We start from the raw sequence: 124,706 nt of genomic DNA, 5'->3' as shown, positions 1-124,706 counted from the left end.
GATGTATTATGTTTTTATATATATTTCTGGATTTGATTTGTTTACATTTTGTTAAGTATTTTTGCATTCACGTTCATGAGGACATCAGCCTGAATTTTTTTTTTTCCTTCTATAATGTCTTTGGTTTTGGTATCAGGGAGTCCTTGTTTCATAAAATGATTGAGAGTGTTCCCTCTTCTATTTTCTGATTTTTTGTTGAACTCCAGGTGCTCTGCTTGCAAAAGCAGAAACATACTACAGTTGAATCATACTACAATCCACTTTCCTGTACCCTCCCAAAGTCCTGTTGATTCCACCCCTCGACCCCAGTATTTCCCAGCTCTCTCTCCACAACCCTCGTCTTGGTTCAAATCTTTATTAATCACTAGTTGGTGAGTTAAAGATTGGTCACTAGGCTGCTTTCAAACTTAATGGCTTTTAGGATCAAATCCCAACCTCTTGTGCCCCACCCTTCATCCAGACACGTAGAGGATCGCACTCTCCCTCCGGTCATGCTGTTTTTGCAGCTCCTAAAACGGTACAAGATGTTTCATGCCTCAGGGTTTTTGCGCTGCTTGAGTGTTCTTTCCTGTCTTCTTCCGATTAGCTCCTTCCTGCGTTAACGCTCCTCTTGGTGGCTCCTCAGTTATCCCAGAGCAAACAGAGCGCGCAATGATCAACCTTTTCAGCTTGTTTGCCCACTCCACTGAGTTCTTCCCATCCAGGGATCAAGTCCTTGAACAGAGCCTCTGTGACTATCACCGTGGATACCCCCACCGGGCACACGGCCCAACTCTGGCCTTGCCCAAGAACGCCCCGGCAACCACAGAGGACAACAGCCTTCCTTCCAGCTGCCGCCACGGCCGGCCGGCCGGCGCGGGAAGGAGTCATGACTGCGTCTGCGCACAGCGGCGGAAGTGGGGTGAGCGTCGACGCAGGAGAGGGCGCGCCTGGGAGAGGGCCTGTGTGCGCAGGCGCGGCGGGAACGGAAGGGACGCGGCGGGAACGGAAGGGACGCGGCGGGAACGGAAGGAACGCTCCGAAACACCTCCGGGGTGCGGAGGCTCGTCAGCAAGTTGTGCCGGGTTGAGGGTGAGTGCCTTCTCTTTCTTTCACAGGGCGTGCGGGTGGTGTCAGAGGCTTCTGCGCTTTTCCTTTTGGTAGAGGCCTGTGGTAACGATGTGAATTTAACCCACTCAACGCAGGCAGCCCGGGGCTCACTCTGCAGGGGCTTCACCCAAATGAAGGTGCGGTTACTCTCCAACTCCCACTTCCCATCTGCAGACTCTCCCACCCCCCAGATACACATCCTTTCATTCATTATGATCTTTTCCGTGTGGCCCCGGCTCCTAAGGAGCACGTTTTGGTTGCTGGGACGAGGAGGGAGTGGGGTTAGCAATAACTCAGATAAAGCCGTGAGACTTAGGGACTGTAGGGGGAGACTTCACAGAGGAAGTGGGACTCTACTTTGGGTTTGAAAAGGTGAGCAAAGGGCAAGAAAGTTTAGACCGAGAGGAGAGGGCCCTGCAGACGGGGTTAAAGGCACGAGGTAGGATGTGGAGGAAGAGTGGCAGCGGCCTAGTTGGGTGGAAGCGTTCTCCTGCACCCAACTCGGCTGGGAGTTTATGACTTGTTTGCTTTGTGACATGTCCCAGACTGCAAGGTATTAAAGGGTGGGGAACTGGTTTCCTGGTAAATAGAAATGATAATGGCCTGTTATATACTTAAACTGAAAAGTGGTTTCATTTCCACTAATTTTCCAGGTGAACTTAATTCAGCCTTGAGGAGGCTTTACTTTCACTGCAGTGTCATCAGTCTTTGGAGGTGTGGTGTGGGTTCTGACGTGGAAGGTACTGCTCTTCCCTTTGCCCACCCTTTCACTACTATCAGACGCTGAAGAGTGGCCCCTCCGAGCTTTACATAAGGCCAAATCCATTGTCCAGTTAATCAGTTTTTATCCTGGGTTTGGTTGTCCTCCAGACCTTGAATCCAGATGTGCATGGACTTGCTTAATTTGTTATCCAATAGCAGGGTTAGGAGATTCCGCACTTGTCACTCTTCATTCTTTTGTAACCCGATAATGGGATGGTTTGGGCCATACAGGCGATGCTGTTACACTTAACATTTATTATGAGTTGTCTGTCTTATGATTGTCAAGGAGAATTTAAAGTGTAACTGTGTACGGTGCTTGTATAAGTATTGTTCACTACACTGTTTTGGAATCAGTTCGTACTGTTGAGGGATCTTACACAGAACAGTGGCAATGAATTTGCCTTGCAAATGATGTTTTTTGCTTTTCTGTGTAGCTTCCTTTTCTGTTGCTGACCCTCAAAAAGATATCTGGCTTATAGTGGATGCTGATGAATGGACAGACAGCAGCAGTCAGGCAGCCCTGAGAACCATAAGGGTTTTCTGAGGAAGGGGGCATAATATTCCAAGCTTGATGTCATCCTCCATTCTGATCATTGGATGTCCCACTGTCTGGCAGCTGATTTGTTTAGTGACCCGTTGACCTGAAATACACAAAAGTGGCTGACCAGTGAATTCCAGGGTATCTAAGAAACCCAAAATAGATGTGATGGACCCAGGAGACACGCTACGGAGGCAAGAATCCTCTTAGACGTTATTTACCACCTAATTGGTTGTTGTATTAATTATGGCTGGTGAGTACATTTTTATCCTTTCAAATTTACTTTAAAAATATTTAAAGAACCAGGACTTTAAAATAGTTAGTCATTGACATTTTTCCAGGCCCTGTTAATCAGTTACGGCTTTTGCAGTTTCCCTGTAATTATCTCTGCTTTCCTTTTCTGCTTTGGCACTTGGGGAGCTTCACATGGCAACTTAACATTTGTAGATCTAGCTAAAAATCTTGGGTGGAGGGAGGGTTGGCTGGTGGTAGATAGGATATAGAGAGGTGTTTTGGCTCTCTAGTTAATTCATCTTACCCCATGACCATGGATATTTTGAAAAGTGGTCTGTTTTTCAACTTGGTTGAAACTTCATAAGGTATTAGAATATTTTTCCACTTGCGGGGAAGAAAACAAGTTCTGAAGAATAAGTTTGTGTTTGCAGAATACAAAACTACTATTTCTTAGTAGGCTGTCATTTGTCATTAGAAAAATGATACTTGGCTGAAAGTCCTTGCTTCTTAAAATCTAAAAATGTAAAATTTGATCCTTCATCCTTTGTTTGATTTATACTTTAGTGGGAATAAATAACCCTATTTGTTGGCAGAGCCAGCAAACCAATATGTACATACATACATAATACAGTTTAATAACCTGCAGTCAAGACTTTAGGTGTTTTGTCAATGTACACTTTGTGTCTGGAAACACTGTCAAAAGACACTTGACTTGATGCCCAGGATAGCCTAGAAAGTAATAAACTCATGCTTCAACTGAATAAAACCTCCACAAGATTTCTTGAGGAAACCAAGGTTTAAAGATAACTGGCTTTCACACTTACTAGGTTGAGTCATGTGAAATTGCTGGTAACTTATCAGAAAGAAAGGCTATTTTCTGGGTAACCTTCTTATAACTGTCAATTAAGAAAGGAGCAGCTTCACTGTTTCAAAAGTTTGATGTGGTTGGGGAAGATTTTACCTATGGCAGTTAGTCATGACTGGACTGTGCTTAGGGCTGCACTGAAGAGACACCATCTCTGGTGAGTTTCTTCTGAAATTGTTTTTGTGGAAGGAAAGAGGGGTATGGGGTTTTGCTGGTCAATCAGCAGCTCAGGATAGTTGAGGGAGAGGGTTTCTTCTTCAAGTACCCGTGAGAAAGTTATTTTTTTGTCTTATTTACTGCAGAGTTAGAATTCCAGGTCACTGGAACATGTGACTGGTGTGTTCTACATATTAATGCAGGCTGACCATTTTCTATTAGGTTTAGAGATAGACTTGGCTAAGATGAATCAATTCTATTTGCCTTCCAGCTATTAGAATACATTTTTTGGTGGGGGGGGCTGTGAAATAACTTTGGGCCAGAGACCGAAACAGCAGACAAAGGTAGCAGTATGTCTAGTGGACAAGAGTGGCTCTCTGGATAGAGTCTGTGATTATTGATTACAACTCTGCATTAAGGTACAGGTAGGTATCGCAGAACCTTAATACTTTTCAATGTTCCTGGCAACTAAATTCTTTAACACCTAGGTACTACATAGCATGGGGGATGAGAAACAGTCCCTGTTCATGGTAGTGTTCTTCATTTGACAGTTCTGGCTCATGAGGTCTGCCAAGTATTTTAGGGGATAACACTTATCCTTGAACTTGTCAGGGTCTAATGAGTGAAACCCAGCCCACATTAAGGAGCATAGGTCAGAACATTAACTAAACTGGGATTTCTGCAATTATCACTTCTTTCTTGGTTACCACCTAGAAGCTCGTAAAGTGGCTTCACTTTTATAACTGTGGACCCAGCGTATTTTTTATATACAGATATATATCAACTAAACGAATCCTATTTTTAAACGACATTGAGTCAGACTTAGTCCAATGAGAAGCTAATTTCACAAGGTTGAGGGGTGCCTGTCACCCACTGGCTTTTAGGAATGCATGTTTCAAACATCTTCATGAGTTCAGAGTGAGACATGTCCCTGCAGACACACTAGACTTGATTGCTGAAACCAGGTCAGTAGAAACCATTGAAGTTTATTGGCGGTCACAATGCTTACACTGTATGCAGCAAACACCCTTACAAGTCTATCCGCAACCTGATCACGCAAGAAAGGATTCACCACACAGTCGCCAGAGGAGAAGGAAAAAAAAAATTAACAGGCTTGTTTCTGGGGTAGAGGAGAGAAATAAAAAAAAACCTAATTGATGAGTGTCCCATGGGCAGGAGCTGAACTAGAGATGCGTACAACTAGCAGCAACAATTGTGGAAAAAGTACAAGGCAAATAGCTTTCTCCATTAATTTTCCTCCGTAGGTTAATTTTTTTAATATTCAAAACATTTATTATGGTTTTCTTTTTATAAAAATGTATATTTTTAAAGGGGTGGGAAAATGTTAAATACTTCATGCTAGGTAGACCTTGTTATTAAGAACCCCTCCGCTGTAGTAACTTCCTCCAGTTCATACATTCACGAGTGCAGGGTACATATATAAATATCCACACGCACACATCCACACACACTGCCTCGAGGGCTGGGGAAGACTAAAAGTTGTTGGCCACACACGACTGGGCCTCTGGTGGACTCATCCAAATTGCTCAACAGGAGAGCAACTGGCTCAATTCCTTCTCTCTGGTCTCCACTTCTGCAGAGACCAAGAACCCTAAATCATAGAGTTACATCTGGCTTTTAAAAGCAAGAGGCGTATGTCTGTCTGAGGATGGGGATAAGCAAAGTGGGAAAGAGGATGAAGCTAAGAACACCAAACACTTTTAGCTGGAGTTGTCTGTCGCCGCAAGAGGCCAAGGGACCTAGGGCAGCATCTAGGCTGAAGGGGGAGGGATGGTGCTCCGCATGGCTTCGAGTTCCTAATAACAAGGGTGATACAGTAACAGGAAGTGATAATTTGGGGGGCAAGGAAAGGGTAATAAGAAAAAATATACATTTGGAATTTTTACTTTTTTTTACTTTTTTTTTTTTTTTGCCTCTCTACACTGTGTCACTAAATATATCTCTGCACGTTCACACATCCTCGTCCAGTAAAGCTTCAGGCCACCAGAATACACATTTTTTCCTCACTCGCATACATAACCCCTCACATCAGCATTGGTGCACTAGACTCTGTAAAAATTTTTCAGTCACACTTTGTTTTTAAACTTGAGTCAATATAAACCTTGTTCAAAATGTTATGAAAAAATGTACATGTTTATACAAGGCAGGTTGTGACAGGACACTGGGGTTCTTTCCCCGTGGGCGGCCCCAGGAGGAGGGGACTGGAGTCTCACACATTTGTGTCTCTATCTCCTCCCACCACCCTTCCCACCCAATCCCCCAGGAACCAGCAGCGCCCTGCCCCCCTAGTGAGTGCACTCACACCCCTATTCCCTGGGGAAGAAGCTAGTTGACCTTTGCCATTTTCCCCACACCCCTGGAGGAGAGGGCCAGGATCAGCCAGGCCCTCTCCGTTGTAATTGTTCGCCCCTCTGGGCCAGACCAAAGGGACGCTGCTCTGTACAGGTAGAGTCCAAGAAGGTGTCAGCTCATCATATCATTGCTATTCACGCCGTAAGTGGAATTCTTCATTGAGTCGTTGACTTCTCGACGGAATGCTGACAGATTCTGGGTGAACCTACAGAGAGGATGCATGTAGGTTGGGGGAGCAGGGTGGAAGGGAAAGATCTTTGCCTAAAATGTTTCTAGCAGACAAGTGGCTACTGAGAGGCAGAACGTATGAATCGGTTCTGTTTCTAAGGTCAGTTAATCTCAGTCTTAAGACTTTAAGGGAAAGTTGGGCTAGTTTTGCACCCCTTTCTACCTGACAACTTCATGGCAGGCCTCGAGATCTGGTCAAATCTGGGGCTCTGAGGATCACCTTGGGTTCATGGCAGCACAAAAGGAATCTCACTGACAGAGACGGGAAGTAACCCTCACGAAGTGAGGGCTGGGAGAGGATGAAGCTGTCTCATTTCTTAATGCCAAGAGACCTGTGCTGTCCAGTATGGCAGCCATTAGCCACACGTGGCTGTAGACCACTTGAACTGTGCTCAGTGCACCTGAGGAACTGAATCCAATTAAAAGAAATGTAAAATTCAGTTCCCCAATCGCACCTTAATTAAATTGCCATATTTCAAATAAATTAAAATTAAAGAAAATTTAAATATCAATTTAGAAAAACCTGACGTTCAATTCAGTTATTGGACAACTTCTAAGTATGTTCGGAACAACTTGAGTATGGGAATCTAATTGCAACTGTAAGTTTTATGAAATCTAAATACAAATCAAGTATTTGCGATGAAAATGTAGCATATGAATTGAGATGCCCTGTTAAGTGTAAAATACACAGGATCTTGAAGACTTAGTACAATAAAAAGAATCTTAAAATTCTCAATTTAAAAATATTGATTACACATGGACATGATATTATTTTGGATACATGGGTTAAATAAAATATATTAAAACGAATGCTGTCTGTTTCTTTTTTACCCTTTTTAGTTGTGGCAACTAGAAAATTTAAAATTACTTTTCTGTTGGGCAGCACTGCTTTAGACGGGCTCTAAAAGACTTAAGGAGTCTCCCTCAGTTCAGTGACTTGAAAAGTAACACTTGCCTAGGGCTTCTTGCCAGAGCCTTCTACACTCACCTGTCTCTGTTTTTCGTTAGAAGATTTCGCTCAATGCCTTCCATCAGGTTTTCGAAACACAGATGCATAGCCTGCTGCTTCTCTGGTGGCTGGCTGTTCACGATACTGTTCCTTAGGTCAGAAAAATACTGTAGGGCAAAGTGGGGGGGGCAGTAAGGAGAGAAGATGGGGAAAGGCTGACTAGCCCTCCATCATCTGCAGAATGGAAGGAGTGTTCTCCTCCAAGAAATGGAATATCTATTAAAATTGGATACTTGTTTGTTTTTTTTTTAAAGTTCAAGCAAGCACCTGTAGGATAATAATCTTTATCTTACTTAAAAATCTAGAATTTTAAATTTGTAAATGCTATGAGGGTCATCTGATCCAGATTCTTCTTTTATAGGAATCTCTAGACTTATTTATGTCTGTTTATGGCAGAGCTGGAACTAGAACTTAGGCCTCAGGTGCTGTGACCTCTAGGTATCTTCTCTCCTGGTCACACCTCCTCATCCTTTCCCTTTTGTCTGAACTGCCACAGGTGCTGACTTCTAACCGTTAAGCGATTATACGCTGTTCAGAGCATGAATAGGCCATGCTCAGAAAATGGGCCCTTTCCCTCTTTCACCACCGTGGGGTGCCCTGGACACCAGGGAGCTGTTCTCTCACCTTTTCGTTAAGCAGTATCAAGCCAAGCAGGGGTCGGGACATAGACCACTGGTTCCTGCAGTCCTCGAAGATGATGATGTTCAGCACCGTGGACAGCATCTGGAAATGGAGAGTCGGAGGCGGTGAGCTAGTGTTTGGCTGCTCGAGGGGAATCACAGATTCCAGACAGAGGCGCTTATTAGCTTGAAGGCCTTTTCTGTCTAGAGTAAACCAGACGAATATTTCGTGAAGCTTCATTTAAATCTTCTATTACAAGGTAAGTTTTGTTTCTAAGATATTTCCTTTCTTGTTCTTTAAATTGGTTTGAAAATTCAATTAAAAATGGGCCTTTCCAGTTAACCCAGAGTTCTGTGGGTAATGGGATGGGTCAAGTAAATGATTAGAATAGGCAAAATCACCTTGCACTATAGCTCCTGGGATCTTTTCTCAGAAGAGAGAGCTTTACAGCATTTTGGGGATGTTCACTACTCCTTTAGAGAACAACGTAGACAAAGATGAGATTGGTTAAAATATTACTGCCTAAAAGTCTGCTTCCACTGATTCTTTTTCCTTATTTATTTATTTTTTTTTTGGTATGTGGGCCTCTCACTGATGTGGCCTCTCCCGCTGCGGAGCACAGGCTCTGGGCGCGCAGGCTCAGCAGCCATGGCTCACGGGACCAGCCGCTCCGCAGCATGTGGGATCTTCCTGGACCGGGGCACAAACCCGTGTCCCCTGCATCGGCAGGCAGACTCTCAACCACTGCGCCACCAGGGAAGCCCTCCTTATGTATTTTTGGCTGCGTTGGGTCTTCGTTGCTGTGTGCGGGCTTTCTCTAGTTGCAGTGAGCGGGGGCTACTCTTTGTTGCAGTGGCGGGCTTCTCATTGCAATGGCTTCTCTTGTTTCGGAGCACGGGCTGTAGGCGCACGGGCTTCAGTAGTTGTGGCTCATGGGCTTCAGTAGCTGTGGCTTGCGGGCTCTAGAGTGCAGGCTCAGTAGTTGTGGCGCACGGGCTTAGTTGCTCCGCAGCATGTGGGATCCTCCTGGACCAGGGCTCGAACCCGTGTCCCCTGCGTTGGCAGGCGGATTCTTAATCACTGCACCACCAGGGAAGCCCTCCTTATGTATTTTTATCTGGTATATTCCTGCAAATCTTATTTTTGAAAAGATGTTGTATACAAATAAAATAATGGTAAGCATATGGTTTGATCTCCATGTGGTCAGTTATCTCTTTTTGTCCTGCACTCTTTTTTTTTTCCCCCCGGTACGCGGGCCTCTCACTGCTGTGGCCTCACCCGTTGCGCAGCACAGGCTCCGGACGCGCAGGCTCAGCGGCCATGGCTCATGGGCCCAGCTGCTCCGCGGCACGTGGGATCCTCCCGGACCGGGGCACAAACCCATGTCCCCTGCATCGGCAGGCAGACTCTCAACCACTGTGCCACCAGGGAAGCCCCTCTTTTTTTTAAAATTGAAAGCAAAGGTGGTACAATCGCCACGAGGATTGCGGGGATCTTAGTTCCCCAACCAGGGAACGAGCCCACGCCCTTGGCAGTTAAAGCTTGGACTCCTAACCACTGGACCGCCAGGGAATTCCCTGTCCTGCACTCTTGTTTCTGTTTTGCAAGTGGCAGTACAAGTTTTACAGCTGGATACTGCTAACTCATGCTCCATTTACAGCAATGGATGAGCAAAGTCACTGTCACGGAAGGAGGACAGTGCTCATGGGATAGGCCCAAGGCATGGGGGTTAGTGTGACACTTGGAGAAGAATTCAGAATTTGATTTTTTCAGATTTTCTATATCCATATCCAATGATTACTCAGGTAACTGAAAATCCACTGCCATTTTAAGGTGTAAAATTCACCTTGGCAGCATGAACCAGGTGAGATGTTAGTCAGACTCTTCATCTTGCTTGGCCTCTCCTCTCTCACAGAGAGGTCCTCCCACCGTGGGACCCCCACACTGCCTCCTAGCCCTCATGCTCCTTACCTGCTGGATCATCTCTGGATGCTGCTGCATGATATGCAGAAAGCGGTCACTCTCCTGGTTCAGGGGCGTCGTCCTCTTCTTGGTGCTACGTGAAAGCTGCTTGAAGAGGTATGTCACAATGTGGTCCAGGCAGGAGCAGCAGCCTGTGCATACCATGGTGTCTGGAAGAAAGACGGGCAGGGGTGGAATAGAGCAGGGATACTGAGCTGCTTATGGTGACTTGGGTGAACATGAGTTGCCCTTAGCTGAGATCCCACAGAGGGCCCCAGTCAGAACTGTGGTCAGTGCAGCCAAGACCACGGCTTGGGATGCTGCCTATTAACCTCTCACCCTCATCATACAGCAAGGTCCAATTCTGAGTCTGAAAATAAGCCTGTCATAATAGATAATAATATAAACAATATTGAAATTATTGACCCCATATGATGTGGATTTATGTCTTCTGCTTCATAAAAAATATCAAATAGCTTACAATATAGCAAGTACTTTTATTGTGCCAGACATTGTGCTAAGGACTTCATAGGTTATCATCTCTATTTTATCCTCTTGAGAACTCCAGGAGGTAGGTGTTCCATTTTACCAATGAGTAAACTGAAGTTTGGAGAGGTTATGTGACTTGCCTCAAGGTCACACTGCTAGTCACTGGAAGAGCTGTGATTAGAATCCAAGTCTGAGGTGTGAGCCTATACTCTGAGTTACCTGGGTGATTGTCACTAAACCCAGCTTAATACAGCCTATCAACACCTACAGTTTGTTAGAGTGGGGCACTGTAATATTTGTTTATCTATAGCATCTCCGGGGGAGTGTGTGGTGGGAAGCTGCAGACTTGTCTATTCATTTTATTAAGGGGACACTGCAGCACAGCCTGCAGACAGAGCTGACTAGGTGAGGCACAGGCCACAGGACTAAAATAGTAAAGCATGCTGCTTCCGTTCATGCAGAGGTTCCTCTATTTTCAAGAAGCTAAAAAACAGCCTTCCAAAGCAGGGTCTGATACCCTGGCTGGACTGTTCTAGATACGGCTACGCCCCCTGCTGGAGGTAAGTGCGTATCAAAGAAGTGGCCCAGAGCAGAGGTGTGGCTAACTCACCACAGTAGACAATCCAAAGTCATTCTCTGTGCATTTGCAATATTTCATGATAATTTTGCAGTTGACTTAAGTGGCCCAGAGCAGAGGTGTGGCTAACTCACCACGATAGACAATCCAAAAGTCATTCTCTGTCATTTGCAATATGTCGTGATTATTTTGCAGTTGACTTCATCTTCCTATTTATGTTTTGCTCAGCCTAAGATAAAAAGGTACTGTATTCTCTGAACACATACACACTGACTAAGACTGCTGGAACGCAGCTTGGTAACAAAATGGTTGACAAGAACCAGGTAGAATCGGATGAAAAAACTTACGGAGCTAGCTGTGTAAAACCTTCCACTGCCCTAAGGATAGAACCCAAACGTACTGATATGGCTTAAGGGCAGCCTTTGTGATCTCCAGGTTTGCCCCTGCTTCTCTCCCTCCAGCTTCACTTCATTCCTCCTCTTCTCTTCACAAGTGTGCCAGCCATCTGGATTTCCTGGGGTTTTTTTTGCCAACAGGTGCTAGTGCTCGCTGTTCCTGCTGCTAGGAAGCTTCTTCCTCCACTAATCTGATAATGCCGGTTCGGCTGTTAGGTTTACGCTTTGAATGCCAGCTTTTTCAGCCAGCCTTGCAGGACCCTACCTCCTCAAAGCCGGGAGTTTAGGTATTCTTCCTGAGCCCTCCCACAGCACTCCGTACTTAGCCTACTGCTGTGTGTACGTAAGTGAAGGTGGTAAACAGGCAGTTGTCTGTTTCATCTACCAGATAAGAAGCTCCTAAAGGACAAGGACTGATGAGTGTACCCTTAGTGCCAACCATAGTGCCTGGTCCGTAGGAGGGCATCACTAAGTATTTGCTGCGTGAGAACGTACCCATGAATTTATACACTCTGTTGTTAGGGTGCGCTCCCCAAAGCAGTAATCCTTTTGGATGCTGGGGTAAGACTCTCCCTTCTGTTTAGTTAAGTGGTAAAAACCAACCAACCAACTCACCCGCCCGCCCACCCAGGTGCTTACCAAGTGCAGTAAGTCCTTCAGAAATGGAAGAGAGAATATACATGATGACATGAGGTTCCAGGCTTGCAATAAAGTTCATGTGGTCCTGGGTCAGGACTTCCAGTAGTGAATAGTAAGACTGGCTGAGCTTGGGGTAATCCTGTGGGAGAAGGAGGATGAAAATCAGCTTAGCTGCTGTGTACCTCAGCACGTGTGGAGCAAGATCTTCAATAAAATAGCTTAGCTCCCTTCAGACGGGAAGACAGAAGACCTAGGTGGAGCCAGCTTCAGAGAAACATTCAATCATGGTCACAGCAGGAAAAAAAAAAAAAAAGACTGACATGATGTAGGGCTCGGACCCTGTCAACGAAGCTTAGGGCTTACCAGGAGGTCGCTGTGGGGAATAGAGAGAAGCAGCTTGATGAAGGTCTGTAGAGCATTGTCCAAGGCATCATCCCCATAGAGACGGAAGACTCCAAAATTGACGTAACTCCCACTGAGAGCGGCCTTCAGCATGGAGAAGCAGATGGAGATGCCCTTGAGCTTCAGTGCGTAGACCTGATCCTTCGGGACCTCTCCTAGTGTCAGGATGCGATTGCCTGAGTAGACAAGATACATATTTACTCAATCATGTGCTAACTGACAGTTCACACACTGCCTCAATCCTCTTGGCACCAGCTGGCGCTGTGACACGAGCGTATGAGACCCATGCTGCAGAGTGTGGTGACTGAGCTGGAACTCACTTCCGGGGTTCTGCTCCTCGTAAGCACTTACCATACATTGTTATCATCTTGCTGGTTTCTCTGAAGAGTAAGATGCCGTTGGGGGAAGAGACATCAAACTGGAGTCGCTGGGATCTGAGCAGAGAACACAGAGGAGACAAAGTCGGAGGTATGTTGCTGGAAGACTAGGCTACTTCAGGCTCTCCCCTGAGTACGTTAGGTGATACTTTTTGCACGAAGACATGCAGATTACTTATCCTAATGTGAAATAACCAAGTTAACCCAAGATAACCAGTGACGTAGCTTGTATCTTGAAGACCAACATACTAGATTCAAGTTCTGCTGCTCAAACTGAAAACATTTAAAAGAAACAAAGAATATGAGGCAGTAGATAAAATTATTCTCTTAAAATTCTCAATTTGCTTAAAGTTTAGCTTTTATCGCAGTCACTTCTTGGTCGTACTAACTCACAGCCCTTCAGACTTTCATCTACATTCACCTTTACAGCTTCAGTAGCAACTGAAGGAGGGGTATGGGCATCGCGTCCACTTTAGAAGAGGAAAAGCTGTAAAGGGACTGAGAATGTTACAAGGGGAGTGAGGTCAGGAGGGCAAACAATGTCAACAACCTGAGTTTTGGGTTCCTGACTGTACCCTAGACCAGAGCTCCTCCTCCTTGGTGTGTTCTACTGCTTAATGAGCGTCACGGACCTCGTGGCTGGTAAGGTCTCAAACCCAGAAGTCCTCTTGATTCTTTCTTCCTCCCCTCCCTACACAGAATCCATCAAGAGCCAGCTCTGCAATATGCCCTGAACCCACCCGTCTCCTGTGTGGTCCTTCTGCTTCCACTCTTGCCCCTGTAGTCTCATTCTCCACGTGTAGCTAGAATGACACCTTTTAATAACGTCATGATATCATTTTAATTCCTGCTTAGTATACTCCAGTAGCTTCCCGTGTCATGAGAGTACACGCCATTCTTCACCACTGCTGTACTGAGTCCCCACACGATCTGCCCGACTCGTCACCTACCTTGGCCTCCCCTCCTCCACCAGGCTCCAGCCAGTGGCATTCTGCTGTCTCAAGTCCCAACAAGTTCATCGCATCTTGGGACCTCTGCAGTTGTTTTCTGTTTAGAATGCTTTTCCCCCTTATCCTTGCAGGATACCAGAATCTTTCTGCTCATTCATATTACCTTCTCTGAGAGGCCTTCTCTCCTTCCAATTCCCCTCTGTTTTATTACCTTATTTAACTTTTTTCATAGCACGTACCACTGTCTGAAATTATCTTCCACACTTTTTTTTTTACTGTCTGTCATCCCCCCAGAATGCAACATCTAAGTGGGCAGAGGTTTTGTCTGGCACAATCGATATGAAAGTGCCTAAGTGGCAAAGAGTAGATGTTCTTAAATGTCTATTTTATAAATGAATAAGTCTTAACTATAAGCCTCATGGGAGGCTATAGCTTCTATGAATATTACCCACTTCTTCACTAAGACAGTTTTAAAAATTATTAATTCTCAGGGTGCCTTAAGAGGCAGATACAGACCTGAAATTCTAGTGAAGTCAAGGTGCTAGAATTTTCTTTCCTTTCCATCCCTAAGTTGCTGGGCAAATCTAAAATGTGGTATTTTGGAAATCTTTCTCACTTTCAAGATAAATCTTTACCAGTCCAGCTGTAATCTGCCTAACAAATCCCTTTCTGCAGAAAGAGTTCTGACACGTCTGCCTCCCTCTCAGTAGTCTCTAGGAAATGTGAACTGTGGAATGTGATGGACGTGGCACCATCACTAAATGTTAACTTTTATACACGTGGGCAGGGAAATCAGAATTTTGGTTGCCAAATTCACTTCTCTTAAGAGTGGCTGTCTTGAGACTCTTTTTAAAGTGACTTATTTCCTGCATGCAGCTATGGCTTTGTGTGGTTGGGGACACCCTTCTTTCAAACAAATAAAAACATACACTGTAATCTTCTAGAGGTTTTCAAATTTTGATAGCAGTGAATCTTAATATCTTCCACAATCTGCTGTAAACACTAGATAAGGCAAATTATCTTAGGGATCTCTCAGATAAAAGGGCAGCTGTACCCTTTGAAAATCTCCCTGCTTACCTATTATGAACCAATTCAGCCATTAGCTTGAGCACAGGTGTGGTACAGGCTGGATCATGGTACCATAGCTCAATTGCCCGCTGGAGAATTGGCATGTAGGATGGGTAGCTGTAAACGAAAAGCTAAGGAAGAATTCTGAATCCAGAAAGGTACAGAATTTAAAATAATTTCTCAGCACCGGTCAAGCACAAACTGCCAAATTATAGTTCTCTAATTTCCTGTCTCTTGCTTGCTAATCTTAAGAGTGTTTCTAACCAGAAGATGCTAAAGTGATTGTGTGTCCTTTAACTTGTAATAGGCATCTAACGACACATTGTAATTTACATAATGCCTTTCTTCTGAGGAGCACAATATATTTCATATTCTTCTATCCTCTTACCACTTCTGTAATGTGACAGGGAAGCAGCTAGTTCCTTTACATAACTATCTGAGAAACAGAGGCACTTAGATTTGAAGTGATTTGTTCAAGGTTATGAAGTTAGTAAGGTCAGACTTTCTAATTCCTAGTACAGCTATCTTTTTTTAGTAGATTGAAATGTCTCTCTTTTCTAAGTGTAGCAAAATTCACATACAGCAATTCCACAGGCATTTATATAACTGGGACCCAAAAGAGAAACTGAGAAGCCACCTCACTCATTTCCCAATCTCAGTGACCAAAGCAGGCGGCATCATATTATTGGACCACTGTGGGATGACAGCTTACAAGACATATGGCAGGCCTTCTGGGTAACTCTTCACCTTCTTTTGCCTCACAACTCCTTCCCCCCACCTTCCCTGATGACTTCATCACCCATTCACACTCCAGTCAAGGCTTGCTGTGGTACGCTCCTAGTTTGAGTTAGGATACATCCATTCAAACAGCATCATGAAGCTGGTCTTGGCATTGAAGGCGAAAGCTATCCCTCTCAGGTCTCTTACTAGGCCAACTAGAGTTCGCTGTAGTAGAAGGCAAAAATATGTTAAGATACAAGAAAAACCAAACCTATAACCACCTGACGGGGATTTCACATATCTGTAATCAAATTCTTCCTCCCATCATTCAACAGATACTCCTTCCCAAATATTCTCAATCGATCTCTTCCATACTAGAATGGAATCTTTTCACTTGGAAAATTAGTTTTGGAAGCTTTTTATACCAAGAGAAAGGGATGGTTCCTGGCCCATCATGGCAAAAATAGAGGCTGATAAAATTTTAAGACATTAATGTGATAAATCATATGTAAAAAGTAGAAAAGCAAAAAAGCTTATTCAAGAAGAGGTAGGGGGAAAAAAGGCAAAAAAGTACATACAAGAAGAGGGAGAAGAAGCATATTCCTAAAGGTCTGGTCCACATCTAACTACAAAGGTGCCAGTGCCACAGGAATGCAAATGCAGACTCCGCCAGAAGCAAGACAAGAGTCTACAGGTATCTGCCCTTTGGTTGGGGGGTCTGGAAATTAGACTGATGTGCTGGACCTTGGACCTATAAAGTACTAATACTATACTTCTAGAGAAAAAGAGTGAGACCCAATGAGGTTAAATAATTTGCCCATAGTTGTGCTGGCAGGTAGCAAGAGGGCCAGGGTTAGGACTTACAACACCAAGACTCCAAATCCAGTGCTCTCTTTCTCAGTAGAACTTTTACTAGTGGGCTCTGAACAGCAATATAACCGCTTTCAAAAGCTAACAATCATCAGTAGGCACAGTTGGGTATCCTGACTCATTTATCAAAAATGTCTGTACTTCTGCTAACAGTCTGCTTTAAGCAAACAGTTCTATTCCTGAACAGATAACATAAGCTCAATTTTAAGTCTAAGACATGGGCAATCTAAAAGACTTGTTATATGAGGCATGACAAAGATATGGCGATGGTTGTAGTTCATGGCCAAGGTGGTTCTTTCATTAATTTTACTTGTTTTTTGATGGGGGAAAGGGCTGATGTTCACTGATATCCCTCACTTATCCTTGACAGTGGTTGATACTCTATCCTGTTATTGATCTGTTCCACATTAACCTTAGCTTGGAATGGTACCCATCTCAGACCCCAGAACGCTGGAGTAAAGAGGAGAGAGTTGGGCAAATGGTGTTGCTCTCTGACTTACCTGCTAATCTGGAGAGAGAAAACTAAGAGGCTTTCGAAAGATGAAAAGGAGAATTTTAGAGTGTCAGGTAAAGTCTGGCACTTTGGGGGGCAATACCCCTGGGCTATTTGGTGGGTCTAAAATTCAGTATCAGGGTCATTATGAACACTGCAAAAAAGTCCTACAAATATTAATAGTCTAGTGTTTTCTGGTTTGGGTACAGAGATCTATAGGTAAAGAGAGCAGGTGTGCATGAAGTAAAAAGATGAGGAAAGCAAAAAACCAAGAAATGACCATTCTGACAGCCAGAAATTAATAACTAAAGGTAACTTTAAAATTCCATTTGGATGGAAATTCACAAACCCTTCTAAATGACTCATGGGTCAAAGAAGACTTGTGGATTCTGGAGACCTGTTCCACAACAATATGAATATACTTAATGCTACTAAACCATTCACTTAAAAATGGCTAAGACAGTAAGTTTTATGTGTTTTTTATGCCAATTAAAAAAACCAAAACCAAAACACACTTGTGGAATAATATACCTAGAGGGATATTTATAGCTTTAAATGATTACATCAGGAAAGAAGGGCTGGAAAGTTAAGAAGTTACAACCACAGAATAACACCAAGGAAGAAGCATGAAGATAGAGATGAAGAGTAGAAATGAATGAAATACAAAACACAGATAAAACGGAGCGAAAACCAAGCAAAAAGTGACAAATCTCTGGCAAGACATCTAGAAAAAAGAGAGAAAGCACTAATAAGCAGTATTGAAAATGAAAAGGGGGCATAACTAAATATACAACAGAGATTAAAAAGGCAATGAGAAAACATATAAAATAACTTGATGCTAATACATTTAAAAACTTAGATAAAAAATCCTAAGGGCTGTTTAAGAACACACTTTAACATAAAAATAGAGTTTATAAACTTACACTGGTTCAATTTCAAAATCCTTGAAGTCCAAGAGATTGAGTAAAAAGCTAAATTAGTGGAAAGTTTACGGAGAAGCACTATTTTCTGCAGTGCCACCCAATCTGGTCTCTCTCAGGGACTGCCCTCAACCCGAAGCTGTTCAATCAGTGGGGGAAGGACTCACCTTTGCCTCTTGCTCGTTGAAACTATTAGTACTAAACATCTGGGCCACAGCCTCAAATGCTGCTGTGAGCGGCAGCATGAACTGCTCATACTGATCTTCATCTTCTCCTGCAAGGAAAACAACCCGGGGTGTGACCCCAGTACAAAAAAATGCAAGGCTGTGTATGCATGGAAAATAAGATGGTATGACAGATGCGCAGACCCAAGGATAATTCAGAGGGTGTCCCTTGATAATCCCGATAGGTACTAGTAGCAATTTCAGAATAAAATGTATGTATAGAAATAATTTTTAAACTAGAAAAATCGTCATGGCAGAAATCACCTAGTCCAGGGATGCCCCAATTTTTTCAACACTAAGATTCAATATCGGAGATTCTGATGTGTACAACGTACTGTGTTGCTTATGTTTCCTTAATTGAGAACTATAGTCAGTTGAGAAAGGACTGAGGCTGGGGTATGAGAACTAGACGAGATTTGAACTTGAATCAGGTGCTTGTGGAGGCCCTTCTTTTTATACCTTTCTTTTTGTTTTTTTAAGTAATCTTTCGTAAATATAGAAGGTTTTATAATGTAATTTTAGTAGGATTAAATTTAAATAGCTAAAAAATTATGATACTATTAAGCTTCAGTTTATAAGTTGAGCCCAAACTGCTAATATCACAACCAGAGCCAGAAAGGCGCTTAAGCCCTCCTGGTTCACATGTGCCAGTGAAGTGGGTACTGAGGAGTGCTGGCCGTCTCAGGTGGGTTGCACCTCAATGTGGGAGGAGGGGATTATCTGGCCAACAAGATGCATTTAGGAATTCTCAATTCTCAATTCCCTTATTTTATAGATGAGAATTCTGAATAGAATCTTAGAACCGCTGCACATCAAATGAAAACTTCAGACTTATACTGTTTTTCTCTTCCAGTTACAGGGACCATGATAGCATGATCTGTTCTTGGTGAAATCAGACTGTTATTTCAGATAGTTTTGTTACCGTTGAAACAACAAAAAAACCTCCCCCACATCTAGTTTTCTAGCCTCAAGTGAAAATTTAGAACCATGCCAGATTACTTCACGAGCCTCTAGGATTTATTGCAGTACCTAAATCCACCATGAGGAGACGCCCAAGTGCTGTGTAGAAGGTAGTTCGACACCGCATGTCTGTCAGGTTGGACTGATTGTTAATACCCAAAAATGAAAAGTGCTCGCTCTATTGAAAAAAAGAAAACAAGTTAAAAAGATAAAAACATGGGTCAGAGGTAGAATGCAAGCCAGTAATTTCGAATTACTGAGCCCTTTCAAGCTAATGGCTCTATTATCATTCCTTAAGGGTATAAGGGGTGTTAAAATTAAAAAAAAAAAAACAAAACTCCTGTTATTGTTACCCACAACTAACTTATCTCCGTATGAGTAACAGTCGGTGACTTCACCGTAACTCAGGTTATCTGGATCCCAAACAGCAGCTCTCACGACAGTAAGTGTAACCTGGCAGTGTGACAGGAGTCAGGGCACAGCCTTTGGCGGCAGCAGGGCCGAGGAGCTCAACGTAAACATCTCCCTTGTTTGCTGAGAGAGTGTGTGTGGCTGGAGAGCAGAACCAGGAAGAGGGGCTCAGCCACTCACCGTGTGATTGTTCAGCATGAACTGTACCGCACTCAGCTTCACTAGTTTCCTTACACTACTGTATGTAAAGACAAAGGAAGAGGGTCAAGGAAAGTGTGATGCAAACTAAGAATCTTTAATGTAGGATGAGCACTTTCTAGGTTAGAGTCCTATGAATTCCATACCCAGCTATCTTATTTTTCTTAACCATCTGAGTATGACACTGCCAAATGGGAAAAACAGGTGTTCTCTTCTAAGCAGCATTTAACTGATCAGTGAGAGAATACCCATACCAAAGTCCTATCTGTAAGAAAAGAGATAAAACCCAGCAGTTTCCCCCAAGAATCATGATATCCTAGAGTAGCTTCTCTCAGTGGGGCTTCTAAGAGAGAATTAAGCCCTAAAGCCCACGTCAGGCATCCACTGTGTGGTGAATTAACCTCTCTCCTATGCATTTAGAATGAGACGAGCTATGTACGATCTTTGGGAGAACTCAGAAAAAAGTCACTCAGATCATTTTTATAGGGTTTACTTCTCTTGCAGATCCCTGGTTGTGAAAGGCCGTCTTAGAGCAATTCAACCTTTACAGCAGACTGAGTCCAAGTCAAGAGGAAGTGTAGTGGCTACTTTGATTGCAAAGTTTATAATCAGGCAGCTTCTGCCTATAAGCTGATAGAAAAATTCAGATGGACTCTAATGCCACCTACGCTAAAACCTTGGCTACAAAGAGTGTGGACCTATCAGACAGACCTGTTGGGTGTTTCTGGATCTTAGAGATAGCCAGGAATAAATCTGTGGTAGACTATTAGCTTGTCAGTTGGCTTATTTTTTAGGGTCTGGAATTATTCCTGGATTCTGTTTGGGTATTGCCTTTGGTTCCTAGGAGAATGGAAGATTCTTAAGTACACATACGGCTAAATTAAAAGAGAAATGGAGGAGGCCGTGATTTCTAAGATTGTGGCTCTCCACAGTTCCTGTTTTGCCCAGAAGCCAGCTTAGAAAAGGATATCCAATGGAGAGGTCATTGAGAAGCTGTAGTGTCTTGGAGGTGATTGGTTCACAACGGCCCCAGTACTTCAGGTTGGTGATGCTGGAGGACAAAAAGAAAAAAAAAGCAGGAGATACTTTTGATACGTCTGGTATCTTTGAGAGTTGGGAGAAGAAGAAAATCATCCATCAAGAATCACCACACATCTGCATCACCAATTCACAGACATCACAACCACAAAAAATGGGTATAAAATCTCCGTACTTACATTTGGTTGACTAGAAAAATTATCCTTCAGATAATCTTCACTACTTGGTTCCAAAGCTACACTGGCCCATACCCAGGCCCTTGGAATTCTGGGGCACTCCAGGGCTGATTTCTGCAGCAAGGGTAAGAGATTTCTGCGGCAGTGATAACATGCAGACGTATGCAATTCTGCACCTGCACCATCCACTGTCAGCTGCAGAATTCTAGTAGCCCTTGCTTCTGGATTCTTGGCTGGCAGAGTCCTTTAGACCCCCTTTGCTTTTTTCATCTTAAATGATTAACCAGCTCATGGATACGAGTGTTTAGGATTGGGATGGTTGGAAGGAGGCAGAACGTCACATTGCACACAGCCCTGGGTAATATATTTATGTGGCTCCTAGTGTGTGCTTTGATAAATTGAGCTCCTAAAAAGGGGGAAATGTAAACAAAGGGGCATAACTTAAAAAACAAACAAACAAACAAAAAACCCCAAAAAAGGGCCAATCAGGAGCTCCAACTTTGATGACAATCCAAACAATAGCACTAGATGTTGGAGATTCAAGACTCTCAAAGGGTGTTACGCTTCTTGAGAGGAGTAAAGCCTGTTTTAGAGTGGCACTCTGCTCCTGGGGGCACACCTAGTGGAAGTCAGTGCCAGAAAGTGAAAGCCCGCTCTGGGCATCCTGGCAGCAGGGTGATCTGGTGAGGAGCTGAGCCCCAATCGCTGGGGAGGAAGGTCTGTTTTGCTAATGCCATGGCAGGGCTTCACCCGTGATTCCAGAAGCTGTAGATGAGATTCCGTGTGAACAAAATGAAATCCTTGCCTGTACAAGCCTGGAATGCTCTGGGGCCGGGCCATATCTCTAAGCACAGCTTGTCACACACTCAAATGCACAGTTTTCTGACGCAAACGATCAATGCTGGAATACCAAGGCACTGGCAGCACAATGCCAAGATCACATTTTACAGTTGCAACAGGATTGCAAGGGACTCTTGCTGATGGCAAGCCAAAACACTTACATTTTTCCTATGAAGACGCTTAGGACCATGGTCTCATCATTCAAGCCCAGAACTTCTGAGAGTCGGCGGTACAGCTGGTGGTGTGTTTAGGGAAGAGATAGTAACCAGAAAATACGGATTAGAAAAATCATATCCCAGTATTGTTTTCGTCCTCATTCAGGAGGCTAAGATATAAGAAGAAAACGGACAACAATGCTGGGGAAGTCTTTACTGAAGGAATGAGCTAGTTTCTAAGTATTACTAAATACTGGATAGATGCTGTGAGTTATCTTCAGCCCTGAAATTACAAAAAGACTGTCAAAACCTTTTGTTGCTCTGAACATCACCTCATGTACAGAGACTGAGAATTGCCAATTTGGGGGAGACCAACAGATGTTTTGACTGGTCATTTATTAAACACATCAAGTACTAGAAAAATGGACCCAATTCTTTGATGAGTCTCCCCAAATTCTACAGACCAAGAGGAACTATTTGGTTTATCCTGATACATAAAATCTGGAGATTGTATCTAAGCTGCTCTCTGTCATTTCTCTTAATCAGAAATGCCACAACCAGAAGTGAGAACTAAATGGAGCCAACTGAGAGTCTGTTACCTTAGAGGATTTCTGCACCTGGTCCCCAATGTAGATCTTACGAAACTGTTCAAAAAAGCTCAGCATGGCCAATTCTAGTTTCTCGTTACCCGCCTGAGCCAAGCGAGAGTCTGTTAGGTTCATCAGCTGGAGCACCCTAGAGGTGGAAGAGCAATGATTCTCTCAACAGCAGGATATCCTGGTCCCTGCAGAAAACCAACCTCCCCTGAAACAGGCACACGTCCCCTCTCCTCACCCATCCTATTGGAAAGGCATTCTCTGCAGGCTCTAAGCTCCACTGAGGGAACAAAATTCTCCATTTCTGCCCTGCAGGAACCTCAGCCGAGGAGTATGAATGACCAGTTACGTGTTTAAAACTTCCAGTCGCCTGAGAGGCAGAACTCATAATTGCTTAAAAATAGTGGGAAAAACACTAGTACCAGGGTAATGGTCATCCTTGAAACTTCTGTGAGACCTTGAGTAAAGCAATTTATTTTCTGAGCCCCACTTCCTCATTTATAAAATGAGGTCGATTGGACTAAATACCAGTGGCTCTCAATCTTTTTTCTCATGGAGCCATAAAAGGAAAGGATACACATGAAGGACGATGTTCACAGGCAGATAACCCTTCCAGGGACCAAGAACAGATATGCTACCTGTGACTTTATCCCTCTTCCCTGCACCCATCCCCTCAAAAGAAAGCATACTGGAATGCTGGGATGAATAAGAATGATGCGATTACAAGTGAGTCATTTGGCATTTTGATAGTGTGAAAATAGGTAAACTATTTGTGACATCATGAGTGAATTGGACTCATTGATCGTGTTGGAACACTCAAGTTGAGAACCAGTATATGAGACACTGTCTAAATTCAATCTATATTATGACACACAGTATCACAGCAGGCTACAGAATCAGAAAGGTATTGGATTTCATCTTTATTAAATCTTTGATCAACTCTTCAAAAAATGCCAGTGTGATATGCCGTGGAGACTTGAGTCAGGATTAAGGCCCCTAAGGGCAGATGGGCATCTGATAGATAAAGTGGGGGTGGAAAGAGACAAATGGGGATTTTCAGAATAAGAACAAAAATTATGCATTGAAATGTCTGGGGACCAATACATTCTAAGGCATCATGTTAAAATGTGTTTATCCCTAAGGAGAGCATCTGAAAGTTTAGAACCCTTCAGGGTAGCAGTTCTCTGCAAGGTAACAAAACCACTTTCATAAAAATACTAAAACATTATTTGCCCTTTCACTCGCATTCTCACATGAGGGTGCAGTGGGGTTTTCCAGAGGCTATAAGACGTGTGATACCACAACAGACTGAATGCAGAAGCAGAGAGGAGAATCCAGCTGACTTCTACTATGCCAGACATTAAAATAAAGCCAGTTTTCTCATTCACTTCTTCTGAAAAAAGTTATTAAAAACATGTTGACATGAAATGGGCTTGTTACTTTTAAACAAATTCATAAATATTTAAAAAACTTCTCAGTTTTACTTTCTAATACAGTAAGTATCGATAGATATAGCTTACATAAACAGAAGCTCTTTGAGGGCCTCCATACTTTTTAAGAAGGTAGAGTCCTGAAGAAAAGGTTTGAGAACCTCTGCAGGCTATTAAACAGTCCTGTCTTTTTATTTCTATGTTAAGTCAAGTTTCAGAAATCACTAGATGCTCATTTATAGGTTTTTAGTAAGATTAGAATCACAAACACGAAGTAACTTGAGATCCTGTACGAGGGAAAGTGTATGGTCAAGAGATTTGAAAGGCTGTAGAAATTCTGTAATTCCATCTTTGGGGATAGTTGAAGACCCACAGTTTCCTATTAGACTTACTCTGGTAAGGCAAAAGCAGTCCACATTTCATTAACTCTTGAGATACTGCACTTAAACAGAACTAAAAGCTACTCTCCACTCTGTATCCAATATGCTTAATTCTATATCCATCATTTCCTTTGCTGAATTACTGCAGATGGTTTTTTAGTAAGGACTGTAGGCATAGTTGTTGCTGTACTTAATAAAAGCTTTGAATTTGAACTTGTAACAGTTCTTCATGGGCAAGCAGCTTCATAAGATTATATTTATATTCTATAAATGGGGAGAAATGCACTAACAGAAGCATGTCAAGTTCCCTGGTCTCACGACCCAAAAGCGGGTGGGAGGGTCATAGCAGTGAAATAGGAAGCCTCCATGGGAGCACTTACCGACAGACAAGCTCACCGTCCATAGCATCTTGCTCATCAGTGCTGGCAAAAGAGACCCGGCCACCAATCACTGCGCCAATGATATAAACCAGCCACGTCAGCCTTCCTGCAACAGGAAGAAGACCCATTAGTGTCACCACCAGTGATCATTTCATGAGGAAATTCCACACTGTGAGGTTCATTTCTTACTATGAGCTTCCTTAATCTCAAGAAACTGAAAAAGTCATAAAGTTTAACTTTTCTTCCAGAGAATAGCTACTACTCTGCTCTGGTAAGGGTGATGCCAAGGGCGAAATTCATTAGATAACCAAGGCTCCCCTATCAGACAGGGTCGTTTACAGTGCAGTGCTTTCTTAAAGTTAAACATACCCACTGCAGGTATGATTTCAGGTGCTCCTCCCTAGTTCCCTGTGGCATTTATTATCAAATATTCTTTTGTGTATATGGAGCTAACTGATGATGGAAGAATTCTGGGGGGAAAGGTGAAAGAGAGGTAGCAACGAGCGAAAGCGTGCTGACAGCACCTTCTGCCAGGCCCAGTCCACTGTCCACTCACCCTCCTGCACTGCAATGTCCATGGGGCTGGCGCTGGCACTCTGGAGCAGCTCCTGATAGGACTGGGCAGACTGGTCAAACAACTGCACAAGGAGCGCACACGTCTTCTCGTATTCACAGCGCCCGATTGTAGACAGCTGGTCCAACTGCTGCTGGACCAGACCTGTATCCTCCAGGGGATCTTCCAGTCCATCTCTACTCCCAAGGGAAGAAGGAAGGCGCTCTCTTAAAATAGGCCTACTGATTTCTCCGTCGCAGCAGTTCTCCTCCATGTATCCACCCCGTGCAGTTGTAGAGGCCCACATCCCAACCCCACTTTTTACCAAGGAAGGAAGGTTAAGAACAGGTGGAAGGCAGGTGTCTCAACCTAGCTTCAGTCTCCCGTAGGTATGTTCTGCCCATTGGTGTCTAGTCTTCCAATTCCCAGTCGCTTAACATTTGTCTGCCACGATCCTCTCAGTCCTATGCTTCTCACCCCTAAAAAAGCTCTTGGTTCTCAGCCTCTTGTTTGTTCCTGACTATAGTAAACTTTGTGACTACAAGTAACCTGTCCCTTGTGTGAGGTCATTGTGACCAGATGTGTTTTGGAATTCAGAAATCTTCAGATTTTAGGGAGGCACTATGATGCTTCTACCATGTAATATGAACCCTCCCTGGGCTGTGGCATGTCAAATACAATATTCCTGTAGCAAAATGTGTAAGTATTATGAATAGTCACACGAAGTAGAATTTTTTTTTTTTTTTTTTTTTGCGGTACGCGGGCCTCTCACCGCTGTGGCCTCTCCCGTTGCGGAGCACAGGCTCAGGACGCGCAGGCTCAGCGGCCATGGCTCACGGGCCCAGCCGCTCCGCGGCATGTGGGATCCTCCCGGACCGGGGCACGAACCCGTGTCCCCTGCATCGGCAGGCGGACTCTCAACCACTGCGCCACCAGGGAAGCCCCGAAGTAGAATTTTAAAAAAATGACTATAAATGGTCTCATGTCAGCACATCTCAAGTTTTGCCACCAAATGAGTTTTGTGCCAAACTTAGGAGAAAAATTAATTTTCACATCTTAAATTTCAGAAATGCAGATGAGGCACTGTGGCTGTATACCAGGTCTTGCCTTATCCACTGGTTCCTAGACCTGAAGGTCTTACCGTAAGTTCGCCATGTACTGTTACATCATCATATGACAACCCAGCAGCAGCACCACCACAGCAGCAAGCAGTTCAGAGCTGTGCGTTTACCATGACCCACACATGAGGCCGGGACACAGTAATTTAATCCTCATTACAACTGTGCCCAAGAGTACACAGCTATTAACCGGCTACGTGGGCCCAGAGCCCATACATGTAACCCTCCCAAGCATGGCCTTGCTGAAACTAGCTGAGTCCTCAGGAATAGAAACTATGCAGCTAACAGAACAGTGCTTTCCAACGGGCGGCCTTCACAAATACTCAGATTTTGAAATGATTCAAGTCATAAACAGTTGAGACTATAATTCTTACGACAATTAAATGTACTTGATTCTGAGCAAATTAAGAATCTGAGTTAAAAAAAAAAAACAAAAACACCCCAAACCTTCAGAGTCCAAGTAAATTCCCCTGAGAAATACCCAATGAAAAAAGTATACAAGATAGGTCCCTACACAAAGAATAACCTCATTCTTTTTTTTTTTTTTTTTTGGCTACGCCATGCAGCAGGTGGGATCTCAGTTCCCCGACCAGGGATCGAACCCATGCCCCCTGCAGGAAACTTGGAGTCTTAAACCATTGGACCGCCAGGAAGTCCCTAGAATAACTCCATTTCATATAGGTCATTTCTAAAGGGTCTGACATTTCTTTACTATAGATTTCTGGTCCAGTTAGTAGTCAAGGAAGACAGAAACCATGTGTCAGTATAATGCAGTCAGTGATCGGCTGCCTGGAGTTCTTACATCTTCTAGTAAGCTCTGGATTGTGTAGCTTATTTATCTGCTTATTTCTTTAGAAGTTCACGTTAAGCACCTATATTTTACACATTATAATTGTTGTCATCTATAGCTTATCAATGCTTCTCTCATGTTTAAAGGAAATCAGTGGCAAGGACAAACATTATACTGATATACTCTGTACTCAAAGCTACTGCTATGGTTGACGAAGGGACACGAATAGGATATTAAAGAGAAGGACTCTTCTGGACTTCATGCTCTCCTCAGCTATTGTGCTAACGTGAAAAAAATGCCCATTATGGTGGTAGCTCCACTATGACTCATATCAAGTACGCTTTTGCCAACTGGGTGTCTGATCTTCTGGCAAGTCGGACGCCAGGCCACCTGTGGGGAAAGAGGGAGGCTGCCCCAGTGTCCTTACCTCAGTATGATGTGCACAGATTCCAAACGGGATGTGATGTAGGCTTTGGTGACCTCAGGAGTGTAAGTCTCCAGCATGTGGGGCTCTGTGGCTTTCACGTATGGCACGGAGGCTGCCAGCCGCTGCCACAGGCTCAGGAGATAGTGCACGCTATTTGGGGCAAATTCCCAGTGCTGAGGAAAACCAAGAGAGTAGGAGGCATAGTTCTCATTTTTGTACGTAATACATTAGTCCCATGCCATCTAACACAAAAGATAAAGACTTTTCTTAAAAAAAAAAAAAAAACGAGAGAGAGAGAATGAGGATAAACTTTGATGGGCTTTGCTCTGTGCACGGCAACTAGTCTCATGTGTTTAGTGGTATTTCAGAGATTAAACATCCAGTGAGAAGAGCTGTTCTGAGCTGGCTGAGTAACTGGCTCTCATCAGTAGCACGAGCATCTTGTGGAGAACTTGTTAGAAACAGAGACGCCAAGGCCCCAACCTGGACCTAGTGAACCAGAAATTATGGGGGTAGGACCCAAGCACCTGCATTTCTCATCAAGCTGCCCAGATGATTCTGATGCAAGCCATCGCCTGTGAGAACCACTGCCTACACATGACTAAGAAAGAGAGGGCGCCGAGTCTCTCTTCACTCTTCTGCCCAGCTCCCTGTTCCAGTCTTGCCTTTTCTGGGGGACTACAAGGGAAGTCTCCCAGTCTTGAATCTAAATATTATTCTTGCAGTTCCCTCATGCTCCTCTATCCACACTGCTTGCACTTTTGTAATGTGAACGAGTAGCTGCAATAGTAACCACTCTGTGCAGGGTTGCCCTATACTTACATTCGCTTCTGCCGAGGGAAAAAGAAATTCTTACAAGGTTAAATAAAACCAATGAGTAAGAGAAGAGGTTCCAACGTTTAGGAAGAAAGGGACAAGCAATCAAAGACAAACCTGTAGGCTGGTCACTGTGAAGTTAGCTATCAATCGGATGACCTCAGGGTAGTTTTCCACCTTTACTAGTTCTCCCAGTTGATAGTTACTCTTCAATCGGGCCAGTAGTCTGCAAAACTCATGGTAATTGTTTGGGTCTGATAAACTCTGGTGACAGCACAGGGAGGAAAATAAAATGTAAAATGTGATTCACTATACTTCTTCCCGAATGACATCTGGGATGATGGCATGAGGAGAGGGGGGAATCTGCTGCAGGTCATCATTCAGAATGACACATCTGTATAATGTTTAAAAGCAATTTTTTAAAAGTCACTTTTAAAAGGGATTATTACATCTATTATCTCATCTGTCCATAATAATCATCCTATGAGATGGGGTTATTAGCCTCAACTGGAAGAGTCCGAAACAGAAGCCCAGAAGGACAACACTACTTGCCCAGGGCTGTAAAGTTGATTAACGGCAGAAAACGCGCACGATCTAAGATGTGACTGGTCTGTTTGCTTCCCACCAATCAAATGAAAAGTAATGAGATTTTTATTTTCACATCTGTTAAATCTGTCATTAAGCACAACTAAACTACAGTGGCAAAGTTACACAAATATTTCATATATTATATCATCTTTGCTACAATAAACGTACTCCTATATTAGTATGTTTATGTATTTTATTATATACTTATATCAAACACTTTTCATCTGTTTGCATACTACACCAGCATACTTGTTTCCTTACATATGTCCTCCTCTATTAGAGGAGGGCAGGTTTTGTTTTGCTCACCACTGAATCCCTGGCACATGGTAGGTGGCTCCATACAATTTGTTGATAGAATAAATGAATTTTTAAAAAGAGGGAGACAACAGAGTATATTTAAAAGTGAACTGTTTTTATGATATTTTCTAGTGTGGAGAAGAAATACTTAAAAAAAAGAGGTGTTAGCTGAGTCTTTGGGACTGAAAAAGACAAAAGGGCAACTGAGTTATGGAATGAATATCTGAACGAGAAATAGCTCCCCTCCCACCTAAATGTAGCCCTATACACTTAGGTAAATAATGTACATTCAAAAAAATGGAAATGAAAACAAAAAACAAATTTTAGATTCTTAGTTTCTTTGGGAAAAATGACTAGCTCTATCCTTATTTTCCTTCAAAGTGATCCCTTCCCTAAAAGAATGCCATTTGCAGCAACATGGGTGGACCTAGAGATTGTCATACTGAGTGAAGTAAGTCAGACAAGGAAAGACAAATATCGTATGATATCGCTTACATGTGGAATCTAAAAAAAAGGGTACAAATGAACTTATTTACAAAACAGAAGTAAAGTCACGGATGTAGAAAACAAACTTATGGTTACCAAGGGATAAGAGGGGGAGGGATAAATTGGGAGACTGGGGTTGATATATACACACTACTGTATATAAAATAGGTAAGTAATAAGAACCTGCTGTATAGCACAGGGAACTCTACTCAATACCTTGTAATGGACTATGTGGGAAAAGAATCTAAAAAAAAAGAGTGGATATATGTATATGTATAACTGATTCACCTTGCTGTACACCTGAAACTAACACAACATTGTAAATCAACTATACTCCAATAAAAATGAACAACAACAAAAGGGGATCCCTTCCCACAATTCCTACGTTCCTTAAACTAGAGGATACAAGCTCCTCTTCTGGGTAAGTATTATTTAGATCTACAAATATACACTCACTTAAATCTTCTGAAGGATGACAGACTGAACTGTTTTCTCTGATTTCTGCTAAGTGTGACCTCTAGATTGATTTTTCTTTGGAGCCATAACAGATAGGCATATACTAATCATACACACATATACACACACAAGTAAAAATAATTTCTCAAAAACCTTACCTGTGGGTTTTCCAGTATTCGTTTAACACCATCAACAAGGTGAGAGAGAAACTTGGCCCTCTCTGCATTGTTAAACAGGGATCTTCTAACTGAGGCAATCTGTACTAAGCACGATAATACCTAAAGCAGGGCACAACCCAAACACAAATGATCAAAAAGACTGTATAGCTATTTTCATTACCCTTTCCCCTGCTGTAAATATTCTTTACATATAGCACTAATGCTGTTCTTTCAACCCCTGCTACCATTATAATGATATTAAAAAAAAGATCAACGGGGATGTAGCTTAGGATATCTGAAACAGCTTTATTAAAAGAAACATAAAAAGAGCATCAGATCCAGGTTGATTGTAACAACTAGTTAAATCCATAGTTTGGAAATTCATCTACATTTTATTCTTTGACCACCCTGATGGCTTCTTTGATTTGTGTTTAAGATATATATTGAAAGCTTGAAAATACCAAGCAATTCATAGTTTAAATAATGCTTTAGATTTAGTTTTTTTTTGGTTTTATTAAGGCCTTTTGGCTAATCAGCCTTTGCTATGTACTGCTATAATGAAATAACCAAGTCAGATCTGTGCCCTAAAGAAAACAGGTTTTAAAATGAAAGCATTTTCCCCTTTCCCCGCTGTGCTAGGTATTTACATTCTGTTTGCCCCTCCAGATCTATTTTCTGCCCTTCTCCTCCCTGTCTCTGCTCCCTGGGAGGCTGACCTCTGTTGACTAACAACAGCCAAGTTCCCTTGCCTTCTTGCTTCTCATTGGCTTCAACCATTGGAAAGTACCAGCAGGAGATCAAGGGCAGGAAGAAAGAGGAGCCCCCTCCCCACCCCCAGCTGGGCCATGGTTGGCAGAGTTTCTCTACCTCTGGTGAACAGCCCTCCCCTGAGTCACAGCTTCAGCTCTCTCCAGGGTTTCTTCCTCTTGCCCCTTGAGGCTGCCCACTATTGCTAGCCCCAGGGGGTGTACATCACCACCCCTTGTTGGATTCCCTTAATTTTGCCCACCCCTTTACGAACAGTCCTTTCATTCATTACCCTTCTTAAGTGTGTTACCTTTTCCTGAAGTAAACTTAACGATACAAAAAACACGAACTCATGTTTCTGCTAAAGTGAAGGTCCACATTAATTTGGAAAAGTGCTATTACCAGGAAAGTAGTCTACTGCAGAAAAACTACGCAAAACACCCACTTACTTTACTGTATTTTCTTTGCATGTTTTGTACAATGGTATTTTATACCAACAATCTGAAATATCAGACCAACGCCTTTTAGGACTTGAATGAATTTTGAGATTTGAGGAGGTTAATTATTGCTTTAAAGGAGAAATGCAGCATTCCCAAGAGGTTTCAAATGTTATTCAGGGTAAGTATGCAAATATGCCTTCCCAATACAGCTTCCATTTAGCACTTATGTAACATATGCTTGAGGGATTTTCAGAAATTTTCTTAGTCTTGACAATCTTCAAATAGGCAATATAAGGTGAATTCCCCACATTCTAGCCTGTGGCAATTTGAGGGATAGTAAAAAGCCAGATACAAAGGGGAGACCAAAAGAGCTTGACATCTGCAGCAATCTGTCATTAATGACAGGAACAACTATTTTTGGCCACACTGCGTGGCTTGCGGGATCTTAGTTCCCCAACCAGGGACTGAACCCGGGCCCCTGCAGTGAAAGCATGAATTCCTAACCACTGGACCGCCAAGGAATTCCCAGGAACAATTTAGAAGGAATTAAGACTTTACTGTGAGAACCTTTAGGTGACAAGCTTTATCTCAAAAGGCTAGACAACTAACCCTAGTATTTCTATGCTTTACTTCTATGATTTTGTACAACAGAATGAACATAAGGCTTATTCACCAATTGCTATGTACTAGAAATAGAAACTGTGGTCCTGACTCACCAGAGGTGAAAACGAAGGAGGGATGGAATGATACAGGTCAAAAAACAGTTGCAGAGTTGAAGAATCTAAGAACGCTGAAAGACAAAAGAGCACTTTACTGAGTACGTCTGCACAATGCAGCTGGCACACTCCGGTGCTATAGTCATCGGGGAGCATATCTTCCTGATTTCTTATCTTACAGAATGTTTATTTCAGTTGAAAGTGATAAGCTAATAGGGGCTTTTTGTTTTCCGTTCTTTTTTTTGTTTTGTTTTTTTTAAGCACTTTTTAGCTCCTCTAAGAAATGGATTCATTCTTCTGATCCTCAAACAACTTAAGACAATCAGAACTCTGTTCATAGCAAGAATTTTTATCCTTAGGAATACAATACCAAGCATAAGCACAAGTTCTTTTATTTGATTTTGTTTTTAAAGTTAGAAATTCCCTCAAATGAGTAAGATATCAGAAGTCTCTAGGTGATTAACGTAAGGTCAAACTCACATCCGCCAGGAACCCAGTAATTAAAGAGTTCTCCCTGGCTGGGGGATCCTCCAACAGCCTCTCTCTGACTTTAAAAAGACCCATACTGACATCCTAAGTTTTCTCTAAGAGCAAGCAGGGGATTTGCCAGGGGTTCCTGAGACCACCCTGCAGACTCCAGGTAGCGTGGAGAGGCAACCTGTTTCAGAGGGTGTGACTGTATTACCTGATCGCCAGCTGGTGGGAATCTGTACCGTGCACAGGTCATCTGAGGACTCATCAGTAGAAGTGCCGATGAAATCAAAGTTTAGGCAGTTATGAGTGAGTTTGAGCAGTTGCATCAGCAAGCCATGCTGACTTTCATCATTCAAGTTCAGATTCTTTCCAGAAGCCTGTAAAAATGACCACATATGAGCCCCAAACAATCACTCCTCTCTTCCACGCTTGCTACCAGACTTACGAGGAGGCCGCTAAGCCAGAAAAGGAGGGTGGTATTCCAACACAGTGAAGTGACGTTTCTCTCCCAAAAGATGCTGCACTTCCATCGCCTTCAAAGTCCTTCCATCACTATGAAACTCCTAGCTCCTTATTTACTATTAAAACATATTTACTATAAAAACATGAAGCTGGGGGCTTCCCTGGTGGCGCAGTGGTTGAGAGTCCGCCTGCCGATGCAGGGGACACGGGTTCGTGCCCTGGTCCAGGAAGATCCCACATGCCACGGAGCAGCTGGGCCCGTGAGCCATGGCCGCTAAGCCTGCGCGTCCGGAGCCTGTGCTCCTTAACGGGAGAGGCCACAGCAGTGAGAGGCCCGCGTACCGCAAAAAAAATAAATAAATAAAAATAAAATCACAAAAAACCATGAAGCTCGTATTTAAAGAAATTCCCCCTTTGACACTTACTCTTTATATGCTGTTGGCATCGTGGCCACAGTGAATTCTGAAGCAGTATGGGATGTTTGGTTACTTTATTTGAATTTTAGATCCTTATCATTTCTAGACAGGGCTGGACTAAACTCTGGAGGGAGTTCTAGTAAATTTTACACCCTGCCCTGTCTTCCTTCCTCTTTTTAACATTACCATCGCCAGCATCAAGAAAAATCTTTCAGACCACAATCAAAACAAAATCACCACTGAATTTTATTTATTCATCAGAGCAGTGTACTGGCCTATAGCTCAATAGTGGTCCAGAGCTACGGTGACTATGAGATTCAAATATCTACCAGCTGTGACCTCAGTGACTGGCTGGCTCATTGTTTTTGACAGAATCAGTATTAGAGGAGGTTTCAAGGCTCAGTTTTCTCAAAAGCTTTTTCCCTCTAGAAACAGCTTTTGCGAGGCAGCTTGTGAGCTACAACAGCTTTTGCGAGGCAGCTTGCCCAAACTGAGAATTTTTTGGGAATCCTGAAGTAAAACTAGGTAACTGAAGGAAAAGATGGACATCATTAACTGGGACAAAAGAAAAATCCAAACTTGCTTCTAATCGTACAATTGAGACATACTGGAAAATGAGAACAAGAACAAGAAAACAAACAAACAAAAAACCCCCAAACGAACAAAAAGCCAGAGGCTAATTCCATTTGGCTTTCTATAGCGACGAAGCATCCAAACATGGTTATACATGTGTAGAACTCACAAGTTAACATTTCTTCCTTAGTTCAAGTCTATCAATAAATGAAATACAACTTTCTATTTTAAAACTGGTGATTTCCTTCTGTGATACTGTCTACCCCTTCAGGTTATGAAATCTAAGTGGATGTTAAAAATTCAAAATCTGCTTTTCCTTACAGATGTTGCTTGTTTATTTGCTGCCTGTAACTCAGCAGGGGACAGGGAAGCCAGCCTAGTTTTAGTATGCTAACAATGTAGTCTGAGACGGCTTTCAAAGCACTGAGAATCCAAACACCATAAAGTGAAGATGCCTTTACTCCACATAGGAAGATCTTATGTGGATATAAAAAAAGCCAACAAGAAAAACCTCAAACTTTGTGGTAAACTAGTTCCTTTAAAATAGGAGCATGGGATAAGTGTTCACATACTGCTCTTTACCTAGGGGAACAGATGTGAAATAGGGAAATCACAATTCTTTCTTACAGTTTGGTAAGTTTCTTCCACAGCTCGGACATATGTATTACGTGAGACATGACGATGATTAAAGAGATGCATAAACTCTCGTGGGGTCATAACAAGTCCCCACTTATTCTCATCCTTTCAAAAGGACCTGTGAAGCAGGTCCCAACATACAATCTCACCTGTTTTAGCAGATTGCAGGAAAGAGTGAAGATATCAAATAACGATGAATCTCGGAAAGAAGAGGCTATTTTTCTGTGCTTGGTTAAAGGATGGGTGGTGTCTGCCTGTGCAGAAAAACAAACCAACGCAAGTTTTAGAATTAGTTGCAAAGAAAAAAATTTTCTTGTAGACTTCAAGTAAACTAGAAGGATTTTCAGTAAGACCAACATAAATAACAAAATACATTTTAAACATTTAAGTTACTGTTAGACCATATTTAGTGAGAGAATGCAGATGACAATAAGCTGCTAATAACAGCTAGCCAGGATATCATGTCTCTACTGCATACAGAGGGAAGACAGAAGGAGAGGTGAGTATCTCCACTGCAAAGTTTTAATTTCCTCTGCACTCAGGGAGGTAAAATTTAACAAACTGTTGGAAGACATTGCTAATAATTTCTATCATGTTGTATTGTGGCTTAGTCTCAAAACCAGACAGTAGCAAGGCTTGGGTTTTGGTAAACAATCCAGTCAGGGCTGAAGTTACTACAAAATTTCTAAAACAGTCATTGACTAACAGCCGTGAACTTAGGATAGACGATAGCCTGTAATACTCTCTTCCTTCTCTAACGTATTTCAACGTGCAGTCTATACCACAGAAGTGAGTACTTAAATTAAGTGGTTGTATTTGTCTCTCATTTACTCCTCTGTTCTTGTCTTTTCGTCATATTTTAAAGGTTTTTGTGGTCAAGGATTAAGTCTTTTACTTCTTTAGTAGGCCCTCTATTTCTGACACATAGTAGGTACTCAATGAGTGCAATAAAGGAATTTCAAGGTTGCCTAGAGTAATTTCAGTCCAACCATTTACTGTAAGCTTAAATCTCTTCTATATGCTGTTTAGTTCAACCAGGAGGGAGTTCATTTTGCTTTTGGCACATTAAAGAAAAAATGCAGCAAGATTTCTGATAGACAACCAAGTTATGGAATGCCCCCTTAATTTTATTTCTAAGTTCAAATAGGAATGGTAACAGAAATATGTTTTCTGATATAAATGACAACCAAAAAAAAAAAAAAGCCAATAGGAAACTAAGTTACATAGAGGTTCAAAGTGTTCCGATTTTTGCTTCCGTGTCACTGTGTTATCATAAATGTCGTGGATAAAAAGGTGATGCTAGATTATATACCAGATGCTATATATAATCTGTTATACTGATCATAATACAGAGAATAATTACATCTTAAGTATGTCACACACATTTCTATTATTTTCTTAAAAAAGACAAAATTTCGAAGATTTAAAAAATACCGACACTGATGGATTTTCTGGAACCAAGCTTCAAAGGGGAGAGCATTAACCCCACAATCTCTGTACTTAAGTTAACGCATGCTCTCTTACTACAAGGGTAATAGTGGGTAAATAATAAGTCAGTTGCTAAGAGCACAGGCTCTGTAATAAGCCTATATGGGGTTTGAATTCATATACTGTTGCCAGGTAACTGTGACACTGTAGGCAAATTATTCAACCTTTGTGAGCCTCAGTTTCCTTATCTAGGAAATGGGATAACCAGAGTCCCTATCTCACAGGACTATTGTGAGAATAAAATTAGTATAAGTAAAGTGCTTAGAACAGTGCCTGTCACATAGAAATCACTCAAAAGTGTGAGCTATTATTTCGATAATTACCAACCGCAATGGGGATTGCATGTGACAGAGAACACAAGATGGACTCCAGATTTTAACGGACTATAAGCTAGTGCATTTAAAATAGTACCAACTCACAGTTAAAATTTCTCAGGGTTAATAGAAATGTCTGCATAAATACAAGCAGTAGCAACGATGCCAATGTAATTAATAGCTGACAACTGAAGGGTGAGATGTTACAATTAATATTAATTCTGGCCTGTTCAATAATTATAACATTTTAGCTGGATACAAAAGTAAATGACTAAAAAATAATAGCCAGAGCAAAAGAAAGCCACTGGTGTTTCCTCTGTAGTAATCTGTGACATCAATGACTATTTAAAAAAATTACCTGGTATTTAGCAGAACGTGTCGTGCATTCTGAAAAGACTATCAGCAAAATCTTTAATAACAGCACATGAGAACTGATTTTTGAATCTTTACCAACACATTAATTTATACAGCAGAAGGGGCACCACCAATGATGCTGGTTTCCTAAGTTCTGACTTAGGACCGTTGCTCTCATCTCTAACAATGAACATTAATACCACTGAGGAAAGCTGAGATGAGAGGAAAAAATATTCCAGAGACAGAAGGGGATCTGGATATTAAGAGTGAGGCAGACTGCACTTACAGAGGGAAACCCAATGGAACTAGTTTGCTTCAAAAGGGCATTAATCACTTACCGCAAAAGCACACAACTGCCAAAAAAGATCATCCCACACACAGCAGAAAACACCAATACTAAGAAAAAATATGGCACTTACTTCAATGAGGAAGGCTGTAGCACTTACTTGATTAATTTCATTGGTTAGCTGAGATAAAATTGTGACACCAATGATGCAGTATTCAACACTATCCTGGTTTAAAAAAAAAAAAGGCAGAAAGAGTTGGCCTGTGCAGCTTGATTTCAGCATTTGGAATGCAGTCATACTCTTGAAATAACAGAGTCCTGTGCTGCTATTAAAACTGCCTAGACGATGTAGCAAGAAACTGTAGTTTAAAACTTCTGCTTTGCAGGACATAAAATCTAACCTGCCATAAAAGAAGACTGCTAAATCTGACTTCAACAAAATTGAAACCCTTTGTATTTTAAAAATACCCTTAAGTACCATACATACCACAGAAAGAGAAACTAGCAAATCACATTTAAGATAAATGATGAACGTGTAAGATAATTTACAAAGAGACTGTATACAAAAAAGGGCAAAGAACCCGATAAAAAAATGTACGTAAGATATAAACAGGAAGTTCACAGAAAAACAAAAATAAGCAGTAAATCAGCATATGAAAATTTGTTCTGTCTCATCTGTAACTCAGATGCTGAGCTACCAATTCTTTCTACCTACCAAACTGGAAAAATAAAGCTGAGGTCACAGGGTGGAGGTACAGGGAAATAGGCATTCTTTTAATTGTTGCAGGGAACAACTTTTTTTTGAGGGTAATTTGGAAATATCCTTGCAAACCCAAAATACACACATCCCTCTGATTGAATAATTCAAAGGCTGGGAAGTCACACTATAAACACACTTAACTCAAAGTATAAAAAGATATATATATATATACACACATGCACACTAGGATATTCACTGAAGTATTTATTTAAGTCAAGATATAGATACTAACTAAATGCCCACCTATAAAAGTTAAATGAATTATGGTATTTTAAACTGGAATGGTGTGTAAGCATTAGAAAGAATGAAGCAGGTTTTGTGCTGACATCTAAACATGTAAAGCCGAGACACATGAAGAGTTAAAAAGACACAGAAGAATATATACCAAGTAATTCCACTTATAGATCAATATGTAAGTAAGCATATATTGCTTCACCCATTTTTATTCCATCAAACACATAAATCATACCTGTAAAAACCTTGTGACATCTGTGATTGCATTTCTGAAGACATAGTCATCCTTCTGACAGTCAAACCAGCCCAGTTTTGTGATTCTGGCATATAACTGAATAAGTGCTTGTGTCACGAAAGTAGCCAACTTTGGCCGAGTGGCAAGGTAGTTGAGCACATAGTTCCCTATAAAACAAAAGTAATCTGTGTTGTAGAAGGCTCTGCCAGGGAAGGGTGTACATCTTTAAATGTCTAAGAAGTGGTAAATTTAAACTATTTACCCTAAACTTCCCTAATTATTCACACTATTGAGAAATGGGACTTGGAATTTAAGATTCATAGGCTTTCCAACTCAGAATATACAACGTGTCCCAATGAAGAATCTGAGGTAAGGCAGCCTTGAATCTATCCCTCGATGGTTAAATAGCATGGTCTGCACAGAATTCAAAATCCTTAACAATGTTTTTCTTAGTTATTAGTGACAGTAAAGACTGAATGAAAGAAACCTTCTGAAAACCGAAGGGATAATGCAGGCTTTATCTAGAAACAATTATATCGGGTCCTCTTCACTTTTAAGCCCAAATTCTGGAAAGAAACTGGATTCTAGATATTCTGTATGCTTAGCAATTTCAGAACATTATCAGACAAGCAACATAAATGTAACTATTACTAGAACATCACTCAACTAATTTCTTTAAGAGAAAAAAGATAACTCTCTACTTACGAATATCTATTCGTTGTTCCAATGGTAGAGGGTTATTTGTGCGCGATACAAGCTTTGTAAGGCATGTAGCTGCCAGTAACTGGGAGTAAGATGACTGTGAAAAGAGGGGGGAAAGGACTTAGAATTCAATTTTATTGAGTTAGTCAGTCATAAAGTTTTTAACTTGGAGATCTGTTCTCAAATTCAAGAAAATTAATCGGCTTTGCTATACTTAATCCTCAGGATTTTAAAGGGTCACATACTAAGGAAAAATGAGCCCCACAAAGCATAAGTGCTCATTAAGCCGATTTCAGTCATGAGCAAAGGGCAGGATAAAGTGAATGGCTGATCAAACTGAACCTAATACAGGTATCTGTATCACTTTGAGAGGGCAGAAGTTAGAGGGGCTCTTCTCAGAAAAGAAGCTAAATCTCTTCTTTCATTTAAGTCAAGAAATCTTCTCCCTCCAACAGCCTTGTTATAATGATGTTTCAAAAAGTTTCACCTCATAATACTCCTATAGTATGGCATTAGAAAGAGGGGAAAAAAGAAAAAGAAGACAAGAAGAAGTAGTTTTAGAAGGAACCACCACATTATGCTGGGTAGTTAATCCCCCCATTGTATCTTCCCATCAGCACAACTATCAATCAGCTACAGCTTTGGGGAATGTATATGCTAGTTTTAGTAGTAAATTCCTAACAATTATTTATGAGAAAGAAAAATTATGCCCTAGGCAGTGGAATAGCATTATCATTCTCAAGTGTGGATTTTAATGAATTTTAACCTTATGGAGAATCAGAGTACTCTATCTGATCATAATGTATAAGGAGGAGCCGTGTGCAAATTCAGATTCCCCCATGTGGCTATATTATATAATGTCACATAACAGGGACAGACTCAGAATCATCAAAACAATTTAATCAAGGGTTAAACATAATTTCCCATGAAACTATAAGTCCTTAAGACAGTAGGCTATCCATAGGCATTACATCATCCCATCAGTTATAAAAATAACTTAAGTTTATGGAAAAAATCTATAAAAGTGACTTTGACATCTGATTTTTTTTTTACATCTTTTTTGGAGTATAATTGCTTTGCAATGGTGTGTTAGTTTCTGCTTTATAACAAAGTGAATCAGTTATACATATACATATGTGCCCATATCTCTTCCCTCTTGCGTCTCCCTCCCCCCCACCCTCCCTATCCCACTCCCCCAGGCGGTCACAAAGCACCGAGCTGATCTCCCCGTGCTATGCAGCTGCTTCCCACTAGCTATCTACCTTACGTTTGGTAGTGTATATATGTCCATGCCTCTCTCTCGCTTTGTCACATCTTACCCTTCCTGCTCCCCATATCCTCAAGTCCATTCTCTGGTAGGTCTGTGTCTTTATTCCTGTATTATCCCTAGGTTCTTCATGATATTTTTTTTCTTAAATTCCATATATATGTGTTAGCATACAATATTTGTCTTTCTCTTTCTGACTTACTTCACTCTGTATGACAGACTCTAGGTCTATCCACCTCATTACAAATAGCTCAATTTCGTTTCTTTTTATGGCCGAGTAATATTCCATTGTATATATGTGCCACATCTTCTTTATCCATTCATCCGATGATGGACACTTAGGTTGTTTCCCTCTCCGGGCTATTGTAAATAGAGCTGCAATGAACATTTTGGTACATGACTCTTTTTGAATTATGGTTTTCTCAGGGTATATGCCCAGTAGTGGGATTGCTGGGTCATATGGTAGTTCTATTTGTAGTTTTTTAAGGCACCTCCATACTGTTCTCCATAGTGGCTGTACCAATTCACATTCCCACCAACAGTGCAAGAGGGTTCCCTTTTCTCCACACCCTCTCCAGCATTTATTGTTTGTAGATTTTTTGACGATGGCCATTCTGACTGGTGTGAGATGATATCCCATTGTAGTTTTGATTTGCATTTCTCTAATGATTAATGATGTTGAGCATTCTTTCATGTGTTTGTTGGCAATCTGTATATCTTCTTTGGAGAAATGTCTATTTAGGTCTTCTGCCCATTTTTGGATTGGGTTGTTTGTTTTTTTGTTATTGAGCTGCATGAGCTGCTTATAAATTTTGGAGATTAATCCTTTGTCGGTTGCTTCATTTGCAAATATTTTCTCCCATTCTGAGGGCTGTCTTTTGGTCTTGTTTATGGTTTCCTTTGCTGTGCAAAAGCTTTGAAGTTTCATTAGGTCCCATTTGTTTATCTTTGTTTTTATTTCCATTTCTCTAGGAGGTGGGTCCAAAAGGATCTTGCTGTGATTTATGTCATAGAGTGTTCTGCCTATGTCTTCCTCTAAGAGTTTGATAGTGTCTGGCCTTACATTTAGGTCTTTAATCCATTTTGAGCTTATTTTTGTGTATGGTGTTAGAGAGTGATCTAATCTCATACTTTTACATGTAGCTGTCCAGTTTTCCCAGCACCACTTATTGAAGAGGCTGTCCTTTCTCCACTGTACATTTCTGCCTCCTTTATCAAAGATAAGGTGACCATATGTGTGTGGGTTTATCTCTGGGCTTTCTATCCTGTTCCATTGATCTATATTTCTGTTTTTGTGCCAGTACCATACTGTCTTGATTACTGTAGCTTTGTAGTATAGTCTGAAGTCAGGGAGCCTGATTCCTCCAGCTGCGTTTTGCATTCTCAAGATTGCTTTGGCTATTCGGGGTCTTTTGTGTTTCCATAGAAATTGTGAAATTTTTTGTTCTAGTTCTGTGAAAAATGCCAGTGGTAGTTTGATAGGGACTGCATTGAATCTATAGATTGTTTTGGGTAGTAGAGTCATTTTCACAATGTTGATTCTTCCAATCCAAGAACATGGTATATCTCTCCATCTATTTGTATCATCTTTAATTTCTTTCATCAGTGTCTTATAATTTTCTGCATACAGGTCTTTTGTGTCCTTAGGTAGGTTTATTCCTAGATATTTTATTCTTTTTGTTGCAATGGTAAATGGGAGTGTTTTCTTGATTTCTCTTTCAGATTTTTCATCATTAGTGTATAGGAATGCCAGAGATTTCTGTGCATTAATTTTGTATCCTGCTACTTTACCAAATTCATTGATTAGCTCTAGTAGTTTTCTGGTAGCATCTTTAGGATTCTCTATGTATAGTATCATGTCATCTGCAATCAGTGACAGTTTTACTTCTTCTTTTCCAATTTGGATTCCTTTTATTTCCTTTTCTTCTGATTGCTGTGGCTAAAACTTCCAAAACTATGTTGAATAAGAGTGGTGAGAGTGGGCAACCTTGTCTTGTTCCTGATCTTAGTGGAAATGGTTTCAGTTTTTCACCATTGAGGACGATGTTGGCTGTGGGTTTGTCATATATGGCCTTTATTATGTTGAGGAAAGCTCCCTCTATGCCTACTTTCTGCAGGGTTTTTATCATAAATGGGTGTTGAATTTTGTTGAAAGCTTTCTCTGCATCTATTGAGATGATCATATGGTTTTTCTCCTTCAGTTTGTTAATATGGTGTATCACGTTGATTGATTTGCATATATTGAAGAATCCTTGCATTCCTGGAATAAACCCCACTTGATCATGGTGTATGACATGTGATTTTTATTCAACACCCTTGAACATGGTTTAAACTGACTAAAGCAGGTGTGTCAAATCACTAATAATGCAAGAGAGGCTACTATAACTATAGAACATAGTGTATATCTATACACTATATAACATGTAAATGGTTTCTGCATATAATTCCAATAAATCTGCTAAGTCACTAAGAAGTCAATAGAGATTAAAAAGGAAGAACCCACTATAATTAAGTGTTTTCAGTATTGCACCAACCCTGTTTTATTCCAGCCTGTTGACTGACAACATGAGGAACTGGAGTTAACAGTGTCACAAATGACACTGTGGGGCTCCAGTGGGAGTCAAATGAGAGCTAGCTGTGCATCTCCCACAATACAAATCCAAGTGGATCAATCCTAGAACCAAGGGATTGAAAAGAAATACAAAAAAATCTGAAAATAGAACAGAGCCCTACACAGTCTCTGACCATGACTGTAATCTTGTAAGCTTGGGAAAAGAGTTAGCTCCCTCAGCTACTAAAGGATATTATTTAGCCAACTATAATTTGTTCAGTTTACTGCATAAATTCTGTAACACTACTAATGCAAATTCAAAAATGAAGTCATCTAGAATTCTATACTCTCAACAAATTAACTGCTTTCCTCCTTTTCACATTTCCTTTTAGTCTTCAGCAGAGTGCTGGCTCCTGGTCTAGCTGGGATTCTAACTGTCTTGATGCCCTTTCATGATACCCTGATTGGATGCTTACCCTTCCTAAGACCTCCATCTTGCCAAAAATATTAACTTAATTAAGTCATGTCTCATTAAAAGCATTATTGATCATTGCATGCCATTTTTTTTTTTTTTTTTTTTTGCGGTACGGGGGCCTCTGTCGTGGCCTCTCCCATTGTGGAGCACAGGCTCTGGAGGCGCAAGCTCAGCGGCCATGGCTCACGGGCCCCGCCTCTCTGTGGTATGTGGCATCTTCCTGGACTGGGGCACGAACCCGTGTCCCCTGCATCGGCAGGCGGACTCTCAACCACTGCGCCACCAGGGAAGCTCTGCATGCCATTTTTAAGCTGGAAGAGGTTCTAATGCCATTTTTAAGCTGGAAGAGGTTCTAATTCCATTTTAAAAACTGTAACTTCCTGTAATTTTCATTGTCGAGGTAATTTCTTCCCCTACACTTCTAAGACAAGAAGCAGCTGTGGTACAGGGAAGGAAAAACAGAGAAGACTAGGGATCTTACAAGGTGACATGAACTTTGTGGATAAGAAATGTCAATTATAGACAACCCTGTCTTCTTTGTAAAGGATACGAAGTGGTACTTAAGTGTAAAAAACAGAAAAAGAGTCCCAGAAATTTGATTCAAGACGAAAAATTACAGGACAAAAATATACGCTCAATGAGATTTTCCCCGATGAGTCTGTAAGGTCTTTTTTGCCAACCTGGCAGTTCTGGTACATTTTAAAAAAGTGAAATTAACAAGGCAGAGGTACCTAGAAAAATCAAGGAACAGAAGTTATCCCAATCCACCCCTAAACTCAGAACCAGAATATATTTTCCTAAACCTGTTACCCTTTAGGATTTTTCAAATCTTACGTACACTTCCTCTTTCGAGGAGTAGCTGGCACTTGCTCAGGCAATCAGGGCTGTTGGTGAATTCAACCAAGGCTTTCTCTGCCTGGAGTCGAGTGGTTGTATCTGTTGTTTCATACAGCTGTTTGCACAGATTCTCTAGTTGGGCCAGGCTCTGGAAAAGATCAGTCAAAAAAGAAATCAGTCGAGCCTACTATATACACCAGGTACTGTGCTCGAAATGACTGGATAAAGATAAATAATAATCAATGAAGACAGACTTGCTTCTCAACATGGAGGAGAATCTGGGTGACCTTCAATAAAAGCCATTTACAGCCTTCTTTATTTGATGCTTTAGAAAACAAAATGATAGAATGCCTAAAATATCTATATACTTTTTCAGTCATTCCCTTAAAGATCAATCACAAATGACATATTTTTTTCCTTGCAGATACCCATCCTAAGCTTTTCCAAAAGGTTTTCAAATAAAAATTCAGAATTTACTTGCTCCGCCATCCATTTCAAGATTATGAATACTAGAGTCATCGCTGTAAAATTAAGCACATAAACACACAATGTAAGCATCACACAGATCTTTACACACGTTTAAGCATTCTCCCTTTGCCTAGTAGTTATCAGTTTACAGTTATGTGTATGCACAACGATGGCCAACATCTATGAGAAAGCTTCCGAATGCAAGTACGTACCTTCCTCTCCGGATCCCTCATGTCTAAAGTTCAGCGATTCTCTTCTGTTGCACTTTAAACTCTTGCTTTGGATCCAAATTTAAAACGCAGGGTCAAAATAAATTCAACCCTAGCATGTGCTCAGAGATAAGACATGGGAAACGCCCCCAAACAAACCCTTCTCTCCAAATCTTGAACCAGTTCCAGGGAGGCAGGAAGGAGATGGGTATGTGCTTTGGTCCAAACCCCAAAGGGATGCAAATCCACTTCCACTTAATGTGTTCAAAAGCAAAGAGGAAAGGAATGTGTAAGGGTTCATGTGACTGTCAGCTTTCACTGACTAGAGAGAAGGGCAAACATCTGCTAGTTTTCAAAGGGCCAGTCTGGACTTTACGAAGAAATTCTGAGCCTATTTTCTACAGCAGCGAGCAAGATCTGGTTTAAGTAGTTTGAAGGATCCTACTATTAGAAAAGACAATTCTGACAAGAACAAAAATAATAATAATAATAATTAGACAAACCAACCTGTGTAAATACCCTAAAATACATTACACAGTCTGCCCAAGGCTTTTCATTATCACTTTATTTCATTATGCTGTGGCTTTATAAATCACAGCTTTTCTACTACGTAGTAAAGCCCTTAGGGCAGGATACCTATTTTATTCAATCTGATTAATAGATTTCAAACATTAACCTAAAGAAAACAAGAAAGACAAATACTGACCCACTAAGATCATCAGTCTCACTTCAGGGAGCCCTCTACAAACCGCCCACCTCCACTCCAAAACAAGATAAACAAACCACCCTTCAAAACATCTTGGGACTCTGATTAGGCTCCTGTTTAATCTGTCCCTCTCTGACTTCCAGAGGTCCCCCTTAATACCCTCCTCAATTCAAAAGCACAGAGAAAACTGTACTTGCAAAGCCAGATCTCAAGTAATGAAAGTTCTATAAGCAATAGCTGATTTTTTCATACAGCATATAAATACAAGGAATAGAGAATAAGGCTAATTAACTACACTTATTCCATAAAACACATGTGAAAGTCAGTGTTACGCCTGCCAGTACTGGCCAAACATCCAGTGAATCAGTTTAATTATAAATCCCCACATTCCTAAGCAAGGGATTAAATCTCTTTCACAACGTTTTTGTTTCAACCCAGCAGGCTGGTTCCCCCCTCCCCCCCCCATGAAATGACTAACTTAAAAGGGGACAAATTATTTTCAAAATAGGTAACACAGAGGACATCAACAGAAAGATACCCTAACTGAAACTGAAAGATAGCTATAAAATCTGGTATTAGGTGTCAGGGAGCAGCAGCAGCCTCCTAACCTCCACAGCTACCACGCACTACGAGAGCTTCCCAATATCCTCAACAGACACTCCCTAAAGAGTCAGGCTGCTTAAGGTATAATGACTCTCCTTGAAGTCTCATCAATCAGTTCCGTAGCTCCCCCAGTGCAACTCTTGTTTGTGTTTATTACAACAAAGTTGTTCACAAGATGATGGCTAAGCATCTGTCACCGGTAGTTCCTTACTGCTAAAAACCTACATGCAGGTTATGGTGGGCTTTTTGGTTGTTGCTTTGTTTTGATTTGCTTTAATTTAGCAGACAAAAACATACTGCAGGGTAAGTCTGGTAATGAGTTCTCAGCTCAGGAAACAAGACCGTTTAAAAAACAAAAGAGTAATTTGACCATTTACACAAACAGTTTGGAGAACCGAAGCTCTATTTCTTTGTTTCCAGAAGGACAAATGGGAAACAATCTTGTTTTCCCAAACAACTAGTGAAAACATCTAAAAACCAAGTCATTTTATTTGGGTTGCCGGTACTACGCATCGAAGGAGAGGGGAATGAGACATTTACATTTCTGTTCTCTTGGATCCTAATGTTTCGAAAGCAAATCTACATTACTTTGAATCACCTTTTTTGGGGACCCAGAATAAAACAATTTATCCTACAATGTTTGATTAGCCGTTGAAACTAGTTATTTCACATTTAGCAGCAAACACACCACCGTGTTTCCCCTTTGACGCAGTCCCTTCTTCCATTCAACCAGTTCTTAATAAGGACATCTATTACACGATGCCGGTTCAGTCACAGAAGAGCCTCCAGAGAAGAATGTCTATTTTCTATTCCTGAGGCTGCCAAATTGATAATCCACAGAGAAACGTCCATCTGGTCCCACTGGAACATAAAAGCATGTCTGGGTGAAATACTTAACAAAACTGGAAAGTGATCTTCAACTAGCAAAGCACTACTTTAGTACAAGAAACTCAAGACAGTCAAACCTCCAAACCTAAACCACCTGGATTTCACCAACAGTAGTTACCATGAAGGTATTAAATGAATATATCTTCCTTAATATTTAGCAACAACGTTATTTTATACAGTTTTTTAAGTCTGGATAGAGAAAATGCAGCTCAATTATTCTCATTTCAATATAAGGTGCAACCAGTTGAGACTACAGACCTCAGAATTTAATGATTTAGCTGAAGAGTTGCCTGTACATTACAGGAAAATGAAGACTTTGTTTCTGCATTAGATGTTATACTACACCAAAAAGCAGAATACCTTGGAATTTATTTTAATTTGTCACATATTGCTTTAAAAAGCCCGACAGTATATACTCTTAGCCTCACTGCTTGGGAAAAAAAAATCCACTTGGAGATTTCCAATCAGACACCAGGATACTCGCTTTTAGGAAGGATATGATGACATTCCCAATAATGCTGAGTAGTGAACTAGAAAACAAGCATAACCCTTGGGTGACTAGGTTCTCTACAAAGTACATCCTTGATTTGACAGCCACCCAAACCACCTGAAATGATCAGAAGCACCACCCTATTACAAAGTGAAAAGTACAGGTTCAATCCAGAGAAGTTCTCATGAAGAATATATAGTCAGAATTATCAATTTGGTAGCTGAATTTTCATGATTAGGATGCCTGAAATATAAAAAGAATTGCTGAAAAATCAAGCCACTTCCAACCTGTTCATAAACTCTATTAATTTAGATCTTCCTTAGTTGGAATTTTTCTGTGTATTCAGAAAAAACTGTGTTGGGTAAATTAAAAGATGCATACTGAACCTGCCAGAAAATGAACGATTTAAGAGGTGTATAAGGCTAATAAAACTGATATACTAATTAAAATTTATTTTTTATCTATTCAGTAAGGCGTTCCTATTGTCAATAATGAATATCCAATTATCATAGATAATGTTTTTTAAAACTCCTAAAAATCCAGTGACAACTATTGTTAGGTTAAAAAAGCAAGTGGTGGGTGTAGTGGTTAAGCATCCGCCTGTCAATGCAGGGGACACGGGTTCGAGCCCTGGTCCCAGAAGATCCCACATGCCGCGGAGCAACAAAGCCCATGCGCCACAACTACCGAGCCTCTGCTCGAGAGCCCGCGAGCCACAACTATTGAGCCCACGTGCCACAACTCCTGAAGCCTGCACGCCTAGAGCCCATGCTCCGCAACAAGAGAAGCCACAGCAATGAGAAGCCCACGCACTGCAATGAAGAGTAGCCTCTGCTCACCGCAACTTGAGAAAGCCAGTGTGCAGCAACGAAGACCCAACACAGCCAAAAATAAATTAAAAATAAATAAATTTATATGTATAAAAAAGCAAGTAGCAGAGAAAGACAAATATCATATGATATCGCTTATATGTGGAATCTAAAAAAATGGTACAAATGAACTTATTTACAAAACAGAAATACAGTGACAGATGTAAAAAACAAACTTAGGGTTACCAGGGGGGAAAGTAGAGGGGATAAAAGTGAGAGATTGGGATTGACATATACACACTATTATATATAAAATAGATAACTAATAAGGACCTACTGTATAGCACAGGGAACTCTACTCAGTACTCTGTAATGACCGATATGGGAAAAGAATCTAAAAAAGAGTGGATATATATATATGTATAACTGATTCACTTTGCTGTATAGCAGAAACTAACACAACAGTGTAAATCAACTATACTCTAATTTAAAAAAAGCAAGTGGCAAAACAGTATGTAGAGTATATCATTTGTGATATATGTTAGCAAATTCATACAGGAAAATCTGGATGAAAACACAGCAACAATTATCTCTGGGAACTTAGGTTATGGGAGACTTTTAATTTCTATCATGTATTTCCATAACTTTAAAATTTTTGACCACAACCAGATATTACTTGTAAGCAGAAAAAAACCCCAACAATTATATAGATAAATATTTTTTAAAAGGAAAAATTTAAGCTACCTTCTTTTTCTAAATTAACTCCTCTAATTAGTAATATATTACTAATTAACAGCTGATTGTTTCCAGTCAGAATTCATAAAACAAATCCATGAAACCAAAAAGGCAATATATTCTAATAGCTGAAGTTTTAAAAAGTTATGTCTGTGTTTATTACTACTTTTATTTTGTTCTTTCTTACTAATAATAAATGCTGATAGTTTAAATGGGCTGAAAAGAACATGCCACGCAAGGTTTCTTCTTGTTTATAAAGTTATGTAGAAGGCAATCTTGGCCAAAGCCATTTTAGTTTTATACATACATCAGCAGATCTCTAAGATGTTAGCAACTGCAGTGGAGTCAATTGGGGGGGGGATATTCTCATTTTTTGAATGAGAACATTTATATAGGCAGACTATTTATTTTTAAAAAGTCAAAAAAAAAAGTTTATAAAGCCAGTGCAAAAGACCTGAATCTGTACTTTACAAGAGAATATCCAAAGGGCCAATAAGTGAAAGGTGCTCAACTCGATAATCATCAGGAAATGTAAATCCAAACCACAAGGAGATATCCATTAGAATGACTAAAATGAAAAGGCCAACATCCAGCACTGGTTAGGATGCTGGAACTGTCACACAGTGCTAGTGGAGTCGGAATTGGTTCAAACACATTGGAAAACTGGCAGGATCTATTAAAGCTAAACATATAAATATCCTATGACCCAGCTATTCCACTCCTATGTATAAACCCAACAGAGATACGTGCTAAGTTCACCAAAACACTTGTATAGGAATGTTCATGGCAGCACTAAATGTAATAGTTCCCAAACGTGAAAGCCAAATGTCCATCAATAGTAATATGGATAAATGTGTCATTCCTTAATTTGGGTGCTGATTACAGAGGCACATCCATTTTGAGAAAATTCATTGAGTTGTACATTTATAATTTGTGTATTTTTCTATAAGTATGTTATACTTCAATAAGTTTTTAAAAAAGACGGAAGAATGACACAGTTCTCCCCAAATTCTTCAGGTATTTACTCTCATCTCTTTCTTTCTGATACTAATGGAAAAGAAGTTCATCAATAACTGACAATTGCACATTAGGTTTAGAATGCTTTAGTTTTACACCAATTCCTGCTTTTAAAACTGTAACTCCCATTATTTGCTCAGGAAATAAATAAGGTAAGATTTCTGGATGCATGTGGGGACATTCTATTTCCGAGGGTACTAAGAGGGTGAGTAAAGCTTTTTGGCTGCAGATGCTATGTAATGTCTACTGTCGTAAAGCAAGATAAAATACGTATTTTCAGCAGGTGATAATGCAGTGCCAGAGCCTTGCGTGCATTAGATAAGGAGAGCAAGTCTGCTAACATATGAGACTGCAAAATTCTACACTTAACTTCAAAATACGTATTAATCCTAACTTGTAATAAACACATATGATGTTTGCACTGTGGGTAACACATAGCCAAAACACATGTAAACAAATTATTTCATGAGGTAAACAGCCAGACTAACTGTGCCTGGCTTATTGACTTATAAATTTAACTCAAGAGTTTCCATTTAACATGTCACTAGAACCCAGTTTTGGTTCCTTCTCATAGTCACTAATGGTGCAGAGAAATGAAAGCTGCAGTATAAGCTGAATCCTCTAAAGCACAGGTTTCAAACTGGTAGCCTCAAACTGGCCCACAGACATTTTTGTTTTTCGTCTTATAGCGTGGTTTTAAAGTCTGACATAGTTGCCAATATTTCATAATGATATCTGGTTTTCTAGCTTCCCATGAAAAATTAGAAGATCTGATTACACTGGACCTGCATTTTCAAGTGTCACTAATCAAATGACAGTAAGAGCACAGTGCTTCCCAGGGGGCAGGCTCTCTCTCGTTGACTCAGTTCCTAAGCGTCTGGCCCCTGTAGACAGCGGAGTTTTCTCCACCTGCTGTAATGCAGTTTTGTCTCATATCAGTGGTTCACTCCTGGATGTCAAAGTTAAAAGTAGTGAGCATGTCGTATTACAATAGATTTTGACTTAACTTTGGGTACTAACTCTTTATCAAACTTGGTTAAAACAATCTATTGAGTACATGGGGCTACATAAAGCTTAGGCAAAGAATTAGCTTGAGAGTTAAGCAATGTGGATACTGGTCTTAGTAACTAACGGTGTGACTTTGGGCAAGTTTATTTCCTAGAGCTTCAGTTTTCTCATGGGTAAAGTAAGTCGATTTTATTATGTTATTTAACAAAGATACTCCCAGTTCTAAACTCTATACTTTTTTTTTTTTTTTTTTTTTTTGCGGTACGCGGGCCTCTCACTGCTGTGGCCTCTCCCGTTGCGGAGCACAGGCTCCGGACGCGCAGGCTCAGCGGCCATGGCTCACGGGCCCAGCCGCTCCGCGGCATGTGGGATCTTCCCGGACCGGGACACGAACCCGCGTCCCCTGAATCAGCAGGTGGACTCTCAACCACTGTGCCACCAGGGAAGTCCCTAAATTCTATACTTTTTAATTATACAAGTAAATCAGATTTAAAAGTAAGCAAATATTAAAATTGAAAAGATCATGAAAACAATCAGGCAAATATTTTTAAAAGAGAGAATTCAACAAAAAATAAATCAGGTGGGGGCTTCCCTGGTGTCGCAGTGGTTGAGAGTCCGCCTGCGGATGCAGGGGACACGGGTTCGTGCGCCGGTCCGGGAGGACCCCACATGCCGCGGAGCGGCTGGGTCCGTGAGCCATGGCCGCTGAGCCTGCGCGTCCGGAGCCTGTGTTCCGCAACGGGAGAGGCCACAGCAGTGCGGGGCCCGCATAAAGCAAAAAAAAAAAAAAAAAAAAATCAGGTGAACACTCCCACACATCCCTCTAACTCACAAACAACTCCCGTGACCTAGCAGCAGGAACAAGGATCCTTTTGGAGTGGAGGTTCAGTACAATCTGAGTTAAGACCTCAGATGTCAGGCAAATCCCCACTCCCCTATTTACTAGCTGTGGGAGTGTGAATAAGTTACTCAAATCTTTCAAACTAGTTTTCATTTCTTTTAAGTAGAAATAATATCTATTTCACAAATCAATGTAAAAGTCAATGAGGTAAGTTATGTAAACTTAATTACTGCGTTTATTACTTGCTCATATGGCATACACTGGCTACTTACTACTAACAGCTGGAGAACAACAGCTTTTTTAAGCACGTGCATAAATGCATATAAAAGCTGCAGTTTCTTCTAGAGGGGTTATAAATACCTTTCCCTGCAGGGCTAGGGGACAGGATATACAATTGACCCTTATTGTTTATGGGTCCCCTATTTGCAAATTTACCTACCTGCTAAAATTTATTTGTAATCCCCAAATCAAAACTCTCAGCAATTGTGCAGTCATTTGTGGACACGCACAGAATGGTGAAAATTTTGAGTGGCCAGACACACATGTTCCCAGGTGAGGTGGAACAAGGCAATGCTTTGTGTTCTTGCTTCAGCTCTCATACTGCAAACAATGAGAGTATAAGTGTCCTTTTTGTAGTTTATTTAACGCCACGTAGTTTTTGCAGTTTTGTGCTTTTTGTTGCTGATTTTGCCATTTAAAGTGGTCCCAAGCACAGTGCTGCAGTGCTGTCTAGCGCTCCTAAGCTCAAGAAGGCTGTGTGAAAAAAACGTGTTAGATAAGCTTCATTCAGGTGTGTTAAAAAGGTGTCTGTAAATAGAAATACAAATAAAACAAGGTTATAGGTTGCCTGATGAAAATGTGACCAGAGGTTGGCAGGAACTTAACCCTATATATCCTATAGGAGAAAGGGTTCAGTATTTGCTAATTCAGTGTTCTCAGCGACTTTATAGAACAAACTACCATAAATAATGAGGATCAGTTGTATTTCCACCCATTTCCAGTACTGGGTGGTTTCAGTACATATTTCCCCAGAGAAACAGAACTACATTACCACTGTTATAGGCATTTGTTCAAAGAGAGGTATTTATTAACTTACATAACTGTAACTCTCAAACTCTTGCAGATGACTCAAATGTTTGTTTAAGTGGCCATTTATACTATTTAGGTACTGTGATTTTAGTAAATGAGCACTAACGCACACACTGCATGGAAAGGACAAGAGTGTTTGGCACACAGTAGAAGTTTCATAAAAATGTCTTGCATAAACTCTTAAAAAGCTTCTAAAGGGGTTTGGATTAAAATGGCAGACTGACAACATATCTAATCTTGTTCCTTTCCCAAACCCAACTAAAATAACAGTAAAGGGATTAAAAAAAATCATAATCCCACAAGGATTATGACAGGAGACAGGACAACAGCTGCAAAATTTTGGAATATAGAAAAATCAGCAGTAGCTGACTTAACTGACTCAAGAAAGCCAAATATCTTGCCAGTGGTGAAAAAAACCTGAAAGCCAACCTGATTTACACTCCATGCTCAGATGTTAAGGTGAAGTGGGGTGGCCGAAGCAAGGAAGAACAGCGTAAAAGTGTTTTTGAGAAGTTAAGATTCCCAGATACCTTCCCTTACTCGATGCCTCTGAATAACTGCCCCTCTTCCTCTGGACTGGGGGACACCAAGCCAGTCAAAAGCACCTTTGACGACATGGGCACCAGACAGTTTACAGGTCGAATAGCAGCCACATACACATCAAATGCTGCTGAGCCTTCCCTTACTGGGCTCCTTCTACCCAGAAATGCCTGTGTCCAAACTGTACTCCCTCGGCAGGAGTTTGGAAAATCTTCCCCTGAGAATCTCATTAGTCACAAAGGAAATACCTAAAGATACACTGATATGGGGGTTACCCAACAAAAGACACAATTGGATTACCGTACTGTGATGCCTCAAGCAGACAAGCCTCACTTCCACATTTAGAGCTTCCAGTCAGCTTTATAGTCTCTCAATCTTGATTATGAGGAAATAATTAAGGATTACCAGAAATGTGAAGAAAGCCTTTAACATGGAAGATAGTGTTAAAAAACAAAACAGGCCTAAAATGGAATTGTTTATGGTTGGTCAAAAAAAGAGACTAAATTATAGTTTCGGCTCTCCCAGAAATGGAATCTTAAACCAGTCAATCAGGAATTGCCTGATTAGCACTAGTTAGGTAACCTGCCTGATAGACCCCTGCCATCCCCTAAAGGAAAGCAACTCTGCAATAACTAACCTGCTTTTTTGCTTAGTGTGACTCCCTTGTTCCCACTCCTTTCCCACCTAAAGTCTTTTATTTTGTACAGCTCCTCGGACCTTTCTATATGCTAGATTGGATGCTGCCTGATTGGAATCGATTTTTGCTCAAATAAGCTCTTAAAATTTTTAACATGCCTCAGTTTCTCTTTTAACAATAGCAATCAAAACAAACACATAAAAAGCAATCTGGAACAAACAGAGACCATGCAGGGAGAAGGAAACTTGAAAAAAGGAAAAAAGATACAGGGAGTAAAAAAGACAAAAATATTATCAAGCTCACCCAAGAGAGAAAACATACTGCAACTGTGGAATAAGAACAGGGTGCTCTAAAAAAGAAACATTCAAGGAACATAAAAAAGAGATCTTAGAAATTAATAATATAATAGCAGAGACAAAATATTCCATCAGAGGTCTGGAAAATAAAGTCTCTCAGAAAATAGAGCAAAAAAACTGAGATGGAAAATAAGACAGCAAAGATAAAAATCAGAGGCCAGGTTCTGGAGGTCCAACATCTAATTAACTGGAGTTCCAGAGAGAGAGAACAGAGAATAGAGAAGGAGAGGAAAATATCAACAAAATAATTCAAGGAAACTTCCTAGAGCTGAAGAACATCAGTTGCCAGAAGGAAAGGGTCTACCAAAGCCCAGCATAATAAATGAAAATCAAGCCATTCCCAAGGCACATTGCTGTGAAATCTGAGAAACCTGAGGACAAAAAGAAGATTCTATAAGCTGCCCAGGCGGGTGGGGAGATGGGTGATGGGAACAAAAACCAAAACCAAAACCAAAACCCAAGCCAGGTAAACACATAAATGATCATGAATCAGATGGCTCTGGGCAGCACAAAAGCAACTCAGCCACAAGCCAACAGAACAATGTCTCCAAGATTCTGAAGGGAAAGGATCAACACACAATGTTTACCTAGTTAAACAAGTAATCAAGTGGGAGGGCAGAACAAAGCTATCTCAGGCACCTAGGGCCACAAGAATTTATCACCCATTCTTCTATTAAAGAATGTGCATCACACCAAAATAAGAGTAATACCATAAAAAGGTATAAGCATGGAGTGCAGCAAATGGGAACTCCAACACCGGAGAGTGATATCGAGGGAATTTTGGGAGGATGGTGAAGGGAGATACTAGGATGACAACTGAGCTACCCATGGAGAGCAACGAGGCCTTAATCAAGCAAAGTGGCTCAAGGGACAAGTCATGCTGAGGACGTCATCACCAAGATCCCTGCTGCCATTGAGGACAGAATTCTCATGTGAAGATGATTTCACCTAAATCCATGTTGAAGTTTAGCTCACAGAAAAGCCCTTAACTGACAAAGTAAGCATTCTCCATTTAACTTTGGCAAGTTTTTTTATAGAGCTATGAAATCATTTTAAACTAACATTCCAAGGACAAAGGCAGTTGTGCAACATAAAAGATAGCTTTGAAATGAATACTGCACAGTATGGTTACTTGCAGCATTTAAAAGCTGTAATAGACTTCAGGCACAAAAACTTTGCATCCTATGATTTATAAATGGAGTTCCAGTACGAAAAAAAAAAAAAAGGAACATACTTGGTTTTTGCCACCTTTACTTCCTTTATAAAAAAGGCTGTTTGTCTCTCAGATGCCTTTTATGGGACTTGATTTTGCCATGCTGACAGTATTAAAAGACCAAAACAATGTACTTTGCTATGAAAATGGCTGATTAAGAGAGTAGATTATGAAGGCCAAGTAGATCACCTCAGAAAAGGAAGCCAACACCCAGCCATGTGGGAACCCAAATTTGCAGTCTGAAACAATCTACTTGTAAATAAGCTTTTCTGCTACATTATCATTTCCCTAAAACCTCAATTTTAAAAGCAGGTCTATGCAGGGAGAAAAATCCTGTAATAGTTCAATACTCTTGTTAAGAGTGTTAAATCACATCTCTAACAATGTCAATTGGAATGACACTGTCTACTGATAATATATTTTTCCTTACAAATTTAGTAATTTTTTTTTTCTTTACCACATAGCAAGTATGGTCAAACAAGTGACTTCTAAAGGTCAGAAAGTGATGGCTTATTGGTTAAGCATTAAAGGGACCAAAACGGGAGAGTTGTATAGTCTTTCACTTCATTTAGTCCTGTTTCCAAGAGCTATTTGTCTTTGAGTTCTTTACCATTTAAGCTACACTGTAGAGGGATACTGTTGGGTCAGTGTGTATTTATTATTTCAATTTTATGTTCTTAATATCAATACGGTACAAGATCCAAACTTTAGAGTACTGGGGATATTTTATGCAGAATCATATTAAAATATCAGAAGTGCCATTAAATACATATAATAGAGCAAAGAAAGTGATCAGGCACACAATCATCAATTATCTGATGCCCCCAATCATTAAGCTTCATGACTATGTTTTCCGATGACTAAATAAAAAGAATTTCAGGTTCAAGCACTATACTTGTTTTATTAATAGCACAGCCAAATAAATGCAACTGGCTGGGAGAGTATTCAAACAACTTCAGGAATCTTAGGGTTTCCCCCATTCTTTTTTTTTTTTAATTTATTTATTTCTGGCTGCGTTGGGTCTTTGTTCCTGCGCGTGGGCTTTCTCTAGTTGTGGTGAGCGGGGGCTACTTTTCATTGTGGTGCATGGGCTTCTCTGGTGGCTTCTCTTGTTGCAGAGCACAGGCTCTACGTGTGAGGGTTTCAGTAATTGCAGCACGTGGGCTCAGTAGTTGTGGCTCACGGGCTCTAGAGCACAGGCTCAGTAGTTGTGGTGCACGGGCTTATTAGCTGCTCCGCGGCATGTGGGATCTTCCCCGACCAGGGCTCGAACCCGTGTCCCCTGAATCGGCAGGTGGACTCTCAACCACTGCACCACCAGGGAAGTCCCTCCCCCCTTCTTTTTTTTTTTTTTTTTTCTTTTTGCGGTATGCGGGCCTCTCACTGTTGTGGCCTCTCCCGTTGCGGAGCACAGGCTCCGGACGCGCAGGCCCAGCGGCCATGGCTCACGGGCCCAGCCGCTCCGCGGCATATGGGATCCTCCCAGACCGGGGCACGAACCCGTGTCCCCCGCATCGGCAGGCGGACTCTCAACCACTGCGCCACCAGGGAGGCCCCCCCCCTTCTTTTAATGTTACTAGTTCTTTCAGTTTCCATGGCTGATAGGAATTGCAGTTACAAACAGAATTTAATTTGCTTAAGAGAATGAAAAGACCAGCCAGACTGGTAGGCAATCTTTGCAAAACATAAATCTGAGAAAAGATTGGTATCCAAAATATACAAAGAACTCTTAAAACTCTACAGTAACAACCCAATTAAAAATCTGGCAAAGGATCTGAACAGACACCTCACCAAAGTAGATGGCAAATAAGCATATGAAAAGATGCTTAACATTGTACATTATCAGGGAAATGCGAATTAAAACAACAGTGAGGGCTTCCCTGGTGGCGCAGTGGTTGAGAGTCCACCTGCCGATTCAGGGGACACAGGTTCGTGCCCTGGTCCGGGAAGATCCCACATGCCGCGGAGCGGCTGGGCCCGTGAGCCATGGCCGCTGAGCCTGTGCGTCCTGAGCCTGTGCTCTGCAACGGGAGAGGCCACAACAGTGAGAGGCCCGCGTACCACAAAAAAACACAACAAAACAAACAAACAAACAAACAAAAGAAACAAATCTCAACAGTGAGATACTACAATACACCTAAGAGAATGGCTAAAAAACAAAACACTGAAAACACCAATTACTGGCGAGGATGTGGAGCAACAGGAACTCTCAACTCATTGCTGATGGGAATGCAAAATGGTACAGCCACTTGGTATGACAGTTTGGCAGTTTCTTACAAAACTAAACATACTCTTACCATAGCATCCAGCAATTGAGCTGCTTGGTATTTACCCAAATGAGTTGAAAACTTACGTCTACAGACAAAACCCTGCTCATGAGTGTTCACAGCAAGTTTATTCAGAACTGCCAATGCTTGGAAGCAACCAAGATGTCCTTCAACAGGTGCATGGAAAAATAAACTGTGGTCCATCCAGAAAATGGGATATTAACCATTGCTAAAAAGAAATGAGCTATCAAGCTGCAAAAAGACATGGAGGAACCTTAAATGCATTATCACTAAGTGAAAGAAGCCACTCTGAAAAGGCTACATACTGTATGATTCCAACCATGCACATGTCTGGAAAAGGCAAAACTACAGAAACAGCAAAAAGAACAGTGGGTGCCAAGAGTTGGAAGGGGAAGAAGGGATGAAGAGCCCAGAGGATGTTTAGGGAAGAGAAACTACTCTGTATGATAGTTTAAGGATGAATACATGCCCTTACACATGTGTCAAAACCCACAGAACATACGACACAGAGTGTACTTCAGTTAGTACAACAATAATGTACCAGTACTGGCGCATGAATCGTAATACAGCACAGGAATGCAAGATGTTAGTAACAGAGGAAACTGTCTTGAGGGTAAGGAGGTAGATGGGAACTCTGCACAGTCCACTCACTGTTTCTGTAAACTTAAAACTGCTCTAAAAAGTAAAGTATATTACAAAATACAGTCTATTAAAAACAAATCTAATAGGTCAATTTATAAAAATTCCTACTCTTCTTCCCCAGATTTTATCGTAATCTTGTCTAGTTTACTAACCAATGTTCTATAATAAAACATGCCATTTCATATCTTAGCTTTCACCCTGCTGGTCCACTGGACAGGGCAATAAAACGGTTAAAATTCTCTAGTTTAATATATAGGCATTATAACACTATCATTCAGAGATGATGTAATTGACAGTGGTTCTCTGAAGATATAAATTAGAATCCATACTGTATCTATCTGGTATAAAATACTCTTCTGCTAGAGGATGTATACAGGAAAAATCTTCAAAAGTTAGATTTATACGGTCATTGCAAAGTAATGCTCATGTTTAAATAACTTGCTGTTACTCATCTAAATCATCCCTCACCACTCAAAAATATGTCTATATGGGAAAGGTCAGCAAAATGTAACTTGCTTTGCCTTATGAGCCTTCTATTTTATACAGTATCTCTGGTGTTCTGCCCTCCTTCAAAAATAGGAATACAATTCTGGTGCACGTTGACAATCGAAAATATCTTCTCTGTAAGTTTCTTCAGCTTAATCATGCGCTTGTCTTCATTTTTTAAAAAAAGCACACCACCACCCAAAGAACAGAGTTTACAGTAAATTTTAGCAGATTTGTTGCCACATATGCAACTAACAAAACGTGCAACAGCAAAAAACTAGTGTGTGCAACATACCAATAAAGTTACTTTTGAACAGCCCTAATGTCTTCATTCACAAACTTGTAAGAAATGACTACAGGTATTTTACCATCTCTCACATCCTGAGTTAAATTCTTAGAAAAGAAAGAGGCCAAATGCACTTGATATTCTAGAAGAGAAGAGACATCTGCTAAACAGGTCGCTAATACCAAGGAGGAACTTTCTAACAATGTAGGGATGGTGCTGGATGATCTTTACTTAAATTTGTTGAGACTGGGTTAGGTTGATAATCACTCCTATCTTTAACTATGATGTCTCCATCATCCCAGTAGGGATTCCCACTGTTTAAACAGCACAGGATCTTCTCTTTCACAGTCAACATAACCACAGTACTCATATTTAACTATACTCATAATTAATATACGACCTTACTCTAAGTTCTAGTACCACAAATACCATACTCCTTAAAAGTAATTTTCCAAAAATACTGGGCTGACAACATGAGGCTCTGAAAAAACATCAGCAGTAGCTGGAGACCCTCAATAACAAAACAGCTGATAACACACCTATATGGTTACAGGATTCTCCAAGTGTGACCAGATACTGACAAGCTGCATCAATGTTTTAACTAAATAGACAGAATGGCGGACAATGAAAAGAAAGGATGGTTTTAACTGGTGGTGTGCATGCGTGTGTGTGTGTGTGTGTGAAATAGCATATAAAGATATGAATAATTGGTTTTTTTAAGATTTATTTTTTATTGAAGTAACAGTGAGTTATAACGTTATGTAAGTTTCATGTATACATTATATTTCTACTTCTGTATACCCTACAGCGTGCTCACCACAAACTTAGTTTCCACCCATCACCATACAGTTGATTCCCTTTACTCATTTTGCCCTCCTCACCCTGACCTCCTTTCTAGTAACCTCTACTCTGTTCACTGTATCTACATTTAGTTGGTGGTTTTATGTGCAGCTCTGCTTTAGATTACTTATGTGACACTGAAAGTTCCCTAAGTCTTGAAGGTCTCTATTCCACCATATAGGAAACAGGGGCATTCATTTGACAACAAATATCTGAGCACCACTCTAAATGCTTGAAACATATCAGTGAAAAAACAAAGACACCTGCCCTCTCGGAGCTGACATTACAGTGAGGGAAGACAAATCATAATAAACAGAATGAATGAATTATAGGGTATGTTGGAAGGTGGTAAATACTACGGGAAAAAAACAGAACAAGGTGACGAATAAGAGAGTATATATGGGGATGGGGGCAGGATGCAGCATGCAATAGGGTAGTTAAGGTAGGTCTCATAGAGAGGTGAAAAAATGAAATAACACATTTAGAAAGGGAGGGAGTTGACCAAAGAGGTAAGCACATCTACTTATGACTCTTCACAAGGATTCGCTATGAATAAGACGATATACATGAAGTCCTCAAAGGGAAAGACTATCATTTTTCTGGGTACCGGTTATGTGTTAATCCCTGTGCTATACATTAATACGTGTCTCATTTTCTATAAAAATTTAAGGCAGAATATTAAAATCCCATTGGAAGTTATTCTCATTTTTAAAAAAGTAAAAGGTAAATGTAAATTTTAGGAGTTAAAGAAAGAGTACTGAAAAAGAAATAGGGATAAATGTGTATATATTATATGTAATATATTTAATTCATCCTTCTAATGCTGTTTTTGAAATTAACAGTGGTATATTGCAAGATACTTCAAATTGAATTCAGCCAAAGAAAGTCCATGTAACATTTGCAAACTGATCAAGATAACATGAAATAAACTGACCATCCAGCAGCTGAAATGAAAACATAGAAATAATCCCAGAAAGAGACATGTAACCTAAACTTCTCAACATAACCTCACTAACAAATTTTACTTATTTGATGGGGAGAACAATTTACTCTTCTCTTTAGGAGAACAAAAATCAGCTCATATAATTTAGGAACATGATATATTCCTTCGATGAATGGTACTAATGATAATTAAATCTTCGGACAAGTGTTTCTTTGAAAATGTCCTTAAAAGCCTGTGAAACAAATAAGATTAAAGAAACTACTTGTAAGGAAATGAAATAATTTTAGGTCCATTCAGCCCACTGGATTCTGAAATATTTCAGGGTAGGGCTGTGAACTAAGTCAAAAACAAACCTACCTACCTAATATGTTTGCTTTTTTTTTTTGCGGTACGCAGGTCTCTCACTGTTGTGGCCTATCCTGTTGCGGAGCACAGGCTCCGGACACACAGGCTCAGCGGCCATGGCTCACAGGCCTAGCCACTCTGCGGCATGTGGGATCTTCCCGGACCGGGGCACGAACCCGTGTCCCCTGCATCAGCAGGTGGACTCTCAACCACTGTGCCACCAGAGAAGCCGTCTTTTTTTTTTTTTAAAAACCTCAAACCAAACCTAGATCCCAGTAAAAATGATCTTAAAAATATATTCTGGAACTTCCATCTGTTCCTACTTTGGTAATTAGGTTAAAAGCAAAGTGCTCATAACTATATTTCTTCAGAAACTTAAGATTTCCCAAACTGCAATAAACTACAAGTGTTACCTGTATTTCCCTACCAAAAATAATCAACGGTGCTCAGTAAAGTTTAGAACCGAACAGTAAATGAGAGTGAGACTTGAAGACGCTGAGGTAGAACAGTTTTTAAAAAGGTTGCCCTTGGCATGACAGCTTTACCTGGCCCCTGGCAGTTAGAGCAGCCACTGCAACACCTTGGTTGTTACAAGACTGAAAGAAAAGTCAGGGAGCGTTTAGCCTTTAAAGCTACAGTGAACACTACTACCTTTTTGCCACATTGCTCCCCCCAACTCCGCACCCCCATCACATTGCTTTTAACCAATTATGGTACAATTAGTGCAGAAAAATAACTTTCTTCTGAGTGGTGATGATGATGGGAGAAGTATCACACATAGTACGAATCTAAGTTATTTGTCAGTTTCATGTTATTCAATAATGTAGGTGTGGGAGAAAGGCAGCTAAGCAGCAACTGTCTCTGGGCAGGCAAGGAGCTAAAGATGATACCCGGGTGAGCCTTTGATGGCTGCTGGAGCAACAACCGAATCCCAAGGAGCAAAAGTTAGTTAAGCCAGGAAGATCTGTGTTACAGGAGGAAGTAACACAAGTCACTTAATTATATATGTGGAAATTAAACCTTGCCGAGTGAGAATAATAGACTAATTTTGTCTATAATGTTAATTTCTTGAACTACTGTGTCAATTTGTGTAATTCAACAGTGAAATAGAAACCAGGAGGGCATTATAGAATTTTGAACAGAGATATTAACAAACCTTTAGAAAATTAGTTTGATCTCAGGACCCCTAATTTGCTACATAAAGCCCCAGGTCCAGGCAAGTGTCAATATTTCCTGGTGATGACTCAAAGTACGGATGACACCACACATTCAGTACCTATATGCTTTAGTGTACTAACTGGCTTTTAAAAGGATGCTTGGAGGAGCCAAATGGTTTCTCTGAAATAATCCAACATCTACCTCTCATTTGAGAATGTGTCATTACCAAAGCCTGTGACATCTTCTGGTGTGTAAAATATTAAATAAATCTAGGAAGATTTTGGCACAGATGTTTTTCATAGGATGTAGAATCCTGGCCTGCGGATACCTGTCTTTCTGGAGAAGGCAAACTAAAAAAAACAGCAACAACCCAGAAAAGCTCAACTCTTCCCTTTTCTTTGTTTGTTTTTGTTTTTTTTTTGCGGTACGCGGGCCTCTCACTGTTGTGGCCTCTCCCGTTGCGGAGCACAGGCTCCGGATGCGCAGGCTCAGCAGCCATAGCTCACGGGCCTAGCCGCTCTGCGGCATGTGGGATCTTCCCGGACGGGGGCACGAACCCGTGTCCCCTGCATCGGCAGGCGGACTCTCAACCACTGCGCCACCAGGGAAGCCCTATGTTTGTTATTTTTGAGTTCTGAGAGCATGTTGGAATATAACTCACAGGCGATATTCAATAAATGCATACTGAATGGATGTCCTTATCTAAGTTGCTAATAAAAGTACTGAACAGGATAAGCCCATGGTCAGAGCCCTGAGCCATAACAGAGACCCTGTTCCTAGCTGTCAATGACTCGTTGTTTAGCACGCTTGCGTATGGCCATTCAACTAGTTATTCAATGACTGAACAAATATTTGAGACTGTATTAAATTTTACATTTCAGCCAATTACCTAACGTCTATGAGGATATCCTGAAAGATTTTATCTAGTGCTTTGCTGCAATCCAGATATATTCTGTCTATAGCATTTCCCTTTTCTACTAGCCTTATTGACTCATCTTAAATCCTTCATGAAGCCATTCTAAACATTCAGATCATACTGATTTCTTTAGTACAACTCTGAACTCAGCAACACACATTTTTACACTTCAACTAATGCTGCCTATTTATTAACTGTTTAATGAGTTTATAACTTATCTTCCCACGATATTTAACAGTATTGTTCATATAGCAAAGTGTCAATAAATAATTACTTTTTATAGCAGAATGCCTTTTAAATGTGTGATATTTGAGGAGAAAAGGAGAACTCATCTCTAGTCCCACCCTCACTGGAGGAAAAATTGTAGGAAAGAAATAGGATTTTGTATTTAGTTACCCTCAAGGGAAGTAAATAAAGAATGTTGTATATGTTTAATAAAATTACTCACCCTTTAATACTACTAAAATCTGCTTTTATATCCTTAAAATCTTATTTCTTCAAACAGCAGAGCAACAAACACTTGTGAAAGAAATGTATTCAGTTACAGCAACCCAAAGAGTGAGGGCCTATACACCTTACAGATGATGTGAAATAGAATATTTTGAAACATACTGTCAACCACTGTAGCATATTAACACTCCAGTCCTAAATATTTTATCCAATTGATGATGCCCCAAAAGGAACTTCCATAAATTATCAAGTACTTAATTACTGACAAGCCTAGGAAAGCCACATTGTGTGCCAATTCTTGAATACACAAGAAGTTAAAATTTCATATCTTTCTCAAAAAATGACAAAGACGAGTGCTGAATATTACAGCCAGTGAGAATCCACAAAGTTTTCCAGTTCAGTGTTTCTCTATGATTCATGGACCTCTGGGGGTTACTGAGACTCTCTCAGGAGTTCTATAAGATCCAAGCTATCTTCATAATAATACTAGGACATTATTTACCTTTTTCACTGTATTGACATTTGCACAAATGGTGCACAAAGGCAATGGTGGATAAAATTGCTGGTAACTTAGTACAAACCAAGGCAGTGGCATCAGAGTGTACTAGTAGTCATTGTATTCATATTCTTCACTGCCACACACTTATTGGGAAAAAAAAAAGACAGTTTCACTTAAGAACATCCTTGATGGAGGGAACAGAAAAATTATTATTTTTATGAAATCTCAACCTTGAGGGCACTTTAAAAAATATTCTATGTGATGAATGAGAAGTATGCATAAAACATTTCTCCTGCATACCAATGGGTTTTCACATAACAGAGCAAGGAAAGTTCAGATTCCACACTGCAACTAATCTCCATGAAACTACTACTTGTCAAAGAAGCATCCAAGAAGAATATCCATAATTATCTGAAAAGGTTATTAAAATATTCCTCCCTTTTCCAACTACTTACCTGTGTGAGGCTGCATTTTTTTTTTTTAATACATTTCAACCAAAACAATGTATGTAGAAGTAAATATGAGAATCTGGGTGTACTCTATTAAACAAGGCATTAAAGAGATTTAGAAATAAATACAGAACAATGCTACTTTACTATATTTTTGTGTTTTGGGACATTTTTTCATAAAAATGTTTATAACTCATACAACTCAATAGCAAAAAGCCAAACAATCCGTTTTAAAAATGGGTAGAGGACCTGAATAGACATTTTCCCAAAGAGGACATACAGATGGCCAACAGACACGTGAAAAGATGCTCAACATCACTAATCATCAGGGAAATGCAAATCAAAACCACAATGAGATATCACCTCACACCTGTTAGAATGGCTATTATCTAAATAAATAAATAAATAAATAAATAAATAAATAAATAAATAAATAGCAAGTGAGGTTGTGGAGAGGATGAGGAGAAAGGGGAACCCTTCTTCACTGTTGATAAGAATGTAAGTTGGTACAACCACTATGGAAAACAGTGTGGAGGCTCCTTAAAAAATTAAAAATAAAACTACCATATGATCCAGCAATTCCACTTCTGGATATTTAACCGAAGAAAACATAAATACTAAATTGAAAAACTATATGCACCCTCATGTTCTCTGCAGCATTATTTACAAAATATGATACACACACACACACACAGGAATACTACTCAGCTACAAAAAAGAATGAAATCTTGCCATTTGCGACAACATGGATGGACACTGAGGGCATTATGCTGGGTGAAATAAGCCAGATAGAGAAAGACAAATACCGTATCATCTCACTTATATGTGGAATCTAAAACAAAGGAAGAAAGAAAGAAACAAACAACAAAAAAAATGCCAAGCTCATAGATACAGAGGACATACTGGTGGTTGCCAGAGGCTGGGGGTGGGCGAAATGGGTAAAGGGAGTCAAAAGGCACAAACTTCCAGTTCGTATATGGTGACAGATGTTAACTAGACTTACTGTGGTGATCATTTCACAATATATACAATATATCATTATGTTGTACACTTGAAACTATATATAATGTATGTCAATTATACTTTAATAAAAATTTTAAAATGTTTACAACGAGTTATGATTATTGTATTAAATGAATTAAACACACTCTAAAAATTTTGCTTTAATTTCTAATCTGATAAATATAAACCACATAAATAAAAGCTCTTTGTAGTCCTCAATAATCTTAGTGTCAAGTGGTCCTGAGACCAAAATATCTGACAACTAACTGCTCCCGCAGTTGACAGAAAGCATCATTTTGGGAAGTCCTGGTTCCACTTTCATGCAGGACTTACAAACTACCTCGTTTATCTTACTTACCAAGAAATACTTAGGATTACTATTTGCTACTTGTACATCTTCTCCAACATTGCGATGATGACCTAATAAACTACTCTAAGGTGAACACCAGTCACGTCCAGAAATAGAACTTTGCCAACCACCCCAGAAGCCCCATCCCAATCGCACCTTCCTTCTCCTGCTGTTATGTACCATTATCCTGCTTTTACATTAATCAATCCCTTGCCATTTTCCTTTTTTTGTTAATTCCCTAGACACTACAGTTTAGTTCTCCCCATTTAAAAAAAAACTTGGTGTCTTCTAGGTCTCTTTCAATCCACAGGGTTCCCCAGCTTCCCTTTCGTTTACATATAATGTGTCTACTGAAGAACCCAGCTGCTCTATAGGACAGGAATCTATAGAGTTCCCCAGGTTTGGGTTTTGCCAATTGCATATTCTTGGTGCAGTTCAGCATGTTCCTGTTCCTTGGTATTTCCGAAAAACTGACAGATGGATCCAGAGACTGGATTAGACTCAGGCTCTGTCCCCCTTTGGCAAGACGACAGGAGGCACATAACGCCTAATTATCTCTCTTTTGTGATGTTAGGAGCCACTGATAATTACTGCCACTGTCAGTGGGGATTATAAAATGGTGATACTTTAATTCTACAATTTTTTTCACTTATTAGTTGGAATACATTTATAAAGTGATTCTACCCCTCATCTACTATTTGGTTATCTACTGGCTCCGTTCACTTAGAAAAGGCAGGGGTAATACTTGATTCTTTTCCTTTACCAGTTTTCAAGAAATGAATTGGTTTCCTATCACCCTCTGAAGGTGACCAATTATTTTTATTATTACTTTTAAAATACGATTAAGAATTAATGGACTTAAACATATTTGATTAACTTCTCTGCCAAATTTTCAAACAGCACATTCTGGCCACCAAGGGCTAGATTTAACTATAGATTTAGCTGTGTAAAGATCAGCTTCACATCTGAAAAGGTCTACCTCCTTTAGCAAAGACATTTTAGTTATGGAAAAGGCTGGTAACTAATTACTTCTCAAATATATGACAAAATTCAGGGTACATTTAAAAATATGATTTTCTTAACACAAATGCTAAGATAAGTTCAGACAAAATATAAAAGATTAGGAAATGTTTGCTAATTATATTTTAAAAAATTCTTCAGTGACTTCTTGGTTTTCAGAATAAAGTTAAATCTCATTAACTTAGTTCATAAGGCATGTCATGATTTGGTCTCTTTAGCCTAATATTTTGCCACTCTGTCACACTTAATCTTTTTGCGTAGTATAAATTAAAAAAAAAAAAGTTGTCTGTTTTGGTGATGCTATTTTCCTGATACAATGTTGAAACATTATTCATAAATACCTAAAGATATGGGTAGTATAAACTGAATCTAATCTTTTTGGGTAGTATAAATTTTAAAAAAAAGTTGTCAGTTTTGGTGAAGCTGTTTTCCTAATACAATGTTGAAAAATTATTCATAAATATCTAAAGACAGTTCGTATTACAATTATTTTATAAGACCCTGACTCAACTTTCGCATAAAAAATACGGCTCAATTGTTGGAAGTAATTTCTCTAAAGCAAATTTTAAAATCTGAAAATAAGTTACTGCCTGAAAATCATGCGCACATTCTACAGGAAAATCTATGTGTATCTAGTTACAAAGAATACATATGGAACAAAATAATAATCAAAAGGGCAAAAAATGAAATTTCATTTTATTATCAATTTGAAGTTTCCAAAAGGGAGAAAATATTTTTCATGTTCCCAGTGAGCAAAATTATGTAAATAAAAAGTTTGTTTTCACCAAAATGACACAGGAATATAAGACTTTCCCAAAAATTATTTTCACACTGCAGGGCAATTATATTAAAAAATTTCAAGTATAATAAGAGACTTAAAATGCCCATGCTCCTCATTCTCATTAAGTACACACAAGACCTCAGTGATTACATAAACCAGTGTTCTTCAATTTGGGATCCTCAGATTTAGTCTCAGTTGTCCATAAGTGCTCTAGGAGAATTTTAGTGATGTACTTTCCCTTTTAAGATTGTTTTTAAAATAATATAAGGCTATTTTGGATCATCTGCCTAACCACCTTAATATCAAGTACTACCTCATGATTTTGGTGCTCATGTACTTGATTAAGGATATACTTGGGTCAAGCAGTTCTACCTGAATAATTGAGGGCTAATAAAAAAGGAGCAGAGGCAGGCTTAATATGTAAACGATGCCTTCTACCAACTGAAGGCCAAGTTACAGTATGAATGAATGTTTCCTCTGCAGAAAAATGGAGGGAGAACTGGGTCATCCAATGGCCCACAACAGTACCGGCATGTTGAACTCAAAACAGAACTTAGAGAAACTTCTTAATGGGTATAGAGTTTCTTTTTGGGGTGATGAAAATGTCCCGGAATTAGACAGGGCTAATGGTTGAACAACACTGTGAATATACTGGAAGCCACTGAATTATATATTTTCAAAATGGTAGATTTTCTATTATGTGATTTTTACCTCAATAAAAAAGAATTTAGAGCACAGCAGTTGGCATTATAGACATCATCACCTAGCATGGTAAATGTATGTTGCCAATTTGAATGTAACTGGTCTTAAGGTTTGTTTTAAATTTGTAAAATCGTTTACAGTTGCATAAGAGTGATAACTCTGTGAAATTTATGTCTAGTTTTATGTTTATTCCTATTTGTTACATTAAAACGGGTTAAAACAGATATATTGATTTATATACTAAATTAATACTGGGGATCTGTGAGACACAATTTGCCTTTGAAAAAATGGCTATACATTAAGAAAGCTTTAGAAAAACTGATATGTAAGACTCATAAACATTATCCATACCTTATTTCTCTGAAGCTTTAGTAATAAAACAGTTTAATAAAAATGGGAACTTAATACAAATTTTCTATCTTCTTTAGAAATTAATCCAAGACCTTTCAAGATTCTCATTTATCCGTGTATCATTTCTATTTGCAAAAACTGAATACCAATTTGAACACAGTAGTTGTTCAACAAATACACATTGCTTTAAGAAAGAGGAACAAAGATACCAAGAATCAGGCACTGAGAAACAGAAATGCAGGTTTCTGTGTTGGTCCAGGGTACTTCAGTTTCTGCTTGATCCGCTACAATTAAACAGAGTTACTAGTCAATAACTTGCAGTGATTTTAGTGAGCCTTTTAGTAATTAATCAACTCAAAAAAGGAATACCTTCCCTGTTCTGACAACTGGTAGGCTGTTTCAGATCGGGACCCTGCAGTGAAAGGAACAGCGATGGGAATAGGAAGGAAACGGCTAAGAGCTACTTCTGAATGCTAAGGAATTAGACAAGCACAGCTTGAAAAGTATACTAAGCTCAGATCCTGTGGAGTCAGGCAGCAAAATAGCAGACACAAGGCTTTCCTATTATACGAGTACTGAGATGTTTAATCTTGGTAGTAGAGAGATCAAAAGTAACTTCTGCCAACAAATCAAGATGTTTTAAAAAGCAGATAGTTTAATGACAAGTGTATTTTGGAAGTACATTTAATAAGCCCAAATAAGATTCATTCATTCATCCATTCAACCAATAAGAATTTGTGTATGCTTTATGGTGGTAATTTATAATCTACCAATAATTATAGATAGATGTCAATCTAAAATTTTCCTAGCCATATTGAAAATTCCAGAAAATATTTAAGTTTAAAATTTTTGGAGCCCTTATTGTGTAGGCATTTAAAAATATAGTCCAATTTTGAAACTCATAGATTTGGTTTTTTTTAAATAGGAAAATACACTTTTAATGCTATATTGATTCCAATTTTACGTATTACAAAGACTGGATGAAAATACAACAAAATGTTAACAGTGTTTATATCTAGATTGTGGGACTACGGATGACCTAAAATTTTTCTTTTTTATATTCTTCTGGTTTTTCACATTACCGTGAAATTAGAAATTTTTATTTTTTTCTTAAAAAATTATTCCTTTTCTTTTTTTAATATGATTTTTAAAAATTGAAGTATAGTTGATTTACAATATTGTATTAGTTTCAGGTGTACAGCATAGTGATTCAGTATTTTTGCAGGTTATGTTACATTACAGGTTATTACAAGATAATGGCTATAATTCCCTGTGCTATACAGTATACCCTTGTTGCTTATCTACTTTATTTTATTTATTAAAAAAATTTTTTTAAGCTTATCTGTGTTATATACAGAAGTTTGTATTTGTTAATCCCATACCCCTAATTGTCCCTCCCCCTTCCCCTCTGATAGCCACAAGTTTGTTTCCGTGAGTCTGTTTCTGTTTCGCATATACATTCATTTGTATTATATTTTAGATTCCACATATAAGTGATATCATATAGTATTTGTCTTTCTCTGTCTGACATTTCTCTAAGCACAATATTCTCTAGGTCCACCCATGTTGCTGCAAATGGCAGTATATCATTCTTTTTTATGACTGGAAACTCATAGATTTGATTAGTCAAAGCCTGAGTCTATCAAGAGTGACCCAAAGGTTGATGACAGAGTAAGTTTTCTATTTTGCTGAGGCTGGTATGTAGTAGCTAGGCACTTACGTAGGTAGCAAGTAGCCTAGTTCACTGCTCAACAGTGACCTCTTAACTCCCACTTCATCCTCAAAACCACCCGATATGAAGTAGATACTATTCCCCCTTTTCGAATGAAAAAACAGAAAATTCTTCCTACAGAGCAGTGAGTGTTTCACACTGGCTACTTAACAGAATTACATGGATAAAAGACACAAATAAAAGACATTCCAGTTTGTGAACTGCCAAGTTAAACAAAACAAAAAGAATTTTTTAACTGAACAACTTGTAAGAGTACTTCAGTATGCAAATGTATACCATGGATTTCTAAGAGAGAAATATGTAAGCTTCCTAACTTCTAAGGCCACATAAACCTTTTGTGTGTGTAGAACAGGTGACAGACCAACGAGCCATGAAATAACTTAAGACATGCTGCTACTGTGGTCTCACAAAACTTGAAGATTCATGGAAGTTTGGGAGTTAAGCTTTTGAGACTATCACAGAATACGTATGATTCAATCATTATAGTATCGTTGGTCTGGACAGGCATCATTCACAATCATTCTCTACAGAACCGAAATCTAGTGACCTGGATGTTATGAAGGATTGTAGATTCTGAGAGTCAAACAGCCTCTGTGAAACAAAAGGGCAAAAATCAATTACTCTGTTGATTATATCTTCTGGGCTTAAAGGGAAGTCATGGTGGAAGAAATAAGTACCAGTGGTCCCTAAATGACTGCTAATCAGAATCACTTGGGGGGGCTATTAAAAAAATTAAACTGCCACAATCAAGATTTTGATTCAGCAGGTTGAGGTGGGGTCCCAGGTGATTCTAATAAAGGTAGTGTTAGAAAACAGAGGGAAGAGATTAGAGAGCTTGGCTTTCAGGAGGACAGAACAGAAGGGGAGACGCCTCCAGCTGCCACCTCAGAAGGAAATCCAGAAACATTAGGTCATGGACCACGACCATTAAAACTCGGTAACCTTTGGAGCTTTACTGTACAGTGTATATTGCAGGACTGTATGACTGGAATAGTTCAGATTTGGGTTCCTACTCCATAACCTACTAAGTGTGTGAAACTGGGCAAGTTATTTAACCTCTCTGCCTGCTTCCTCATCTATAAAATGAAAATAACAACATATACCTGATTGTGTTGTGAGGTTTAAATCAGATAATATATAAAAGCACTTAGCAAAGTGCCTGATATATGATAAGAGCTCAATATATACCGTTATTATAGTTACTCCTGGTCAGTCTTCAAGTAGTGGTTAGGAGTAAAACTGTTAGAAAAAAAGGCCCTATGACACTGTTTCAGGGGGATATAAGCCATAAAAATGTTTGGGAAAAGAAAACCCTAATGGACAGAAAAGATGGGGGCAACATGAAACATGAAAATGAAATCACAAAAATGAAAGCAGACTGAGTCCCTGGGGTTTGCAGAAACTGGAGAGAGAAAAATCCTGCCCATACATACTCTTCATAGGGACTGCAGGGGCATGAGAGGGGCCCCGGATTTATTTAGAAGGAAGTCCCAATACCCCAGACAACACCTACATATAAGAAAACTAGAGCTCCGACGATTAAAATTATTTGCCCAAGGTTACGCTGCCATTAAATAAATTAAAATTTAGGTGTTGCTTCAAATCCAATGCTCTTTCCACTAAACCATATTTCCTGAAAAAATAAATTCCTTTTTAAATCCTAAAGAAGCAAAAGACCAAGCTATTTACTAAAAACAAATATACATTCCAATAAATACATGAGTTTCTACTATCTGTATTTAGTAGAAAAGAGGGAGTTTTGGCAAGAGACCTAGACTTGGAGCATAATACTAGAATTTTAATCCTGGCTCTCACTGATTTGGGCAAAAAGCTCAACTTCCAATTATTCTGCTTGTCCGGAGGAAGCTTGCACCTTGATATAGAAATCAAAAGAAATAGTGCATCTAAAAATACTTTGTAAGTGAGGTTCATACCTCTGGTTCTGGCAATATGGCCAACCAGTTAGCTTCAAACCTTCCTGACACAAACATCTAGAGCTGCTATTGAAATAAGACAAAAATCATTTTAAATGTGTGGCTCTGGTAACTAAAGAGTAGGGGGAATCAATGAGGGCCAAAAACTAAGAGAGAACTAAAAACCAGAGAAGTAAGCATGAAAGATAACCTGTGACTGTCCTGGTGCAGATGCGGGGTGGGGTGTTGGTTTTCGGTCTTGGTAATCTAGGGGCTTACGTTTTGACATCTGTGCAAGGAAAAGAGATGCTCTGGGCCTGCATTGGGTCCAAGTTGGAAATGAGTCCCCAAGGATTCTTGATTCATTCTAGTAAATAAAATATCTCAGAGAGAAGGTAGACTAAAAAAAATAAAAGATATAAGTTTAAAATCTGCCCACTGTATAGGGACAATAAGGAAGCGTGTCTATCTTAATCTGGACTCCGGGTAAAAGGAAAAAAAATCTCCTAAGAATCTGTAACCAAGGACTGGTGTCGAACTCTGGTTCAGGAAATCACAGGTCAAGAAAGTAACATATAAATTGACCTTGGGCCAATGATACTTCTTGACGGGTGGAGTTAAATATAAAACCTCTCCACTAGAGGGCACCTCTGATCCAGGCCACACAAGATTTCCACAGACAACTCTCTATTCCAGTTTATCTCATAATCTAAGACTGAAAACATGAAGAGAGCAAGAATCAGCAGACCAACAGAAGAATTAAACCTGTAAGAAATTCACATAAGATAACATGACAGAGATGAGTACAGATGTTGAAATAATCAAAACCTCAAGAGAACAAGACACTTGAAAAAAAGAAGAGGGAGATTTGAATAAAGACGAAATAAAACTTTGGAAAATATAAGCCAATCAAATCAAAAGGTTCAGTAGATGAGTTAAACAGCTGAAAAATCACAGCTGAAGAATGAGTTAGTGAACTAAAAGAGAAATCTGTGGAAATTATGCAGACTAGAAAAAAAAAAGACATGAAATATGAGTGGTTAAGACATACAGGAGACAGAACAAGAAGATCCAACATATGTCTAAAAAGGTTTCCAGAAGGGAAGATAGAGGATGCAAAAGGCAATATTCAGAGAATTTTCCTGAACTGATGAAAACTAGAAATCCCCAATTTCAAGAAATATAACATGTATCAAACAGAATCAATAAATATCAACCCATCCCACTTTGCAGTAAAACAAAGAGGAGAAGATCTTAGATCTTAAATAGAGTGAGCACATAATTTATTTTCCAAACTGGGACACTTTTTTTTTCTGAGACAAATGTTAAACCAGATGGGATCCCAAGACAATAGGAGTAAAGAATTGGGACTGTTCCAGACTATATATCCCAGCCAAGACATACAGTAATCTTACTAAAGAAACGATAAGGAGACTGACAGAATACCTGGCAACAAAAGATGGAAGACAATGGAATAATCTCTTCAATGGGTGAGAGAAAGTGACAGTATTGTATTTCTATACTTCTATTTCTAGCTACACTATCTTCCAAAAGTAAGAGCTAAATAAAAACATTTTCAGACAAAAGCAGACTGAGCTTCTTATTCAAATTGCTGAAATAATTACTAAAAGATGCACATATCAGAAAGGAGGAAATTCACTTAGAAAGCACAGAAATTAAAAAAAATAACAATTCTATGGACATTATGTGAATTAGAAAACTTTGATAAAATGAAAAATCTTAGAAAATTACAACTTACCTGAAAAGATTTACTGCCCCACTGCAAAAAACATTTATGTAAATGCTATCAAACATTTAAGTACTGATACCAATCTTACTTAAATTGCTCTACAAAAGAAACAAAGGGAGGGAGGAGGGAGGGATGAAAGAAAAATAGGAAAGCTCCTCACCTGAGTCTAAGGCTAGTATAATCTTGATACCAAAACCAGACAATGGAAGAGCAAGGTATGACAGAAGAAAAGTATAGGCCAATTTTCATTTATGAAGTTACAAAAATCCTAAATAAAATATTAGCAATCCAAATTGAATATAATAAATTTGACCAGCTGATCCTAAAATTCATGTGGAAAAGAAAAAGGGCCAAGAATAATGGAGAATATTTTGAAGAAGAACAAGTTTGGGAGAACTTGCCTTACCAGAGACCCAAATTTATTATAAAGCTACATCGATTAAGAGTATGGTATAGGCAGAGGGACAGAGAAACAGATCAATGAAACAGACAGAACACCAAAAGAAAACTTGTTGTATCACAGTCATGGTAATACACATCAGTGGAGAAAAGCTGAGTGGACTACACAATAAACAAGGTTGAGAAAAGCCACATGGGAAAAAGTGAAATTAGATCTCTACCCCAAAATGAATTTCAATGGATAAAATGAAAAGTATAATAAAAATGGGAGTTTTTACTTTTTCATGAAAATAGCAATATATTCAGAATAGAATGATTTAATCAAAGGACATTAAATATTCTTGGAGAAAACAGTTTGATTTTTGATGAATACCAGAATAAATGCTCCAGCTAGTTGGAACTAAGGTTACAAGGTTATATATGTATAACACAATAAGGTACACACACACACACACACACACAATATACCAAAACACAACTTTTAACGTATATACAACTATTATAGTTCTTAGAGATAACACATTATCTTGGGGAAAAAGGTATTTTATTCAAAAGACAGTCCCCATTTACTAACACAAATATGCTTATTTTAGTCATATCATTTCTCATAACTCTAATAAATACCCAAACTGAAAACATAGGAAGGAAAAAAAATCACACAGATAATCACGATCTCCTTTGTGGTGTGCTTCCTTCTGGCCATTACAACTTCCACCCTGGCAACTAAAAATCAGAACTGGAACACTACACAAAGTTTCACTCCTTGCTCTTTTCATTTAATTTATAGAATGAGCATTCTAATAAATCATTTAAATCTCTGAAAATCTGATCTGAATACCTGCAAAGCAATCCATCATATGCTAGGGCTTGCTAATCTCTGTAGTGTCATCTTTCCTGGTTCACTAAGCTGCAGCCAGGATGATCTCTTCCAGTTCTGTGAGGGGAGGTCTTCCAGACCTCAGGGCCTTTAAACATGCCGTTTCTTTTTGTCTGGTACACTGTCCCCTTCCTCTCCCTAATATGCCCACCCAAAAATTAAAATAAGAAATCACTCTCAAAAGATTTCAATACAAACTTTTTCCTTCATATCACTTATCACAAACTGTAAATATATATTTATTGGTACAATTTCTGAGTATCTATCTCTGAGCAAGTACCATGCCTATTTTCTTCACTGCTTTATCTCTAGTATTTAGTACAGTGCCTGCCCCATAGAAATGAAATACACAATTAAAAAAAAATTTTCTTGTCTAAACCTATTCTTGTCTAATAAACCTTCCTTAAGCATGATGACTTGTAATTTTTCTTTAATTCTGCTAATTGTATAACAAAATTAAGATTTTAATGGTTGGGATAGTTAAAATTCTTGCATTATCTCTAAAAAACAATAATATACAGCTAGTTATCCTCCAAAAAGAGGGCATATGAATTTTAAAAAATTTTATCATCACACTCTAAGATTCTTTTTAGCTTAAAAATTATGTGATTCTAATCCCATTTCATTAACCTGGTAACACTATTATTCTCATTACCATGGACATGTAATACAATTATAGCACCCATAAATGAAACATTAAATACTCAGTTGTAGCTAAACAAAAATGGAAAAAACCAAAAACCAAAAAACAGTACACTTGGTGGAGACATGTTAACTGGCTTTAAAATGCTTTCTTAAATAAAATGTAATATTAAATAGGAAGCAAGGTACTATTGTACATCATTAAAATAGTTGTCTATTTAAACCAGGCGTCAGGGCAGTATTCCAATCTTAAACAAACCTGTACATGTGATTGGGGAACTCATGATTGATATAATCCTGAATCCTTGAATTACAGGAACTTTTCAAAACAGCACATCAACTATTAAACAACAGTAATGACGATAACATCATAAGGAGACATTTTAATAGTTTTCTAATACCTCAGAATGTCATATACACCTATAATTGTAGCAGTAAAGTAGTACAGTATATCACATGCCAATTAATACTTTCTTGCCCTACAGAAAAGCGTCTTTGGTTCTCTAAGTCAATGGGTATATCAAATACACAATATACAATGTGTATAAGCCGACTTTCCTTAAATTCTCCCATTTGTATGTTATTTCTTTATACTTGTGTATTACAGGTATCAAGAATGAACAGTCTGTTTGTATCAAGAATGAACAGCCTGTAAATTTCTGAGCCACACTGAGATTTAATATTCTGAGGTATTAAGACAGCATCTCCTCTGGCCTATTGACTAGTAGTCTAACTATTGTTAAAAAATGTTTAAAAGCTTGTTAGTAAGAATGAAAGAAATTTAAGAAATGAAGGGATAAAGAGAAAAGAGAGTTTCTACTGGCCTAAAAATTCAGAAGAAAGCTTCTCAACTCTCCTTATCTCTTTTCCCATGAGAAAACCCCAAACACCGTATGTACTCCTTTAGAAGACTCAACAAAGAAGCATAAGAAGCTCAAAACAGAATATTAAAGGAAGAAAGATAAAGGTAATCACAAATACTTAATTTTGGAACCCTGAACTTTGATTCAGAGAAGCAAGAATTTAGAGTTCCATATTTACCCTCTGGTAAAAAAAAAAGTAAAAAAGAGTTTTTGAGTAAATGTTTCCTAAGATGTTTTGGCATACACGCCCCGTACATGCCAGTTTTCTGATTTTCTGGAATTCTAAATAATTTTTCCCTTAACAGTTTTGTAAAGTATCATTTGCCCTTTAAGTTTACACTATTATACGATCTATGAAAAATGTTTTCCAAGAACTCATCAAGTCACCAAATAAGGAAGACCAGGCAAGCTGTGAAATAGAAGATTTAGGAGAATCCTCTAAGAGAAGAAATCACGAGTTTTTAAAAAGAAGTCTTTTCTGGATACCCCTCAAACACTAGTTCTGATAGGGAATAGAGAAAAACGAATCTGGTTTTCCAAAAGATAAAAATGGGATGGGGAGACAAAACAGACCAAGGGCTATAGATTTACTTCAAGATCAAGCAGATTTAGTTTTAACTGCCTTAACAATAAAGAAACCTTTAAGACATATTGATGGCCAGAGTTGTCAACACTGTAAGGTTTACTCAAACTCCTTGGAATATGACCTCTTTTTCGCATTACATGCATGCCAATTTCACTGCTGATTGTCAAAAGCCTTTTACTCCTGCTGCTGTTAATGTAATATGAGGCTGTTTCAGAAAACAAACTAGAATAAAACATCAGGGTTTCACTCAAGTTTTACAGTTGCTGTAAGACTTAATAAGAAATATGATAGGTGTATATTGTGAGCAGCTAACATTTTACATATTTACAATATCTGAAGGCTACTGAAATGAACTTTCACTATGAAAACATGAGTTCCAACCCAAGTTGACAACAAGTAAGCAAATACCTACTGGACATGTCCACTCAAATGTTTAACAGCACCTCAAAATCTGTATATTCAAGACTGACCTTACTATCTTTTCAACATCCTGTTCATTCATTTGCTCTCAACTTTGCTGCCCAGAAATGTGGGAGCCTGCCTTCTCACTTCACACATTCAACTGTTAACCAAACCCCATAGTGTAACCTATTTAACATCAATCTCCTATTCTCCATCCTTACAGCTAAATTATGTTAGTTCAAGTCCCAATTATTTCTTGCACAGACTACTGCTTCATCTCCCTACTTTGTCTACATCCAATCAATCTTTTATACCATCACCACAGTGATGTCATTATTCTGTGACTTCTACTTAAAAACCTTCAACTACACATCTACTGTACACATTCCTTATTAAGATATAACAGGGTCTTCATGTTCTGCTCTCTTCTACCATTAGAGTCTCATTTCTTACCTTGCTCCGCTTTACTCCCTATACAGCTGAAATATTTCATTGCTTTCACTTTCCTGGAATGTTCCATGAACATATATAGCTTTGCTTATGGTATTCTCTCTGCCTGGTATACGCTTACCAACTGGGAGAAAGAATACCATACCATGTCTTTTTAGATCTGGCTTAGGCATTCACTACTTTAAGAAGCCTTTCCTGGCTCTCCAAAGGAGGACTAACATTTATGTCTCATTATGTTCTATGCATACATGTGTCACATCACCTATATCACTCTATAGTCCTTGTTGGTATACATTTCTAGCTATTCAGGTCCTCGAGCACTGATGCTGTACCTCACTCGTTACACATTTCCTTATATCTACATACAAGAACATCACTAGAATACCAACATGCTACTTTCTTACTGTTAGCTGGTGCATTTATTTTCTTACTTCAGCAAAACATTTCTAGGTTGTACTATACTGACACGACTGAACAGTCACCAAAAACTTATAAACACTTCTAGTCATGTTAAGAACAAGATAATTCATCCAGTATAATAATTACATTTTTGGGGCTAAAAAAGAGGATGACTATTTGATAATATATTTACTGACCATCACTTCAGTATTTAGAATTGGTTATGCCTGCCTCCAAGGGTAGAACCACAAAAAACAGTTTTCACTGATGTGAAGGAAAGCCTTTAAATACAACCTTAAGATAGGCCATCTCAACCATTTTAATTTAGAATATTTCTGGGTTATTTTCAAAGCTAACTCTATAATTATGAAATACTTTAGGCTCAATAATATTTTAAAATTAGTAGCTGAAGGGAACCAGAATTGCTACCATATCAAGACTTAGCACCTTGAATAAGTGATGTAATGGCTTAATACCTTCCTCAATATTCTCCCTCCATCTTATCTGTAAAATGGTTACAAATACACGGGGATTTTAGAAGGTCTGTTTTTGCAAAGTGCTTTGAGGGAGAATACGTTTAGGGTACTTTTTAGAAGTCCTTAAAACACTACTTCCTATGGGTTCTTTTTAGAAGTCCTTAAAACACTACTTCCTATCAGTAGAATTCTGAATTTCTTTTATGATTTGACTGCTTCCTCTCACTCCCTTGGCTAAGAGAACAAACATATCATAGGTTCATAGCATAAACAGTAAGTAAGTAATCTTTTTTTTTTTTTTTTTTTTTTTTTTTTTTTCTTTTTGCGGTATGCGGGCCTCTCACTGTTGTGGCCTCTCCCGTTGCGGAGCACAGGCTCCGGACGCGCAGGCCCAGAGGCCATGGCTCACGGGCCCAGCCGCTCCGCGGCATATGGGATCCTCCCAGACCGGGGCACGAACCCGTATCCCCTGCATCGGCAGGCGGACTCTCAACCACTGCGCCACCAGGGAGGCCCGTAAGTAATCTTAAGTAAATTATTTAATATATCCATTTATATTCACATACCTGGGAGAATGAGGATTTAGCTTATTTTTATAGGCACACAGGAAAGCAATTCTATAACCTATGTTCCACCTCTGCGTCCAATCTCTGGTTTTGTGGCAAATTTTTATTATTCTGGAGTAGCACTGTCCAAAAGAAATTTCCATGATAATGGAAAGATGTTATACCTGCATTGTGCAATATGGCAGTCACCATGTGACTACTGGACACTTGAAATGTGAGGGAAGAACTTAATTTTTAATTTAAATTAAAATAGCAAAATGTGGCTACTGGTTGCCATTTTGGACAGTGCAGTATAAATGCCACAGTCAACAAAATGGATCAAGTCTGATCTGGTTCCTGTCAAATTGGGCTTGGGTTAGAACCATACCGGGCTAGTCCTCTCCCCACTCAGAAGTCAGGCAATAGATGTGAGGGGATAAACCCCAGGAGTCCGCAAACTTTTTCTGTAGAAGGCCAGATAGTAAATATTTTAGGCTTTGTGGGCCAGTAGGCCAAACGGTCTCTGTTGCAACTATTCAACTCTGCCATTGTAACACAGAAGTAGCCATACACAATGAATGTGTAAAGGAGCTCGCATGGTTGTGTTCCATTACAACTATTTATGGATTAAAAAAATCAGAATTTTATGTAATTATCATGTGTTATGGAATATTATTCTCTTTTAAATTTTTTTCAACCATTTAAAAATGTAAAAACTGTTCTTAGTTTTTAGGCCATACAAAAACAGTTTGTAGGGCCAAACCACCAGCCTGGTTTGCGAACCTCTGAGATACAAGAAAGGTCAGTGAGCGCAGGAAGAGACAGTCAACACTGTTAGTCATCAAGGAAATGCCAACTAAAATCGCAGTAAGGTCCCACAAGAATGGCAATACCAAAGGCTGGTGAAGATATGGATTCCTTGTAACTGTTCTACACTGCTGGTGAGAGAGTAAAATGGTACAATCACTTTGGAAAATTGACAGTTTCTTTAAAAAGTTAAACATACCATAGGACCCAGTCATCCTACTCCAAGTACTTACCTCAAGAGAAAAGAAAATCTGTGTCTACACAAAGACTTCCATATGAATACTCATAGTCCCTTTATCCACAGGGACTAAAAACTGGAAACCCACCCCCCACTCCAAGGGGTGAATGGATACATAAAGGGTGGTACTTCATACCATGGAACACTACTCAGCAATAAAAAGTAACCAACTACTAATACTATGCAACCACCTGAATGAATCTCCAAATCACTGTGTTGAGCAAAACAAGTAAAAAACCAGAGTACATAGTAAGTTCATTACATAAAATTCTAGGATATACAAATTAATTTACAATGACAAAAAGCAGATCAGGATTGTTGGGGGCTGAGGGTTCAGGGAGGGGTAGACTGCAGTTAGGAGGAAATGTTCTGTATTTTGATTGTGGTGAAACAGTCACAGGTATATCTTTGTCAAATTGTACACTTTAAATGGATGCTGTTTACTGTACACATAAAGGTGATTTAAAGAAAGTCTTGATTCCACCGGCATCAGATTTACTCACAGCGATCTCTGTGAACTGATACATTCACTTTTGTAAGTGCTGTTTAAATTTGAGGAGATGAGTAAGGCAGGGATAGATAAGTTACTCTGAAGTCTCACACTACCACAGCGGATGGGATCTGCAGGGCACATCAATGGTAACCTGTACCAAAGAGCTTTGAAGGGACAGGTTTTAGGAATTCCGTGAATTGAAATCTTTCCTGTTCACAACATCCTGATCTCCCTGTTTGGAACATGTATTTTAAGTCAGACTAAAATGTAAGATTCCAAGAATTAGTAAATAATGCTTTATGTTAAAACAAGCTTTCATTTGTTAACACCTCTGAGATACTGTCCTTATTTAAAAACAACAACAAAACAAAACAACAACAACAACGAACCTGTTGCTCAGATTCAATTTGTTTAAAAACATTTGTCATATGTCTTACGAAGGCTTGATGAAACTTGCTCAACTCTGGAATGACATTATCAATTCAAAATATTAAAAGGAAAGAAAACAAGGTCCCATTTTCTAGCACGTTTTATTCATTCTTTTAAATTCTGGACTAGTTTTATTTATTTATTTATTTTTTGCGGTTCGTGGGCCTCTCACTGTTGTGGCCTCTCCCGTTGTGGAGCACAGGCTCCGGACGCGCAGGCTCAGCGGCCATGGCTCACGGGCCCAGCCGCTCCGCGGCACCTGGGATCTTCCCGGACCGGGGCACGGACCCCTGTCTCCTGCATCGGCAGGCGGACTCTCAACCACTGCGCCACCAGGGAAGCCCTAGACTAGTTTTTGACAAGACCTTACAGCGACTTGTCAGTTGGGTCAATGACAAGTTGATGATAAAAAAAAAAAAGTCACCCACTAACACAAAATAAATAATATTTTAAATAATTTGTGGCTATATATTGGGCAAAATTGGGATGGAGTTTTATTTTTTTTAACTGAGTACAGATATGTGAAATGCAAATATGGCTTCCCAGATTCTTTTCAGAGCAAATGGTGTTACAGGTTCCTAGAGTCAAATTAAATGTCATGCTTGACTTTAGACAATGTCCTTTTGGAAGAGAGAAATAAAATACCAAAATTCAGGAATTAGTGGAGGTGACTCAGTTAAAAAAAAAAAGAGATTTAAAATGATTTGCCAAACTTAGGACACAAGCTTTCAAAACTCTGCAAACAATACCAAATACACTTGGAAAAAATCCTTTAAAAAACCCTGCTTTTCCCATTTCTGACCTTAAATACACCCCATTTAATCATAAAATTGACTCAAATTTTAGGGCATATGTCTAGCATAGCTCTCAATTCTTTCTGAGACTACACACTTCAAATATAATTGCTTATCATACAAAATAGAAATGAGATCAGCTTTTGTGACCAACATACATTCATACACTTAAAACTTCTAAAAGGCCACCACAGCTGTAGGATCACAACTTCCTGATGTAGTACAAGGGATATTCTATTCATCTAATTGTTTTCCAAGGTATTTATAGGAAAGCATTTTGACTGCTTTTCATCTAACTAGTTTCTCTCTAAGAGAGGCTTAAACCCAGGGACTTTTAAGTGAGAATCATTTTTCAGTCTACAAGCAACAACATCTGACTAATAATGTTAATTTCTTGGCCCACAGAAAATGTCCTTCACTACTTACTGTCCAACTAAGAGAGCTCTTTACTTATTATTTGGGGTATATCAGAGCTCAATTTGTGAGATGTCCTACAGACTCTTAGTACCACCCCCCCCCAAAAAAAACAACCACCTCTGAGAGTTAAGAGATTGGGAGGTGGGATAGAGGAAGGCATATTTAAGATAGAAGAAATGGAAATACTAGCATGAGCATAAATATTTTAGGAAAATTTATGACAACGTACACATGAATTGAGAACATGGTGGTTTACTTGGGAGAGAATGGTAAGGAACGACAACTGGAAATGCCAGCCACAATGCTGGAAGTATAAGGGGCTTCAGAGATCACGTAATCCAGGTTCAAGGAGACTAAATGAATTGCCCAGTTAAATTGCATAATACAAATAAAGGGGCTTAGCATGGTGCTGGCACATAACAGATGTTCCATAAATGTTACTGTCATCCTTTCATCTACCCCCAACCAAGGTCCCCCACCAGTAAGTTGTACAATAACGACCACCACAACTGTCACCTAAATCTTCCAACAGTTCTCCAGTCTTCTGGAGACACGAGGTCCTTTCACCAACCTATTTCAAGGAACATTCCATTACTATTATCTCTATGATACCTACCTTATAGACTGGCTGTGAGCATTAAATGACATCATGTAAAATGGCAAGCAGCTAAAAGTCCCATAAATGCTAGCATGAAGTTTCCAACGCTGCCTTCTCTCAAACACATCTTTTCCATTTATGACGGTAGGAGCACGTGTGTATGTGTGTCTTTGTGTGCGTGCGCACAAACATGTATGAAGGAGTGAAGAGCGAGGGATGCAAATATCAGATATACTTAAGACCCAATTTTTGACAATTCCCCTCCTTTCTGCAAGATTTTGAGATGATTCCTGGGTACCAATCTCATTCCATTGAGAATTCCCTGTCACAGTGAGTCACTGTAAGTGTGGGGCGTGAACTCAGATGTACTGGAATGGAGGAAAAAGGTGATGGGAGCAATAGTCCCTTCATTCAGAGACATGCTGACAAAAACCAATGTCTCACTACAAATTCACAACTCAACCCAGGCTCATTATCTCTCCAATTAACATGCAACACCCCTGAAAGTAGGACATTACATCTTGTACTTTCTTGCATGTGTCTAAGAACAGGTCATCAGATGCTTAATAGTCATTAATTGTTTTTAATCATCCTCAAGAATTCAATACTTAAAAATTCAGCCTGCATGTAACTCTCCAGGAATACATAGTGAGACCGAGAACTAGCCTTTCACACAGGTCAAAAGAGAAAGACTTGTAAATCAGTTTCTCAGTAAAATGTGGTAAGCGTTTCATCTAAAAAGGAATGTATCTTTAAACTCGAGTTCTAAAGTTCATGAATGGCCTGAAACTGTAGGCAAATCTTTGTGTAGGTATACTTTCCCTCCTTAGAGAGCACACAGCTTCCACTACATTCTAAAAAAATAAAAAAAAAAACCCCAACTACCCCCCAAAGCTGAAGGACCACTGCTCTATACAGCTTCTCCCCTGGCTCAAGCTCAAGCTCAAGCTCTCATGGACAGGCCTTCCTCAGCTGGACTCCTAAAAGCATACTTAAAAATCAAACGACAGGATAGTACAATAGTTACCCTCAGGCAGAAGGATCTATGAGTAGTTGTCGGGGCGGGGGGCGGGGGCGCAACCAGAGGGACTTCTGAGGCACTGAAAATATTGTGGATTTCGGTGTTGGTTAGAAGAGCGTTCACTTGGGGTTTTTTTTTTTTTTTTTTTTGGCAGCGCTGTGCGGTTTGTGGGGTCTTAGTTCCCTGACCAGGGATCAAACCTGGTCCCTAGGCAGGAAAAGTGTGGAGTCTTAACCACTGGACCACCAGGAATTCCCAAGAGTGTTCACTTTGTGAAAATTCATCAGGCTGAACAGTTATGATTTTTGCACCTGTCCGAAGGTATACTTCAATAAGAGGTTAAAAAAAACATAACAAAGATGGGTCACTTATACATAGCAGAAATCATTACATAATGTAAAAAAGAAGTCCTTAAAAATTATGTCCTAGGAAGGGTCCATGTGGTGAAGAGCTGAAACCTCCAGACAACAGCCAGTGAGGCACTGTGGCCCCTACAGCCCATCTGCCTGCAAGTAACTAACTGATGATGCCTGCCAGTGAGCATGTGGGTGAGCTTGGAAACAGGTTCTCCATCCTCAGCCAAGCCTTGAGAAGGACTGCAGGCTTGGCTCACAGCTTGAGGGCAAATGAAAGACCCTGAACTAGAACCATCTAGTTAAGCCACTCCCGGATTCCTGACTCAGAATACCTGTGAGATAATATATGTTTGGTGTTAAAAAAAAAAAATGATGCAACATCCAAATACTATCTTCCTTACGTATACTAAAGTGAGCGAAGTGGCCTCAGTAGTTGTACCTACAGAGACATCAGCTTATCGGTTTAAACTGGCAACTTTCCCTTCTCGAAGGGCTGTGGTACAATACTGGTTTCAAAACCCAACCAAGAAAAAAGAAAATACAGCTGGTGGTTATGAATATCAATTTCTGGATCAAATGGAAGTTAATATATCTGTAAGATACAGACCAGGGATCTTCTTAATGCTCCTTTCTTCTACCTCCATCCAAACAGAGATTCCATTACAGTAATATATTTTGTTTTATTGCATAAGTGTTTGAATGATACTACATGCATATATACAACCCTTAATTTTTCTGAAGGTTTTTCTCACGAGAGGAAGTAACACTAAATCAGAATTATCAAGTACATATAAATATGTTCTTTTAAAATACAGACATATTATTTGTATAAATCCACAGAAGAGGTAGCTGGGGTGAGTGAGGGGACGTAGCTATTTCATATCAGCCAACACAAACGTAGCATGCTTTGAAATCAATGTATTAAGTTCTTGTATCCATTTGACTTCTGAAGCCTGCCCAACACAGCATTAGAATTTGACACTTCAGCAGTCAGGCTCCAGTATCTTTCTCAGCCTGGAATCCTTTGCAGTGCCCAGCACAGCAAAGGGCCTTGCACACATTGAACTTTATGGTATTAGCTTAACTGAAAGAAAGTTAGAAAAGTAACTGTTTTTTCTTTTTTTCCCCATTAAAAATTTTCGAAAGTTGTACAGAATTCTCTTCTCAAAATGAACCACGGGGTAGATCCTCTCATGTTTCCTTGCATATTTTTAAAAGCTAAAAAGACAACTATCTTTTGCTCTCATCAGGCTAAACTTCTGCACTCTGTTAAATTTTAACCTGCCAGTTTAAATGATTCTTCTTGACTCTCTAGAGTTACACTGGTGGTCAATATTTAAACAAATATGACTATCTGAAAATTGTATTTTCTGTTACTACACAGTCATAATATAGAGCCCAGTAAATAATACTGTAAGATTGTAGGTAAGGCCCAGCATAACAACATAATAAATCCAACGGAACTCCAGAGTTATCCTTCATTTAATATATTTACATATAATTATATGTTAAATATACTTAATATACAATTATTATATACGCTTTCCTTTTCCTCTCAAGAGCCTGAATATAGCTAGCACTATTAAAGCTAACACCTGATCCTTCTTAATTTTTTCATTACCACTGTACACTAAGCCATCTTCATTTCCTAACAATAAGTAGTCAGCAAGTGGAAACACTGAATCCTCATTATCTTATCTAACTTTAGATATTTAAAAAAAAAAAAGGAAGGAGGAGTGTTCATTTTATGAAGATAAACACAAATGAGTTTGATTTTTTTTTTTTACAGTTAATCACTGCCTCTATGGTGGGTGTTAAAGTCATCTAAGACCAAGAATAAGAAACTCATCACAACAAGGAGATTCTTTCTTACAAGTCTCTCTTCTTAAGAGGCTTGACTATGAACCAACAGAGCTAAAAGACACGAATATTACAATTTTCCCATTACTACCATTTTGTGACTTCCATTAACTTATCAGAAGAGATGCTCAGGACTCCAGCCTGAGAATCACATGACACTTGCTTAGTGTCAATAGAAAAAAAACAAAACAAAAAAAACTGCTCACCCTGGTGGTTCAGACAAGCACTAGATACATAATGAGTCAACTATTTAGTATTACGCATGAAACTTTCAAATAATCAGTCTTGAACCTTTGATACGCTCCTTTTTAAACTTCATGTTCCAATAGTGTTTTCAGAAAAATATTCCCCCTCAACGCACTTCAGATTTGTCTTTAATCTTTTCATTTATTTACCCTTTCCACACAGGGGAGAATCTATCTTTTTCTTGGGAAGGTTTTCCGCTACAATAAGGTACCACGTTAAACTTTCCGAGTATCCAATACTAAAAGTAATCTAGTGTTCTAACAAAGAAAAGCAATATGCCCCATTCTATTTAAGGAGAAAAAACTCTCGCAAACTTACTCTGTTGTTATAAAGACCACTAATTTAGAGAGTAACATACTACAACTCTCCAAAGTCAAACAAAACAATGGACTGGCAGAGTCCTCTTTGTTTTGAAAAATTAATAAATTCGTACTTTGGTAGATTTTTATTTTGGGATGGGTGGGGGAAAAATCCCCTTACTAAAAATAAGGCAGACCCTCCTTTGAGACATAATTGCTATGAAGACTGCTTTGACCCATCTTGACTTTCCTCTGGTGAGGAATGACAACCTTTTTGTTCAAAAGGTGGGAGAGATCACATTAAGAGAAACTTCTTTGCAAGAGATAAAACAGATGTATATTCATAAAAGTACACGGACTTCCTCTGCCTTCCAAAGCATCATTCAGAAAGGCTATCTATTCAAACCATGTTCTGGAATGCTCACAGTACAATACTGGTTTCAAAACCCAACCAAGAAAAAAGAAAATACAGCTGGTGGTTATGAATATCAATTTCTGGACCAAATGGAAGTTAATTTATCTGTAAGATACAGACCAGGGATCTTCTTAATGCTCCTTTCTCCTACCTCCATCCAAATAGAGATTCCGTTACAGTAGTATATTTTGTTTTATTGCGTAAGTGTTCTTTTTCCCCCAATAGATAAGAGCACGGGACCCAAAGTCAAAAGGCTTTGATCCACTTTAGCCTTACCTTAAGCAAATCTCATATCAGTTCTGTGCTTTGGTTTGTTTCTTCAAAATGACAGAAGTAGTTCTTGCCTATCTACTCTTTTAGAATGGAAGAATTAAAAAAAAACACACATAAAAAATCCTTCACGCTTTAGAAATGGCTGCTATTATTATTACTATCACCTTGTACCAAGTTTTACTGGTACTTCTGAATTAGGCCATGATACTGGCTTTGAAACACAAATCCTGTGGTCTTCCATCTGTGGTTACAGTTTTTGATATAATTCGGTTCTGATAACCTCACACTTCTAAGATTTACTCTACTGATCCCTGGCCTGAGAATTTATTTAGTCCCTTCTCTCCCAAGTAATTGGTAGAAGTCACACCATCCACCTCCTTGTAGACATAATGTGAGGAATAAGATCATCCTCTTTACTCGAGGAATGATAACTATACAGTATGCAAAATAAGGCGACACTTGTTATCCTTTTTTCTTTCTACTTCCCACAACACAAAACCTCTGCTAGAAAATCCGAAGGTTTCTGACAACAGATTTGTAACAATAACTGTCATAAAAATATCAGATCTAAAGCACAGAGAGGAAAAACTTTATCTAGTTTGCAAGAAATAACCCTGAGTCCTACAGCTACTATTAGGTTCGGTATGGGTTGTCCCTTCCTAGGGCCTGTGCCGTGTCTTTGAAGAAAAGTGGCCTGGGCCCAAAGCACGCCTGGGGCAGCCCTGGAGCCCGATCAAGACCCTCCAGAGCAACGTCTGCACCCAACGTTGCATCTCTCGTTTCAGACACACCCCCTCCACCCCGTGTTTCAGAGGAGGTGTGGGCACTCAACTCCTTCACTGGGGATAGGGGCACCGGAGGGAGGGCGGGCCCAGGCCTGAGCACCCATTTTGGAGGACGGGGGAGCTCGGCCCTGCAGGCGGTGCGATCAGCAGTGGGGGAGTGTAGGACGCATCCGTGGGAGGGGGGAGGAGGCCGGAGGGGGGGTCTCTTGTACTCGGGGGCGTGAAGAGGAAGGCGGCGGGAAAAACTCGGTAGAGCGAGGTTTGTCAGTGCGAGGTATTCTTTTTGTTATCTGTTTAGGGCTGGCGGGTGTGATGGGGAAGTTCCCCTCAGGACAGAGTCGGCAAGGGGTCTCCCTCCCCTCCCCGTCTTGCGGGGCACTGAGGACTTGCGAGAGGCCTCCCTCCAGTGGGAGGACAGTCACTGATAAGCGATGTAGGCTGTGCCAGCTGGGGCGCCGATCCCTGAACCTCCAGCCCGGCGCGAGAGGCGTGGGACGGGGTGGGAGGGGATGGAGGAGGCCCCCGGCCCAGGAGGCGGGAAAGGCCCCAGAGCTCCGGGACGGGCGGCGGCTCCGGAGCCCCGAGTGGCGGCGGCGCGGGCCCGGTGAGCCTCGAGCCGGCCCGAGCCCCTTGGGCTGCGTGCGACCCCACTCCCCACTCTCCGTGGCCGCCCCCTCCCCCGCGGCTCCTCTCACCTGCACATGATCCGCCATTTTGCTCCATTCATGCTCCTCTCCGGCCCCCCTCCCCCCCAGCGCGCACCTCGGCCGGGCCGCCGCCGCCGCCGCCGTCGCCGCTGCGCCTGCGCGCTGGGGGCTCGTCGCGCTGCGCTCGCGGCGTAGCACCGCCCGGCTGCGTAGGCCCGGGCGGCCGGGGCCGCGGTTGGAGAATGCGCAGCGCCGTTGGGATGGCGTAAAGGCGCGGCAACGTCAGCGGCCCGGAGACGCTGCGGGCGGGTGGAGGAAGGAGCGGACCGAGGGGCGCGAGGGGAGGGGGCCGGGGGAACAAAGCTTTGTTTACATGGTTTTTAAAGGGGCCGTGCTCGCTCCGGCGGGCGGGCGAGAGCGGCAGCGGGAGGTGGCGCAGCCTTAGCTCATCGGCTTCGCGAGGGCTCCTCGAGGGGCCGGGACCTGTCCCCGCCCAGACCCCTGCACCTGGCGGATTCCTCTCTTCCCGAGTGTCCTCACGACGTGCCCCCGGACGCTCCCTACCGCTCTGCGGCCGCGCCACTGCTGTAACACCACACCCCCAGGGGGGTCTTCCGGTGCGCCCACCGCCCCAAACCCCCGCCTGGGACGCCGGCATTATTCTTTACACTGCCGACGGTGGCCGAATTTGTTTGTGTCTTTCTGCTCCAGTGGACAGGAGCCACTGCTCTCTGATGCTGGGTTTTACCAGCAATCCAAATCTTCTTGTTTCCATTTCTATCCTTTTCTCCACGATGAACATTCATGGAAGTAGCCGCCAAAGAGTGGTGATGTTGGAAACGTGCAGAAGACACGGTTGCGATCTTCCGTAATAGGTTGTTATCTTAACCAGCAGTCTAGGCTGCCTCCTGAGAGGGGTCAGAAGCTGGGGGAGGTGGTGGTGGGGAGTGATAAAGGAGTTTTAGGACCCCTGGCTCAGTCTGAGTGCGGAAGCCATCCCTCTGGGTCAGGTCAGGTAAGGCTCTGCCTGCTGAGGCCAATTCCAGCCTTTCCCACTAGGAATGATCCGTGTTAGATAATGCCGGATCCCGTTTTCAGTTGGATTCCACTCTGGCTTCCAATCATGGCCCCCAGATTAGATTTTAGCTGGATTCTGAGAGTATTGGTTGTCTGAAATTTGTATTGACTAGGGGCCACCACGTGCGATGGAACAGATTATAGTAGTGAATGACACACAGTTTCTGTTGTGGATCGCGAGGACTGGTACTCAGCATTCATATCAAGCTTCGTCCTCCTCCGAGTGTATCTTCCTGATTTGCAGAGGTAGGACACCTAAAAACTACATTACCCAGACTTCCTTGCAGCTAGGGTTCTGTATGCAAGTTCGGCTCCGCCAATTAGATTCACTCAGAGAAGACTTTGGAGGCAGAGCTTTTGACTGTTGCTTTTGGCAGGCCTAGTCCCTGAGATGTGGGATTTTTCTGTTTTTGTTTTTCAAAAACTTTCCAATGTCCAATCCTTAGCTCCCTGAGGGTAGAGAGCAGGGGTGGTGGGTCAGGTGCTTCCTTGGTATCTTCTTGACGTGACGATTGCAGTGGCAGTCTTCGAATTCCCTACTTGCCTGATTGGGTAGAAAATAGCAGCTCCCTGTGGGCCAGGCCCAAATCCCCCCCCCCCCAACCAAAACACTCCCCTACACCTGTTTCTCTCCCTCTATCTTCCCTTTCTCAGTAAACAATACCGTCATTCACCCAGTCGCTCAAACTAAAAACCCAGGAGTTGCCCTGATTACTTAGTGTTTCAAAAGTGCCCCCATATCCAATCCACTTGCAAGTCCTGTTGAATCTATATCCGGTACATACCCAAATCTGGCCACTCTTCTTCATCACCACTGCTAGCACCCTGATCCAGGCCACCATCACATTTATCCTGGGCTCTGATAATAGAGTCCTTTCTTTCCCTGCTTCCTGTCTTGCCCCATGATACTCCATTTTCCCTATAGCTGCAGAACATCCTTTTAAAATCATAAATCAGATCATTCACAGCCCTGCTTAAAAATCCTCAAGTGGCCTCCCATTACATTTAGAGTACATTCCAAATCTTTGCTACAGCCCAAGAGGCCATGTGATGGGACCCTCTCTCCGTGTCCCCTCTGGCTCACAATGCTCTGGTCATTCTGCCTTTCTTGCACTTCCTCACATCCAGCTGTACCTGCCTCAGGGCCTTTGCCCTTGAAGGAACTTCTGCCTGGAATGTTTTGCCCTCAGATCTTTAAGTGGCTGGTCCCCTCTTATCACTGATGTCTTAGTTCAGTTGTTATCTCCTCCGAGAAGCTTTTCTCACCGGCTCTATTGAAAGTTGTCCCCGACCCCTTCCCTGTCATACTTACAGCACTGATCACTGTCTGTACAAAACTATTTAGTTACATATTTATTCTTTTCATTGACTGAGTCTTCAACTAGAAAAGAACCACGATGAAAACAGGGATTCTATATATATCTTGTTTATGCTCTGTGCCTCCTACCTCTGCACAGAGTAGATGCTCAAAAAAAACAAAAAAACCAAAAAACCAAAAACCCAAACCAAAACTTTTGAGTTAATTAAATTCTTCCTATCTCAGTCTCATTCTAGGGTGCATTTGGGGTCTTATGAGAACATAAAGAGTTTGAAGTGTTATGTCAATGTTAAGTAACATTATTATTATGTTAATAATGATAGACTTAGTGGAGAAAGGGTGAGGACTGGGAATGAAACTCAAGAGACTGGTCCTTCCTCCCCACGGTCAGGAACCACTGGGGTGGGAGGAGGCAGGGATGGAATCTTTCATGAACCCCGCTCACATTTTTTCTGTGCTCAGTCCTCCATCCTTCTCAGGAACCCCCCAGCTCCTTGCCCATTCTATACCTTCTTTCCTGTTGTGTGTCCAGAGCTGCCCCTTGGGTAGCTGCACCCCCCCATTCATCCCGGGGTGTGTGTGTGTGTGCCTAATCTCCAGACCTGTCCAAGGAATCAGTCTCTTCTGCTCCTTCCGTTCTTGCCTCCAATGACAAGCCCAGAAGCCCTTTTGTATTAAAGATTTAGTTGCTAATCACTGGTGAGTATAGTAACAAAAAGTTACCAAGTTCCTTCAGCTGTGATCTCTTGATCTGTAGGGTTCCTAACTCCTGCTGAGAGAAACCTTTGTAAAGGAAAGGATCCTGGTGGCGAATATTGAGGCACAAATGAGGTGGGGGGAGGTGTCCCTTTCTTTCCAATAAGAGCCATGAGGAGCCAAGGCGCCCGCCCCCCCACCCCGGGCCTCAGTATAAACCACTGGGACCCTTTCCTTTTTGCTGCTTTCTCTCCCTATCATTGGTGCCTGGGTAACCTAAGGGCCTCTGGTTCTCTGCCCCTCTGCTGTGTCTTGCAGCTATCTCTTCTGGGTCCCTGCTCACAGGGTTTGCCTGTGGCCAGACAGAAGGTTACTGGGGTTAGTACTTCCTATGTGGGGTTCCCACAAGTCCTGCTAGGAAAAGTGGGTGTTGCTCTGAGTTCACTCCTGCTGCAGACAACAGCCACAGGAAGAGAACTTTTCTAGCTCCCACGGGCAAGGGATGGCATGCGGGGTGTCTGAAATTCCTGGGGCTCAGGCCTCCAGGTTTAAATAGTTTCCAAGTAATCTGGCAAGCTCGGGTGCCCCCCTGTGGTTCTGAGTGGAATGTGTCCAATCGACCTCGGTGTGTGGGAGGTGATCAGAGTGGTGGGGGGAACATCCTCTGTTGTCTTGCTCCTCAAACTCAGGTCTGGTCCACCCACCAGCAGCATCAGCATCTCACTCCACACCTACTGCATCAGAATCTGCACTCTTAACAAGATTTGCACATTGAAGTTTGAAAGGCACTGCTCTGGCAGCCCCCAGGATGGCCCTAAGAAAAAAAAAGAAAAGCCTTTTTTTTCTCACTCCATAAGGAGATGCTGAGTCCACCACACACCATGCAGCCCCCAGGTAATGTTGCCTCCCCTAAGGGACTAGAGAAATGGAACAGGCCACCCATTTCCATACTCCTAACCACTTCCCAAGGAGCTTTTCCCACACGGACATCCTTGGTTCCCCCTTGGTCTCTGGATTCACCTGTTCAAACCCAGGCAGCTGGGCTGAGTGCCGTGAGCTTTACGTGACTCAGTCCTCTCCTCCCAGAGCTCATAACATGTATCTTTTAGAGCTGTTTTGGTAAAGCACATGGCATGTACAGCAGAAGGTCTGAGCGGTATACTGTTCTGCTCTCCTTCCTAAGGCAGCAGAACCCCTGTGGTAGAGGAAATGGTTCAGTTACATAAGCACCCATTATGGGGTTACCCCAAGAGTGCTGGTCTAATTCTCTGGTTCCCCCAACATTTCTGCACCATGCCTCCTTTAGATTACTTCTCTAAACCATCTGGCTCTAAGTTAAGTATTCTCTGGGGAGCTTAGATTTCCCCAAAGCAATGTATCTTCTTGCATGGAGTCTGGATTCCACTTAGGGGTCAACAATAAAAAGACTTGAATTAAAGATCAGGTGCCCCGGGACTTCCTTCTCTGCCCCTGTGACCTTAGAAGAGTTGCAAACAGGTGTGTTCATACCTACCCTTACTTCTTTCAGAGTTAGATAAGGTGCCTGGAGACAGTGTGTGCCTGGAACCTTTGGTAACTATGAAGCACTTTTGATAATTCTAAAGCTTTTTTTTTTTTTTTTAAATATAAGAATTGCTACCATAACTTAAAAAGATAACCTTCAGATGGAACTCCAGTGTCTTTATAAAGCTCTCAAAGGCTGGAAAGAAGGTGAACTTGAGATGTGCTCGGGGAGCATAGCATGTTTCAGTGTGGGAGTGTTCATGTTTCTAGAAGCTCAAGGAGGTGGTGTAAGTGTGTGTCACTGTGGGGGACAGGGAGTGCTCCCCACAGACTGAAACAGTTGCAGTGGAGCGTGTGAAAGTAGTGAGGCTAATGTGTCCAGTGTGTGTGAGTGTGGCTCAGCTCCTACTGAGTTGAGAGACCTGGGTTCTGGTTTGGTGGCCTTGAACCCATCCCTCAGACCTTCCTGAGCCTCAGTCTCCTCATTTTTAAATGACAGACTTGGGCTGATTGATTTCTAAGTTCTCTCCTAGCTCCGTCATGCTAAGCATCCAGCTTGAGCATGGGGGGGCCTTTGGCTACTGGTTTTACTGTCGAATTTCATTTCTGGGTCTCTGTACCCGAGTTGCTGCTCACCAAAGCGCTGGAGTTTGGCTTTTTGGAAATTCTCTCTTACTCACTGAAAATGCAGGAGGCTTGAGCATGAAACTCAGTCATCAAAAAGAAAACATAGGGGCTTCCCTGGTGGCGCAGTGGTTGAGAGTCCGCCTGCTAATGCAGGGGACATGGGTTCATGTCCCGGTCCGGGAAGATCCCACATGCCACGGAGCGGCTGGGCCCATGAGCCATGGGTGCTGAGTCTGCACGTCCGGAGCCTGTGCTCCGCAACGGGAGAGGCCACAACAGTGAGAGGCCCGTGTGCCGAAAAAAAAAAAAAAAAAGAAAGAAAACACACATACATACACACAGAGCAAGAAACCACAGGGCTTATCAGCCTGTCGTCATCGAGCAGACGAGAATAGTGCAGATCTCTAGGCAGAGAGGAAATGAACTTGAGAGAAGGGGGAACATAGGGCAGAGAGGAGAGAAAGAGGGCGGGAGTGGAAGCAGAGAGCTGAAGCTCAGGGGCCCAGGATGGTGGGAAGATGGAGGACGTGGCGGTGAAGCAGGGCTTCCTGTACCTTCAGCAGCAGCAGACTTTTGGGAAGGTAGGAAGAGCACGGCTGGGCTGGGGCTGAGCCGAGGGGCTGGGGGGCTGCTAGAGACTTCCCCGGGGAGGAGAGGAGGCCCCGGAATGTTCCAAAACCCTTATGGGATGGTGGAGACTGTGCCGTCTACCACATTGGGCCCAGAGTACGAGCTTGCGAGGGCTCTTTCCTTAGCAGCTGCTTGCCTCTGCGAGCTGGCTCCGAACTGTGTTCTTTGCTGACAGCCGTCACCCCGGGAGGAGGGGGAAATAGAAGGCCCTGACTCTGCTTTTCTTGCCTTTCTTGTTCTGTGGTGACGTCTTCTCACCGGGACACCTTGGGAGGGAATGGAAGGCACAGTGGAGGGGGTATTTCAGGGTTGCCGTGGAGGTTCCTTCCTCCTTTCCTGCCCCAGTGGGGTATGTTTGGCTGCTACTGAACTTGAACTGGGGTCTCTGGGAGCCAGGGCCCCATTGTGGCCAAACTCATCTTCCTTCTTTGGCCTCCTTGCATGAGGACATCTTCCTTCCCTCAGAGGACACACCCTGGGGTTCCTCTGTCTCTTTCATGGCCTAACTTGTCAGAGGATGAGGCAGGAAGGCTCAGAAGGGTCAGCTGAGGCTCCGGGGGACAGGGCCTTCTATGGGGCCTCACACAGAATGAGAAGCATGCTCCCCAGTCTGGGCCCTTGGGCTGCCCTCCTCACCCCTCTGGGCTCCGGGAGTCGCAGGTTTTCTGCCTCTTGACTTGGATCCCCTGGGTTGGGCCTGCCCTGCAGTCGCCTCCACGGGGCTCACTCCTGTGCCTTTCTTGCCTTTGGCTTCCTCTCTGCTGTCATTGTAGGCCTCTTATTGGGTTGCTTCGGGTGATCTCCAATGCTTTCTAACTCCTAAGGCCTCTGTTAGGCTCTCTGCCTCCTTGGATCTCCCCCGATCTTCACCTCTGTCTCCCCCGGGTCCTCCTCTCCCCCCTGGTCACCATCTCTCCATCTCCCCACCTGCCACACATCTGGGGGCAGAAATGGCGCCGGTTCGGGGCAGCGCTGTACGGAGGGTCGGGCTGCGCCCTGGCCCGGCTGGAGCTCCAGGAGGGCCCGGAGAAGCCTCGCCGGGGAGAGGTCCCCCGGAGGGTCATCCGTCTCAGTGACTGCCTGCGGGTGGCTGAGGCTGGAGGGGAGGCCAGCGGCCCCCGGGATACCAGCACCTTCTTCCTGGAGACTACGGAGCGCCTGTACGTGCTGGCGGCCCCCACTGCAGAGCGGGGTGACTGGATACAGGCCATCTGCCTCCTGGCCTTGCCCGTGAGTCGCCCAGGGCTGTAGAAAGGGCATGGGGCACTGGATGCTTGCCGTGGGCAGATGTTGTGAGAGCCAAGGTCAGGATGCTGGAGGTGGTTCCTTGGTGGGGGTGAGGGGTCCCAGTTCAGAATAAAGACAGGGCAGTAGGCTGAGTGTGTTTTGAAAGAAAGCTTGCAGTAGCCAGTGGTGGGGCTTGGGATTGGCGATGGTGGTGAGTCTTGGGCCTTCCCCCCAGGGCCAGAGGAAGGAGCTGGAGGGGAAGGGCGGCCGGCCCCGCATGGAGGAGAATGAATTGTACAGCAGTGCGACCACAGGTGAGGGCCCTGCCTCTGCTCCCCGGGTGCTCTCTCCAGGGCGTGGTGCGGAGGAGGCGAGGGCTGGCCGGCTGCCGGCTCAGTCTTCCTGCCTTGTGGTTGCCCCCGGCCCCTGGCCAGCCCCCTTATCAGTCTCTCCGCATTGCTTCCGGCACAGCCCAAGGTCGGGGAGGCTGGCCTGCCTTAAATGTCAGCCCTGCACCCTTGGCCCACTCCCTCTTGTCCAGGCCCTGCTGGTGGGAAAGGGCCCGGCTGAGGGGTCCAGGTGAAGGTGGGGCTCTTGAACTCTGCCTTGTTGGCACCCGAGCAATCGTCTGTGAAAAGAATGGTTTTCTTTCTGTGGATTTGAGCTGTCCTGCGGCAGGGAGCTTTTTGCTGACCGGGCAAGGCCCTTCCTGCTATCTGTCTAGCCCTCGGGGTGGGCGCGTGGGGAGAGCAGGTGGACACGGGGTGGGGGGGACATCGAGGCTCCACCCCTCGGAGGGCACCTGATGGCATGGGCAGGGGCTGGGTAGGCTGAGAGCTGGGAGGGCAGGGTCAGCTGCATCTGCAGTTGTGACAGTCGGGATTGGGGAGGCAGCTGGCTTGGGGCGAGAGATGAGATGGAGACAAGGCTGTGGCTCTGGTGAGAGGGGCAGGAAGGATGTGGGTACGGGGTTGGGGTGCATGTGGCTAGGGCATGATGCCTCCTGAGGGAGAGGGTGGAGGTTCCTGGCATTTTACGGAGTCTGACCTGGCGCAGGGCAGCTCAGCCTTCAGGATGCAGGCTGCAGGGTCATGGGACCGGGGATAATACTTTTTCTGGAGACCCAGCATGCTATGTAAAGCAGGGCAGAGTTGAGACAGGTTGGCTGCTTCCCATGAACTGCCTCCTTCTCTCCCGTCTCCTCCCCAGGGGCCCCCCGCAAGGAGTTTGCTGTGACCATGAGACCCACAGAAGCCAGTGAGAGGTGCCGGCTCTCGGGATCCTACACCCTCCGGGCTGGGGATAGTGCCCTGGAGCTGTGGGGCGGCCCTCAGTCAGGCACCCAGCTGTGTGAATGGCCCTACAGGTTCCTGCGGCGCTTTGGGCGGGACAAGGTGAGCAGGGGCTGCCGCGGGCAGGTGAGAGGAAGGATGAGCTGTGAGAGAAAAGAGAGTGTCAGGGAGAGGACGAAGGGGCCCTCAAAGTAAGAGAGAATGGAGGGAAGAAACGACGAGATAAAGGCCGGCAGAAGAGAAAAACAGCGCAGCCCAGGGGCTGGAGGAGAGAACCACGGCAGGGAGAAATGGTGGTCGAGGTCGGGGAGAAGGAACGGAGAGGAAGAGGTGGGGAGAGGTGGGAGGGTGGAGAGTGGCTGGCGCGGTGGAGGATGAGTTCTACATCAAGCTTCATACTCGGATGGATGGGAGGAAGAAGGAGAAAAGATGAGAGAGGGCTTTGCTTGTAAGCAAAAGCATGGCGGGAGGGAAGGGGAAGCAGCTTGGGGAGAGGTTGGAGGTCACAGGCGTGTGGCGGGGAGCTGGGTCCAGGAGTAGCAAGCGGCCCCGCCCAGCGGCCTGCCAGTCATCGGCTTTCTTCTCCACCCAGGTAACCTTTTCCTTTGAAGCAGGCCGGCGCTGCGTCTCAGGGGAGGGCAACTTTGAGTTTGAAACCCGGCAGGGCAATGAGATCTTCCTGGCCTTGGAAGAGGCCATCTCTGCCCAGAAGAACGCCTCCCCTCCTGGGCCCCCAACCCAGCCAGTCCCCGTCCCTGCGGCGCCGCCCCGGCCGGAGAGTCCCTACTCCCGACCCCACGACTCACTCCCACCACTATCGCCCACCGTCCGGGGTCCCGCCTCCCGGCTGCAGCGGGGCCCGGAGGGGGAGTACGCGGTGCCCTTTGATGCAGTGGCACGGCAACTGGGGAAGAGCTTGAGGGGCGTCCTGGTCATCCCACCCCAGGCCCCGGCCGACCCTCTGTACGACAGCATCGAGGAGCACCCGCCCTCCCGACACGACCACATATACGATGAGCCTGAGGGGGTGGCCGCCCTGTCCTTGTATGACAGCCCGCAGGAGCTCCGGGGTGAGGCCTGGAGGGGGCAAGCCGCAGCTGACAGGGATCCCAGCGGCCTCCAGCATGTGTACCCAGCGGGACAGGACTTTGCTGCCTCTGGCTGGCCACAGGGGACCGAGTATGACAATGTCATGGTACTTAAGAAAGGCCCAAAGTGATGGAGGGTGGAGGAAATGCAGACCCCATCAACTGCCGGCGCTGAAGTGGTCCTGTGCATGCTGGGCGGGGCTTAGAGGCTGGTGAGAAGGAGCCGGAGGCGGGGGGGGGGGCAGGTGGGCCTCCCCTTCTAGCTTCTGCTGGCGACTCCTCTTGGCCACCGCAACCCAGGAACCTCCCTCCACTCCTTCCAGAGCGCTAGGCTTGGCCGCCTTAGTCTGGCCTGAGGAGTTGTCCCTCCCAGGGCCAGCTGGGTGAGTCACCATCCCAAAGCAGGAAGAGTGCCCTGAAGAGACCCATACTTCTCCTACCCTTTTTCCACTTCCTCTTCCCCCCGCCCCCCACTGGCCTAAATGGAACCTCCAGATTTAGGGCAGAGGACAAAAGGATGTCAGCAATTCGCCCTGGTTCCTTGGCTTGTGCAGGCCACCTGCCTGCTGGTGTCCCCTTCAGGAGACAGCCGTGGCTCCGGGCAGCCTGGAGGTTGGCTGCAGCTTCCTGCAGGTTTTGGACTTCTCTGTGGCATAAACATTTCTGAAATATTTTTGTGTGGCATGAGTGTACAAGGCGGGGATGGGGCAGGCACAGCCCTGCTGGGGGTGAATGCTTCAACCAGCCACCACTGACACCTCCTCTCCCAGCAGCAAGGTCGTCTCTGGGCCTAAGCTCCATCCCAAGCATCATCTATTCACAGAGGTAGAAGTCTGTGCAAGTCAGGGAGCCCCAGGAAAGATCTTCAAGCATCTCTAACCCTTTGCTAGGGTAGGGTCAACACCAGAAAAATAGCAGGGAAGGGGTGTGTGTGTGTGTGTGTGTGTGTGTGTGTGTGTGTGTGTGTAAACCTGGACTGGAAGATAGGCAAGAGTTGAGCCTCTTCAGCGTTAGAAATGGGACTACTTCCACACGATCCCTTGCCTTCCTGAAACTTGCCCTCTTTGTCTCTAAACTGAGGGGGTTCCCCCATGTAGGCACTGAGAACCCTTCCTGCGTTGAACTTCCCCTTTGGCCCTTGTATCCCATTTCCCCACGGGCAGGCTCTGGGCTGTCTCCTCTCATCAAAACCCGCTTCCAGGGCTTCCCCGGTGGCGCAGTGGTTGAGAGTCCGCCTGCCGATGCAGGGGACACGGGTTCGTGCCCCGGTCCGGGAAGATCCCACATGCCGCGGAGCGGCTGGGCCCGTGAGCCATGGCCGCTGAGCCTGCGCGTCCGGAGCCTGCGTGTCCGGAGCCTCCGCGTCCGGAGCCTGCGCTCCGCAACGGGAGGGGCCGCAACAGTGAGAGGCCCGCGTACCGCAAAAAACAAAACAAAACAAACAAAAAAGCCCACCCCACTTCCATGGAAAGGGATGCCGGTACGTTCCTGCTACCGACCAACTCAGCCAATATTACGGGGCACTGCTTGTAAGGCCTGCCCTGGCCACACAATGCTTACAGTCCAGAGGGGGCTGAGATGAGGGCACACATGTCTAACACAAAAGGTGGACATAAGTGCCACAAGATGTGAATCAAGGCCTTGGGGATCAAGGGAGATAGCTGTTTGTTGGGGGACCAAGAAAGTTTTCATATCGAAGGTGGCATTTAAGGTGGACCTTCAAGGGTGGGAAGGAATGTGAAAAGAGCATCCCAGGTAGAAGAACGTGAATGGAGGTGTAGGGGGAGGTACGTATACACTCAGGAAAGAGTTGTACATTAAGAATGGAGGGGACACGGGACAATCTAGTTGGGAAGGCAGATCCTAACCGTGATGTGGAGGAATTTGTACCTAATTAAAGGGGAAGGAGGAATAACAAATTCTTTTTTTTAAACTTTTTTATGATGGAAAATTTCAAACATACACAAAAGCGGAAGGAGTAGTGTAATAAATCCCCATGAATCCATCAATTAGCTTCAAGAATTATCAACACATGGCCAATCTTATTGACGAGGCTTTTGAGCAGGGCGTCACGTAGAGCTGTGTGTTAGGTCAATAACCCCGACAACCCTTGGAAAATGGTCTGGGGGCAGAGTGAACTAAATTGGGAGGGGAAATGCAGAAAGACTGGGGATTCAAATGCCATTGTAGAGATAGGGCCTGCAGATCTTAGAGTCACATTGGATGTGGAACACAGAGAAATAGGGTTTCAGGAGAGATTCAGTTCTGGGGAAGAAGGTGAGCTTAGTTTCTGAGTGAGGCTAAGATGGCCTTACTCTATCCAGCTAGAGGAGTCTCAGCAGCAGCTGGAAAGGGGCTCTGGAGCCGGGGAGGAAACAAGATAGAGACCTGTGGGCTGCCCAGCCTCCCACGTGGGTTGTGATCGAGTTTTATGTCACACCATGCCTTTGCTCCTTATTAAAGGAATTTGAAGCAATGAGTGAGCAGGCTGGAGACAGAGGGAGAAGCCTTCCAGGAGCCCTGACTCTTGTCTGTGCCAAAGGGCTATTCCGGTTGCCACCACCCAATCCCAGCCTTAGAATACACTGGAGGCAGGCAGGCCTAATGCCTCTAAGGGGTTCAGTAGTTCCCCTCTCCAGGTGGGAGTTGGGGAGCTCTTAGGCAGGGATGCCCCCTCATTTCCTTCAGAGCACTTGAGGCAGACATCCCAGCGCAGCCCAGCAGGGGGCAGTGTTAGCCTGTGGAAAAGGCCACTGGGGGCTTAGCTGCTGCCAGGCGTGGGGGCTTGGTCCTGAAGGAGGGAACTTCAGGATTTACTGCCCAAAAGAATGCGGGATAATTGGAAGAATCTGCATTTCAGGGCTTGTCCCTTCAGAACCTCAGAATCCCGCTTGGAGGACTGTGGAGCCTGCCTCTGAGAGGTGTGGGAGCCTAAGCTGAAAATTGCTCCTCTCCTGGCCTCTCTCCTTCCTGCTGGGATCCGAGGAATTCGGAGCTTTTCCTTCTGAAGCTAGCTTTGCTCGAAAGGGAAAGTGGTAGATTGGGGCCCTGGGGAAAGGTGGGGAGGGCTGGTGGGGGCAGGGGAAGGGAGCGTTTGGGGAAGTGGGAGGGGCCATGAGAGTCCTGAGAATGCCGACCAAGCCCGCAGGGTCCCTCTCAGAAGATGTGACCGGGCGGGCGGGTCTTCCTGCAGAGAGCTGGGTCAGCCCATCCTCAATGGCACCGTCGCCTCAGACACGTGCATCATTCCTTAGTTCCCTCCTTTGGCCAGCCCCGCCCCCCAGCTGCGTGGAGCCTGCGCGTCGAGTGGCTATACAGCAATGGACTCATGCAGGCGTGTGCCTCAGCAATGAATCTCCGCAAACAGAAACACAGAGATGAAGCCCTTCTTACAGTGTTTCTCTGGCAGCCTGTTGTCAAGGGGCAAATTCATACAGGAGGAAGCAGATTGGTCTCGAAGGGGAGGGGGCAATGTAAGACCAAGAGACAGCTCCACCAAGAAAGTGTCTCCTGGCTCCAGGTCTGCTACCTGGCAGCTGTCGATACCACGAGATCCTCTGCCGTGACCAGGGCACTTAGGGACTGCTTTTATTTGCTAATTATTATGCAGAGGTGACATCAGGGCAGATAAGAATGGCATCGTGACTGGTGCCCAGCATAGAGATGCGTACACAGATTGGTGTAACTGTGGGTTCACACACACAAGCATGCTATATCATTCTTCATGTTTCTTTTTTTCCCTCTCTGCCTCCCCGTGTATAACAGTTTCTTTCTCCCAGAGCATAGCAGTGGTGTGGTGTGTGTGTGTGTGTGTGTTCATGTGTGTGTGTCTTGGCCCCTGGTCCACCCATAAGCTTGCTCCCAGGCTGTGGTGGGAGCGGCCAGGGTCCCCTGGTGAATTCCCACCTTGGAGCTTCAGAATAAACCAAGACCCAGGTTGCCTGGGCCTCTCTGCTCACTCAGACTCCTCCCTGATGGCTGTGCATAAGCGGTTGCTGCCACCACCTTTCAGCCATGATGCTAACCAGCCTCCTGCCTCCTGCCTCGTGGGCGCTGATTCAATTGGCCAAGGTGCCCGCCTCCTGCCAGAGCCCTTTATAAAGTCAGCAGGAGCAGCTGGAGATCTCAGGGAGGGCGGGGCTGGCAAGCGAGCAGGGAGGTCAGTGAGCTGGGAGGGGGAGGGGGAGGAATGAGGGGGTCTGGGAAGGGGTGTCTGATCTGATTAGGCACCAGGTTGGCTTCCCCCTGGCAGGCGGGGCTGTACATCACTGCCCTGCTTCTCTCCTTAGCTCCCAGGCCCACCTGACGCTGGCCAGCGTGGAGCAGGGCCCATCTATCTCCAGGCTCTGGCCAGGCCTGCCTCTTTCCTCCTTGCTCCCTCCCACCTCCAGAGCCCTCTTTTTTTTTTTTTCTCCCTCCATCACAAGCATTTATTTTATTATTATTATTTTTTTAACATCTTTATTGGAGTATAATTGCTTTACAATGGTGTGTTAGTTTCTGCTTTATAACAAAGTGAATCAGCTATACGTATACATATATCCCCATATCTCTTCCCTATTGCGTCTCCCTCCCTCCCACCCTATCCCACCCCTCTAGGTGGTCACAAAGCACGGAGCTGATCTCCCTGTGCTATGCGGCTGCTTCCCACTAGTTATCTATTTTACGTTTGCTAGTGTATATATGTCCATGCCTCTCTCTCGCTTTGTCACAGCTTACCCTTCCCCCTCCCCATGTCCTCAAGTCCATGCTCTCATAGGTCTGTGTCTTTATTCCTGTTTTACCCCTAGGTTCTTCATGACCTTTTTTTTTTTTTCTTAGATTCCATATATATGTGTTAGCATACGGTATTTGTTTTTCTCTTTCTGACTTACTTCACTCTGTATGACAGACTCTAGGTCCATCCACCTCACTACAAATAACTCAATTTCATTTCTTTTTATGACAGAGCCTTCTTCTTGACACCAGCTCCCGGATCCCTGGGCCAGAGGTGGCCGGTGGGTTCAGGGAGGGGGCACCAGGGTCTGAGGGATTTGTTGGGGAGCTGGAGTCCCAGAGCCGGGGTAAGTAATTCTGGGACCTGCAGCCCAGGACCGGCTCAGGCTTGTCCTTTCAGGTGTCTGATCAGAAAGGGCTAGGCAGTGCCTGAGGTGTGCCTGAGGGGGCAACAGCATTTGGGTAATAATAATGTTCTTGAACTTGTACCGCTTTCCCTTACTTATAAAGTGCTCTGGGGGCAGCTGGGTAGAGGTGGTTAGGCACACACACATTCGAATTCTGCCTCTGCTCCTTGCTAGCTGTGTGTCTTTGGGCATCTGCTCTGTGCCTCTGTTTCCACATCTGTAAAATGGAGATAATACGTTTCTCAGAGGCTTGTTGTGAAGACTGAGTGAATGAAAGAACGCATAGCTCCTAGAATGGTGCCTGGACCACAGAGCTCCGTGTTACCCATGACTGCTTTTTACCTCCCAGGGGTTCCACCAGGTGGGCAGGCAGCGATGTCTGTTTCATAAGCCAGGGGATGGAGGCCTAGAGAAGCAGAGTCCTTTCGCTTTGGGGTGAACTCAGGCTTTGTGGAAGTGGGAGGACCTGGTTGGGTTTCTGATAAGAAGGAAGAAAACCAGATGACCATTTGAGGAGAGGGGAAGGGAGCAACGTCAAAGGCCTTTCAGCCCCCCACTGGGTGGCTCCTGGCTGGCAGATTCTGTACACCTAGGCAGAGTGGGGCTTGCCTGCACTTTCCCAAGCCCAGAAATGGGAGAGCTTGGGAGGGAAGCTGCTTCCTAGACTAGAAGGCCTTTGGCCTGAGGAAAGGCCAGAGAGCAGAAGCCACAGGGGAGATTGCCTCCTTTCATCTGAGCTGCTGCATCCCCTCATGGTCTGGCAGCTGGCACGTCTGGGCGTGGGGGCAGGTTTCTGCCAGATAGGAGCACCTGGGGGTCCAGTTGTCAAGGCCTGCCAACGGGTGTGATCACATACCCCCCGGGGGCCGCTGCCCTGCAGCAGCAGCAGGAGGCTGGGCAGGAAGGAGGTTTACCGTCTCTCCGCTAGACTGCAAATGTGCTAAGGGTGGGATTCATTCTTAACCTAATTCATCCTTGTACCCCTAGCACTTAATGCAGTGCTGGGCACAAGGTAGGCAGGGATAACTATTTCAGGATGGAAAGAATAAATGAAGCCCACTTTACTTGGGGTGGGGTGGACACAGGTGATTTGTGGAGCCCTACGGGGACTCCTCATCCAGAAACATTTCCCCCATTGGCTCCAGGAGTCCCATCTTCAGCATTTTGGTCCAACCCCCACTCCCCCCCCCGCCACCCAATCTCTCCCAGCAGCCCTCTTTTATTTGTTTATTTTTTATTTTTATGGAAATTTTCTTTTTCTTTTTTATTTTATTTTAAAATTTATTTATTTTGGCCATGCCACGTGGCTTGCAGGATCTCAGGTCCCTGACCAGGGACTGAACCCGGCCACATGGCAGTGAAAGACCCAAAGCCCAGAGTCCTAACAACTAGACCACAAGGGAACTCCCCAGGTCTCTTTTAAAATGCAAATGCCCTGGGGCAGGGCATCCCCCGAACCACTAACAACCCTTGGGAGAGGGAGTGTGAAAGGAGCTGTCTTGGGACTGGAGGCAGGGGGTCCCTGGGGCGGCAGGAAGGAGGGCTGAAGGTGAGAGGCCCTGATCGGGTCTGGAGTCCTGGCTGGTTGGTGCCGCGCCTCTGATGAAGCCGGAAACGTGGCAGCCAGACCTGTAGGTGCAGGAGGTGCAGGAAGGCCCTCGGCATGGGACGCACTTCTCAGCAGACCAAACTCTTAACAGAACCGTGAATTGGCAGGTTTCCCCCTGTTGATGCCTGCCTGTCTTCCTGTGCCCCTTTCCATGCTGTGTCACAGCCCTGCTCCTCCACAGCTGGGGCCCTGGGGTGCCCTGGGGGCCGAGAAACCCCTCTACCCTAACACTTCAAGGAGCAGAATGCCTGAGCCAGAAAGAGACCTTAGAAATCCTCTCGCCTGAGTCCTTATCTTCCACTTAAAGAAACTGAGGCCAAATTAATTTTTAAATCCCTCTCAGATGTATTTACATTTTATTAGAATTTGTTTACCGTTGTGCTTAATCCGCAGGAACAAACCATTAATGTTGACACTGGCGACATCCACAGGGAGATCATTTGTAGCCTTTTAGGTAGATAGGGGAGGGACAAAGGGGAGGGGATTCTGGATTCCCCTACTTCACTATCTCTGAGCAAAGCTTTCTTCCCTTCTCCAAAGTCACCACTGGCAAGTCCCCAAGCAAATGCCTTGAGCCAGAGGCCCAGGTTAATTAAGGGTAGCTTAGACCGAGGCTGTTCACTTTCTGCTGGTTACCTCCCTGGTCCATATGGGAAGGGATGCTATGTGGTCCTATTCCCTTTCTAGTTTCCTCCAGTAACTATACTCCACCCCTCCCCCACCCCCCGCCCCCAACTCTCTCACCCACGTTATCCTTGACCCTGATCCTCAGGGGCAGCTTTCCTGCCCAGACCACTCCAAAGCAGGGTACAGCAGCCAGTTCCTGGCTCCCAGGCTCCTGTTTCCACCTATAGACAGGAAGGACTTGGTCCATGAGTATGAGGTGAGGGCAGGGGAGAGGTTGATAGAGAGAAGACGGAGGATGGAGAGGAAGATGGGTTGGGTGGGAAGGTGTGGATAAGAGAAGGAAAGGACTGAGATGGTGACTGGGTGGGGAAGCAGAGGTTCCAGTGGGATGGGAGGAGTCAGGATGGAGGAGTTATCTAGGGCAACTTCCGGGAGAGCAACTGGGATAAGACCACCCTGCCTGCTCACAGAGGAAGGAGAAGCATCAAGAGGTTGCAGCTTTTGGGCTTCCCTGGTGGCACAGTTGTTAAGAATCTGCCTGCCAATGCAGGGGACACGGGTTCGAGCCCTGGTCCGGGGAGATCCCACATGCTGCAGAGCAACTAAGCCCGTGCACCACAACTACTGAGCCTGCGCTCTAGAGCCCACAAGCCACAACTACTGAGCTCGCGTGCCACAACTACTGAAGCCTAGAGCCCCCAAGCCACAACTACTGAGCCCACGTGCCACAACTACTGAAGCCCGTGTGCCTAGAGCCCGTGCTCTGCAACAAGAGAAGCCACTGCAATGAGAAGCCCACGCACCCAGCGAAGAGTAGCCCCCGTTCGACGCAACTAGAAAAAGCCCACGCGCAGCAGTGCAACCAAAATAAATAAATAAATAAATAAATAAAATAAATTTATAAAAAAAGAAGTTGCAGCTTTTGAAAGCAGAGTGGTTGGTGAAGCCAGGTTCCCTCGCTGCTGGGAGGCCTGAGATGTTGGTTTGTCCAAACCTGGGGTTACGCCTGAGAACCAGTGAGAAAAGCCCTGGTTCTCTCCAGCACTGTTGGCTGAGAAGGAGTGGGAACCTGGCTGGCTCTGGACAGTGGGGAGGTGGTGCTGGGGGAAGGGTTGAGGGGGTCAGGGGAGCACGGCCAGGCAAGATGGGTTCAGCTGTTGGGTAGGGACATTGAGCACTCAGCAGGCTTTCATCGGCAAAGTCTGGGAGACTGGTGATGAGCCTGCAGGAAGTAAGAACGGGTGCTCAGAGCCAGGCATCCAGTGTCTGGGGCCCGCAGGGCCACCAGGCAGAACTGAGCAGCCAAACCCAGCCTGAGCCTGAGGCAGAGACTGGGCCAACTTCCTGTGGGACATTCCAACCTTCAGGCTTTGTCACACCCTGAGAACCAACTTGAGCTCTCCTGGTTCTACCTTCTGGTTGGGCTGGCCCAGCACAGGATCCTTCCTCCCAGTGGACAAAACAGAACCGCCTCCTTTAAAAAAAGAAAAAAAAAAAAAAAGCCTGTTGATTTCTTTGATGGTGAGGGCAGTGAGGCCACCAGTGGTGTAGAGGCCTCTGTGCTTGGGGAACCTTTGCTTGTTCAGCATCTCTGTGCCCTTAAGCTCCATCTGTCCATGAGGAGCGTTGCTAGACGGAGCACTGAGCCAGCATTCCTAATCCCTCCTCTGCCACTAACTGGCTGTGGACTGTGGTATGCTGGGCAAGTCTCTTACCCTCTCTGGGCTTATTCTGCCATCCGCAAAATGACAGAGCTGGATTAGAAGAACGTCAAAGTGTCGAAGTTCCCCTGAACTGTACAATCCTTTGTTTTTGGGAAATCGCCAGGACAGCAAGGAAGCAGAAATGACTTTCACAAGAGGAAGTGTGGAAAATATGGCTTCAAAGTCTTAATTTAAACATGTAGTGGGGCCCACTGCTGGAATTCAGAAATGTCTGGAGAATCGGTGGGGTGAGTCCCATCCTGTGAGGGACAGCGGAGCCTCCTGGGAGAGGACTTACCCTATAGGAGGAGATGGCATTGCAGGAGCTCTGTGCTTGGTTGTACCGGTTGAGCAATGAACACCTCTAGGGGGCACCATTCATAATGAGGGCTCATGTGAGCCTGACATGCTTGACCAAGGAATAAAACACAAGTTGTCAGAGAGATGGGGTGCTTTGAGGAGCGTATAGTGTCTACAGGGACATCAGGTACAGTGGCACAGGCTGTGCACTGCACAAGTGCAGGGGGTACCATTCACATAGACCACAGTGGAGCCATGTCTGGGTATCTATTTCTAAGACTTGTCTCTCAGCATCCCTGCTTTCACTTAGAGCACTGGCTGCACGCTTGGGCATTCTTGTAGTGGAGGTTGAGACAGAGAAGGGAAAGGAAAGGGAGAGTTTCCTTCCTTTGCTACAGGTTGACAGGCTAACAGATCCAAGGGCTCAGTGCCTGAGGTTTTTTTTTTTTTTTTTTTTTTTTTTTGCCATTTACAACATCATGGGTGGCCCTGGAGGGTACTAGGCTTAGTGAAATAAGTCAGACAGAGAAAGACAAATACCATATGTTATCACTTATATGTGGAGTATCAGTGATGGAAGACAGAGAGCCAGCACCTGGGGACAGCCATAAACAACACCCGGGAGGCACTTTTCATGGACTGGGGTCCTCTATTAGCAGATGCCTGCAAGGGGCTCTAAAATCCTGCTTCTCCTTCCTTGGAAGCTGGCCTCAGAGCTGTCCCTCAGTCCAGCCACCTCTTCTCCCTCCCGTGGTCCCAAGCTGGGCTCACCCTTGTTCAGGTACCAGGAACACCCTTCTCCAGGTCCAAACCATCCCTGATCTGAGCCCTTCCCTGCTCTGTGTAGCTGTCTTCCTTGCTTCTCTCAGCCACAGGCCTGGTGCTCTTGATTCCTTTCACAAAGGGAATCATGAGAGGAAGACCGCAGCCTTTGTTTACAGAAGTCACAGCCGTGGAGGCTGCTTTGTCACAGTAGGTCACATTGTGTCAAGCATGAGGGTGTGGGTGCGTCTGGGGGTGTGGTGATCATGGCCCCTCTCTTGGGCACATGGCTTCCTAGAATCCAGAGCATCCCATGTTCTCTGTCCCTCTCCAGGCCATGGGTGTTTTTTATATTTTACAAATGAGAAAACTGAAGTTCAGACTTGAGACTTGATGACTTGCCCAAGGTCACCAGGCTCCTACGTGACCGTGTTGGGCTCAGCCAAGCCTTCTGTAGCCTGCTAGAGCGCCTGGCGTGGTGGGGTGGCAGCGCCAGGCAGCTGCCTGCCGATGCTCTTCATTACAGTCCCTGCAGGCAAGTCCTCCGTGACCTGAAGATTTCCAAGAGGCAGTGTGACAGAGTGGAAAGAGAACTAGGTCCTGGTTGGGCAAATCACTTCACTTCTCTGGGCCTCGGTTTTCTCATCTGTAAGATAGGGTTAGTAATACCCATTAACCTCATGGGGTTGTTGGGCAGCTTAAATAAGATCACAGGGGGCGAGTGGGAATTGTGTGCTTCTTTTCAATGGTAAGTCATGATCATCTTCCAGGGTCCCCTATGGCAGACAAATGCCTAAGTTTGTATCAGCGCATGTCTCAGGAGTCATCTGAGCTTCCAGGAGGCATCGGACTAAGAGCAGTGGGAAGAGGACACAAGGTGGCCCCATGGAGGAGATGAGGGGTCACCTGATCTCGGCTCCACAGTCTCTCTCTGAAGCTCACTGGAGGCAGCACAAATGGCCAGACCCAGTGTCAAGGTTCCAGGGCAGAGGGAGGCTTTGGTACCTGTGGGCAGCTGACAGGGCACCTGAGGGTTGGGCCCAGCTCCTTTAAGAGGCTGCCCCTTCCTGCTGCAGGTGGACAGATGATGTACGGCCTGAGGAGGAAGAGGCTGGAGTTGCAAGAACTGGGATGGAGAACTGATCTTTTGGCAAAATCTCCAGCAGATCAGTGGAGACCATCTGGATAAAGGGGCTGCACTCAGGGCCCTGGCGGTGAGTGCCTAGGTTCCCAGGAGCCTGTTATATGCTGCCCCGTCTCCAGAGAAGAGGCTAGTTCTGGCTGGAGTCCCAGTGCCCTTCCCCACCCGCACGTCCCACCCCAGGACAGCCCAGAAGTCCTCCCTGCTGACCTCACCCCAGGCTAGGCTCTGTCTGAGTGGGGCTGTGGTCTCCACCTGAACTAGCAGTTTAAGGTGCCCCAGATAACGCCGATCAGGTGGGATGGAGAGAATGTACTTCTACTGTTGTGTCTGGATGTCGTCACATTCTAATGTCCCAGGCTTGTCATTGCTGGTACCTGTGGTCACCCTTAGATCACTGCTGGCTTGGTCTTCAGGGTCTCCTCCTGCCTCCAGAAGGTGGGGCTATAGGAGGTTAGTCCATCAGCTACTCCTCCAGGAGGTCTGGACCTGGGATGGGCCCCCATACAGAGAGCCCCCAGGAAAGGTGATCTGATTGGCTCAGCCGGCTGGGGTCCCTGGATGGGAAAGCTCAGACTCCTGCTGCATGCGATCTCCCTATGTGAGGGGACAATCTGAAGGACTCCTTCAGGGGTCCTCCCGGGCTAGGCTCTGGATTGGCTTCCCTAAATCAGCCTTTGCCCTGGTCAGATCAGAGCTGATGGGGGCCCTGGGGGCAGGTGACAGTGGCCTGGGGCATGGCATGTTCCTCTTCCTGGGGCCCAAACACGTGCTTTACACACAGGAGGATTTCCTCAATTGACTCACTGACCCCTGCACTCTGCGGGGTCTCTGCTTCATCCATAATCATCTGGCCTTTGTTTTTCGGGGGCTGTGCCCACAGTGCCAGCCCGCCAGCTCTTCTGGGCACCTGAGGTTCCTGGCCTAGTAACACTTAGCTGAAATGCCAGGGGGCCTGGCCTGGTTTGGGATGGCTGCTCTAGACAGCCATGCTCCCCTGCACTCTAACTCCAGGCCCTGGCAGGCTGGGAAAAGCCAAAATAAAGCCTCAGTGAGAGACGGAGAGAGGTCAGGATGTCTGATACAGCTTCCCCAGGAATCAGAGGGAGCTGAAGTGGGCTTCAGAGGGGGCGTAGCTGTGGGCTGTGTGATTTGGGGGCCTTTCCCCTATATGCTCATGTGCTTTGAGATACTCTGAGTGGGGCAGAAGGGGGCCCCCAAATATCTCCCCCATATAATTCACCCATCATGGCTTCATTGCATTTGCTCGTGAAAGATTTGATCATTTCTAAAGGCCTCCCTTATAAAATGCAAAGACCGCTACAAAGTGGTCATGCATTACGTTCGTTATCAGTGAAACCTTCAATTATTATTCTAGCAGGAAATAGATGAGAGCCAGAAATTTGGTCTGGATAGAGGTATCAGTGTGTGTGGTGTGTGTGTGTGTGTTTGGGTTGAGGGTGGGAGATGTATTTTTCCATTTGTCCAAATATGTATCAAGCACCTGTGAAGAGCCAGTGTTCCTGGTCCCGGGGATGCAGAGTGAAGGAGAGATGAATAAATATATTTACCCTTGTGGAGTTTACATTCTTTGGGGGGAAAGGGGACAATAAGCAAACCAAAAAAAATGAATACAATTTATGGGATGTCAGATGGCAGTGTGTGCTATGGGGAAGAATAAAGCAGGGGAGGGGGGAGGATTACTGCTGGAGGAGGTGCAAACCTCTTCGTAGGAGGCTTGGCTGTGAGGGAAGGACTAGCCTCTTGGCCTCTGCAGGTTCTGGGACGTAGAAGGAGGCTGTTGCTCTCAGGGGCCCGCAAATGCCCTGGGGCCCGCCCTCTGTGCTTGCCTGCTTCCTCCTCTGCCCAGTGTCCCAAGAGCCACAGAGCTCTCAGGTCCCAGTGGAGGGGAGCCTGGGAAGATAGCCCCCTGGCAGACCACCAGCTGGAAATGTTCCCTCAGCTGGCAGGAGGAGGGAGCCCGTGGAGCTGGCAAGCTCTGGACCAGCCAAGATTAGTGAGGAATATGGTGCTTGCTCACCCGTCATGGCTCATTACCCAGCCCTAATCTGAGCAATTTCTCTTTTTTCACACCAAGATTTGGAGGGTGCAGTGCAGCCGTGTGGAGTAACAGGGGTCCCTCTGCAATAGAAAGTCAGAGCTTGGGATGGTGTTGTGGGGGGAGGGGAGGGTGTTGTGGGGGAGAGGGGAGGGTGTTGTGGGGGGAGGGGAGGGTGTTGTGGGGAGAGGGGTGGGTGTTGTGTGGGGGAGGGGAGGATGTTGGGGAGGGGAGGGTGTTGTGGGAAGGGAGGGTGTTGTGGGGGGAGAGGAGGGTGTTGTGGGGGGAGAGGAGGGTGTTGTGGGGGAGGGGAGGGTGTTGTGTGGGGGAGGGGAGGGTGTTGGGGAGGGGAGGGTGTTGGGGGAGGGGAGGGTGTTGTGGGGGGAGAGGAGGGTGTTGGGGGAGGGGAGGGTGTTGTGGGGGGAGAGGAGGGTGTTGTAGGGGGGAGGGGATGGTGTTGTGGGGGGAGGGGATCGTGCTGTGGGGGGAGGGGAGGGTGTTGTCGGGGGCAGGGGAGGGTGTGTCCCTTCCTGCCTCCCTCCCTCGTTCCATCAGTCCCCCATAGGGTCTCCTTTGGCCAGGAATGGGGGAGAGAAGAAAATGACAAATTCCCACCTCAAGGAATTTCGTGGGGCAGATGCTCAAGGCTAAGTGCTCAGGAGGTGAGGTGGGAGCTACAGACATAGCACTGGAGTTCAGGCACCCGACAGGAGGAAGGAGGCATCAGGGAAGGCTTCCCGGGGGAGGTGCTGCAGCAGCACCCTATACTGGGGAGGAGAAAAGGGCCCTCCAGGCCGACAGACAGGGAGTTTGGTCACTAGACAGACGGCGCCATGAGTGTGATTAGCGAAGGAAGGCCTGTCTCAGAACAGAAAGGACCCCCTCTAAAGAAGGGACCCTGAAGACGCCATCCTGGGCCTGGTGGGCGGGGCAGGGAGGAGGCTCAGAGCAGGCGTTCCTCTGACAGCTGTGTTCATCACGGTTAGACCCAGCAGGATCAAAGGACACTGGCTCTAGAGAAGGGGAGGAATGTCAGATATGTTCTAGAGGTGCGAGATGGCTGCCCAAGGCCCCACAGCTACAGACGGGGAGGTTCCCCTCCCAGGATGCTCCTCCGGTGCGCTTGCCCTGCAGCTGCAGTAAAAGCAACAGTAGCCATCACTGAAGGAGGATCGTGCCAGGAGCTGTTCTAAGGGCTTCTTGTGGATTAACTCATGCAATCTGCAGAAAGCCCCTTAAGGTAGGGACCATGGTTATTGCAGACGAGGAACCCGAGGCTGAGTGGTTACTCAGAGTCACACGGCTAGCATGTGGGAGCAGGGATCTGACCCCCATGTCTGCCTCAGGGTCCACGCTCTTAGCCCTGGAGGTAACGTGGAGCGTGTGAACCAGCTGCCTGTCTGCGCATCATCGTGCAGGCACTGCGCATGCTCGCCTCAGTCTCGGAACCCTCCACACTGGCGGCGAGTCTTCTCAACTCAACTCCCCAGTCTCCTCCTTGCCTGTGATTTTCTGCACACCCTCCAGCAGAGGTCAGTTGGTAGAGACAACCGTCTCTGGGGACAGGAGGTGGGGATGCTGTCATTTGTAACATTTGCTGATTTCCGTGGTGTACATATTCCCACTGTGGCCGCTTTCAGCTATCACTCTGACATCAGTCGGCCTGCAAGTCTCCCGAAAATCTCACCGTCAGCTCTCAGTACGGGCCAAGTCCAGCGCTCCGGTGCAGCACCACCTCCCCTGCCCCGCCCCGCTTCGTTCCCGACACCTCTGCTTAGACTAGGCTCACATAATCAGGTATGCTTTGAAAGTTCTCATCTTGGGAGGTTTGAAAACGGTTTTATCTCCTCCGCTCAAAAAGAAATAATAATAAAAGATTCATGGAGTGCTTCTCACTCTAATCATTTCCTGGAAGAGACCTTGGTGATTTAGTTCAAATCTTGGTTTTAGAGATACGGAAAATCCGCCCAGGAGTGGAGGTTCTGGCCCAAAGGCACAGAGCTGGTAACTCACAACCACTGCGGGAAGCCAGGTCTCCAGACTCCTGTCCCCTGGCTCTTCCTTGTGATGCATATCAGCACTGTTCCAGTTTCAGGGGGGTGATGCAAGGCAGGTGAGAGAAAAATGCAGGATGGAGTTTGGCTTTGCCACACACCAGCCTGTGGCTTTGAGCCAGTATCTTAAATGCTTTGAGTCTGAGCTTTAATCATTTAAAAAATGTAGATCTTATTAATACTTGCCCTCTGTATCTCACAGGGGTGTTGTGAAGACCAAAGGCTATAAATGGGTAGCAAAGTACATCTAAGGGATGTACTTTGTACAAATGTACAAATGGCTGTTAAACGTATACAGTGATGTTTGATCTCGCTCAAAATAAGAGAAATGTAAATTAAAATTACACCGATAAATAATTTTTTCCTATCAGACTGGCAAGGGTCCAGAAATTTGATAACACACTCTGAATGGTGAAATTGTAAGGAAACAGGCACATGTCGTATTTCTCATGGGAAGGTAAATGCATGGAAACTGCACGGAGGTCAGTTTGGCAGGAGCTAGCAACATTGTAAATACACATATTTTCTGACCCAGCAATTCCACTTTTGGGAATTTATCCCACAAATACAGTTGTGTAAGTACAACAGGTCTATGTGTATGGCTATTTGTTGTAGTGTTGTTTGCGATGGGAAAAGATTTGAAACAACGTAAATGTCCATCGGGGGGAATCTCTCTGAGAGACTATGGTTCGCCCGTGTGATGGAGTATTATGCAGCTGTAAAGAGGAAAGAGAAAAAAGCTTTGTATCGATGAATGAGACAAACTGTTAAGTGAAGAAAAGCAAGATGTAGAACAGTATGTACAGTATGTTACATTTTGTGTTTAAAAAAGGAGGAAATAGTATTTGCTTGTGTCTACATAATGAAATTCTAGAAGGATCTCTGAGAGACTAAGAACAGTGGTCACTGGTGTGTGTGTGTTGGGGGTGAGTCTGGGTTCTGGAAGGGCAGGAGATGGGTCACGGAGAGTCTTCACTGTTTGCCTCTTAATATATATTTTTAATTTTTTGAACCATTTGAGTGTATTAACAATGCATACCTGCAAATTAAAGGTGTCTTTGTAAACTGTAAAGCACTGTGCACATGCTAGTTACTTGGGCTATTACTAATATACAAATGACCTAAATTGCATGGCTAGGACTGGGGTCTGCAGGGGTGGCAAAAGGAGCATGGCTGGAGGTTCTGGAGAGGGCAGAGCAGTCGGAGTGGGGGGTCTTGAGAGAAGAGTGTTCCTCTGTGTTTTACTGGAAAGTGGTTGGTTGGTGTGACGTGGCGGGCTGGGGATTGGTGGAGGACTGCAGTTCCCGCCCAGATTGATCACATTGGCTGTTGTCAGTCACAGCCGAGCTATCTCATGCACGACATGCAGCTTATTTGGGTGATGGTGCCAAGGCTCCACAGTCGTCTGAGGAGTGCCGGCTCCAAAGCTCTGGCTGAGAGAGGCATGCTGGGCTGGAGAAGCTCGTCTTTGTTGAGCTCTTACCGTGTACTGGACTTGGGTGTGAGTACACTACCTGTGTTAGTGATTAACTTTTTTTTTTTTTTTTTTGGCTGCGCTATGCGGCATGTGGAATCTTAGCTCCCCGACCAGGGATCGAACCCGCATCCCCTGCATTGGAAGTGCGGAGTCTTAACCGCTGGACCACCAGGGAAGTCCTGTGTTAGCCCTTTAAACCTTCTCCCCAGTCGTCTCCCACCTCTTGAAGCAGAGGTGGGTACTGTGATTATCTCCATTTTACAGATGGTGAAACTGAGGCCCAGAAAGGTCAAGCACTGTATCCAAGGTGCAGCGGTGGTGGGGCTGGGCTGTGATTCCAGGCAGTCTGGCTGTTGGGCCGTCCTTCCGACTACTATGGGACACGACCTCTCGGGAGAAGGCCCTTGGCTTCCTTGTCTCCTTCCTAGTACTGCGCTCAGCCCTCTTTGTCCCTCCTCCCTCTGTCCTTGGATTAGAACACCATCGCTGGGTCAGAAAGGTGCCCCCTGATTTTTTGTTAGGTGGGGATAAACATCACCGGGGGGAAGACTCCTTTGTTTCTACTGGATCTCATTTAGGGCCAGCACAGTGTGGGTACCATCCCGAGGCTGCTGTGTCCCATGTCATGCTGCTTCTGTCTCTCCTCTCAGAGGGGCAGTTGAGCACCCCTCCCCTTGTATCTCTGAGATCCCAGAAACAAATTCTAGCAGACAGAGGCCTCTTGTCAATTAGAGTGAGCCAAGGGCCTTGCTATCTGTGGAGGGATCTGGGGGAGGGGCAGAGCTGCTGGGCAAAGTGAGACCATCATGTCTCCAATTAAAGTTGTGAGGATTCAACTTCTAAATCAGCCCCCCTCAGAAATTGACATTTATTAGGTTGTCAAAGCTGATTTTTCTCCTTGGCCCTTTCCTGCCCCCAACTGTGTGTGTGTGTGTGTGTTTGTACGAACATGCATATAAATAAATACCTATATTTTGCTTTTAAAAATTAAACATGCAGTATTCAGCCCTATTGGACATTTGGCTTTTTGACTCCTGATAGAGTGGAAGGCAGAGAGCCTGGGGGCAGGGGCATGCTTGGTGGGAGAGGAGGAGGGGTCTGAGATGATGGTAGATGCATCCTCTGGGGGTTGGGGCCAGGCTCCTGTAGAGACAGAGGGTGCCTGCTGTGTGACTTTAGAAGTGCCCCATACCACCAACCTGAAAATCTGTCTCCTGCATGTGCCACTGAACCTGGAATTTCTCCAGTGGGGAATCATTCCTATGAATTTGAAGTGAGATAGGAGTCCCTAAGAGGGAAATGCATTAAATCACTAACATCCCAGAAGCATAGATTTCAGAGCCTGAAGATGGTTTTATCTTCTCTTGTAGAGAGGAAGCTGAAGTCTGGGGAGACTAAAGGATTTGCCCAAGGTCACTTATCACGTTAGTGACAGCGATGTGACTGTCACCCACATCCTCTGACTCCAAGCTCAGTGGGCTGTAGTTTATCAGATCAGTTTTCTTTGGTGACAAGAGGGAACCTGGCCATTTGTAGGCCCTGGCCCCCAAATGAGGAAAGGCCAAGAAGGTGGGTGGGGATGGGTTGTGACAGAGAAAAGGTATAGAAAAGCAAGACCAATGTGACAACGGTTTTGCTATGTCATATTTTTTCTAATCGTATGTGTTGTCATTTTCATTTTATCCATTTTGCATTTATGATTCATGACATCACAGGCAGCTTTATAGTGGCTAGCTGGGCCTGGCTTTCCTTGAGACTATCTTTATTTACCATCGCTACCTTTGCTATTTCTGCAATAATTTTATTCCACTTTTATTAATATGACATAACTATTTTTCTTTAAATGAACTCTTTTTAAACTTTATTTATTTAAAAATGAAACTTTGTTTTTCTATTGTGCAAGGAAAATCAGTTATCACTTGCCAGAAAATAGATGGTAATCATCAAAATAAATATAATGAGATCAAAACAAGGTTATTAAAATTTAGTTAGCTGCCTTTCCTGCCAAAAGCTCTTAGCCCGAGGACTGGTTTTTCTTTGTAAAAAGGAAAATTAGCAAGTGTTGGAAAGGCATTAAAAACCTGCTAGCCCCCAGATGAGACTTTCTCCTAGGTAATCAGGATCTGTGTTAGTTGCCTAGGGCTGCCACAAACTGGGTGGCTTAAAGTAACAGAAATTTGTCATCTTACAGTTCTGGAGACCAGAAGTCCAAAATGAAGATGTCGGCAGGGCCGTACTCTCTCTGAAACTGTAGGGGAGAATCCTTCCTTGCTTCTTATAGCTTCTGGCGGTTGGCTGGCAAACCCTGCCGTTCCTTGGTCTGTAGCTGCATGCCTCCAATCTCTGCCTTTGTTGTCACATGGTCTCCTCGTGGGTCTCTGATCTCCCACGGCCATCATCTGATAAGGACAACAGTCATGTTGGATCGGGGTCCACCCTACTTCTGTATGACCTCATCTTAACTAACTACATCTGCCACAACCCCATTTCCAAATCAGGCCACGTTCTGAGGTCCTGAGGGTTGGGACTTCAGCGTATCTTTTTCGGGAGGCACAATTCTTCCCATAACAGGGTCTTTGAAAGAGAAGCGAAAAAGAACTTTTTCATCGTGTGGTCAATGCTATTGGATGCCTGTCCAAGGGTCAGCAGTGGGACTTGACCCACATGTGGAGTAATAGTACATTAAGGGGGGTGGGAAGGCTGTGAGGTGCCCCCTGCTTCTCCTTCTAGGCTAAGGAGCATGGGATCCCCTTAGCTCTCAAGATCAGCTGGTGTTCTTGAGGCCTGAATGGGCCTTTGATAAGTCAGCTCTGGGGCCACTAGGTACCCCAGGGTTGGGGTGGGTGTATTTACCGAGGACTCTCAGCCACCCCTTCTTCAGCCCCGTGGATCCAAGATCAGCATCATAGAAACCTCCCTGCAAGCAGCCAGCATTTACTGAGATCCCATTGAGTGCAAAGCCCTGTGGGGTTCCCAGATGTTGCCCTGGAGTGGCTGGTCTCATGGGCTGGCCACAGGCAGCCCAAGGCAGAAAGACATTGGAAAGGGCCAAGCGGGTGGGTGAGGTAGGTGGGGGTGGGAGGGGTAGATGCCGTGGCTTCTAGGATGGAGAGGCAGCTGCGGGCCCAGGGGGAGTTTTTCAGAGACATGGGTGGGAGATCTCTATTGGGTCCCACCGTGGGCGGAAGTGGAGAAAGCTCCGAAGCTCTACCGAGTAGGGGAAGGGGAGACAGACAGCCGCTCCAGCAGGTGGTGACAGTGCTAAGGAGAAAAAGCAGGCTGAGAGGACAGGGAAGAGGATTCCTGGCAGGGGCAGCAGCAGGCATAGAGGTTGGAGTGGGACGGCAGAGGCCAGTGGGGCTGGAGCAGCGCGGGTGGGAAGAAAGAGGCAGGAAAGGGAGGGAAGAAAGAGGCAGGAAAGGGAGGTAAGAGGTGCGGGGGGTCAGGGTGGGTGCCAGGTCTTGGGGCGGGGTGGGGGGGGTCTGGTGATTCCATGTAGGTGAAGATGTTGTATTTTATCCTAAGTGTCCAGGCAGAATTTTTTTTTTCTTTTTTTCGGTACACGGGCCACTCACTGTTGCGGCCTCTCCTGTTGCGGAGCACAGGCTCCGGACGCGCAGGCTCAGCGGCCATGGCTCACGGGCCCAGCCACTCCGCGGCATGTGGGATCTTCCCGGACCGGGGCACGAACCCGCGTCCCCTGCATCGGCAGGCGGACTCTCAACCACTGCGCCACCTGGGAAGCCCCAGGCAGAATTTTGAGCAGAGAAGTCAGTCATTGCATCTAATTTCAAACACATCACCTCACTGCTGTGCTGAGAATAGACTGAGAAACAAGAGGAGAAGCAGAGAGGAGCTCGAGCAGTAAGTAACCCAGACGAGGTGATGCAGGTTTCCACCAGGGTGATGCTAGGAAGGTGATGGTGAGTGGGGAGAGATGACCGGATTCTGGATAGTCTTTAAAAGTAGATCCAGTGAGAGCTCCTGATTGGATGAGTGTTGAGACAGAGGTGTCAAGGTGGACTCCAAGGTGTTTGGCCTGAGCTGCTGGGAGCATGGAGCTGCTGTTTACTGAGATGGAGAAGGCTGCAGAACGTGTGGGTCTGGAAGGAAAATCAAGGGTTCCTAGCGAGGTGGCTGAAGGTGAAGATGGGACTTTCAAGTGAAGATGGCGGGTGGACAGGTACAGATGCGAGGCAGGAACATAGGGGAGAGTCTGGGCTGCAGATGGAAATGTATGGGTTTGTTAGTAGAGTTTAGATGGTATTTTAAAGCCGTGAGACACAACGAGCTCACTCTGAAGCGAGTGTTTGGAAAAAAGATAAGAAGGCGAAGGGTTGATCTCTGGGGCGCTGCAATCAGTAAGGCTACGAGGACAGATCAGCAAAGACAGCAGAGACGGGCAGTCGGGGAGGTGAGAGAAGCACCAGGAGAGAGAGCGGTCGTCCTGGAAGCCGTGGGAAGCCAGTGTTTTGAGGAGGAGGGGTGGCCATCAGTTCATGACGTGTTGCTGATGGGTAGGTCACTGTCACAGGAGGGAAGGCGGAGAGAGGCAGGAGGGCAGACCCCGTGGTGGGAGCCCTTGGAACTCTCTCCTGGTTGCTCCTCTTTCCTCAGTGAAGTAAGAATCACGGCTGAGGGTGAGGTGTAGGGAGGAGGTGTTGGGAGTTTGAAGAGAGGAGAGAAAGTGGACTCAGGAAGCGTAACAATTGCACCAAGGGCCGCCTTGACTGGTGGCCACTCCAGAATTTCTGTATTTGAAGGATGTAGGAGATGTAGAGCTAGTCAGAAGGGAACCTGCAAAACACCCACATAAGGCTGAGAAACTTCAATCATCCAGGTCAGAGAGACGGGGAGCTGAAGGGGGAGGAAAATAAGGCCAACACCTGAGACCCCCCAGGTAGGTCCTACATAAGCAGGGGAAGGGGAGGGAGAGCCTTCTGGGCCAGCTGGACCTTACAGCTGAGATACAAGCCATCCCCTCTGTCACTAGCTGTTTGCAGCCACCAGAATACAGCCAGTGGGATGAGAGGGAAGAGGCAGGACTAGACAGGAGGGCACCAGGTGATGTGGTGGCCACGCCCCCTCATCCGTCAGGACAGGAAACTCCTGGGACCCCTCCTTCTTGCTCCCACCCTTTTCAAAGTGCCAGGTCAGACATTTAGGTAGGTTTCTCTAAGAGTATAACCTGCATCTCTATTTTTAAATTTTTATTTTATTTTATTGAAGTATAGTTGATTTACAGTGTTGTGGACCTGCATCTCTAAAGTACCTTGGCTAATTAAACACATACACACACACACACACACACACACACACACACACAAGTTCAAACATCAAAGTAGTCATCTTGGGCCGTGAACTTCTTGCAAAGATGTTGCCATGCCACAATGTATTCCTGGAACTCCTTTTTGGGAAATCTAACTTAGTATGTGACACACTGTTCTCTCTTCTCTGTGGGGGTCACTCTTTGCATTTCAAGGGTAGATTTGATTTCTGGAAACAGCCTAAAGTAATTTAGGCCAAGTGTGATGACTAAAATTGGGGATTGGAGTTTTGCAGCCACTGATGAGATTTGATAACGGATAGAATAAAGCTAGCTTTGTCTTGTTTAAAAAGGGACAATACTTCTTTTCCAGGATTTAATAAGGTATAGTGGTAAAGTGCCTGCTGTAGTTTTTGATCCATAACAGGCATTGCGTAATTGGTAATTATTAATATTCCTAAAACAGAGATCCTGAAATGAATTGTTGAAATAAGCGATTCATCCCCAAGGTGATGGCTTTGAAGGGACACACTTTATCTAGAATGATAAATTTTGCTAAGTCAGTTAAAAAAGCATAACTCTGTAATCGTATCTGTTAATTTCTTTATCAGCCTTGCAAGTCGGAGGATAGAGGGCTCCATGTCAGAGAAAAGAGCAGCTGGAGGAGATCATGGGGAGATGAATAATGCTGACCCCTTGGTCACCCCTTAGGACCACCCTTGTCTTTTGGTAGTTCCTGGTTAACCAGCACTAGACACAGTGGGTCATCAGGTACTAAGGAGGTCAAGTGTGTTCTCCCCTCCCCCACTGGTGTCCTCAATGCTTCTCTGCTGGGTTGCTGATGCCAGGGAGAATCTCTAGGATGAAGAATTCTTGTCTTTGGCTTAAACTTTCAATCCTTCAGTACAAGAGCAAATAATCAGGAATAAGATAGCATGGGAGTAACTTACAGCTTTGTGTGGAGGAGGATACGAACTCCTTTCCCGAGACCAAGTGCTGACAGTGGGAGAGGAGAGACAACAGAAGGACCACAGGTCTTTTTGCAGAAGGGGTGGGGAAGGAGGAGGCATCACCGAGCCAGACTTGCTCTGTGCGTCCCTCTCCAAGGGGCACGCAAGGAAGCCTCCCAGCCTGGAGCTGTGCATGGTGAAGGCTCCCAGTGCCACCTTGCTGCCATGGGGAACAACAGAAAGTCCTAGCCCTTGTCTGGACTCTGTCCTAGCCAGGCCAGCAACTCTGGCTCTGATCTCTCTCTGGACTTGTTTCCCATGAAACAAAATGGTGACTTGGGACTATATCAGTGTTTCCTAGCCTTTTTGTTGTTTTTTGTTTGTTTGTTTTGTTTTTGGCTGTGCCGTGTGGCTTGCAGGATCTTAGTTCCCTGACCAGGGATTGAACCCCAGCCATGGCAGTGAAAGTGCCGAGGCCTAACCTCTGGACCACCAGGGAATTCCCTCCTAGCCTTTTTGTTTTATAACCTCAATCTGCAGTAAAAAAATACGTTTTACATTGAGACCCAGTATATGTATTCATATTGTGTGTGTATATGAGGACGGAGATATATTTATCTATCATGTATTTATCTATCATCTCTCTCTGTCCGTCTGTCTCTATATGTCTCCTATTGTTCTGTTTCTCTGGAGAACCTTGACTAATATATATATATATATATATATATATATATACACACACATCACATATACATTTGTGTTTATATATATGTGTGCACTTTTCTCTGTCATCTATCTATGTATCTATCTACTTATCATCTATCTATCTAACTGGACAAAAATTATAAGACTTGCAGTTTGAAAAACATGAGAGTAGGTGGTTGATAATGCTCTTCTCAGTTTTGCTATTTTAAGCTTATTTCTAAGCCAGTCATTGCTTGGTGGGTTGAATATGCAGCAGAAGGTTACAGGGGTTTGTCCGTGTAGAGCCGTTAGCACGGAGTCCATCTCACGGTAGCCCCTGTGACTGTCAGTTGTTACTTCTGCTCTCATTACCTGCATTGGCGTCAGCACCTTGAAGCCCACCTCACTTCTCTCCCTTTGGCTTTTCCTTATAGGTACTTCTCATTTCCTGTTGCATCCTGTAATTTTTGATTTCCCTAAGCTTTATTCAGGTATAATTTACAAATAAAATTATAATATATCTAAAATGTACAATGTGATGATCTGATGTATGTATACATTGTGAAGTGATTCCCATAGTCAAGTTAATTAACACACATCATCTCACATAGTTACCTTTTTTTTTTTTTTTTTTGGTTTGGTGAGAAAGCTTAGTATCTACTCTTTTAGCAGATTTCAAGTACACAATGCAGTATTGTTAACTGTAGACAACATGTGTACCTTAGATGCTCAGAACTTATTCATCTTATTACTGAAAGCTTGTACCCTTTTACCAACCTTTCCCCATTTCCCGACTCCCCAGCCCCTGGCAACCACCATTCTACTCTGTTTCTATGAGTTCTGTCTTTTTTTTTTTTATTCCACATGTAAGTGATATCATACAGTATTTGTATTTCTCTGCTTATTTCACTTAGCGTAATGCCTCCAGGTCCATCTGTATTGTTGCAAATAGCAGGATTACCTTATTATTATTATTATTTTTTGCGGTACGCAGGCCTCTCACTGCTGTGGCCTCTCCCGTTGCAGAGCACAGGCTCCAGACGCGCAGGCTCAGTGGCCATGGCTCACAGGCCCAGCCGCTCCACGGCATGTGGGATCTTCCCAGACCGGGGCACGAACCCCTGTCCCCTGCATCGGCAGGCGGACTCTAAACCACTGTGCCACCAGGGAAGCCCAAGGATTACCTTATTTTTTAAGGCTGAGTAATATTCCATTGTATATATATATATATATACTACATCTTTTTTTTTAAACATCTTTATTGGAGTATAATTGCTTTACAATGGTGTGTTAGTTTCTGCTTTATAACAAAGTGAATCAGTTATACATAGACATATGTTCCCATATCTCTTCCCTCTTGCGTCTCCCTCCCTCCCACCCTCCCTATCCCACCCCTCTAGGTGGTCACGAAGCACCGAGCTGATCTCCCCGTGCTATGCGGCTGCTTCCCACTAACTATCCATTTTACGTTTGGTATATATATA

The 124,706-nt window shown here is 43.3% G+C and overlaps 2 protein-coding genes across 5 annotated transcripts; one reads left to right on the top strand and one right to left on the bottom strand.

The window, feature by feature from the left end:
• Positions 1–4,610: 4,610 nt before the first annotated feature.
• Positions 4,611–90,264, bottom strand: XPO7 (exportin 7). Of its 2 annotated transcripts, none has more exons than XM_081236692.1 (28): positions 90,058–90,264; positions 44,183–44,329; positions 39,055–39,148; positions 38,350–38,516; positions 37,281–37,346; positions 34,828–34,932; positions 32,803–32,968; positions 32,118–32,191; positions 30,215–30,334; positions 28,347–28,493; positions 27,414–27,586; positions 25,082–25,275; positions 24,526–24,631; positions 22,339–22,474; positions 21,746–21,819; positions 20,501–20,581; positions 19,513–19,576; positions 18,991–19,099; positions 17,905–18,011; positions 15,591–15,679; positions 14,744–14,851; positions 12,691–12,773; positions 12,301–12,515; positions 11,938–12,076; positions 9,847–10,007; positions 7,879–7,977; positions 7,234–7,361; positions 4,611–6,222 (listed from the first exon to the last, which is right to left on the bottom strand). In XM_081236692.1, the coding sequence occupies exons 1-28, from the start codon at positions 90,073–90,075 to the stop codon at positions 6,129–6,131; spliced, it is 3,264 nt and encodes a 1,087-aa protein (XP_081092818.1). In that variant the 5' UTR covers positions 90,076–90,264; the 3' UTR covers positions 4,611–6,128. The 2 variants fall into 2 exon arrangements, with proteins under 2 accessions (XP_081092818.1, XP_081092819.1); XM_081236693.1 differs by having other exon boundaries at positions 7,234–7,344.
• A 5,420-nt stretch (positions 90,265–95,684) lies between these two features.
• DOK2 (docking protein 2) lies at positions 95,685–104,718 on the top strand. 3 transcript variants are annotated; one of them, XR_014016116.1, is made up of 6 exons: positions 95,734–95,811; positions 96,809–97,090; positions 97,323–97,401; positions 98,297–98,481; positions 98,972–99,679; positions 104,416–104,718. XR_014016116.1 is itself a non-coding variant. In XM_081237541.1 (5 exons), exons 1-5 carry the CDS (start codon positions 95,749–95,751, stop codon positions 99,596–99,598), a joined length of 1,236 nt encoding a protein of 411 aa, XP_081093667.1. In that variant the 5' UTR covers positions 95,685–95,748; the 3' UTR covers positions 99,599–100,138. The 3 variants fall into 3 exon arrangements, 1 of the variants encoding a protein (XP_081093667.1); XR_014016117.1 differs by lacking the exon at positions 104,416–104,718 and adding an exon at positions 99,791–100,138; XM_081237541.1 differs by lacking the exon at positions 104,416–104,718 and having other exon boundaries at positions 95,685–95,811; positions 98,972–100,138.
• The last annotated feature ends 19,988 nt before the right edge of the window (positions 104,719–124,706 follow it).

This window comes from Mesoplodon bidens (assembly GCF_964165515.1).
Source record: "Mesoplodon bidens genome assembly, chromosome: 6".
NCBI lineage: Eukaryota > Metazoa > Chordata > Mammalia > Artiodactyla > Ziphiidae > Mesoplodon > Mesoplodon bidens.
Note: the sequence above shows the minus strand (reverse complement) of the source record. Positions and strands in the feature narration are given on the sequence as shown.

What these genes read in the sequence shown, in the direction of transcription:
- DOK2 (XM_081237541.1), top strand. Translation starts at nt 95,749, where the DNA reads ATGGAGGACGTGGCGGTGAAGCAGGGCTTCCTGTACCTTCAGCAGCAG. An exon ending in TCTGCCTCCTGGCCTTGCCC is followed by an intron (nt 97,091 to 97,322) that starts GTGAGTCGCCCA and finishes CCTTCCCCCCAG; the next exon opens with GGCCAGAGGAAGGAGCTGGA. An exon ending in GGCGCTTTGGGCGGGACAAG is followed by an intron (nt 98,482 to 98,971) that starts GTGAGCAGGGGC and finishes TTCTCCACCCAG; the next exon opens with GTAACCTTTTCCTTTGAAGC.
- XPO7 (XM_081236692.1), bottom strand. An exon ending in GGACATTGCAGTGCAGGAGG is followed by an intron (nt 24,632 to 25,081) that starts GTGAGTGGACAG and finishes TTCCTGTTGCAG; the next exon opens with GAAGGCTGACGTGGCTGGTT. An exon ending in TCAACGAGCAAGAGGCAAAG is followed by an intron (nt 15,680 to 17,904) that starts GTGAGTCCTTCC and finishes CTTCTACTACAG; the next exon opens with CGAACTCTAGTTGGCCTAGT.